Consider the following 144,179-nt stretch of genomic DNA (forward strand, 5'->3'; position numbering starts at 1 on the left):
ATTAGTGTGAAATACATCATCTCCTAAAAATTTTTTCAATTAAATAATATTTTAACAAAGGATCGTATTTTTAAAACTTATTTAAATTTTTAATTTTTCGACACTAAGACACTAATTAATTAGTCAGGTACCAATTTTGGGCGTTATGAGGGTGCTAATCCTTCCTCATGCGTAACCAATCCCCGAACCCGTTTTCTGGATTTTGTAGACAAAAAATTATCGTTTTAATAAATTTAAATTTTTGTTAAAATGACTGAATTACTACCTAAATAAAAAAGATTGGTGGTGACTTCTATTTTCGTTTTAAAAAATTGATTCTCATTTTTCAAAGAAATGGTTTTGACAGCTTGGCGACTCCACTGGGGACTATAAGAGTGTCAAGTCGTAAATTGATTATTTTCTGTCTTTTTGTCAAAAATTGAAAATTTGGTTTTTAACATGCGTTCCTCTCATTGCATTTCATTGGTGTTATAGTTTTCATCATTTTATTCATGTTTTTGTATTTCGAGTTTTTATATCCCCTCGCATTGCATTGCATGACCGTTTGGTCACGCCCTTTTAAGTGGGAGTGAGAAACTATGCCTTCGTGAGGTTTTCACCTCCGCATGGGATAGTGGATTGCTTCCGGGATACATCCGTACCTATGTTTTCTTGAGATTTTCATCTCCGTATAGCCATAGGGAAATGTATTCCCTTAAACTGAACCGATCTATATGAGCCTATAATGGGTGAAGATTGAGGAATCTGCTGGTTCAAGTACCCTGTCTTTAGAACCGAACCACATGTAGTGACCAATAGGAGCCTACCTTAGGTAGAGCCACACCAAACTATTAGCGGTTGTCCGAATAAGTGTTCTACTTGTTATTGCTTGCTTGCTTTAATTTCATATAAATCGTTCTGACCTGCGTTATTTTGTTTGTGATTGCATGGCATCTTATCATAGAAAGTGTGTCAGTTTAAATTTGATTACTAAATAGAGAGCTTATCATGGAGAACGGATTTCTTGATAAAGTGGAAGATAATACCGTTGTCCGTGTATGGTCAGAGAAAACACAATTGGAAAAGGGAAATAGCCTGATAGTGGGGTATACGTTAGAGTTATGGGACTTCACTCATATCAGTATGGCATAAAATGATCTTCAGAAATTGAAGGAAATGTGGGCCCAATGGGGTGATGAGGTCAAATAGCTATTTTACGACAATTACGGTAATCTACCCTACTTACTTGACATCAAGATAGATAAGCATCTTTCCGGGCTTTGGCCCAATTCTGGAATCTAGCCTACAGTTGTTTCACCTTTGGAAACGTAGATTTGGTGCCCACAGTGGAAGAATATACCACCCTACTTCGATGTCCAAGTGTTCAAGTTGACAGGGCCTATTTTAGAGCCGCTAATGTTCTAACCTTTGTGAAGAAATTGATGAATATCACCGGGATGAGTGAGCAATAGGTTACAGCTCGGATCAAACAGAAAGGAGAAAGTAAATGTATTCCATGAAAAAGTTTGCGAGACTTGATTTTGGCACACCCAGATGTAAAGAAGAGAGTGGATGTTTTCGCTTTAAGTATTTATGGGCTTGTGGTTTTCCCTAAGGCGCTGGGGCATGTTGATAAGGCACTTTCTGATCTGTTTGATAGACTAGATAAGAGGGTCATGCCGGTTCCTGCGATTTTAGCCAAAACATTCAGATCTTTGAATGCGTGCCGAAGAGCTGGTGAGGGTCAGTTCGTAGGATGTGCGCAATTACTGCTAGCTTGGTTCCATAGTCATTTTTGAAAGGTAGACAAAGTGTCATATCGGGTGTTGTTCGAGAATTACTCACCATTAAAGGAAATAGCGGCTACACCAAGACGGGATGACATATCAGAGGAAAGATGGATGGCGATCCTCCAAAATTTCCAAGAAGAGGATGTCGAGTAAAGAGCCCCTTGATCAGTCCTTGATGAGATCTTATACCGATGTGGGGATTTTGATTGGGTCCCTCTACTTGGAATTTAGGGAGTCATAGGATATACTCATTTGCTTGTATTAAGGTAGTACAGATCGAGACAGTTCATACCGGTAACCCATGGGTTAGAAGGGGATAATTATAAAAAGAAGGTACGAGAGATGTCCAACGCTTGGAATCAGACTCGTCAGATGAAGAGACTAGCAACAGGTTCGATAATGACCCCTGAGTACAATGGGTGGTGGAGTAAGAGGATCAATAATAATATTCTTGAGCCAAATCAAGAGGGTGCGCAGTCGATGGAAGAATATCTACAAGTAGTCTCATCCAAGTTAGAAATCATAAGGCAGGACTTTGAGAGAAAGAATGTAGAACTCGGAAAGTAGATAGAGCAATTACAAGAAGAAAAGATGCATTTGAAACTTGATATTGATGTTCAGAAGCTAGAAACTGAAAAAGTGAGAAAGGGCAAGAATAAAGTCGAGGAAGATTTAGATAGTTTAAAAATGGATTACAAGAAATTACGCCTGTCAAGAAGAACTGTCGGGTTGGGAAAAACATCTAAACAATGGCGACACGAGATCCAAGAAGAGAATGCCAAATATGATCGGTGGGAGAGAAAATATTACGACGCACAGGGTCGAAAAGAAGCCTTAGAAAAGAATCTGTCGGAAACCCAAAATGAAAAGGTCGGGTTAAAATGTAACACTCCTAACCCGTATCCGCTGCCAGAACAGGGTTTCGGAGCATTACTACCATTTGCAGATCACTAAAAAAAAATTAAAATACTTACCGATTCAATGCATCATATAAAATAAATATATTACCATTCAATCAATAGTTTGGCACTTGTATAAGCATCAAACAACAACATTGTTAGTATACTTGCACATATCTCATATAAATTCAACATTGATATATCTATTTTCTCGACATGTCGCACTTAAGTTTAATAATAGTCTCAATTACATAATTTTCTTGTATCAACATATCAAAGATAATCATATATGTACATGTCATGAAACATATCATGCTTTTACCGTTTCTTCACAAGCATATATCATTCATTTCATTATATCAATATTTTATGCTTTATCATTTCCATATATTTTATGTATATTTATTCGGTAATAGCTTATATCAAACTTAACATAAATTATATTCCATGTACTTATACTTATTTCGTTTATCCATTTTCATAATTATTTCATACAACGCTTTTGTACATATATTTCCATATGACCAGTTCTTGTAAACATTTCACACAACCATTTCATATAACCATTCGTCATCTGATACATTTTACCTGAATATCAATTGTTCAACAGATGTTATAGCATCTCCCATCCACGGTCTTATTTATCTTTGACGTGATGCCATAGTGTCTTTCAACTATGGTCTTACTCATTTTCTGTCATGCTGCCATGGTATCTTTCAATCATGGTTTTATTCTTTTCATGTCACGTTGCCATGGTATCTTTCAACCATGGTCTTACACATCTCATATCAAGTTGCCATGGTATCTTTCAACCATGGTCTTACACATTTCATATCAGGTTGCCATGGTATCTTTCAACCATGGTCTTACACACAGGTTGCCATGGTATCTTTCAACCATGGTCTTACACATTTCATCTCAGGTTGCCATGGTATCTTTCAACCATGGTCTTACACATTTCATATCAGAGACCACACTCCCGCGAACCTCATCCTTACAGTGGGATTACCAGTCCAGGCTAAATCCCCTATAATATAAACTCATAGAGTATTGTCGGGATTACCAGTCCAGGCTAAATCCCCTGCAACGACAATTACTCTAATGAGCTTGGATCTGAATTACCAGTCCAGGCTAAATTCAAACCCTAATTCGGATTACCCATCCGGTCTAAATCAGTTTTACACATATTCTTCGGGAGGGCTATATCAGGATAGGATCACCCGTCCGAGCTAGATCCTTTTTACCGTCAATTCCTTTTTAGAGATCCATCAAATTTTTCCTTTCATTCAACCGGAATTTCTTCTCCTTTTATCAAATATATCAATGTTTCATTAATTTTCATACAATGAACATTCAAATCATATTCACATAAACAACATACAATCTCAAGCATTTAAGAATATAATTCAAGTTACACGAACTTACCTCATTGCTTGTTTGTGTTTATAATTTCATTAATCTGATATCTTTTCTTTTCCACGATCAAGTCTCATATTTGAGTCGTCCGGATCTTTATAAATAAATTTGATCATCATTTTCATTCATTTCATATTCTAATGCATTTAATTAATGCTCTAGGCAAAATTACCATCTTGCCCCTAAACTTTTAATTAATGACGATTTCATCCTTAGGGTCAGAAAAATAAAATTCTTGCAATTTAATCCTTATTTCCAGCTATTATTCTCATATATTTTGATAACAATCCATGAATTCTATAAAATATCAGAATTTTTCATAATTTCAACACTTTTCAATTTAATCCCTAAAACATGTTTTCCCCCGATCTTAAACTAAATTAATAATTTCATTCAATTTTGTAATTTAAATAATAAAATAATCCATTTCATGCAATTTGGTCATTTTTGACATGTTTACAAAATTGCCCATAAAGTTTTACTTTTATTCAATTTAGTCCCTGAGCCTAAAATATGCAAATTAGCCATGCTAGATGAATATTCATACATATTTTTCCTCCTCCTCCTCTCCATTCCACATCCTTAATGTAGATAACACACTTGTAAGTAACATTATCCATAATTTTTATTATTTACTTTTATGAATATTCAAGCTGTCTATCTGCATCATAGTTACTAAATTATTTATAACTGGATCTATAGAACTCCAAATTACTATCTGATAATTTTACCTAAATATAGACTCATATATATTCTTACCATAAAAATTTCATAATTTTTGGTTTTGCTAATAAGTACAGTTTATTCTTTAAAGTTACCCCTATTCTGCTGTCTGACAGTTCTGACCCCTCTTCACCAAAAATTAATTATCTCCTCATACAGGATTCAAATGATGTTCTTGTTTGTTTTTATTAAAAATAGACTCATTAATTATTTTATAAATATAAAGTTAAGCCCCTAATTATTTTTATTCAATTTTTTATGATTTTTCAAATTCAAAACAGGGGAACCCGAATTCATTCTGACCTTGTCTCACAAAATTCATTATATCTCAAAATTTAAAAATCCATTGCTTACACTATTTCTTCTATGAGAAACTATACTAAATAAGATTTAATTACATATTTTTCTCATCTTCTAATTCGATTTCTACAATTTATGGTGATTTTTCAAAGTTAGTCTACTGCTGCTGTCCAAACTGTTTTTGTGCAAGCTATTAATTACCATGTTATAACACCCTTATTTTCTTTTTCTACACCATTTTTCATCACTTTCCCTTATTTTTCATCACATATAAAAAACATAGGACCTTATGTAAGAAAACTCTACTATAACATTATTTCCATGCTTTGTCAATAATAACAAACTTAAAAACATATTGAAATCTTGATATACTTACCTTGTTCTATTGATACTAATCTTTAACTTGATTTTCTCTCTCTTCCAGATTCTATTTCTTGAATCCAACTTGATATCCTAACTCCCCATGCTCTCCTTAACATTTTTGTCTCTTGGTAGCTATGGAAATTCATTTGATTTTTGGGTGAAAATGGTGAATTTTTGGTAAAAGAACCAAATTGTAAAGAAAGCAAAACTTTCTTTCTTCCTCTCTTTCTCTCATGTTAGTGCATGGGAAAATATGGATGAGAATTTCTCATCTTTATTTCTTTATATACTAATAAAATAATAATAAAATATCTTATTAAAGTATTAATAAAATAATATTTATCCAATTAAATAATTATAAAATATCAAAATATCTCTAGCATCATTATTACTTTCTAGATTTTTCTCTCTTCCAATTGACCATTTTACCCTTCATTATCTTTTAAAATTCCATCCTTGAGTCATCATTTAATTTGGTAAAATTATAATTTAGTCCCTCATAGTTCTTCATCTATTCAATTTGGTCCTAATTCATCCATTTTCCTTAGTTTCTAGATCATTCCACTCTTAAATTATTTACACTATTGGTCCTTCAACTTTTTCATATTTACACTTTAACCCTTCAAATTATGAATATTTACTCTTGTGCAACAAAACTTTTCTCACTTTTACAATTTAGTCCTTTCTTGAATTAATATATCATAATATACTTCTCAATATTGACATAACTCAAAATTTCCCTTTTTGTCACTTTATTTCCTTATTTTACTATATCAAGGATAATATCTTACTGTAAAAATTTTCAGGGTATTACATAAAAGCTAGAGTGGAAGAATTGGAAAAGTCACTTCATTAGTGTCGTAGCCGTAACTCTGCAATGGAGCTGAAGGCAAGTTTGAATAAGATCGAAGAGTTGAAAAGGAAGGTCGAAGAACTTGAGATTGCGTTACAAAACTGTGAACTTCGAATTGAATTTCTTGAGTCAAATAATGAGCAGTGGAAGTAGCAACTTTGTCGATCGCAAGACCAAGTTAGGGATAGAGATTAAGTCATGGGTGAAGCCATGGCTCAGATACAAGAAGTGGCTGACCATTTACAGACCTTAGCGGTTCAGGCTAACGTGCTAAATGTGAAGTATGAGTTAGAGTCTGACCGGGGTTGTGAGCTGGCTTTCCTTTTTAAGAGAGTTAACACTTTGAGCATCAAGGCAAGGCCGTATATATGATCTGTTTTATGTAAAGATTTTTTTTTCTAATAAAGTTATTCTAAATAGAATTGCATTAGAATCGATACTTTTTTGCATTCATCTCATGCATTTGCATTACATTGCATCATGTGTATTAAATTTCACAAAGGAACCCTAATTAATTAAAAATCATATTATAGTTACCCTGGAACATCACTACTACACAAGGAGAAAAACCAAAGCTATGGATCAAAGGTTGGAAAAATTGGAACAAATGCAGAAGGAAATGTAGGATCAACTGCAGGTACTGGTGCAAGAACAGTTGGACAAAATCCAACAGGATATGAGGGATCAGATGCTAGAATCTCAAAGGAATATGATGAACCAATTGACCCAATTACTGATTGGAGAGACAGAAAAAAGGGAAGAGCCCCATGATCAATACTGGAGACGATAGCGAGGACCTTGCTTACCCTCCAGGTTTTACCCCAATGAACACCCAAGCATCACTACAAAGGGTGTCTGTCAATATTAGACCTCAGGGTCAGACCGGTACGTCGGCACCGATAAACCTCTCAATGGGTGCAAGCTCCCACCCTGAGGACAATCCAACAAATCTCATTGTCCCTGACCTTGACGATGTAGAGAAAAGGGAAAAGGTGATAATGGAGCTCCCAAAGCAACTAGAAGACCGATACAAGTGGCGAGAAGAGAAGTTTAAGGCATTGGAGAGTGCTGATTATAATTGTGGAGTTGATGCTAAGGAGTTGAGCCTGGTCCCAGATTTGGTACTCCTTCCAAAATTTAAAATGCCGGGGTTTGAAAAATATAATAGGACTAGCTGCCCTGAGGCCCACATTACAATGTTCTATTAGAGGATGACGAGATATGTCAACAACAACCAGTTGTAGATTCACTGTTTCCAGGACAATTTGACCGGGGCAGTAACCAAATGGTACAATAAACTGAATCGTACTCAAGTTAATTCATGGAAGGATCTAGCATAGGCCTTTATGAAGCAATATGGCCACGTGACACATATAGTGCCTGATAGAATCACATTACAGAATATGGATAAGAAGCCGAACGAGAGTTTCAAGCAATATGCTCAGAGGTGGAGGGCTGTCGCAACACAACTTCAACTGCCACTACTGGAAAATGAAACATCCATGTTTTTCATTAATACCCTAAAGGCACCTTTTATTAATCACATGCTGGGAAGTGCAACTAAGAGTTTCTCGGATATAGTGATGTCCAGAGAAATGATAGAGAATGCAATCAAGTGTGGAAAGATAGAGGCCGAGGAAAACACAAAGAGGTTGGCCCCGAAGAAAAGAGACAATTAAGTGCATAATGTAAGCACAGGTTATTTGAAACCGATTACTATGAACCAACCGAGGACGGTAACCACGGGCCAACAAACCTCATCAAAGCAAGAGCTAAACACAAAGAAAAATACAAAGAAACTCCAGTTTACGCCCATTCCGATGATGTATAGAGTGTTGTACCAAAGTTTATTTGACACACATGTTATATCCCCTTTCAACCTAAAGCCGATGCAACTGCCATACCCTAAGTGGTACGACACAAATGGCCAATGCGAATACCATACGGGAATCACGGGACGCTCGATGGAAAACTACATTACTTTTAAAAAGTTGGTCGAAAGGCTCATTAAAATGAGTATTGTCAAATTCGATAATCCGTCATATACGAAAAATTCGTTACCCAACCATGTTGATAGTGGGGTAAACGCGATAGTCAAGAATATGGGGAGGAGAATCAAGCTGAGTGTTGCGAAAGTGAAAACCCTATTGAGAGAGGTTTGGAGGAAAATTGTGGAAAGAGGTTTAATCACGCAGGATTTGGGGAGCAAATTCCGAGATATGAAGAACTATTATGAATTCCACAATGAAGGAGATCATGAGATTGAAAGATGCAATAAATTCAGAGCCCTGGTACAAGGTCTGATGGAAAACAAAGAGTTGGAGTTCTTTGAATTTATCAAAGGAGAAGATGTATGCATCTCAGAGAGGGGTCAGAGAAGGTCTCTGAGGTCAATCACTCGATGGAGATCATCTCACGACCGAGAATCAATGAAGCCGGAGGAAAAATAGCACCAATAATGGTAATTCAGAAACCCGTGGCTTTTTTTATAAGGATAGTAAAAGGATGCCTTGGAATTTTAACTGCAATATGACATTTCTGGGAGAGGAGAGTCCAGTCAGCACGCCAAATACAAAAGTCAAACTTATAAAAGGGAAATCTTTGGTGATCGAATAAGGGAATGAGAGGCTAGAACTATCCATTAATGAGCCTGTAACGGAAAAAGAAGCTAAAGAATTTTTGAAGTTCCTAAAGTACAGCGGGTATAGTATTGTGGAATAACTACATAAGCAGTCAGCTCGCATATTAGTATTGGCCTTACTTTTAAACTCGGAGGTACACCATAACGAAACCTATATCGCTGATGACATTTTAGAAAAAAAGTTAGATCGTCTCGTCAACAACATAAGTGTCGACAATTTCATCTCTTTTGGTGATGATGAAATACCACCAGGAGGTAGAGGATCCACCAAAGCTCTGCACATTACTACCCGCTGCAAGGGGTAAACGTTATCAAAGGTATTAATTGACAACGGGTCGACACTAAATGTCTTGCCCTTATCCACATTGAACAGATTGCCTATAAATAGCTCTCATATGAAGACATGCCAAAACATAGTAAAGCATTTGACAGCACTGAAAGGAAGGTAATAGGAAGGATTGAGGTACCTTTGTTGATTGGTCCAAACACATACGAGATAGACTTCCTAGTGATGGACATTAAGCCTTCTTATAATTGCCTATTGGGGAGGCCTTGGATTCATTCAGCGGGGGCAGTGCCATCGTCACTGCATCAAAAGCTAAAGTTGGTTATGGAGGTCCGATTAACGAGGAAGAGGATATTATTGCGTTCGTTATCAGTGATACGCCATACATAGAGAATGATAGTGAAGCAACAGAATGTTCCTTTCGGTCGTTGGAATTTGTAAACGCATGATAAACCGTAATTTATACATATTTCTATTCCATACTTAGCATATTTTATGGATGATTTTTCCTTAAAATTGGTGAATTCAATGCTCCTAATGCTTTAATTTCATGTTCTATACTTAGGTGATCATAGGAGAGTGAAAGGAACAAGAAACGGGCCAAAAACGGAGAAAATGGGCCAACGTACGAAATCAACACGGCCTGGACTTCCTCACACGGGTAGGCCATACGGTCGTGTCCCTTTGGCAAAGTCAAAACACAATTTACACGGGTAGATCACATGCCCATGCCCATTTAACAGCCTTGACCACGGTCTTAAGCAATCGCACACGGGCGTGTCCCTGCCGAGCTTAAGTTTAGTCCAATTCGGAAAAGGCCAATTTTGAGGGCTCTTAGGCATTCCAAAGCCTATTTTATTTAAACACTTGAGGAGGCACTTAGACAGATGGCGTAGAGAAGGAAGCAAGGAATTGCTCAAGGAAAGCCGATTGATCCATCTCAAAAGTCGGATGCACCATCAAGACTGAAGATCTCCTTTCAAATTCCCTCAGGAGTTTTGGGTTTTCTTATGTTTTGTTATTTTTATTCTTTTGAGATGTTTTCTTTCATTAGTATGAACTAAAACCCCTAAATACCTAAGGGGAATGAAACCTAAGACGGATCTTGTTATTATTATCTGAATTGTATGATAAATATTTGACATGTTCTTAATTATGTGTTCTTAATTCTTGTTTTGATATTCCAGGATATTGATTCAAGTTAAACTCTTATTCAGAGGAGGAATAGACCCTGTCTAAGAGTAAATTTGTCATAATTAAGCAGAGTTGGTTGCACGCCTAGAGATAAGGTAACAAGATTTTGCTGGATTAGGGTGAAACCTAATAAAGGGATCCAGGGATCGAGTTAATGCAACCCTAGAGCGTTAATTAGAAAGAGATTTCAATTATTCAAACTAGGGTTAGACGTTGTTAGTCTCGAGAGAGATAATAATATAACTTAGGGATCTCTACGGAACAAGTTGAAAGAATAAATCGTTCGATTCAGAGCCAAATAACAAGTGAAGTCTAGGTGGATTTTTCCTTAGGTATTGTCTTAATCAATCAAGTTTTCCAAAAAGTATTTTCCCCAAATTTCTTTTCTGTGATTTCTTAGTTTAATTAATTAGTTAGTTAAACAAAACCATTTTATTTTTTAGGTTAGTTAATAAAAAGAAAGTTGATACTAGTACTTTTAGTTCCTTTGGGTTCGATAATCTGATCTTGCTAAAACTATACTACTATTCGATAGGTACACTTGCCTACATCGCACTAATAGTTAGTTTCAAGAACGATTAATTATAAATATTTAAAACCTATCATGAACCCTAATTAATAAGTGAACAAATTATGAAAAGCTATTATACAGCAAATGATGAAAATTGAGTATAGTAGATAATAATGTATTCATGAATTAAGTAATGCATGATTAATGCCATTGTATGAATAAATATGGTTTGATATGTGAATAACCATTTATATAGCAATTATGTGAATTAGAATATTGCTTAAAAATATGATAGTCATGATACTAGACATTAATATGTCCTTATAATTTAATTGTGCCTATTATATTATATTGTCTTTAAATATTCGGATTATAAAAATACCATTGAGTTTTTACTCAGAGTACGATTTTGTTTTCTGTGCACAGATTAGGTACAGTGATTTTAAAGAGTTGTAATTGAGGTCGTGAGCATCCATCTCATCACATCTCCAAGTGCCAAGAGGGTATGTTTCAAAATTTTGAATAGAATGGCATGTACTTAGGAAGATCAAGTGTGTTCCAAGTAGTAGGGACTAAAATATAAGTTATAAAAAATTTTATTTATTTTTTAATGTTCAAATATATTAGTGATTAGCCAAAATCACTTTGGCACCAAATGTATAGGGGTGTTACACGTGTACACTATCCACATGGCCCAAGGCTTTCCACATGGTCCGGTCACACGACCATGTGTCCCCTGGAACCAAGAATTTATAGTTTTAACCCAAAATTTTATGTGTTGATCAATTTAGTCCTTAAATAGGTTCCGAACTATTTTTAGTGAATCAAATTATGCAATTAGGTCCCTGATGATATGAGATATGCTATAATCCATGGTTGATCAAATTAATGTAGTAATTATTTATATTTATGAACGTTTGCATGAATTATTAATAGTATACCTTTGTATCTATATACTTGCAATCGTATGAATGACATGCCCTATATTATTGTCAAATTGAATACATGAGAAGTTTGATTTTACTATTGATTTGTCATGTGTTAGTATATTAAATGCCACTATATGTGATTATATTCAATATGTCATAATGCATTGCATGGGTTGGGACGATACGTACAGAGGAAGATCAAGCAGTTAATCTGCAAGTAATATAGAGGTGCAAAGTCACAGCCATGCTGCAGTTCTTGTAATACCCCTACCCGTATTCATTGCCGGAATAGGGTACGAGGCATTACCGGAGTTTACGAATTAAATTTTTTTTTTTTATATTCAATATAGCCCTTTTATAAATATCTAACCTTCCCTGTAATATTAAATCGAGACCAATTCACATCAACCAAATCAATTCAACATATTTTCATGATAGATTCATGCATTTATATAAGATAACGTCATCACATATCTATAACCGGGTTTGTTAACCATACTAATGGCTAACTTTACATTCATTTCACGTTAACATTTACTTTGTTAGCTTATACATGCCATTGATTTCCAAAATAAAGTTTCTTTATATACCGAAATCCTCAGGTTGACAGTATGATGTGTCTCCGACCTCCGAGCTCTTAACACTACAAAACAGGGAAAAAGGAAACGGGGTAAGCACTTTGTGCTTAGTAAGCTCATGTAACAAGAATTATACTTACCTAATATTTTCAATACAATACAATAAACATCCATATATCCATTCAATGCATTATTACCCTAATATGCACAAACTCAACAGTCAAGTTAGTACAATAATTTCCATGTACCAATAATATATACTATGATTGATGAGCTCATCAATACCATGATTTCCATTTCCTTGTTATTTTCCATATTTATCCCGTTGAATTTATCGAAATTTCGATGGATTTTTCAGAGGTACACTTTTAGTGTACAATTCGGTCCGTCAATTCATATTCATGTGCACATTTCCATTTCGAGAGCACACTCCCACGAACCTCAACCTTGCGGCGGGATTACCACCAAAGCTAAATCCTCGCAATATAAACTCATAGAGTATTGTGGGATTACCAGTCGAGGCTAAATCCTCGCAACGACAATTACTCTAATGAGCTTGGATCTGAATTACCATCCAAAGCTAAATTCAGACCCTAATTGATTACCGTCCGGCTAAATCTATTTTACATATATTCTTCTGGAGGGCTATATCGGATAGGATCACCCGTCCGAGCTAGATCCTTTTACCGTCAATTCCTTTTCGAGATCCATCGAATTTTCCTTTCATTCAACCGGGATTTCTTCCCATTTTATCAAATATATCAATGTTTCATTAATTTTCATACAATGAACACTCAAATCATATTCACATCAATAACATACAATCTCAAGCATTTAAGAATATAATTCAAGTTATACGAACTTACCTTGATACTTGTTTGTAAACAGTAAAAATCTACTAATCCCGAACTTTTTCCTTTCCTCGATCTAGCTTCGTATTTGAATCTTCTGGATCTAAATAAATAAATTTAATTATCAATTTAATACATTTCATGTTCATATGCAACATTCTCTATAATTCAACTATTATTTATAGTTCATTCAAAGCTGTCTACTTGAGTCATAGTCACTAAATTATTTATAACTTGAGATACAGAACTCCAATTTAAGATCTGTTAATTTTACCTGAAACTAGACTCATATATATTTTTACCATAAAATTTTCAGAATTTTTGGTTTAGCCAATCAGTACAGTTTATTCTTCAAAGTCACCCCTGTTCTGTTGTCTAACAGTTCTGACCCTTCTTCACTAAAAATAAATTATCTCTTTATACAGAATTCAAATGATGTTCTCGTTTATTTCTATTAAAAATAGACTCATTCAGAATTATATACATATAAATTTAAGTCCCTAATTATTTTTATTCAATTTTTATAATTTTTCAAAGTCAGAACAGGGGAACCCGAATTCATTCTAACCTTGTCTCACAAAATTCATTATATATCAAAATTTACAAATCCATTGCTTACAATATTTCTTCTATGAGAAACTAGACTCAATAAGTTTTAATTCAATATTTTGTTCATCTTCTAATTCGATTCCTACAATTTTTGGTGATTTTTCAAAGTTAGTCTACTGCTGCTGTCCAAACTGTTTTAGTGCAAGCTGTTTATTACCATTTTTCCCCTAAGCTTTTAATAAATGATAATTTCGTCCCTACTCAATTAGCCTCTCAATTGAGCTGATTTTTCTCAATTAGCATTTTATTCTATCACCTTAAACTAGTTTACAACCTTTAGGAATCAGAATTTCAGCAATAGACTTTAATCCCAAACATTTTCACAATTAGGTCCCAAAAATCAATTTCCATTGAAATTGCCTAATAAAATCATCTCATAAACAAATTAAAGCTTTAATTTCATTCTATTTCATCATAAACTTACAGCACTTAACCATGGTGACTTTCAATTTCATCCATGAAATCAAAAACTAATGAATTTAATAGTAGGACCTAGTTGTAAAAGTCTTAGAAACACAAAAATTACAAGAAAAAGGCAAGGATTAACTCACTTGGTGTAAAAATTATGAAATACAAGCTTATAGAACCCTCCTATGGCGTTTTTAGCTGCTAGAATTGAAGAGAAATGAAGAGAAATCTAGATATTTCCTATTTAGTCCTAGTTTTATTTAGTTAATTTTGCAATATTCCAATTTTACCCTTAATTTATCAATTTTTCTGCTGATTTCATACCCTTTCCGTCCAGTCCAAATAAATTTTGGGTCTAATTCCTTTTAAATCCTTTCTCATTAGACTCTTAAGCTATTTAATCACTCTAGCAACTTTTACACCAATTACAATTTAGTCCTTTTCATTTAATTGACTACCCAAACATTAAAATTTCCTAACGAAATTTTAATACCACATTAATAAAATTTCATAAATATTTATAAAATTATTTTCGACTCGATTTTACGAGATAGAGGTCCCGATACCTTTTTTTACCCAATTTCTTCAATAATTTCTTTTTCTAACTAATCACTAAATCGATAAAATTTTCCTATCATATAAATTTTCAAGCAAAAATATTAAAATAAATTTCTCTTTAAATCAGATCTATGGTTACGAAACTATTGTTCCGATAACCTTGAATTTAGGCCATTACAGTTCTTATCTGCAAATTTTTGTGTATCCACAGCCAAAGGTAGATTCCATCTATGGGTACTACTGTGAATCCATAGTTAAAGGCCAATTCCAATAGTGGGGTTTATGCTATAGGATCTACAATTAAAAGTAGGTTTAATCTATAAGACTTTTGATGTGAACCCACAGCCAAAGGCGGATTCCAACCACGGGGACTTGTTGTGTGTCCACAGCCAAATAGGAGTTGTTATCTGCGAACCAGTAGTGGTTTAACCACAAACTGGTATGTTGGAGGATAGAGTTCTAGAAAACTCCCATTATGGAGTGTAGTGGTGGGGTAGGATATATACTTTGTTAAATCCAAAATTGTATAGCATCTTATAGGCTATATGCATACAAATTTGAAAATCTCGTTATGTGACATATATATTTATATAAGTGTGTGAAAATATACATGTGCCTACGATTATGATCATTGTGGGCAAATATGAGAATTTGGTTATTCTGAAAATTGTGATTGCGAGTTCTGAAAAATTAATGATGGTTGCATGGTAAAACCGATATTATGAACTGAACTGCTATATATGATTATTCCATGTGATGATAATTAATGTGTCTTAATAATTGTTGTATTGATTTTATTGTAAATGGACTCACATTGAGCGCCAAAGCTCACTCCCCCTTAAATTTTCATCCTTTTAGATAATCTACCAAGTAAGGACACGAACGTAGGATTCAGAAGGACTTGGCTTAGTTTCATTTTTTTAAAACATTTTAAGTTTGATTAATAGTCGGTATTTCTTTAAAAATATTGTATTATTTATTTTTGAATTGTGGCATGAGACTTAGGATTTATGTTTGTTTTATTTTGCATGACATTTTATTTGCATTTTTAAGATATTATGCTACGATTATTAATTAGTATGCATGAACCTCGGTTTTCCTTAAAACCAATAGACTCGTTTTTCCGCTGCCTAATGAAAATTAAGATTCTAAGGATAATAAAATGGTTTGTAACTGAATTTTCTACTATATTAAACAATTATTTTAAATCAACTCTTTTCAAAACTCAAATAACCCTGCTACGCCATCTCGGTAGTTGATGTAATCTTTCAAATTTGGATTTAATGTTTAGGTCGGATTGGGGAGGTTACATTTGGTGGTATCAGAGTTTTAGTTTTCAAAACTCGAATTGTGGATTTTTTAGTGAGTTTGCATGCATAGAAAGGGGTATTTTTGGAAAAATTATGCCATAAGTTTTTGAAAAAAAATTTGATTGATTTTCTGTAGGAAAATTAAACCCGAGACTCTGGTGTCGGTCCTACTTTAGCTACTATTAAAACTTTAGATATATAGTAAACTTTAGATTGTGAATAAAGATTAATGTTTGAACTTGTTATTTGAAAACTGTAGATAAACACTTAGACTCAAAGAAACGATAGTGTTTTTATTAAACTAGTAATTTGGGGTAGAGAAAATTATTGTGAAGTCACTTTAGTTAGTCCTTTAGGACAGTCCGTGATAGTGAATAGGATCTTCAAGAGAAGTCCGTTGGAGGTTTAAAGGGGAAGTATAGTATAAAACTGAATAGGAATCAAATTGCACAACAAAAGTGTGGTGGTTGTTTTGAAAAATGGAATAATGAAATTTGTGATTAAGTAATTAAAGTGTCAGCATGAAAATTTCAAGAACGAAATTTCTTTAAGGAGGGGAGAATTGTAGACGCCTCAAAGTATAAGGGGTAAGATAAAATGAATAACCAGATAATTGAATTGGGCCCGTGGTTAATTGATTAATTGAATTTTAACTTAAATACGCATGATTATTAAGTTCTGGTAGTATGATGGATGATATGCATGATTGATAAGATTATTTTTATATTATATAATATGAAAATTGAATATATAGAGCTATAATATAATTTTTTTAAAAAGGTTAAAGTTGTCCTGCTTAAAACTTTTAATAAAAGAACTTTTGTAATATCCCGAAAATTTTATAGTATGATATTATCCTTGATATTGTAAAATAAGGAAATAAAGTGACAAAAGGAAATTTTATTATGTCAATATTGGGAAGTATATTATGATATATTACATTATTAATTCAAGAAATGACTAAATTGTAAAAGTGAAAAAAAGGTTGTGTTGCCCAAGAATAAATACTCAAAATTTGATGGGTTAAAGTGTAAGTATGAAAAAGTTGAAGGACCAATAGTGCAAATATTTTAGGGGTGGAATAATCTAGAAACTAAGGAAAATGAATGAATTAGGACCAAATCAAATAGGTGAAGAATTATGAGGGACTAAATCGTAATTTTTCCAAATTAAGTGATGACTCAATGTTGGAATTTTAAAAGATTATAAAGGGAAAAATGGTCAATTAGTAAGAGAGAGAATTCTAGAATGTAATGATTATGTTGATGATATTTTAAATTAATTAATTAGATAAATATTATTTTATTAATATTTTAATAAGATATTTATGATTATTTTATTATTTTATTTAGTATATATATATGTGTGTGTGGAAAACACACACACACACACACACACACACACACACCTCATCCATCTTTTCCATGCAACCAACGTTGGAAGAGAAGAAAAGAAAGAAAATTTTCTTTTTTTTACAATTTGGTCCTTTCACCAAAAATTCACCATTTTCACTTTGAAATCAAAAGAATTTCCATAGCCATCAAGAGAGAAAGATGATAAGTAGACTATGGGGAGCTAGAATATCAAGTTAGATTCAATGAATAGAAGCTGGAGGAGAGAGAAAAATCAAGTTGAAGATTGAAATCAATAGGACAAGGTAAGAACATGAAGATTTCAATATATTTTTAAAATTGCTATTATTGAAAAAGCATGGAAATGATGTTATAGTAGAATTTTATTATATATGGTCTTATGTTCTTGATATGTTAGTGAAGAGAAAATAAGAGAAAGTAATGTGAAATAGTGTAGAGAAAGAAAATAAGAGTATTATAAACATGGTAAATAAACATCTTGCATTAAAACAGTTTTGGACAGCAGCAGTAGGCTAATTTTGAAAAATCACCATAAGTTGTGGAAATCAAATTAGAAGATTGAAAAAATATGGAATTAAATATTATTGAGTCTAGTTTCTTATAAAAGAAATAGTGTAAGCAATGTAATTTTTAATTATGAGATATAATAAATTTAGTGAGACAAGGTCAGAATGATTTCGGGTTCCTCTGTTCTGAATTTGTAAAATCATCAAAAATTGGAGAAAACTAATTAGGGGCTTAAATTTATATGTTTAGAATTATGAATGAGTTTATTTTCAATATAAATAAATGGAAACATCGTTCAAATCCTTTAAAATGAGATAATTAATTTTAAGTGATGAAGGGTCAGAACTGTCAGATAGCAGAACAGAGGTGACTTTAAAGAATAAACTGTACTTACTAGCTAAACCAAAAATTCTGAAAATTTTATGATAAGAAAATATTTAAGTATAGTTTCAGGGAAAATTAGAGGATCTTAATTTCGAGTTCTATAGCTCAAGATATAAATAATTTAGTGACTATGACTCAAATGGACAGTTTTGAATATACATATAAGTAAATAGTGAAAGTATTGATAATGCTATTTATAGCATGTTATATAAATTAAGGATGTGGAATGGAGAGGAGGAGGAGGAGGAGGAGGAAAATATATATGAATATTCAGCTATTATGGTTAATTTGCATGCTTTAGGCTCGAAGACTAAATTGAATAAAAGTAAAACTTTAGGGGGTAATTTTGTAAAAAAGTAAAAAATGACCAAATTGAAGGGAATGGATTGTTTTATTATCTAAATTAATAAATTGAATGAAATTATCAATTTAAGATTGGGTGAAAATTGGGAAAAAAGTAAATTACTAAAATGCCCCTAAATCTTGGTATTTCTGCAATTGAGTTAGGAAGGTTCGTATAACTTGAATGAGCATGTAAATATGAAAATTTAAATATTATATCGTATTTTATATGATGCTTGAATTGAATATATGAAATGTATGGATGTTGAAATGAAAGAAATAATACATGTTTCGAAACTACTTGAAAGAGATAAAATCTGTTTGAATATTGGGTTCCGGATGGATATAGGTGATTTCCCAAATGAAAGAGTTCTTGCATGTGTTGCAGAAATAGATAATCCGGACGGTTAATCTGACAAAAGCCTTCTCGAGAATATAAAGTGGATAGGATTCGTTCCTGATTCACTATAATACCTCAAAGTGGATAGGATTTATTACTGATTCACTATGGTAATTTAAAGCGAATAGGATTTATTCCTGATTCACTACTGTAACTTAAGGCAAATAGGATTTGACCTGAAAAGGTAATCCTGATTCGCTACAGTTACATGAGATGTGACTCGAGAGAGTGCTTGATGATTAAACGTCCTAAGGGTTATTTCTGAATATGAATTGATGGAATATGGAAATGTATGCTTTGAGTGTACTGTTGAAAAATCCATCGAAACTCCAATGATTCAACGGATAGAATATTTGATATGATACGAGAATTATAATATGAAAAGGATGTTACATGAAACATGAAAATGAATACTAAATGATATGAATTAATTGAAATTATTCTGAAAATCTCGGTAATGCCTCGTATCCTATCCCGGTCCCGGGTACGAGTATAGGGTGTTACAACTTTTGTGTAAAATTACTAAAAATTAAATAAAAATATTTTTTAAATGACAAAAAAGTAAGAATGTATTTAAATAGGCATGAGTTAATTACTTTCAATTTTTTTGTACAAATCAAACATAACATAAAGGTTAAAATGTGAAATTTAATTTTTAATCCTCTAAATTTTATATAATTTTAAGTTAGTTAAATGGTAAAATTTTACTTTAACCCACCAAAATAATAAATCCTTTAAAAATTGTAAAAATATAAATTATTAAAATAGTAAATTTATACATCAATTCTTATAAAAATATATAACTTTGTATGAAAGGGAAAAAATATTTTTTATAGCATCTGCAGAAAGAAGCGCTCTTGGAGGAGCACAATGTAGTTCTTTGCATAAGTCGTGTTGTCAAGATAAGCCTTCTTTTTATCTAAGCACAGCACCAATCTTCAATCATTTCAGTTCGTTTTCAGCCTGTGATATCAAGATCAATGTCCTTAAGTGAGAACTGTCGTAGTTCAAATAAGGAATAAACTAAGATCAAGTATGGTAGTTGGACACCAAACACACCTTAATCAAACGATTTGCTGTATGTGCCCATCCCACTTCAGCTGCATTGCGATCAAAAGAAAACCTCAACATAATTCAAATGAAGGGGAAAACCTTCTGGTAGACTTGTTAGCTCCCATGTGTCATTTCTTCTTATTGCTGCAATTTCTTCATCCATTGCCTTCTTCCATCTGACATCTTTAGTTGCATCTTCATATATTATTGGATCACATCCCTTCATTAAACGGAATAATGAATAATCGATTATTGTTTCTATGGGTTCTATAACCTCATAAATATCGCGTAAATTACGCATTCTTGCAGGTGCTTCCTCTGAGTTGCTGGTATTACTGCTGGTTGGTGATAATGATGTTGTAGGAGTTGTTGCAACAGGACTTGAAGTAGGGCTTTGATCGTCGCCTTATTCTTGATTAATGAAGTCGTCATTTTTGTCATCACTGAAAAATAATCCTTCAATTTTCTTCTCTGCTTTACTCCATCTCCAATAATCAGCTTCATCAAATTCAACATCTCTTGAAATAATAACTTTCTTGTTGATAAGGTTGTAAAACATGTATGCCTTCTTTCTCTTTTCATAACCAATGAAAATACATTTTACTCATTTATCATCAAGCTTCTTTCTCGTCTGGTCGGCAACATGAGCATATGCGATGCATCCAAAAATCTTGAGATGTTCGACTCCTGGCTATTGATTGCTCCAAGCTTCGTTTGGTTTCTTGTATTTCACACTTTTTATTGGACATCGGTTCAACAAATAAACAGCACATTGAACAGCTTCAGCCCAGGAAGTTCTTGGTAAATGCTTACCTTTAACCATGTTTCTTGCCACATCAAGAATAGTGCGGCTCTTTCTTTCAGCAACTCCATTTTGTTGTGGCGTGTTGTCAACTAGTGAATAATTTTGTGTTCCTTGTAGAAGCTTTCAAATAGCTTTGAAGTATACTCACCACCTCTATTAGTTCTGAGTATCTTAATGAAATGTTCACTCTGTTTTTCTACCATGGCTTTGAACTTGATAAACTTGTCAAATGCTTCTGATTTTGTTTTAAGAAGATATATCCTACTTTTTCTACTAAAATCATCAATTAAAGTAACATAGTACATGTTTCCACCAAGTGATGGTATATCAAAAGGACCTACTATGTCTGAGTGCACGATCTCCAATGGTCTCCTTGCTCGTTGAGTTTCCCCTCTTCAAAACTCTGTCTGTGTTGTTTTCCTTTAATGCAGGCTTCACATAGTTGATCAGGAGGATTAATTTCTGGCAACCCATTCACCATATTTTCTTTTGACAATAGCTTTAGACCGAAAAAACCAAGATGCCCAAACCTTAAATGCCACAACCGTGAATCATCTTTAATTGCATTCTTCATACATTTCACTTTTCCAAATTCAATGTCAATAGTAAATAGACGGTTACGCGTCATATCAACTTGGGCAATTAATTCACCAATCTTATTTTTTATGGCGAGCATGGAATCCTTCATATATACTTCATATCCTTTTTCTAGAAGCTGTCCAAGGCTGATGATGTTGCTTTTCAAAGCTGGTATGTAATAAACATCTAATATGAACTTTTTTTCTCCATTCTTTTGTGTAATAGTAACGTTGCCTTTACTTTTAACTGTGGCATGCGATTCATCTCCAAACGTTTCTTGTCCATGACTATTCTCATCCAACTCTAGAAATAAATCTTTTCGGCCACACATGTGATTATTGGCGCAATTATTAAGATACCAAATACTTTTACTTGATTTTTCACTTTTTTTATAAGTGATGAATACACTAGATTCCACGTTTTCTTCTTCTTTAGCTGCTGCTACATGATTTCTCTCCTCCATTTGGGATTCAATCGACACTCGTAACTATAATGGCCATATTTATTGCAATTATAACATTGTACCTGATATTTATTTCCTTGTTGAAATCTACCTCAGCCTCGACCTCAACCTCGAGCTCCTCGTCCACAACTTAATGTTTGATATTCTTCACTTGTTTGGACTTTACCATATGATTGATTGTCTTGTCCACGTGTTCCTCGTGCTCCACTATTTCTGCCTCTATATCCTCCATAGTATCCTCCACGATTACTCGTACCTTATCCAAAGTTATCCCTAACTCCACTTTCGTTGAAGGACAACCTGCTTTGCAAGACTTGGTCCAAATTTCCAATATCATCATTTTGCTTCATTTTATGCTCATAGGCTTCGAGGGAACCCACAAGTTCGTTGAATGATATTTGTGATAAATCTTTTGACTCTTCAATGGCAACCACCACATAATCAAATTTGCGTATCAATGACCGCAAAATTTTTCCCATTACTCCAACATCATCATGTGTTTCTCCATTCCTTTTCATTTCATTTACCACTGCTTTCACTCGGATGACATAATCATCAACGCTTTCTGAAGGTTTCATTTTCAATGTCTCAAATTCGGCTCTAAGGGTTTGTAAATGTACCTTTTTGGGTTTTTCCGCTCCTTGAAGGGATTTTTGCAAAATTTCCCATGCTTTTTTTGATGTCTTCGCATCTGAAAATTTTTCAAAGGTTGATTCATCAACACCTTGAAAAATAAAGAACAGCGCCCTCTTATCCTTTTTACAAGCTTCTTTCAATACTTTTTTTTTCTTCGTTTGTCAAAGCCGCTTCGGCAGCTGCATTTTTGGGCTCGACATATCCTTCTTCGACAATGTCCCAACAATCTTGAGAACCAAGCGAAGCTCTCATCTGGATGCTCCAATTGTCATAATTTATCTTTGTTAATTTTGGGATTTGCGGTTGAATCGTGTTTACCATTGTGACATCAACACGAACCTAGCTCGAATACTACTTGTTGGAAGCGTAATAAAATAAATCAAATACTAAACTTTTTATTACACAAATAAACACAATACAAACTCTTTTTTTTTTCTCTCTATACTGCTGCTAGTAGTTTTCCTTACAACACTTTTTTTTTTCTCTCAAATTCACTAATATTTTCAGCACTCACATACACTTTATTTTTATAAGACTCTACTTATATATATATATATATAGACATAGTAAGTCGACTAAAATTTTGTCTTGCCTTGCCGTGTAGGACTTTTCAAGTTGCTGCCATTATCATTGACGTTTCCAGCATTATCCAATTTTCACAGTTGTAAACTACTTTTCAATTCAATTTGAAAGAGAAGTTGCATGAAGTAAAAGCCAATTTGAATATAATTTGTTTAGCTGCACTTTTTTACTTTTTGAAAAGTTGGTTTGTTTTTCTAACATAATCAAGAGGCAAGCAAAAGTTTCCAATCATATTTTCTTGAAACAACTATGAGAGCCAAATTTTCTCAATTTGATATTCAAAGTCCCAAGCTCTAAATGCTCTTAATATGTTGAATGAAGTTGTTGAAGTTCCTGCAAGAAGACCCACCACTTTCATGCAAACTCTTTTGAGCAACTTCCTTTACATGCACAGCATTCGCCTTTATATCTTGAGAGGACAACAATGTTTTAATCTTTGAACTTATTTCATCCCTCGTTATGACGCCATTTTCGTCTTTCCTTAACCCCAAACCGATCCTCCAAACATCGCAAATGTAGTTTCTATTGCAGAACTGATCAGCAAGGTAAGGCCAACAAAGAAAAGGAACCCCCATCGTTAGGCCTTCCATGGTTGAATTCCAACCACAATGGCTCATGAAACAAGCCACTGAAGGGTGAGCCAACACCTTCTCTTGAGGTGCCCACTCAACAAACTTTGCACGGTTTGATACCCTATTTATGAACCCTTCTGGTAATTTAGCCAATGAACCATCATTCATTAAATCAGACCGAATTACCCATAGAAATGGTTGGCCTGTAAGTTCAAGACCAAATGCTAGCTCATGCAGTTGCTGCGAGTCCACCGTGGTTGAGCTACCAAATGCAACATAAATGACTGAACCTGAAGCATGGTTATCGAGCCACTGTAAACATGTTGAGTCTTGGGGCCATAAGTTTCCAGCAAAAGTAGCCAAATGGTTGCTCGCAAGCAATGGCCCAATGGGGAAAACGTTGGGAACCAGTTGCAGAGCTGCAGAGTCGAGCTCGTAAATTGAGTTGCAAAGGAACCAGTCCTGAAATTTGTAATACTGAGGAAAAATGGTGTAAAAGCCAAAAAGAAGTTTCTGAAACACTGGATCCGGGAAGCCCCATCCAATCTCAGTGCTGGTCCAGGCGGGCACATCCTTTGAAACCGAGATTGCTTCATCTTTCAGCACGGTTCCTATACATCAGAAGATCAAGCTCAATTACATAAATCAAGCCATTACTTTCAGCTATTTTATTAATCATGAAGATTTGTCAAAAAAAAAAAAAAAGTAGTACATCTATTACACCTTACATACAAATTATAATATAAGATAAAATTGATCTTCAAAAATAATAAATTTTAATTTAATTTTTAAAATTATAAAACTATAATTTAATAAATTAGTGAAATCTATAACTTAATAAATTAGTGAAATTATATATTAATTCTTATAAAATATGTAATTTAATTTCAATGTCCTAGAAGAAAATTTCTGACTTTCTCTTTAAAAATGGGGATTTTTTTTTCCCAAAAAACTGGTTCTTTTATTTAAATAAAATACCTTTTAGATTGGTTTTACTGTTCATAAAAACCTATTCTTTTGGGTTTTGTGTTTATCATCTTTAGAGTTCCGCTTTAAATTCTCTTTTTATTAGTGCAATATACTTTATGCTAACCTTCAGTATCTATTATTCCGGCCTCAAGAAGTTGTGGAAGGTGAAGTGCGAGAGCCAAGCAAGGTCCACCGGCAGGCCAAACTGCGACAGCTTGGAGTCCAGCTTTCTTGGCCAGTTCAAGTGCCCAACCAACTGATGTGTCCGCCACAACACAAGTGAACTTCTGATTCGCATTCGATCCATTAACTTTCAATATGAAATCCTCCAAATAACCTGGCATAGTTCTATGAATGGAGTCGTTCAACTTCACCCAATCGGTTCGATCATCGTCCAGTTCCAGTCCATCGGGAAGCGAAACTAAGCTTATCAGGTGTGCCTCCTCAACATTTTCTGGTAAAGAAGCCTTGATTTTTGCATGTATGGACTCTGTGTTAACGAAGGTCACTTTCACACCATGGGATGCGATTTGAAGGGCCAATTTCATAAGAGGAGCCACATGCCCTTGTGCTGGGTATGGTATAACTAGCGCATGCGGTTGCCTTTCCATAATATTTTTTTGTTTGGATGGTAAGAAAAACAAATAAGAAAGAAAAAGAAGACGGAGGGGAAATTTTGAAGAAATAAAGAAATGTTTAACAACAATTGCTAACTTTTTTTTTTCTCTTGAATTGCAACGTTTTGATTCATCTATATATAGAGAAGAGAAATTCACCTTAATAGAAAAGATGATATGAAATTATGTTAAAATTTAAAAATCAAGAGAAAAAGCTGATTTCTCTTCTCCTATTAAAAATGTTAGGATAATATATAATTACAGTTTCATACAATCACTTCTCAGATTAATTAATATTTTTATAACTTTTGGTATGATTAATTTTAATAACTTGATGATCAAATCAATATATTAAGTTTTGAGTAAATTAATTTATTTAATATAAAAAGAAAAATCCTAATATATTATTAATGTTTTGTTATTTGTTTAATTCAAATTTTAGGTGATTCTTAGTAGAGTTATATTACTAAATACTAATAGTATACTAAATTATAAAAATATAATTAAATGTTATACTGACTGTATTAAGCCAATTGTTCATTTAAAGAAATTAATTTATGAGTCTTTTTAATACATTATTTATTATCCCTTATCAATTATTTAAATAATTTTTTCATGTCATTAATATATAATTTTAATAAATTTTTTTAGTTTAAACTTCAAATCTCAAACCATTCGAGTTTAGAATTTTAAATTTTGAATTCAGATTCAAAATTTAAAGTTCAAGTTTCGAGTTTCAAAGTTGATAAATTTATAATTGTGTTAACCTAAATGTTTGTTTTCGGAAAGAATAAAGCAAGGTTTAGCAAAATGACATTTCGTATCTTTGTCTGAAGTTTGTTGCTTGTAACGTCGTTTCTACCTTCATTTATCTACCGGCATTTCTTACTTAGAAATATTGATGTGGATTTAAACGGATTTTACTGTTTACTGAGTCTATGGTTAGCTACATCCAACAGCTTCAACAATGAGAATATGAAGTTTACGTAAGGAAATTTAGAATTTTCAAAATGTTGAAAATTAAAGAAACACGTTTACATAAGGAAATTTAGAATTTTCAAAACACTCGAAATTGGTGCAAACCATCCCTTTCAAGCCTACAGTTTTTTTCTTTTTTTAAATAATTGCAAGTTGCTTCTTGAAAACATCTTTTAATTAAAGGTTAAATATAAAATTAGTATATGAATTTATCTATTTTTCTCAAATTGATATTTATAGTTTTTTTTAGATTGATATTCAAACTTTTTTTCCATCAACTGTATTGATACCTAAATCTACCGCTGATACTTTTTTAGAAGCAAGAATTGCGTGCTTAAAAATGAGAAAGCCAAAGTTGAATCTATGTTGGAAATACTGAGGAAAAGATTTGAGGAGTTAGATAAAAAAGTTTCGTGTTTAGAGATTGATTTTAATAATTTATAAGATGAAGATGATTTCAAGAACAATAATGAGATTGTGGGAGAAATTGGGGTTTTCGAAAATGTGAGGCTAAACTCTGTTTAAGCTAATATGCATGCATCAAATGCTGGTAAAAATTCAACCTTCTTTAACCTTTTTTATTTTGTTTTTGTGTTTATTTATTAACTGTTGCATGCTCCCAAAATGCTTGTTGATCAATTTTACCTTTAAAAAATCAGAAATCATGAAGCTCAAAAATGAGAGATGAAGATGAAGAAGATAGTGTGGCAGCCAGGGTAGGAAAAAGAAAAAGAACAAAAGAAAAAGGGCAGAAAAGGAGGAAAAATGAAAAAGAAAAAGAGGTACAAAAAGGATGACACATGGCGTTGCCCAAGTTGCCAATTCTGCCACATCAGCAAAAATGTAATGGTGTTAGGCTCAAATACTAATATAGTTGACAGAAAAAAAAATCGAGTACTAATCTTGAACAAAAAAATTATAAATATCAATTTAAAAGAAGTAAATAAGTTTGAGTACCAATTTTATATTTAACTCTTTAATTAATAGTAAATAAGAAATGGGTTTCTTGGAAAGATGTTTTAATTAATAGTAACTGATAATGCTATATAGACTGGAAAGACTGGAAATGGGGATAGATCATGCGATAGGATTATAGTATTTAATAATTAATTTTCATTAAATTAGACAGTATAATTTTTTATAAAGTTTTTCAAATAATATGATTTCGAAATTAAATTATTTTAATTTTAAGAACATTAATAATTAAGTTAGTTTAGAATAAATGGCAACGTTATTTTACTTAATATATATTATAAAAACAATGATTATTTAGAATAATTGTTGCTCAAAATAATTGTTGTATGAGAATAACGTGTTCAAAATAATCATATTCGAACAGGGTTTTATTTTAAAACAATTATCATCTAGTGTAGCTATCGTATGTGAATAGCTAAAATTCAAAAAATCTCTTTTTTAGAATAGTTATGTTCGAAACAATTGTTATTTGGAACAATTTCTATTTAAATTAGTTGTGTTTTTAAGAAAATGTATTATTTAGGACAAACTCTTCCAAGAAAAGTATTACCACATAATATCTTGTTTAGAACAACTTACGTTTGGAAAAAACTGGAACAACATTTATTCAAGAACATTCCTCATCTTGCACTTTAAGAGATATTTCGCGAAAGATGTTTCACATAGTACTACTTTACCAAAATAGAAAGGAAAATAAACATGAAATATGGCATGGTTCTTGGGTTATCTTCGTTCTTAAGATGTTTTGAAAATTTTGATCTGGTGAAATAGGTATGAAGGTAGTTAAAAGATTTCTTTTTAAACTTTTTTTCTTATAACAATTGAGTATTTTTCTTTTCTTTTAAAAACATAATAAACTCTTCTTTATCAATCACCATTACTATCACCAACAAAAACCATTACTAAAGAAAAACTATTTATGTCATTATAGCTGAAAATTAATTTCATTATTTATATTAATTATTTAGTTTTGTAACTCTATTTTTTTAAATCTATTAATAATAGCATTTCACAACTGAAATAATTATCAAATACTAAGGTTTTGGCAATCCCAACTAGAGGTGTGCATGGGCCGGGCCGGGTTCGGGACGGGCTCACAAAAAATTTCAGTCCCGTTTTCTAGGCCTGGCCCGAAATAAAATTCTGAAGTTCGAGGTCGGCCCGACCCGGCCCATATTAAATTTTTTAACTTATTTTATTAAATAAAAAATTTTAAAATATATTAAATAATCAAATACATTTAAAACAAATATTAAAACAAGAAACAAATAAAAAAATATATTAAAACAATTCTTAAAACAATACACAATTTGAAAAATATAATAAAAATTGATTATATTAAAATTAAAATTAAAATATAAATATAATTAAAAATAAAAAATATATATATTTAGGCCGGGCCCGGGCAAAAAAAATTTACCCGAGCCCGGCCCATTTTCTAAACGGACCTCGTTTTGTGCCCAAACCCATATTTCGGGCCTATATTTTTACCCAAATCCTCCCATTTTTCGGGCGAGCCTTCGGGCCAGGCCAGGTAGCCCGGCCCATACACACCTCTAATCCCAACCCTTTCTCCGATATACGTTTAGCAATATTGAAAATTATACTAAAATAATTTTATTTTACTAACTAAGATAATTTTTAAAACTAAAAATTAAATATTATTATTACGGTACATTTAGCTCTATTTAAGTTTTACCTAAATATCATGCTATTTTTTTATGCAATCAAAAATTACAGTACAATTTAAAAAAAGAGATGTCAACATCGAAGACTCGAACACTGAATCTTGACTTGCCAACATAGAATTTTAACCATTTACTCTTTCGTTTTTAAGTTGTTAACAAAATCATGCTACTTAAAAAGAGCTGCTTCTTTTGTCCAAATGTTCTTTCCCTTCCAAAATCAAAGAAATACAATTTTAACAAAACACCCTTGTCGAAACTATTTTTTTTAAAACGAGAATCGACTTTGTTTGAAAATAAAAATTAAAACGGGAGTCGCCACCGATCTTTATTAGGTGTGATTGGACCAGTTTATTAAAACAACATTTTTTGGGGTCTACGAAACTTGAGAAAGCGGGTTTGGGAGTCGGTTACGTGCGAGGAAGGATTAGCACCCTCGTCACACCCAAAATTGGTACCTAATCGATTGATTAACGTCTTAAAGTCGAAAGTCGAAGATATTTTAAAATAAATTTTAAAATACGATCCCTTTTATGAACGTTTGGATTGCTTGAAATGGATATTAAGATTCTCTTGTTTCGAAGGAATAAAATATCACATCCAGCACGTAGGACACGACATTTCAAACCCTCGATACCAAAATCATCTCATAATTTCCGAAACTAATGCTTTGAAGTTTAAAAAGGATATTTAGTTGTTTGGTCAAACGACAAATCGAAACCCAACACGTAGGGCACAATCTCTCGAAAATTTCCAAACAAAAAAATATTTCCTTTATTTACAAAGTCGACCCAAAACACATTAATTTTGACTTAAAATAAAGTGGAACCATTGATTTTGGATTAACAAGTTGAAAACCACAATGCGACAATTACAAATGACGAACAAACGTGGAACAACATACATGGATAAGATGCTATACAAATGGGTAACAATAATATGAAAATATAAACGAAAAAATTATAATACACAATGACAATAATTACATAACATATGTCATTTAAATACCAATGTTAATAATCAAAGGAAAGAAATAAATTACATGAAACCTTTTAAAATAAATAATGAGATGATTTCAAAAAATAATACATAAAACAAGTTTGAAAAAAGATGTTATAAAAATGATTTTAAATGAGTAGTATGAAACAATTTAAAATAATTAATGTACAAAACAATTTAAAGTAAAGTAGGCGACTTGATCCAAATAGCATATAAAGGTCTAAATTAAATAATAATAACAATATGTGTAAAGAGTTTAAGTCATACGATATATTAGAATTTGAAAACAAATAATCTATAGAAAAATAGTTTAAGGATAAACATAAGCTGTTGGACTCAATTTTTACTCGGCCCAAAATACAATTCATTAAACACAACTCCTAAACCAAAGAATCAAACAGTCCAACTTTAAGCCCAAAATAAAAAAAAAATAGACTAAACCCTAGCCCAAGCTTTTAGCCCAATAACTTAAACTTTTTTTTCTAGCAAAGTGAAAACCCCAGGCAAGCTGCTACTCGTGCCCACGCCCAGCGCCCCTCCCTCGCACGTCGCGCTCCTCCTCCGAGTCGTACGCCCTTCACCAAGCCACGTCAGAGGCGTACCCGCCTAGGAACCTACAAACGTGTAGAACAGATTGTAAAAGAGTCGGCTATAAAACCGAAACAAAGCAATTGTAAAAGGGACGTTTTTTTCCCTCACAGCAGAATACACAAGCAATAGAACATCAACAAAAGCCCGTTTACAGTCTTAAGAGGTGTTTTTTTATTTCTTTTCTTTGGATTTTCGGTTAATGTTTGTTTTTTTCCCTCTCTATCGATTTTATAAACTGTTTTTTTAATAAAAGAAAAAAGAAAAAAGGAGACTCACCTGGGTTCACGCCGTGATCGGCGTTGGAGACGGAGGCATAGAAATGCCGATGATCCTCTATTACGGCTTCCTCAGACTTGGGTTGAAATCTTAACTAAGATTTGGGGGGGCGTATTATTTTTTTTCAAAAATGGCAGAGCAAATGAGGTGGGTTAAATGCTTGGGTTTTACCAAATAAATGCCATTCAATGGCTTTTGTTTTAAATGGCAATTGAAATAGCATCGTTTGGTGCTGGACCAACACACTTTGGCTCAAAATGGGTAATTTTTGTGTTGAGTCCCCCCCTTTGTGCTAGGGATCAATTGGGCTCTGCTTATTCTTTCTTTGATTATTTAAATTCATCCCTAGAATTTACGTGTTATTCCAGTTTAGTCCACACCTAGGTGCAGCGCTTTGGGACTTGGAGAATTTGCATTTTTAGTTCCTACTTGTTTGTGCGTATCTAGTTCAAGTCCTTGATTTTGTTTTAATAATTTGATTTGTTTAAAACTATCCTCTAGATTTTGTTTTTGTTTCAATGGAGGTCTTTTTAGTTTTAAAATTCTTTTACTCTTTTTATTTATCTTTTTAAATATTTTATGTTTTTAAAAAATTTGTTTTACTTTGTAATTTTAAATTTTCTTATATACAATTTATTTCTTCTAAAACTCCTATTTTACTATATATTTTTTTAAAAAGAAAAACACTATTATTCATTATTTTTGTATACTATACTCATTAAGTTTTACTTTATGTGCATTATAAGTTGTTAACAAGCATTTTCTTTGTCTTATTGATTTTATATTATATAGATTGTAATTCATATATATTCGTTAACATTTTTTGATGGTACTAATAATTCATTTATCCCGTCTGGTATGCATATTATTTGCTTAAAATTTGGCTTTGAGCATACGTTGCAATTTTTTTTTTGTACATAACGATGTCATATTCTTACTAATTTTAGGTGTAAATTGTTTTGTATTGCATTTATGTTAAATTTTAGCTTATAATCTTTGTTTTGAAATTCATTTATATAATAAATTTTATATTTGTGCATAAATATTTATACATTGCTGCGTGCCTATTGTTGTTTTATGCATTTTAATTTTTATATTTGTACTTTTTTTATTACAATAGATGATAGGTGAGCTATGATATTAATTGTTTGTTTCAAATTATTCATTTTATTTTTTTTCCATTTTCAAATAAATCTTATAAATATGCTCCACTGCTTTTATAACCATTTGTGTTTCAAAAAAAACCCTCTCAGCATAAGGCAATATTTCGTGTTGGGAAATTTGGGAGATCGTGCCCAATCGTGCTGGGCTTCAATTTTCCATTCGGCTAAAATACGGAATATCCTTTGGAAATTTCGTCCATGCTTTTTAAAAAATTAAAATGAGGCAATATTTAGTATTTGGGGAGTTTGAGAGATTGTGTCCAATCGTGCTGGGTTTCGTTTTGTTCATTCGACTAAATATGGAATATCTTTTTTTTTTTAAATTCATCCGCGTTTTCTTAAAATAAAACGAGGCAATATTTCGTGTTTGAAAGTTTGGGAAGTCGTGCCCAATCGTGCTAGGCTTCAATTTTCCACTCGACTAAAATATGGAATATCCTTTTTTAAAATTTCATTCACGCTTTCTTAAAATAAAACAAGGTAATATTTCATGCTTGGAAGTTTGGGAGGTCGTGCCTAATCGTGCTGGGTTTTAATTTTTCATTCGACTAAAATACAGAATATCCTTTTGAAATTCCATCGATGTTTTCTCAATTTAAAATGTGGCAATGTTTCGTATTTGGAAATTCGATAAATCGTGCTCAATCGTGCTGGGTTTCGATTTACCGTTTGGGCCGAATAGTCAAATATCCTTTTTAAAAGTTTTAAGTGCATGTGTTTTGGAAAATCCTGAGATGATCTTGTGTCAAGGGTTCGAAATATTGTATCCAATCGTGCTGGACGTAATATTTTATTCCTTCTAAGCAAGAGAATCTCAATATCCAATTCAAGTTATCCAAACATTTTAAAGGAGTTGTATTTTAAACTCTTTTTCAAAGCTTCAACATTAGGACGTAAATTGATCAATACAGTACCAATTTTGGGCGTTGCGAGGGTGTTAATCCTTCATCGCACGTAACTGACTCCCGAATCCATTTTCTAGTTTTTCATAGACCAAAAACGTTGTTTTAATAAACTGAAATACTTTATTAAAATGATCGATCACAAGGTGACCCGATCACACCTAAACAAAAAGGATTGGTGGCGACTCCATTTTCGTTTTAAAGTCGACTTTCATTTTTCAAAATAAAAATGGTTTCGACAGCTTGGCGACTCCGCTGGGGACCAATAAGAGAGTCAAGCCGTGAAATTGATTATTTTCTGTCCTTTTGTCAAAAATTTAAAATTTGATTTTTAGCATACAATCCTTTTACTACATTACATATTGCATGACCGACGTGGTCACACCCTTTAAGTGGGAGTGAGAAACTATGTCTTCGTGAGGTTTTCACCTCCGCATGGGCTAGTGGACTGCTTCCGAGATACATTCGTACCTATGTCTTCGTTAGGTTTTCACCTCCGCATGGCCATAGGGAAATGTATTCCCCTGAACCGAACTCGATCCGTATGAGCCTATAATGGGTGAGGGTTGAGGAATCTGCTGGTTTGGGTACTCTTTTCTTTAGAACTGAGCCACATATAGTGAACCCTAGGGATCTACCCTAGATATAGTTATGTTGAACTTTAGTGGTACCCAGATAAGTGTTTAATTATTCTCTATTTTTTTTGGATTTTATTATCCGGTACTAACTCGTTGTGTTTTGATTGCATATCATTCCATCTTTAGGGAGGTTTTGATTCTTATTCAATTACTAAGTTAGAAAGCTTGCTATGGAGAACGAATTTCTTGATAAAGTAGAAGATAATACGGCTGTCCGTATATGGTCAGAGAAGATGCAAATTGAGAAAGGGGATAGCCTGGCTGAAGGGTATAAATCAGAGTTATGGGACTTCACCCGGATCAGTGTGACATAGAATGAGTTCGAAGAATTGAGGGATATATGGGACAGTTGAGGCAATGAGACTAAGCAACTGTTTTACCAAAATTTTGGCGACCTACCTTACCTGCTTGACATTAAGGTAGACAAGAACTTGTTCCGGGCTATAACTCAGTTTTGGAATCCTGCGTACAGTTGTTTCACTTTTGGGAAGGTGGACTTGGTGCCTACTGTGGAGGAGTATATAGCTTTACTTCGTTGTCCAAAGGTTCAAATCGATAGAGTGTATTTTAGGGCTGCTAATTCCCAACCTTTTATAAAGAAATTGATGAGTATCACCGGAATGAGTGAACAATGGGTTACTGCCCGAATACAGCAAAAAGGTGAGGGTAAATGTATTCCCTGGGTGTGTTTGAGGGATCTGATCGTAGCACAGCCAGACATAAAGAAGAGGGTGGACATCTTCGCCTTGAGTATCTATGGTTTGGTAATTTTCCCCAATGCTCTAAGGTATGCAGACGAAGCAGTAGCCGATTTATTTGATGGGCTTGGCAAAGGAGCCACACTGGTGCCGGCAATTCTAGCTGAGACGTTTAGGTCCTTGAGTGCATGTCGGAAAGCAGGCGAAGGTAGATTTATAGAGTGCGCGCAGTTATTGTCAGTATGGTTCCATAGCCATTTCTAGAAGGTGGATAAAGTTTCTTATCGGGTTTTCTCCGAGAATTATTCCCCACTAAAGGAGATAACAGCCACGCCCAGGAGAGACGATATATCAGAGGGGAGTTGGATCACGCTCCTTCGAAATCTTCAAGAAGAAGGCGTTGAATGGAAAGCTCCCTGGTTAGTTCCTGATGAGATCCTCTATCGGTGTGGTAGTTTTGATTGGGTACCTCTGCCTGAAATTTGGGGAGCTATTGGATATACCCCATTACTCGTGTTAAGGCAATATAGATCGAGACAGTTTGTACCGATAGCGCATGGCTCAGAGTGAGTTCTCGTATAGGGGGAGCCATTATAAGAAGAGAATCTGAGAGATTGCCGATGCCTGGAGACAGACACGTCAGATGAAGAGGTTGGCGGTAGGTTCGATGACAACCTTGGAATATGATGGGTGGTTGCACAGAAGGACTAATGATAATATCCCTCAGCCAATGTTAGGAGACATCAAATCCATGGATGAATACCTATAAGTAATTCCTTCCGAGCTAGAGATCATCAAGCAAGACTTCGATGAGAGAAATTCAGAGTTAAGGAAGAAGATAGAGCAGTTGGAAGAAGAAAAAGTGCATTTGAAGTTAGATGTCAATGTTCAGAAACTCGAGGCCGAGAAGTTAAGAAAGGGAAAAAAAAAGGCCGAAGAGGACTTGGACGGTTTGAAGGTTGATTACAAAAAGCTGCATATGTCAATGAGAACAGCTGGATTGGGAAAGACATCAGAGCAGTGGCGATGAGAAGTTCAAGAGGAAAACGCCAGAGCTGATCAGTGGGAGAAGAGGTTCCACGATGCTCGAGAAAGGGAAAGCACCTTGAGGAAGAGTTTGATCGAAGGCCAAAATGAGAGGCAGATATTAGCAGCTCCGGTAGCGGAATTAGAAAGGGTGTTGCATCAGAGTCGTGGTCATAACTTGGGCATTGAACTAAAGGCAAGCTTAAGCAGGATCGAGGATTTGAAAGGAAGGGCAGAAGAGCTTGAGACCGCATTACAGAACTGTGAGCATCGAATTGAATTCCTCGAGTCGAATAATAAGTAATTGAAGGAACAACTTCGTTGATCGCAGGACCAGGTCAGGGATAGAGATCATATCATGAGCGAAGCCGTGGCACAGATTTAATCAGTGGCTAATTGTTTACAGACTTTAGTGGTTCAGGCTGATGTGCTAAGTGTGAAGTATGAGTTAGAGTCGGACCGGGGTCGTGAGTTGGCTTGCCTTCTTGAGAAAGTTAAAACTTTGAGCATTAGGACAGAGTCGTATATATAGTCTATTTTATGTAAAGGATTTTATTTTCTAAGAAAGTTTCTAAATGGAATTGGATCAGAATCGATGCCCTTTCAGTTTTGCATTCATTTTATACATTTGCATTTCATCACATCACGTGGATTAAATTTCAAAAAAACTCTTAATTAATTTAAAATTATATTATAGTTACCCTGGAACATCAATACTACACGCGTAAAAAAGCTAAAGCTATGGATCAAAGGTTGGAAAAATTGGAACAAATGCAGAGTGAAATGCAGGAACGACTGCAAGCACAGATGCAAGAGCAACTGGACAAGATTCAGCAGGATATGAAAGATCAGATGCAAGAGTCACAGAAGGACATGACGAATCAGCTAACTCAGTTGTTGCTCGGAGGGCCAAGAAAAGGGAAGAGCCCTATAGTCAACCCAGATGGTGATAGCGAGATCCTTACTTACCCTCCAGGTTTCACCCTAGTGCATACCCCAGTACCACCTCAAAGGGTGTCTGTTAATGTCAAACCCTAGTATCAGGCCAGTATTTTGGCACTAATGAATTTCCCGATGGGCTCATGTTCTAAACCCGAGGACGATCGGGTAAATCCTTCGGTCCCCGACTTTGATGAGATGACAGAGGTAGGGAAGGAAAAAGGAGAACTCCCAGAGCAGCTGAAAGTCCGATACAAATGGCTGGAAGAGAAATTCAAGGCACTGGAAAATGCAGATTATCAATACGGTATGGATGCTAAAGAGTTGAGTTTGGTTCCGGATCTAGTGCTCCCTCCGAAGTTCAAAATACCGGAGTTTGAGAAATACAATGGAATCAGCTGCCCTAAGGCCCACATCACGATGTTTTGTCGGAGGATGACGGGTCATATCAATAATGATCAGTTGCTCATTCACTATTTCCAGGATAGTCTGAGTGGGGCTGCAGCCAAATGGTACAATCAGCTGAGTCGTACCCAAATTAAATCGTGGAAAGACCTAGCACAGGCCTTCATGAAATAGTATGGCCATGTGACGGACATAGCGTCCGATCGGATCACGCTATAGAATATGGAGGAAAAGTCAAATGAGAGTTTCAGACAGTATGCTCAGAGGTGGAGGGAAGTCGCTACACAAGTTCAACCGTCGCACTTGGAAAATGAGACGACCATGCTTTTCATTAATACTTTGAAGGTACCTTTTATCAATCACATGCTAGGAGGCGTTATAAAAAGTTTCACGGACATAGTAATGTCCGGTGAAATGATTGAGAACGCGATAAGGAGTGGAAAGATAGAGACTGGGGAGAGCACCAGAATGTCAGCCCCGAAAAAGAGAGAAATAAGGTCGGCAATATAAGCATGGGACATGTAAAACCAATCATGGTTAATCAACCAAAAACGACAGTCGTGGGCCAGCAAGATTCGCCAAGACAGGAACCCAATACAAAGTGGAATACGGAGAAGCCCCAGTTTACTCCTATTCCAATAACGTATCGGGAGTTGTACAAAAATCTATTCGATGCACACGTTGTATCCCCGTTTTATTTAAAATTATTGTAGCCCCCGTATCCCAAGTGGTATGATGCAAGTGCCCAATGTGAATATCATGCGGGTGTTACTGGACGCTAGATCGAGAATTGCACCTCTTTTAAAAGAGTGGTCGAAAAGCTTATTAACGTGGGTGTTGTCAAGTTTGATGAGGTGCCTAGCACAGAAAACCCGTTACCCAATCATACTGTTAATGGGGTAAATGCGGTAGACGAAAATATGGGAATGAGAGCTAAGTTAGATATAGCAGAGGTGAAAACCTCGATGAGGGAGGTTCTAAAGAAGATGGTAAAAAGAGGTCTAATCATATAGGATTTTGGAAGCAAGTCTCGAGAAGTGGGGAACTATTGTGAGTTTCACGGTGAGGAAGACCATGAGATAGAAACATGTAATGGATTCAGGGCCCTGGTACAGGGTTTAATGGACAACAAGGAGATGGAGTTCTTCGAGTTCGCTGAGGAGAAACATGTATGCGCCTCAGAAGAGGGGCTAATAAAGAAGGTCTGTGAAGTCAATCACCCAGTAGTGATCATTTCACGACCGAGAACAAATGAAGATGGAGCAAAAATGATGCCAAAAATGGTGATTCAGAAACCAGCGGCTTTTCCTTACAAGAATAACAAAAGGGTGCCTTGGAGTTATAATTGTAATGTGACATTGCCAGGAGAGGGAAGGTTGGCCAGCACACCAGATACGGAAGTTGAGTCTGTAAAAGCGAAGTCTTTGATGTCGAAATGAGGGGAGGGGAGAACAAAACCACTGGTTAATGAGCCAGTAACAGCAGATGAAGCTAAAGAATTTTTGAAGTTTCTGAAACACAGTGAGAATAGTGTTGTGGAGCAGTTGCACAAGCAACCAACTCGCACCTCGATACTAGCTTTGCTTCAAAATTCGGGGGTACACCGTAATGCATTGATGAAGGTGTTGAATGAAACCTATGTTGCTGAAGACATCTCGGTGAACAAACTGGACCTACTCGTCAACAATATTAGTGCTGATAACTTTATTTCTTTCAGTGATGATGAAATACCGCCAGGTGGCATGGGGTCCACCAAGGCTCTGCACATCACTACCCGATGCAAAGGGTATACATTACCGGGGGTATTGATTGATAATGAATCGGTGCTAAATGTCTTGCCCCTATCCACATTGAGCAGGTTACCCATAGATAGCTTTCACATGAAGACGTGTCAGAACATAGTGATAGCGTTCGATGGCACCGAGAGGAAAGTAATGAGTAGGATTGAGATCCCTCTTCTGATCGGACCTAACACGTATGAGGTAGACTTTCTCGTAATGGACATAAAGCCTTCTTATAATTGTTTATTAGGGAGGCCTTGGATTCATTCAGCAGGAGCAGTACCATCATCATTGCACCAGAGGCTGAAGCTAGTAACGAAGGGTCGGCTGATAACCGTAAATGCAGATGAATACATTATCACATCCGTTGCTAATGATACGTCATACATCGAGAGTGATGATGAAGCAATTGGATGTACTTTCTGGTCATTAGAGTTCGTAAACGCAACTTTCATAATTGAAGGAGGCAAGATTCCAACGCCAGAGTTATCTGAAGCTACAAGGATGAGCTTACAATTGATGGTAGGAAAATGAGCATTGTCTGGAAGGGGGCTCCAAAAATACCTCTACGGACGAGTTAAAGTACTGGTTTTAGTTGGAAAACGGGATCGTTTTGGCTTGGGGCATAGGCTGGATGCCAAACAGGAAAAGGAAGAGCTAGTGAAGAAACAGGAGAGACGAAGGGCACGATTGAGTAGGGCAGAGGTTAAATGGGAGCCAATGACTTTCCCCATATATCCAATACATTTGTGTCAGGAGGAATTATTCATCTTGAGTCAGAGAGGACAAGAGAAGAGACAGTTGAAGAGCTGATGGGAAGTTTAAGCATTAACGTCATATTGGAGGAGAGGGCAATAAAAGGAAACTTATCAAACATCTGCCCTTATGAGCTTGGAAGTGTCCTGAATAACTGGACTGCGGAGGAAATTCCTGTAGCTCTTAGAGCTAATACAGAGTAATATTCAGAACACACTTATTGTATTAAGCCTAGAAACAATAAAAATATTTTGTGAAATAGGCTCATGTTCGAACACCTTTGTTTTCAATAAAAAATGCATCTTTTGTGTTTCATTCTGAGCAAATCTTTTTGTTCATATTCTCAGCATATTCATAATCATGCCATAAAAATAAGCCACCCTTAGATTTATTCTTTGGATATTTTTTTTTGTTATAATAGGTTTCCAAATATCGACGTCACGAGCAGTACCGTTACGGACTCAGAATCTCTTTTCGAGCCAGATATGTGTTTAGAGGAATCTCAAGATTTTGAAGATGACGAAGAATGTGGGTTATCTCTGGATTTGTTAAGGATGGTAGAACGGGAAGAGAAACAAATTCTACCCCACAAAGAGACGACAGAGAATGTGATTTTGGAATAAGGGAAAGAAGTGAAAATCGGAACTTGCATAACTGAGAAAGTAACGCGAAACCTCATTAAATTGCTATAAGAGTTCAAAGATGTCTTCGCGTAGTCGTATCAAGACATGCCTGGGTTAAGCACCGACATTGCAGTACATCGAGTCCCCATAAAAGAAGAATACAAGCCTGTTCAGCAGAAGCTTCGAAGGATGAGACTCGACGTTGCAGTAAAAATAAGGGAAGAGGTCAGGAAGCAATTCGACACTGGGTTTTTGCAAGTGGTGAATTACTCGGAATGGGTTGCTATTGTTGTCCTTGTCCCAAAGAAGGATGGGAAAGTGTGAATATTTGTAGATTACAGAGACCTAAATAAGGCCAGCCCAAAGGACAATTTCCCGTTGCTCCATATCGACACGCTGGTGGATAATACGGTGGGTTACTCGTTATTCTCTTTCATGGATGATTTTTCTGGATACAATCAGATAAAGATGCATCCTGCAGATATGGAAAAGACCACATTCATAACCTTGTGGGGAACATTTTGCTATAAAGTGATGCCATTCGGGTTAAAAAATATGGGAGTAATGTATCAAAGAGCCATGATGACCTTGTTTCACAACATGATGTATAAGGAGATTGAGGTTTACGTCGATAATATGATTGCAAAATCCCGGACAGATGAGGAACATATACAGGTTTTGAGGAAATTGTTCTTGAGGCTGAGAAAGTTCCAGCTAAAACTCAATCCGACAAAATGTACTTTCGGGGCTAGATCAGGAAAGCTGCTCGGTTTCGTCGTCAGTGAAAAAGGAATCGAGGTTGACCCTGAAAAAGTCAAGGCTATACAATAATTGCCCCCGCCACGCACTCAAAAGGAAGTTCGAGGTTTTCTGGGAAGATTAAATTACATTGTCCGATTTATTTTGCAACTAACTGAAAAATGCGATCCCATATTTCATCTTCTCAAGAAACATAACCCAGGTGTGTGGGATGAAGAGTGCCAGAAAATATTTGATAGAGTTAAACAATATTTGTCCAATCCCCCGGTGTTGACACCACCTAACCCGGGTAAACCATTAATATTGTATTTGACAGTATTTGACCACTCAATGGGATGTGTACTAGGCCAACACGATGAGACAGGAAAGAAAGAAAGAAAAGGCGATATACTACCTTAGTAAGAAATTCACTGAGTGTGAGATAAGGTATCCGCCAATTGAGAAACTATGTTGTGCTTTGGTCTGGACAACTCGGAGATTGAGGCAGTACATGTTGTACCATACGACTTGGTTAATCTCGAAATTAGATCCTCTTAAGTACATGATGGAGTCAGCCGCTCTGAATGGAAGGATCGCCCGCTGGCAAATTCTGCTTTCTAAGTTCGACATAGTTTATGTGAACCAGAAGGCTGTAAAAGGAAGTGTAATAGCAGATTTCCTAGCCAGTAGAGTTTTAGAAGATTACAAGCTCTTGAACTTTAATTTTCCCAATGAAGATCTAATGTATGTGGCAGTCACTCAAGAAGACACTCCAGAAGATCGCCCCTAGAAACTAAATTTTGACGGAGCATCAAATGCTGTTGGTAATGGAATTGGGGCAGTCTTGATATCCCCAAATGGAGATCAATATCCGTTTACTTGCAGATTAGATTTTGATTGTACAAATAATATAGCAGAGTACGAAGCATGTATCATGGGCATCCGTGCAGCCGTAAAACGTAAAATCAAGGTGTTAGAGGTGTATGGGGATTCCGCACTAGTGATCTATCAGCTCAAGGGTGAATGGGAAACAAGAGACTCAAAGTTGATCAATTACCGAGAACTGGTTCTGGACTTAATCAAGGTGTTTGATGATATCACTTTCTACTATCTCCCACGTGATGAAAATCAGATGGCTGATGCCCTGGCTACATTAGCTTCCATGTTTAGAGCGAATAAACAAGAGGATATGAAGATGATCTAGATGGGTATTTGTGATGCTCTAGCTCATTGCTACAGTATTGACGAGGAGGAGGAGATGGATGATCATCCTTGGTATCAGGATATTCTTTGATATGTGAAAAATCGTGTATATCTTGATCAGGCAACCGAAAATGATAAAAGAACATTGAGGAGGTTGGTCGGTAACTATGTCTTAGACGGTGAAATCTTGTATAAAAGAAGAAAGGACCAAGTGCTGCTAAAATATGTTAATGCTGTTGAAGCAAAGAAAATCCTGAAAGAAGTCCATGAAGGTGTCTGCGGGACGCATACCAATGGGTTTACAATGGCCAGGCAAATCATGAGATCCGGGTTTTACTGGTCTACAATGGAAGAAGATTGCGTTAACTATGCCAAGAAATGTCATAAGTTTCAAATTTATGGTGACAAGATCCATGTGCCTCATTCTCCTCTTCATATCATGACTTCCCCATGGCCTTTCTCAATGTGGGGCATGGACGTCATTGGGCTGATTTTACCGAAGGCTTCTAATGTACATCGTTTTATCTTTGTGGTTATTGATTATTTCACCAAGTGGGTGGAGGCTACTTCATACGCCAGCGTCACGAAGTCAGCAGTTAGCAAGTTCTTGAAAAAGAAAATCATATATCGATATGACATGCCAGAGAGGATTATATCTGACAACGCATTAAATTTGAATAACAGCGTGATAATGGAGGTCTGCAGTCAATTCAAAATTAAGCACCAAAACTCATCACCATATCGCCCGAAAATGAATGGGGCAGTTGAGGCGGCTAATAAAAATATAAAAAAGATCGTGGGGAAAATGGTTGAAATTTACAAGGATTGGCATGAAAAGCTATCATTTGTTCTCTATGCTTATCGAACGTCGATCAGAACTTCTACCGGGGCAACACCTTTCTCATTGGTTTATGGGATGGAGGCAGTTTTGCCTATTGAAGTTGAGATTCCTTCTCTCCGAGTTTTATCTGAATTGAAACTAGATGAAGCAGAATGGGTCAAATCCCGGTATATCAGCTAAACTTGATTGAAGAAAAGAGGCTGAGGGCTATTCGTCATGGCCAAATGTACCAGAAACGCATGATGCAAGCTTACAACAAGAAAGTTCGCCCTAGAGTATTCCAGGAAGGGGACTTGGTATTGAAAAAGATTCTCCCTATGCAAAAGGATTTCAGAGGGAAATGGATGCCAAACTGGGAAGGACCTTATGTAGTGAAAAAGGCTTTTTCTAGAGGGGCACTGATATTAGCAAAAATGGACGGCAAAAGCTTCCCCAACCCGATAAACTCAGATTCGGTTAAGAAGTACTACGCTTGAAAAAGAAGATGCCAAGGTGAAAACCCGCAAAGGGTGCTTTGAAAAGAAAAAAAAAGAAAAAAAATGGAGAGGCCAAGGCGAAAACCCGCAAAGGGCGCCTTGAGACCAAAAGGGTTTTGAGTTGAAAACCCGAAAAAGGGCAGCTCAATTTGTGAGCAAGGGTGGGGCATGTTGCGACCTTGTTCTACTAGAATTAACAAGAAGGTAGAGCATTACATCTTGAAAGCATCAACGAAATATCTTGGGCCTCCTAAACACACATCTGGCCTCCAAGGGTTTTCGAACAGTCCGAATAGAGGAGCTCACGCTGCTATATCTGGGGCACCTATTTTCCATCTCATATATCTTTTGTATCTTAGCAAAATTTGTTATCTTGATTAACATTTTACCTCAAGTTTTGCTCTCAATAAAGTTTCATCTTATCCATTATGATAGCCTACTTCAAGCATTTTTTGTTGAAATATTTGGTTAATGGACTAATAACATTTTCACAAAAGGGGTTCTGCATATTACTCTAGAAGTTTTTAAGTAGTGCAAGAACCCGAAACAGGTCAATTATTCAGAACCCACCAAACCTAATGGTCAGAGTTACTTGAGAGGTAAAAAGCTTAAGTGAAGACTATTGCTTCAGATATGTGTCAGTTAAACGAGAGGAAATACGTCAAGAGCAAACGGTGAGCAATAACAACTTAAACCATAAGGGAAAAAGAGAAAAAGGAAAAGAAAACATTTCTCATGACATTCAGCATTCATACCAATGTCATTCATAATACATCTAGCTAGGAGCACTTCATTCATTCTAGTCATAGCATCCTAATTATTTGATATAAGCATCACGTCTAACTAGGAGCACTTGGATTATTTTGATCATAGCATCCTAGTTATTTGGCATAAGCATAGATACATGAAACCGAGTCTACAGGGCATGTCCCAAAGGACGGTGTAGTAACATTGGTGAGGGTAGATCTTATTGTCTTGAAGTTGTAGGAAGCAGACTAAAAATTACAGATCTTATCTCCATGTATCGGCTATGGAGCAGATCAGAAATGGCGAGTCTTATCTCCATGTACCGGCTATGGAGCAGATTTTAGCCACTAGTCTTATCTTCCTGAAGTTGCAGTGGAGCAGACTGTAGATAGCAAGTCTTATCTTCCTGAAGTTGCAGGAAGCAGACTAAAAGTTACAGATCTTATCTCCATGTATCGGCTATGGAGCAGATCGAAAATGACAAGTCTTATCTCCTCGAAGTTGCGAGTGGAGCGGTCGAAAACAAGAAGTCTTATCTTCCTGAAGATGCAGGAAGCAGACTAAAAGTTACAGATCTTATCTCCATGTATCGGCTATGGAGCAGATAAAAAATGACAAGTCTTATCTCCCTGAAGTTGTAGTGGAGCAGACTGAAGACGGCAAGTCTTATCTTCCTGAAGTTGCAGGAAGCAGACTGAAAATTACAGATCTTATCTCCATGTATCAACTATGGAGCAGATCGAAAATAACAAGTCTTATCTCCCTGAAGTTGCAGTGGAGCAGACTGAAGACGGCAAGTATTATCTTCCTGAAGTTGCAGGAAGCAGACTGAAAATTACAGATCTTATCTCCATGTATCGACTATGGAGCAGATTTTGGCCATCAGCCAGATCTCTCCTAAACTGTAGCGGAGCAAACCAAAGACGAGTTCCTATACCCCTGAAGATACAGTGGGCTAGATGAGGTTACCTGAAGGAAAAGAGCATCACGAAGGCCGGGCAAAATTGACCCATTTGAAGTCTTTGCTCCATCCCCGTTACACGACAATGAGCAAAGAGGGGCAGCTGTTGGAATCAATTTTTACCCAGCCCAAAATACAATTCATTAAACATAACTCCCAAACCAAGGAATCAAACAGTCCAACTTTAAGCCCAAAATACAAAAAATAGACTAAACCCTAGCCCAAGCTTTTAGCCCAATAACTTAAACTTTTTTTCCAGCAAAGTGAAAACCCCAGGCAAGCTGCTGCTCGTGCCCACGCCCAGCGCCCCTCCCCCGCACGTCGCGCCCCTCTTCCGAGTCGTACGCCCTTCACCAAGCCATGTTAGAGGCGTACCCGCTTAGGAACCTACAAACGTGTAGAACAGATTGTAAAAGAGTCGGCTATAAAACCGAAACAAAACAATTGTAAAAGGGACATTTTTTCCCTCACATCAGAATACAAAAGCAATAGAACATTAACAAAAGCCCGTTTACAGTCTTAAGAAGTGTTTTTTTATTTCTTTTCTTTAGATTTTCGGTTAATGTTTGTTTTTTTCCCTCTCTATCGATTTTATAAACTATTTTAAAAAAAAAAAAAGAAAAAAGGAGACTCATTTGGGTTCACGCCGTGATCGGCGTTGGAGACGGAGGCATAGAAATGCCGATGATCCTTCATTGCGGCTTCCTCAGAGTTGGGTTGAAATCCTAACTGAGATTTGGGGGGGTGTTATTCTTTTTTTCAAAAATGGCAGAGCAAATGAGGTGGGTCAAATGCTTGGGTTTTACCAAATAAATTCCATTCAATGGCTTTTGTTTTAAATGGCAATTGAAGCTGGACCTACACACTTTGGCTCAAAATAAGTAATTTGTGTGTTGAGTCCCCCCCTTTGTGCTAGGGTTCAATTGGGTTCTGCTTATTCTTTCTTTGATTATTTAAATTCATCCCTAGAATTTGCGTGTTATTCCAATTTAGTCCACGCCTAGGTGCAGCGCTTTGGGACTTGGGGAATTTGCATTTTTAGTTCCTACTTGTTTGTGCGTATCTAGTTCAAGTCCTTGATTTTGTTTTAATAATTTGATTTGTTTAAAACTATCCTCTAGATTTTGTTTTTGTTTCAATGGAGTTCTTTTTTAGTTTTTAAAATTCTTTTACTTTTTTATTTATCTATTTTAAATATTTTATGTTTTTAAAAAATTGTTTTACTTTGTAATTTTAAATTTTCTTATATACAATTTATTTCTTCTAAAACTCCTATTTTACTATATATTTTTTTAAAAAGAAAAACACTATTATTCATTATTTTTGTATACTATACTCATTAAGTTTTACTTTATGTACATTATAAATTGTTAACAAACATTTTTTTGTCCTATTGATTTTATATTATATAGATTGTAATTCATATATATTCGTTAGCATTTTTTGATGGTACTAATAATTCATTTATCCCGTCTGGTATGCATATTATTTGCTTAAAATTTGGCTTTGAGTATACGTTGCAATTTTTTTTGTACATAATTGATGTCATATTCTTACTAATTTTAGGTGTAAATTGTTTTGTATTGCATTTATGTTAAATTTTAGCTTATAATCTTTGTTTTGAAATTTATTTATATAATAAATTTTATATTTGTGCATAAATATTTATACATTGCCTGCTTGCTTATTGTTGTTTTATGCATTTTAATTTTTATATTTGTACTTTTTTCATTACAATCGATGAAAGGTGAGCTATGATATTAATTGTTTGTTTCAAATTTTTCATTTTATTTTTTTCCATTTTCAAATAAATCTTATAAATATACTCCACCGCTTATATAACCATTCGTGTTTCAAAACAAACCCTCTCAGCATAAGGTAATATTTCGTGTTGGGAAGTTTGGGAGGTCGTGCCCAATCGTGCTGGGCTTCAATTTTCCATTCGGCTAAAATACGGAATATCCTTTGGAAATTTCGTCCATACTTTTTAAAGAATTAAAAGGAGGCAATATTTCATATTTGGGGAGTTTGAGAGATCGTGCCTAATCGTGCTGAGTTTCGTTTTATTCATTCGACTAAATATAGAATATCCTTTTTTTTTAAAAATTCATCCGCGTTTTCTTAACATAAAACGAGGCAATATTTCGTGTTTGGAAGTTTGGGAAGTCGTGCCCAATTGTGCTGGGCTTCAATTTTCCACTCGACTAAAATATGGAATATCCTTTTTTAAAATTTCATCCACGCTTTCTTAAAATAAAACGAGGTAATATTTCGTGCTTGGAAGTTTGGGAGGTCGTGCCCAATCGTGCTGGGTTTCAATTTTTCATTCGACTAAAATACAGAATATCCTTTTGAAATTCCATCCATGTTTTCTCAATTTAAAATGTGGTAATGTTTCGTATTTGAAAATTCGATAAATCGTGCCCAATCGTACTGGGTTTCGGTTTACCGTTTGGGCCGAATAGTCAAATATCCTTTTTAAAAGTTTTAAGTGCATGTGTTTTGAAAAATCCTGAGATGATCTTGTGTCAAGGGTTCGAAATATTGTATCCAATTGTGCTGGACGTAATATTTTATTCCTTCTAAGCAAGAGAATCTCAATATCCAATTCAAGTTATCGAAACGTTTTAAAGGAATTGTATTTTAAACTCTTTTTCAAAGCTTCAACATTAGGACGTAAATTGATCAATACGGTACCAATTTTGGGCGTTGCGAGGGTATTAATCCTTCCTCGCACGTAACTGACTCCCGAATTCATTTTCTAGTTTTTCGTAGACCAAAAACGTTGTTTTAATAAATCGAAATGCTTTATTAAAATGATCGATCACAAGGTGACCCTATCACACCTAAACAAAAAGGATTAGTGGCGACTCTAAACGATATATAAAAGGAGTAAAATAAATAAACGAAATAAGGTAAAGTAATATATAAAATAATTCAATGTAATATGTATTAAAACGGTTCAAAATGAATATTATAAAACTTAAAACGAGCAATACATAAAATAGTAAAAATTTTCAAAATAGCTAGTATGTAAAATAGGTTTTATAACAAACGGTATATATAACTAAGTTAAATAACATATAAAGGTTATTAATTAATGTATGGAAATATAAGATAGATAAATAAACGAATTTAATGTACAATTAGTAAAAGCAAGTTTGAATATCTATTTCGCAAGACAATTTAATAATAATAATAATAATAATAATAATAATAATAATAAGCAAATGAATAGATAACCAAGTAGACTAATGAATAAAATAAAAATAATACTAATAACAATAATAATAATGAGAAAGACATAAACCAAATAAATGACCGATGGAGGAAAATAGAGAATTATGAGAAGTGAAATAATAATAAATAAACAAATATGGGGATGAAATAATAATAAATAAACAAATATGGGGATTTGAGAATAAATAAATAAATAAATAGACGAACGGTGTATAAATAAATAAGTTGGCGAACAAGCAACTGGACAGAATAATAATGCACAAATACACCAAATGAATAGATAAACGAAACATATAAAAAGAATTTAAATAAATAAAAAAAAGGGGTTAATTGCGAATTAAATGAAATTAGAGGGGCAAATTGAAATAAATAAATAAGAACGGTGCCGTTTTGGCACTTGGACTCCCACCCAAACGGCGCCGTTCCCAGGGCTGCACTTAACCCCCATTTTTTTAAAAAAACTTCGTTTGCAGCCTCCTTTCAAAAAAAAAAAAAACTGATATTCCCTTTTACTCTCTCCCCCTTCTCTCTATGGCCGGCCAGGGGGACACCCAAATCGCCGTCCATCGTACCATCGCCATATCCGGCGGCCAACGGTGCGCGAGGGTGGGTATTGAGCTCCGTTTCAAGGCGTGTTCGAAAGCCAAAAAGCTCCCAATCCTCGAAAGCGCGAAGAGAACGGCACGAGAAGCCCTCCGACGAAGCGGTCACGGGACGATGTCGGTGAGTTTTCACTCCCTTTTGTTTTGATTTAAAATAGATTTATGATAAGAAATGAAAATAAAAAATAATAATAATAAAAATAAAAATGAAAGTAAAAAAAGAAAATTTGAAAATCGAAAAGAGAACAAGATGTGTAATCAACCTTATTGTTTTTCTCTTTTATTGCTTAATCGTCTGTATGTAGAGAGAGAATACATTGATCTTTCTGGCTTTTATAGCCGAATAAAACGTCCTATTTTACTGTTTATTTCACTAGTGGTGCTGTTCATGATCTTGTTTCTGCTATTATTTTTATTATCCTTGTTTCTGTCTCTCTTTTTCATTTTTTTGCAGGGCCGGCGCTTAGTCAACGGAGGAAAGAAGGGTTTCTTCTTCCATTTCGGTGTAAACTTACAGACGAGCCTTGGGACGAGGCGCCTCGGGATGAGGTACGGGCGACGTGGCCGAGGAGAGCATAGGTGCAGCACACATTAGGGTTTAGGCTTCTGTACAAAAGTTTAGGTGCATGGGCTTGTTATCTTTTTTTTTTTTAGTTTTGGGTTTGCAAAAATTTGGAATTGTGTTTTGGACTCTGGACTGGTGATATATTTGGGCTTTTAGTTTGGGCTGGTTAATGGTTTTGGGCCCAAGCAAATTTGGGCTCTTACAACCCTTACTTTCCTTTCGTTAGTTAATCTTCGCGAAATAAACCAAACTGTCCTAATAAAGGAAAAAGTGCTAATTTCTGCCAAGCAAGAGCACCCTTAGCAATGTTATTCGAATTGAATGTGTTGAATACAAGAATGATTAAATTTTTCCAAGTCTAGAAGCTTCTTGGAGGTCATATCCTGATAGGATACAAGTATCAGACATGCATACTTCAAGAAAAAATAGTCAGAATAATATATTACAAAGTAATTCTCACAGCAGATTGTGAGCGGCTCTAAAAGAAGGGATTTTCATTTTTATAAATATAAACCAATTAGTCATATAGAATATAATCATCCGACAAAATTGTTCTTCAATAAGGTCACAATTTAATCTAAACTTCATGATCTGATATCATCGTGCAAAATGAAATTAGAAACTTAACTACATCATTGGAGTTATCTTTAACTCTGTTTTCCTGGTCGAGCTGGTCCGAAATAGTTTGTAACTAATCCCATGATAGCAAACCTGATTTCAAGACAGAATCGAATCAGTAACATATACACAATAAGGTTGAACCATCATATATATTAAAGTGAGATAGCAAAAATATTCCATACATAACAGGGAAATAAATGAAAACGCTGCCTGGAATGAGAAACATATTTGATTAGCAAAATCCATCTCCACAAACTTTTATCTCCACAAACTTTTAACAAATGGTACAGATAACATCAAGTCGAAAATTTCTCTAAGATCTCTGAGCTAGTTATAAAAGTACTGTAGCAAGAGAAGGAAATTATTAAGGAAAATTGGTGTTTTCCATAGAAAAATCTGCCTAAACACTGAACAAGGGAGCAGAAAACTGTGCATAAATTAAGTTGAGAAGCTCTCTAAGAAACTATGATACTCGTAAAAGTTCAAAGAAGGATTATCCAATTCAATTAGAGGTCACGCGAGATTTTGAGAGGAACCAACAGAAAAGCCAGTAGAGTTCAAGTGATCTGCAGAACAAAGTAAACCTAACCCTAAATAGAATAATGTATTTCATATTAAAAGCAACCAATCCAAGGACAGAAACTGAGTTGAGAAAATGTCAATTGTTTCGAGGAAATTGACATGGAACAAAAATGGTCGTCTCAACTAAGTAAACAGGACCCTAGATAAAATAATGTAGCATTACTTCAAGTAAATCTTAATTAAAAGAAGAAACCAATCCAAGAACAAGAACTGAGTTCAAGGGACGTCAATGTTTCAAGGAAATTGCATGGATCAAAAGGATCTGATCCTAACTAAAATAATGTAACATTACTTGAATGAAGTCCAGATAAAAAGCAACCAATCAATCAACCAGAACTGAGTTAGAAGAATGTCAGTATTTGAAGGAAATCCGCATAGATTACCAATGATCTGCTCAACAAACTAAACCAGACCCCAAAATAAATTACTGTGGGATTACTAGAAGAATGTCCAGATAAAAAGCAATCCATCCAACAACAAGAACTAAGTTAAAGGAATATCAGCGTGTGGAGGAAATTGGCATAGATCAGAACAGCTACCGTCCTCTTATTGGCATAGATTAGAACAGTTACTGCTCTCTTTCATTTTCTAGACATAACCCATTTTCTTAGTTGGAATGGCAGAAGGTTATCAGAACTAGATCGGTGGTCGAATCAATCAAGCCACCGGTTAGATGGTCTGACTGGTCCATCTAATTCAATTAAATAAATCATTAAAAAAGTCATAAAACTAAAAATATATTAAAAATCCGGTTTAACCGGTTTTTGCCCAGTCCAACCGGTTCCTGAGTCAACCAGTCCAATGCCCTTCTCCAGACAGGTACCTCAGCCAGTCCAGTCTGGTTGAAACAACCTTGAATGGCAGCATGCGAAAACCTTGAACTGGCACCGTATCTCACTTAGTTCTTTTTGCTCAAAATCTATCTCACTTAGTTACCCGGCATGCTTTTCTTAAAGGAAAGTCTTGCCCTATCACCTCAGACTTCATCAATGGATATTTTATGCTTCAGACAATGTTTGTTGAAGTCAACAAACAGTAGCAATTCAAGGATAGTCTAATTCGACAATGCGTGCATTTTGCGGATCAAAATGTAGAAATAACTAAGATTTGCCAATTTAACGAATATAAATTCAGTTGAAATAAAGCGTTTTAAATATATATATATATATATATCTTATAATCCAATTATTTTCGGATCCATTAGAACTCCTAAGTAGAAACCCTAAATCTAACCAAAAAAACCAATACTACCATAATTGCCATTGTTAATATTTCGAATACAGACGAAACGGCAATTTAATAATAAATGAACAAATAAATGAACAAAAGAGGAAAAGAACTAACATCATAGCCATAGAGATCTGCTTGAGATCGTTCTCAACGTTCTTCATGTTCGCCAGTGATTGGGCGCAGAATATGATCGCTAGCCACGAGCTCAGCTTGTACTGCAAAAATAAATAAGATGAAATTCAGATCTGAAAATTTAAAGAAATTAAACGAGAGAAATCAAATTCAAGAACAGAAGACAAATCGAGAGGTAGAGGAAGAACCCTGAACATGACGCCTGCAATCCCGAAAATCACGGCGATAAAACCGGAATAATCGACAGGGAGATCTTGCGGCGAAACAGGCTGCGCCACGTATGGCTTTGCCGCCGACGGTTGTCTGGGATCGTTGGCCGAAGTTGAATTGTTATTGTGTGATGACATCTCTGATCCGATCTCTATCAGCTCTCTCTTCTCCTTCTATTTTGATTTCTAGATTTTTTCGAATGACTAGTGCGACTTTCACCAATGAAATCTCGACCCCTCTCGAAACTTAACCTTCTATGGAATTAAAATAAAAGATACAATCATGAATTTACCCTTTACACCTCAACATTTATATTTTCACGAAGTTAGACTTTTTTTTTTTTTTTAAGTTCGCCCATTCATCATTGAAAAATAGTGAAATATCTTTTTTTATACTGACCAAAACATTTAATTTTTAAAGATGGTATAGCAATTTGTGTGGCAGTTTATGAGTATTTTATATTAGATATTACACTATTTATTTTATATATTATGTTAACAAATAATTTAAAATTTATAAAATTATTTAAAATAAATAAATAAATAAATAGAGCTTATAAAAATTCAAAAGGAAATAGGAAATATAAATGTGAATTGTTATGTTTAAAAATTTAACATTTTAATCAATGTTTTCGTTAAAAATATCAATTGAACTCTTTTAAAATGTTAATAATTAAATTCAACTCTTTTAAAATATTGAATACCAAATTTAACTTAAAAAGCATAAAATTTATTGACATTAAATGTTGTCAATAACACTAAAATAAACTTAGGTAAAGTTTTATCTATTTAGCAAATTACAAGCCCATTAAAAAACCATTAATAGGCATTATCAAATTTTAAAATTAATGTATTTTAAATAATAATATATTGTTGAAAGAAATAAATTAAAAATATTGAGGGTAAAACTGTAAAAAGATTACATTACACAATGCTAAATATTGAAGGCTAAGTTTTTTAGAATCAAGACTAAATTGACATAATTTATAAATATTGAGGGTTCAAGTTATTATTTCGATTTTAAAATTTACCACAATTAGCCAATTGATAACCAAAAAAGACAAATTAAATAGTTAGGTGACCATTTAATAACTTTTTGTAGTTGGGTGACAAAAAGAATATTAACAATTAGATAACTACTAGTGTAATTTATCCAAGCATTATAACAGGGACTTGTTAGGTGCAGGAAGAAACTCTGAAGCCTAAAAACACATTGCTCGTGTTCAACATTTTATTAGAAATCTTATCATACTTGTATGCATGTAGAAACCACAAATATAAAACATAAATGTGTGTTGGAAAGTAACGTAATATAAATAATTACATATATGGCTTGAAACTAAGTAGTAACACTTACACATTAAATATGTATGATATTAAAATTAAGGAAATTAGATTAAATTTTTAACATTGTGTTGTCGTCAATGTTGAGTTATCTTGTAACACCAATTCAATTAAATACATTATTAATATTAAAAATTTTATCACACGCTACACATATGGAAACTACAAATTTAGAAACAGATGTATGTTTAAAAATAAAATACAATATGGTTTGAAATTAATCAATAACATATGAAATATACACAATATTAAAATAAAAATTAAATTAATTTGTGAGTAAAACGAATTTAAACACATAAATGCATCATATTAACAATACTAATTAAATGCACTATATTTGTTTATCAAGATGTTGTCTTCAATTGTAAATTGGTGTCGAATTAATTTGTGACACCAACTCAATTAACAACATTATTAATATATATATATACAAGTGATGGAAATAATAAATTGTACATACCGAAATAAAAATATATAAAAAACATAATAAAATAAAGTTATGATTGAGTGGTAAATTTAAAATTTTACTAATACAATTAATCTGAGTTCAAATATCATTGTATTCATAGCATCAACTTAATTAAAATTTTATTAATAGTATAAATATATGCCATCGATGGAAGTATAAGTGATAAATTGAAAGTTTTACTAATACAACAAGTTCAAGTTAAAATATCTACATATGCATATTTTGATTAATTTTTTAATAAAAAAACTAAAAAATCCTCAAACAATATAACTTATATTAGTTTCCCTAACCAAGTTGAGAACCCGATTAAAAGTAATACAACTCAATTAAAACTTAAATAACAATGTATATTTATATAAAATATCAAAATATTCATATATTTGCATTATATTTTATTATTTATTCATATTATTTTATATTTCATCGCAATAATATTACTTATTATGTGTTCATATTGTATTTTTATTTGTATTATTTTAAATCTATTTTTGGTATAATAAGAATATTTTTCATATTCATTTAATGATTCATAAAATTATTTATTTCAAATTCATAATTGTGTTTTCCAATAATATTAACACCAAAATTATAAATCTGATTTCTCTACCTGAAAATACAATAACACATGTTGGTATTAATTTAAATCCATTCTTTCTTTCTTTTTTTATTTCGTACTGCATCTCGAATTCTTCCCCCAATGTCACCTTCATTTATGTTAGAATGCGACCGGGTAGCATATTTGTAAATAAAAAAAACCTACACCCTTAACGTTATGAGCGAAAGAATGTTCCGCTCTAGTAGTATAAGAAAAGAAAAAGTAGTTTTAGAAAATATTAGACGCAGCAAGATAAGAAAACATGATATGACCAAAAATATAGATAAGAAAACATGATACCATTAGAAAACACGATCTCATGAATATCCCAAAATCATTAATATATATGTATATATATGATCCAGCATTTTATAAATAACAAATACCTAAACATGATTATGATATTACAAAATATACAAACATGTTACATATACACAAATATCTCAGGCCATGAAAATGAAATAACAATTGTAAATGCTAAAATTTGAACAGTCAACTTTTTTAGAAATAATTATTAAATGAACTAACTAAATCCCGAGTTCACCTTTGCCTTTGTCTAATTATTCAATTATCATAGCAGAATCAAAAGTGATAATAATAGATCAAAAGATTGGACTTGTGGACATTAAACAAATTGTGATAAGAGAAGACGTTAAAAAAAGTAAAAAACCATCCACTTATGATGAGTGGAATCCAAAGGCCTTATTATAATAAATAGACTTCATTACCTGAATATTCAGCTATTTCTTGAAAAATCAAAACGAGCTTCTGTTTCTCCCCATTTTTCTTACCCAAAAATCAAGGAGCAGCTCATCTTTCTCTCAAGATTTATGTATATAGCTCAACAGAGGCACAAGGACTTAGTAATAATGAACACGGCATGAAAAAATATATAACTAAAACACAAAACATGAACACAAACACAGCACAAATACAAAAATGTCAAAATGTATAATAAGAATTATTAATGTATCAAAATTTATATAAATATGAAATGGCTTCAAACGATTATAACATGGAAAAATATACAAAAAAACATGAACATGAATTGCTAGGTCTATATGACATCAATGGCCAACACAGAAATGAATGAAGAGATGCACATTCTTGTACATTTCCATTAGTGTGGTTCAATTATAAGAAAATGGACCACCAAAAGCATACGAGGGATTTGATGACAATTGGGCCAAAATAAAGGGGGAATGCAAAAAGGTTTTTGACTTGTATTGCCACACATAAAGTCTATTAGTATCATATATATCCTATTTGTAGACTATAAAGAACATAAATAAGGAAAAATAATCTACAGCTGCCAATCTATATTTACAACAATTATATTGTATTTACAGCTAAGAAATCTTCAGAAGATTTCACCTATAAGTCAGCCAGTATCCAGTCAACTCTTGAACTGGAAAAAACCAATTAGCTAATCATCAAAGTGGAAGACATTGTACCTTATCAGGAACATTCCTAGGCATCGGTACTGCAGAAACATATCTCTGGATGAAGAATTTGGGAGGGCTAGCAATTGCTGCAGAGGTCGATGAGGTCTCGGCCCTGTCAGCTTGTCCCCGACCATAGAACTTGGCAAAACGATTGATGAGTGAGATCTTCTCTAGATCCTGGCATTCCAATCTTAAGTCCAAGATTGAGGATCTCTTGTCCAGACTACATAACAAAATGAGGAACATTAGAAGACAACCAGCATGACAACTGCTTAGGGTAAAACCAATAGCGGGAGCACCATGGGGCAAACAAAGGATTTCAAATATATATATAATGTAACTAATAAATAGTGACATAAAGCAAAACCTTGCTTCCAACTTATACATTACTTGTAAGTATATTAAAAAAATTGAAGACGAGATATTATGCATAAAACATACTGGTAAAAACTTGATCTGGGTTACCTCTGTAAATCATTTTCCAGCTTCTTTGCAGTGATGACAAACTGTTCCGCAGCGATGACAAACTGTTCTGCAGCCTTTAAGATGGACTGCTTTCTCTTCTTAACCTTTTCAGGGAGGCTAAAAGCAGGAAAAAAACAAAAACAAAAACCGCATCAGTACGATAGTAGAAAAAAAAAATCCCCAGTTGACAGTAAAAAACAGGATTCAGGGGTTTCAAACATAATTAACATGTTCTTACGTGCTTCCACTCTCAGAAGGAACAGCTTTATCACTTTCACATATATATGCTGAGCTGCATGCTTCTCCTAAGCCTAATCTGGCAACAAAATAGACCACAGTCTCATAGTTTTTTATAGCATCTGCAGAAAGAACTGCTCTTGGAGGAGCACAATGTAGTTGCTGCATAAGCTGTGTTGTCAAGATAAGCCTTCTTTTTGATCTAAGCACAGGCGGCCAATCTTCAATCATTTCAGGTTCATTTTCAGCCTGTGATATCAAGATCAATGTCCTTAAGTGAGAACTGTCATAGTTCAAATAAGGAATAAACTAAGATCAAGTATGGTAGTTTGACACCAAACACACCTCAATCAATCGATTTGCTGCATGTGCCCATCCTGCTTCAGCCGCACTGCGATCAAAAGAAAACCTCAACATAATTCCAATGAAGAGGAAAGCATAAAGAAAGTGAGAGAAGAGAGCAATAATTTCTGTATTTCAGCAAATTGCTAATGGGAAATATTTCTGTTTTTGGTTATTGATATAGTATATACACACATATAGAGACAAATATATTACATGTGCTGTTAAAATTGCAGCAAATTGGAAAATTATTCCAAATACCTGATGTCCTGAGGTCTTGAACGACCTTGTGTCACTTCTCTATGCCATGATACAAGCTCAAATGTCATACTTTTACGCTTTTTTGCTCTCATAACAATCAAGTTCTGATTTGGAATACCGGGAGGAAGTAACTGACAGGAGATATGTCCACTTGCTATTGGCATGAGGTTTGAATTTTGCCGGGTACCATCCAGCTGACTAGCATCAGCAGCATTAACCTGCTCACTAGAATCAAGAGCATGCAAATTATCAGAAGGCCAACCAACGATAAATCCTTTGTCTGCAGCCTTCATTGTGGCAATTTTCTGAGCATCATAAATAGGCAACATTTGCCCCTTTTTAAATGCCCCGTACTGTTCAAACCAGGATGGAGCCATCTGGGGTCTGATCTGAGGGTGTTCACTCCTATCAGAACCAGCTGAATTATTAGCATTGTTGAAATTCAGAGAATCATTCTGAACAAATGCCAGTGTATCATTAGCAGATGACTGTCTCTCAGTGTATTCTCCAGCGCCCGACAACATGTTTAGCATCTTAGAATCTCCAGAAGGAACTATAGAAGAAATCATTAACGCATCTCTCATCATATTATTGGATCCATAAGGTAACAGATCTGCACCTTGAGATTTCTGTTGAGCATCCAAAGCAGACTCTGGAGTTGGACCTTTAAATCTTTTAACACTCCTATTACTTGGATCAATGTCTATATTTTTCATGGCCTGCACCTGATGCAACAACAAATAGTTCTGATGTACAGTATTATTTGGTCTTAAAGAACGGCCAAAAGCTTCAATGTCTCTCTGCATACATGCAGGATTTTGGCTGGCATCAGCCTCTGGCAATAACTGCTGGCCTTTTGCAGGTTGCTCTTCTCTAACAGAGTTCTGTGGTTTAGCAGATCCTGCAGGGAACTCAGTTGCACCATTCCCTCCTGCCCAGGCAATTTGATCATCTAGCTTCTTTTCCCTAGGAAGAGTTGTTTCTGAGTTACCATTTGACTGCTGCTGGTGCTTCAACAAATTCTGTGAGGCCCAAGAAGCCTGAGCTCCTAATAGATGTTGAGCAGCTGAGACACTGGTCCATACATTAGGCATTTTGGTAAAAGCACCTCCTGAAGGTTGGGAAGCTGGCATAGCCTCCAACACTGGAAACTGCTGGTCTGTAACCCTTGCATGGTTTTGGGTGCTATAACTTGGCCAGGAAGTCTCTGAAGAGGAAAGGTCATCCGTAGCACTTTTTGGCATGCGAGGTGCTGATATCCTTCCCAATTGACTAATTTGAGCTCTCTCAGAAGAGTCATCAATCTGCTTTGACTGACATGTAAACCCACTAAAATCTGCATTAACAAATTTATTTGGTATTACCTGATTACCCACATCAATAACATGCTGACATTGAAGATGACTTTCTAAATAAGGATAATCAGAGGTAAAACCTGCAGAAACATTGCCCGCAATATTATGTTGTGAGGCTCTGTAGTTGGTATGACCGGAGACTCGTGAAATATTATTCCTGCTATCTCCATTGAATTCTCCATGAGGTAACTGAACAGAAGCTGTTGGACCAACTAAGGTATGACCCTTCCTTCTTGCCTCAGAAGAGATGTGAACTGAATTTAGAGAATTAAGTCTTTGTGGAGAACTTTGAGATGAAATTGACCGGTCTGGAATGGTAAACCTTTGAGATGGGGGACCTAGCTGTAACCCAAAACCTTGAGAAGTAGAGGGCCTATTGTGCTGAAACTGGCCTACTGATCCATCAGAAGTTTCTGCATCTGGCATTTCAGATGATTGATTGCGTTCAGAAGAGCTTAAGTGTGTTGCAGTACCAGGTTCCCTAGGTTGATCAACCTTTTGAAGAAGCTCCAGCATATTTTGACTGCCAAATTTTAGAATATTCAAAGAACAACAAAAGGTAAATTAAGGAAATCAGCACAACATTAAAAATAAGGAAAATAGAAGAGCCAGCATTACCAAATAAAAAATCATATTTCAAATATCAATATTATGCGTAAGTTGTTAATATAATTGTTTTAAAAACTGAAATGAATGTTTCTTGCAGATAAGTTACATCAACAATTAAAATTGAGAAAACCAAAAAATTCAAGTCAAGCTATAAATTGAGAACAACAATTATTCAACTACCTAATTGAAGCTGTATTGTTTGGGATGAAATTAAAAGATCTGTCAGGTGCAGAACCAAGAGTTGAAGGCATCTCTTCTACTTGAATGCCAGGAATACAACCCTAACACACAGAGGACAGAGAATGTTTAGTCTTCTAGAGACTTATTATTCTAAAGATAAAGTAAATTTCTGCAGGGAAGGACAGAGAGAAAGACTAAGGGATTTCACGCTATTCACATATACAGCAAAAATAAAATAACCTTCTCAGTTTCTGTAGACTTGCCAGCAGCATGTCCAGTATAATTTGACTGCACAAAATATCCTTGGTCATGACCTTTGAATCCTTGAGAACCATGTTGGGCTATTGCTTGCATACGTGTGAGATTTTTAGTTCCATAAGAAGGTTCAACCTCCGCATCCAGATCCCCCATAGGATGATACTGAAATTTGTAGGCTCCAGAAGGTTTACAACTAACATGAACAGATGACTTCTGTTCTCCTGCCAGTGGATCATTTGCATCCAACCAGCCATCGCCTATAATGCCACCAGTGGAGGTATGTTGGGATACGTTCGAGTGAAAACTGTCATTTGAAGTTTCTTTGACATTAGAGTTCTCCAACATATTTGCTTCAGACAATCCTTTCTCCAAGCAATTATTTCGTGATGAATCAAAAGATAGAGGGCTCTTATCAAGATTTTGCTGATAATTTGCCGGTGTACTGCTTGGTCCAGAGTTTACTTTAGAATCAATATTTTTCCAGAGATTAAGATTATGTCCATTTGGAAGTTGCTGACTGCTTTCCTTGATGACCCTTCTTGTTCTTGAATCTGTTACTGCAGCAACATTACCCAGACGAGAACCTTCATTCACTTGTGGGCTTCCCAAGCCAGAATCTACATTCCCTGGTCCAATATTAACATCAGAAAGAGGATGATCAAGATCAGAACCAAGGCCTCTCTCCTCATACAAGCCACCCTTGTGATCACTACTCTGAGAAGGTTGAGATGAGCTTTCAATATCCTGACTATTTGATACAGCCCCACCACTACGTGATGCAGACTCAATGAAGTTCCAATCATTTGGCTTATTGTGAGGCAGACCATGAGGATTAAATAAGGCCATGCCTTGGTGGCCTGAGATGCTCTTTGCACTTGCGTGCACATCAGGAGAGTGTGCAACATTTCCAAAGAGTGAGGCACTTTCAGCTACAGGCTTTTCAAGAGGACTGCGATCTAACCATTTGCTTCTTTCTTCTGTTAAATGTTGAACAAACCTCTGACAAGAATCATTATGCATTCTCCCAGTCTGTTCATTTGCAGTCTGGACACCTGATTGCTGAACCCCAAGAGTACTACCAAAATCATGATTGATATTGGCATCAATAGACATGGGAAAAGGTTTAAAGTTCACTGTTGAGGCATTCTGCAAGTTGTTATCAACTCCAGGCAATTGCTGTTGGCTGCCATCATTGGCAATTAATGATGGCATGTTTCTGCTAGGAGGTTCGCTAGTCTGCAAAGCTAAACCACTCCACTCTTCCTGTACCCCTATATCACTGCTGGATGTTTCTGCTACAGCAGACTGCATAAGAGCACTCCAACTTCCACTTTGCAGAGAAGGAAATGCCCCAAAAGAATCTGTACCATCCAACACTGCGCTCGTGTTGGTGCTCTTTCCAAAGATATCCCACACATTGTCATCTGAACCAAACAAAATCTTTTCTTCAGTTGGATCTAGTGAAGCGACATTCTGAGAGTGCACAGCCTGAATTGCTGACTTTTCCAGGGATGTTTCTGATGGACCAGGATGTTCTTCTTGCCTCCCATGAGACTCCATCAATGGACCAGGATGTTCTTCTTGCCTCCCATGAGACTCCATCAATGCACTTTTTGGCTGGATAGTCATTTGCTGCAAGTTTTCTGAATGAAATACACTATTTAAATCTTGAACAGCTGCAGCACCAAATAAACTTTTACCCAGATCACCCTGTCTAGAAAGCAAAGTTCCATCTTGCAACCCAACTTCGTCTGAAAACATAGCATACTGGTTACCTGGAAAGGAATTACTGCTAGCTGGCACCTGCTGTAATAAAGGCTTATCCATTTGGACAGACAAATATTGATATTGATTTCCTCTTGCACTGCCGTTAAAGACCCCATTAAATGATTGATTATCCTGCTGAGGATCCAAACCCATCAAACGCACCTGGCTTTGCACAGGGGAAAACATAAATCCACCAGATGATCCCTGCAGAGCTGAAAAGGCATCATGCTGCAGCCAATTTGCATTTGGTGTCATAAGCTCAGGTTGCAAAGAATAATTTGAAGCATCATGGACAGGAACACCATTGATTGTAGCTGGAGAAAGGCTGCCTGATCCCTGTTTTACAAAAGATGAAACCTGATTCATAGAGCTCAACTGCCTTGCTTCTTGTAGCTGCTGAGGATTTGGAAACTGTTGCCTTTGAAATTCCTGCATTTGCTTAAGAATAGAATGTTGCTGTAGCAGTTGTGTGCCAGTCATCCCTGATTGCTGCCTCGGTAAAGGCTGGATCATGCCAGGATGCTGTCCATTTACGTGCGGTTGCCCACCAAGAAAGTTGCAATTAACGGGAGATGCAGTAGATTCCAACCTCAATGAATTTTTCTCATGAAGATCAGGGCCACTTTCTATATGTGAATCAAGAACTGGCAAGCATCTAGATGCTGTATCCACTCCCAAAAAGTTTGTATTATTCTGCCTTGCCTGGAAACCCTGATGCACTTGCATATAGCCAGTTGCAATTGATGATTCATTTTGCGAGTGATTTCTGGCAATTTCAGACCTCATACCAGATTGTGTGAAGTCCAGTCCATGCTGCAGGCTTGAAGTCTGACCAGTATGCCCCCTGTCAAACTCAGCTAATCCCAAAAGAAAATATAATTTTGCCAACCAAAATGTGTTTTAGAAAAGTAAAGTTGTATTACTAAATTGTTGTAACATTAGTAGAAACTACACAAACAAGACACCTTACCTAACTGATGTACACTCAAATTCTTCACACTAGAAACAAGGGGTCCAACTTGTCTCTGGCTTTCAACCCACAGATTGTTACTTAAGCCAGGCCAGGTACTGTCAATGAGCTGTGAGTGATGCTGGCCCAGGGACAAGCTCTCTTGGCCAAGAAAATTATGGATACTATCACCAACTTCGTTGCCAGGCATAGATAATCCAAGCCGAAAATACTCAGCAGCTAAAATTTTGTGAGAACAAAATTATTACCTACAGAAGCAAGAACTAAGTTAAACTTTTCACGGTTCCATTACAGGGCACACAAAAATATGAATCCTTCTTTAAATCCAATTGTAATAGAAACAAACCTCTTCCACACATTTAAAATTCACCACAGTTGCCACGTTTTGAAACTCAACCATATCCTGCATGCATAAAACCAACATATCATCTCTTCATGGAATCAAAAGTTAAACCAGCAAACCCAATGGTGAAAATTATTCCACCTTTTTCTTCATTTTGAATGGAAGGTGCACCAACAAGTATAAAAATATCCCCCAAAAAAGGAGCATCCAACAAACATATCAAATTGCAGACGGCAAATATTAGATAGAACAAATCTAGGCACTTTTACTAAGATCATATAAACTAAGCATTAATAAATGTAGGTATGTTTTAATCTTGGATTATTAAAATAACAATGAACACCTTCAACACCATACACAACCATTTTTTATTGACAATATGAAAAGCATCGGGACTTACTAATCGGTTCTCGAGCAACGCATTTATGCTTGGCATTTTAAAGGCGGCATGCATCAAAGTCATTGTTATATTAAATATTATATTAGTTCAGCATGGATAAAAAGAGTAATGTTAGAATACTTTTAAATTGGAGAAAAAAAAAGAATAGTTAATTAACATATTTTTCATTTCCTTATCAAAAAGAAACTCCAGGTGCATATCTCTTTCCTTTCCGTAGAAGTAAAATAACCATGAGATGCTACAAAGATATGCAATAAATTATTCTCTTGTATGAAACTTCAATATAGTCAATAGTGCACCAGACTAATGTTGTTTAAGAGGATTGTCCCCATTGAAACTTAAAAAAACCCAACATTCCTGCACCATACCATACACCCTGAATGGTGCATCACAGTAGTGTGGTTTAAGAAGGCTTCTTTCTTCAAGCAACTTTTCAAAATCTATTCCATGGATCATTCTCAAGATCGCAAACATCTTTTCAATATCTACTCCATGGATCATTCTCAAAATCTATTCCCCTATACAGGAGTGCATAGCATGCTGACAGTAAGTCTACTGACATACAAGTTAAATATGAACTTTTCATAAAAGAGAAGATGCTGTATCACAACCTAACATTTATTTATTTATTTATTTATTTATTTTGTTAATGGCACCATTTTTCCTTGATTCCTTATCAATTTAGGTTGCATCCTCGTTACTCAATATGAAACAGTACAATCTTCAAATTTGTAAAGCTAAATTAAAGTTAGTTTCCTTAATCACTAAATTAAAAGTATATATAAGAAGCTGGCAGTCTGGTAGACCAAAAAATAGAAATATGGAATAATGGATAGCAGCCATCAACAGAAAAAGAAAAGACTACCTCCACTAAGAAAAACAAGCATCAAAAGCTACCATGTAAAGCTCAATGGACTCCAAATGCTAAAAGATAAGCTTAAGAAGCAACCAAACCAAATACTGCAAGCGAAGTACAAACACAAATCCACTACTAGTTAGAAATGTAGGGAACCAAATTAAAGATAAAAACAGAAAAGATTTACATAAGAAAGCTTATAACCTTTTAAAGAGCAAAAATAAAAGAACTGCTACAACTTCTCCTGAAATTAAAATTTGTAATTCCTCGGTAAAAAATGCCCCGCATCCTCCATTTTCTTGGCAACCAAACAGGCGCTAAAACTCAAAAACTATGTCCAAAAACTCACATTTCTAACCAAGGCCACAAAAGAACGAAAAAGAAACATGTAATTGCCATAAAAAATAAAAAGGCAATATAAGTAATTGCCCTAGCATATATTCAGCCTCTCAGTGTTAAAAACGTATTAGGGGTCCTAGGGAGAGCAACATGACGAGTGAACTTACAGTTAAGCGAACAAGCCTTTAAAATGGAGTTCGAATAATCGATCCTTGAAGAACATCAAAACTTTTTAGGGTTTGAATCCGAATGAAAATATTAAATGGAGAGAACTATTTTGGTTTTTTTTTTTTTTTAGAGAGAGAGAGATAAAGTGATCGATATAGTGTAAAACTTTCAACTACCAGAGGATCAAAATTGAGGTTCGGAACCGAAGGTGAGGTCTGGAGTCGAAGCCGAAAGAAAGGAGGTTGTAGGAAAGAGGAAGCCAGAAAGGGGCGAGGCATGTTTGGTTTGGGAGAATGGGAAGCAGATGGGTAAGTGTGGGTAGAGATGGAATTTGGTGTTCCTGCAAGGAGATTCAGACACGTGGAGAATCATCGCCAGTGGCGCCCACGCTTGAGTGTGTCTAGACTTTTGGCCGTCCGATCTACATAAAAGATTTTGTACATCTTTCATCTTCTTTGCATTGTGTTTTTTTTCTTTTCTTTTTTTCCGAAGGAGTCCGCGTTCTTTAAGGGGCTCCCATAATTTAAAATTGCTCCATATCGAGAGGATGAAATCCTGATTAAGGTAGGATCACTTAACTTTTATAATTTTATTTTAAAAGCTATTAATAAATAAGATACAAACTAGTAATCCATATATATTATATAATAGGTTAAAATATTTCATACATTTCTGTATTATTCATAAATTTTCTTTTTATATATTTATTCTATGAAATTAGTTTTTATTTTCAAATTTTAAAATTTAGGTCTAATTATTAACATTGTTAATTTTTTATTAAATTTGTTGGTGTAGCATTTTAAAATTAAAAAAAACCTTACTTGATAGCCATGTAACTAAAAAGTGGTATTGTAATGAACTCAATTAAACAAAATAATTTTAATAAGGTTAACCATTAAACCTGAATTTTAAAATCTGAAAAGTAGAGCGACTAAATTTTTAGAAATAAAAGTACAATGACTAAATTATGAAATTGTGAATAGTATAGGGACTTATAACAAATTTTAACCTATATAAAACAACAATTGAAAAGGGTTTTTTGTAGGGGGTAAACCATATTACTAGTTACTAAACTAGAGATAAGTTTTTGTTTTGGTCATCTAATTAAAAACAATTATAATTTGGTCATTGAACTATTCAAAAGTTTTCGTTCAAGTCACTAGCTATTAAAACCAATGCTTTATTGCTTTTTTTTGTTCGCATTGACTACACCAATTAAAAACTCTCTTTCCCTTCTCTTTTACAGTGAAGTGTTTTTTTTCCTTCAAGAAACAACTTTAGTCGTCACAAATCTAATAACCAAAATTTAAACAACTTTTTTCTCTAATTTTTGATACTGACCTTCAGATCAACTTAAATTTAAGGTATGCTATTTTACTTATCGATAGGTATTGTTCCACAGTACCAATCATCGAATCGTCGCTTGGAGGTTACTGAAAAAACTTTATAGCTCAATGACTTAAATAAAAACTTTTAAATTGTTCAATCACTTAAATGAAAACTTTCGAATAGTTTAATGACCAAATTGTAAATTTTTTAGTTAAATGACTAAACGAAAACTTATTCAAAATTTAGTGACTAATGGTGCAGTTTACCCTTTTTTTAAAGTAGAAAGCTTTTAAATAGTTTTAAGTGGAAATAGGATGATAAGGATTTGAGATAAATCTCAAAACTATATATGAATTTTTTAATTATATAACTACCAAGTGAGTATTTTTTCAAAATACTATACCAACAAACTTAGGAAAAAACTAAATTTTAAAATCTAAAAATAGGAACTAAATTCATAAAAATAAAATTATAATAATTAAAATGTAAATTTGTGAGAAATAGAAGTAAAATCTGCAAGTTACTGATAAAGTCATGATTAAGCAACAACATTTTTTAGCTAATTGTTTTTAATATTTAAATGATTAAAATATTTGCCAAATAATTTTATTTTTTATACCGACAAAATAATTTTATTTAAATCATATTTGAATGGTTAATCCAACTTATTCAAACTTGAATTACTAAAATTCCATATATCCAATCCAATTTCATCTTAAAATATATATACATGTATATTAAAAAGGCCTTCTAGAATGTATTATTTTTAATTAAAATATACAGCAAAATATAAAGGCTTAAAATTTCAGGGTGAAAGTGCCCTTCTAGTCCTTATATTATCAATAAGAAAGCAAACAAGTCCTTCTACTAAAACATGAAGCAATTAAGTCCTTATATTTCTAAAATAGAAGCAAATTGGTAAAATAATCAACGGTGTTAAAGAAAAACGTAATAAATTATAATTTTTTAATATAACATAAAATTCGAAAAAAAAAGTGTAAAATAACTTTTTTATATTGCTCGTAACTTTAGAAAATAATTAAATGTAATTAAAAGAATTAAAAAAATTACGATTCCAATAAAGAATCGCATAATTCACTTGTTTGAAAAAAAAAAGATTGAATTATAGAAATCAATTGCAAAGAACTAGTAACTTCGTTTGATTTTCTTTAATTTTAAGTGAACCTTAATCTGTTTTAATACTCATTTCAAACCCTAATCCTTTTTGAGACCTTTTTTCCCATAAATTTGTGTTTTTGGAATATTATTTCGATGTTATCCTATTGAATGATTATGTTTGGAAAACTTTTCTGGTATTCTTTTTGTTTCAAGCACATGCGAATCCTTTTCAATCCTTAATTATTTTTTTGGTTTCAATTTTAAGGGTTGTGTTTTCAACTTTTCAATTTTGTTTATTTTTATTAATTTTATTTTAGTTGATTATTTTAAAATTTAAGGAGTAATAAAAGTAGAAAAATTTATTTTAACTTGTATTTTAATTTAAATTCCACCTCATATTAAAACATTAATTTTATTAGATTCATGTCAACATCGTTAATGACACATCATTATTGATAAAAAAGTCACATAACACGTCATTAGTTTGGATGGTTTTTGCTAACACCATTATCAATTTTACTAAATTGCTTCCATTTTAAAAGTAAAGGGACTTGATTGCTCTCTTTTTTCATAGAGGGACTTGTTTGCTCCCTTATTGATAATACAAGGAGTATGACGCCATTTTCACCAATTTTTTAGTATTAAGAAAATAAAGAAGTTTAGAGGCCCAACGGGTCAGGCGACCAAAATTTTAGCTTACGAACTGGGCCTTATCCGGTCCGATTCATGATCGACCGGATGGTACTCTAAAGAGGAAATCGATGACGTGGCAAAGGTGCTGTGGCCGGGAGTTAACATAAGCCGAAACCCAGGGGCTATACAATGCCGCAGGCCCGCTTATGTCTTTAGTTATGTACTACAAAAATAAAACCAAAAATAAAAAAACGCAAAAATTGAACAAAAATAGTACTCTTAGTTCTTGCTTTCGAGCGTGAAAGAGCCAAGGAATTCATTCAATCGAAGGGCGAGAGATAAGGAGAAAAGAAGAGCGATGGGAGAGGAGAAGCGACACGAGATGATGCAAAACCTCTTCGGCGATCAGTCGGAGGAAGAGGAAGAGATCGATTCCGAACATGAATCAAATCCCCATCCTAATTACGCTTCTGTAATTCTTTTACTTTCTTTAATCGTTAGGTTTTATTTTTTCTGTCGTGGTTTTTGTCAATTATTTATTTTTTCTAATGTTAATTAGACAGTAATTGTTTTTTTTAATTTGGGTTTCGCTAGTAAGTGATTGATTTGGTTCGATGACTATTTTTAATTTAGAGGATGGGTTTACCCTATTGTTCATGCAATCTTTTTTAGATTGATTTTTTCTGGATAATGCCGAGCTTAGGCTTGAATAAGTTGATCATTGTTGTATTGTTGATTTAGGTTCATTTAAATTGCCAATTAATGTTTCGGAAATTGTGTATAGCTGCACATTTGATCTTTTTCTTCTTCCAACTTGTGCCTCTTGATTATGGAATTTGTATTTCGAATACAAATGCGATTCTGAAATCATCTTATTATGGGCCAAGTACGCTCAGTACAAGAACCTTGGAGGGGGATTTTGTTCTAACTAAATTATAGTTTAGAATGTCATAATTTGATATTTTTCACATGTTTTATTCCTCCCCTATTCTTGGATGAAAAAGAAATGCAAGTTTCAGAATGGTTGATCTGTTGCCAAGATGTTTGCTGTTATTGAGAGTTACTCTCTGAGTTTAAATTATATACAAAAAAATTCAAGTCTAGAAAGGAATAAATTGGTGTTCTCACCGGCTGTGAGTTTCTCCTTTTCTTGGGGTCTGGAAAGACCTAAAATAGCCTTAGGGTATTTGATCCTAGTTTGCTTAGATATTTTCTGCTATTATGGAGTTCTCTATGTTTTTTGTGCGTGATTAGAAGTATAATTGCTTGAAGTTAACCTGTTTAATGATTTTGCATATAGGATGAAGCTGAGGGTGTAATGGAGCCTGAGGGTGAAGGCGAAGGTGAAGTTGAAGTGGAGGGACATGGTGAGGCAGAAGTGGAGAGTGATGGTGACCTACGAGATTTAGAACCTGATCCTGGAGAAAGTGAGGGTGAAAGAGTACAAAGCTCCCAAGAAGTGGATATTGGGGATCAAAGGGAAGAAAGTGAGGCAAAAGAGACAGATAGTGATGAAAAAGAAGACTATGGTCAGAGGGTAGTGACTAGCCGGAGAAGGGAAGTAATTGAGAGTGGGTCAGAAAGGTCTGAGGAAAACCATTATCCTGATAACGAAGATGAAGAGGTTGATCAAACTAGAAGCTTGAGGTAATTTGCTCTCTCCCTTACTCAGTCTCATGCTGTGCGTTCTTGCCTGTGTCTCCTTTTGTCTTTATTTGTTCATTTTTTATTGTTACTCTCCTATATGTTGTTTGCCTATTAGGTGTGCAGTACTTGGTACTTTGACATTGTATTACATGTTTTCTAAAATGTAAATAGTATGTTTCTTTTTTTGCCAAAACTGAAACAGAAAAAATTCATGCAAAACCTTATATAATAATGATTCCTTGGATGTACTATTGTCTCTAATGATCTGCATTTACTGTTCTACCAAATTGGCTTAATGGCAGTAAGTCACCAGAGGAGGAGAAGGATCCAACTCACCTTTCACATTCAGCTGCTGAAATTCGTGATGTATTTGGTGCTTCTGACGAAGAAGAAGAAGAAGAAGCAGAATATGCAGTTCGACATGATATGGAGCAAGAGGAAATTGTGAGTATCATGTGTCAAACGCAATATGGTTCTTCTTTTTTGCCTTTATATAAGTTCCAGTATGCCTGTGGTCATGTTAGAATGATGATGTAAATTCTTTTGTCCCTTAGAGATCTCCTATGGAAGAGGAAGGGAGCTATGGGAAGAGTCCAAGACTTGAAGATATGGTGCATGATGAAGATGCTCGTTATGAGTCAGATGACGAACATGTTGAGGTGAAACAAAAAGAGAAGCCAGTTGGACCCCCGTTGGAGCTGGAGGTTCCATTTCGCCCTGCTCCAGCTCATCCAACCAAGGTTTATTTTCTTCCTATGCTCTCTCTTGAAAAAATCTAACTTAACAGCATCTTAAGGATATCTTCTTATAGTTAGTGACATTTTAGAAGTTGTTTCGTTATTCAATTGGATTTTTGGTACATTACGCCATTTTTATTTCAAATGGAAGCATCAGTTGAAGTGCGTTGGAGGTTTTGAGGGTCATTACTACTTTAAGGCTTTGCTTGGTAGAGTGGAAAGAAAATTGGAAGGATAGACAACTGAAAGAATAGAAAAATAGAAAGATGGAAAATAAAATTTTTCTTTCTATTGGTCTGCTCGGTAGGAGGGATGAAAAAATTGAAAGAAAAATTAATTTCCTTTCCATTCATTGTTCTGTAGAGTTGAAGAATAAGAGGAAAGAAAATGAAACCCTTCAAAAATGCATAATTTTGAACTAACATACATCCACCTCATTTTCTGTCCTCTTAACATTCCAAAATTTTTATTATGCATTAGGATGTAAAATAGTCATCTCTTTTATTTTCTTTCCTTACACTTTTCTTTTCAACCAAGAACATTCTAAGCGCTTGAGGCTAGACTTCATACTTCTGTCATTCTTTTGCAGATGAACATGATCAAAGTTTCAAATATAATGGGCATTGACCCAAAACCATTTGATCCCAAGACATATGTTGAGGAGGATACATTTGTAACAGATGAGTCTGGCTCAAAAAAACGTATTAGGTTGGAGAACAATATTGTACGTTGGAGGACCGTCAGAAAGAAAGATGGCACAACATCAGTGAGTAAATTTCTGCCACCTTCCCCTTCTTTTTGGTGATTTGATTTGAGCATGCTGGAAACGAATGTAGATCTATTTATTGTATGTATGTGCTGTAAGTTTGGGATGGTTACAAAGTTAATCAAAAACTGTGAGTAGGGTGTTCGTTAGCCACCACTATAGTTAGATTCTTTTTTTTTTCCTTAACTATATTTGTTGTTTTTATTTCGTTGTCAGAATTAATTTTATGGTCTGTTATCAATCCCTTAATTTCTTAACCAAGCAGGGTTTCTTATATTTCCTCTTGTTGTATGTAGTATGAAAGCAATGCTCGCTTTGTGAGATGGTCAGATGGTAGTTTACAGTTGTTAATTGGCAATGAAGTTCTGGACATATCTGTACAAGAGGCACAACATGATCAATCGCACCTTTTTCTTCGACATGGGAAGGTGACTATTTCCTCCTAGTTGATGTGGTTTTGTGAAGTATGTAATATCTTCAATTCTTTTGCTCTTTTTTTTTTTTCTCTGACCAATGCTTCTGAGATGTGAAATGGATCAACAAAAGCTTCAAGGTCACATATATATTATTTACTTCATTTTCTGTTGTTTATCTCTTGTTTTTTTCTGTCATAAACTACGATAAAACTTAACACAAAAAAATGGATGTTCCTCATGGCTACTCGAGAGTGATCTGAATGTCAAGTCTGTGCATCTAGTAATCCATAATATCATAATTGTCAAATTGAACTGGCATCTTATTATAGCTGCTGACCTAATATGCTAAACTGTTTGAAAGCCTCCTAGACTCTAGATTCAAAGGTCCACTGATCATAAGGAATGATTTAAAAATGAAGTAAAAGAATGTGGCATATTGAAATGCCACAGCTATTTCTATCTGTACATTGTCTTGGACATGAAATCTGTGGCTCCTGGTATCCTTTTTGACAATATCTCTGTTGTGTTAATTGGTATGTGAACTATTTTATATATATTGCTAATAGCTCAACATGAGCTTCTGTATTGAGGTTGAAATGCATATTTTTAGTTACATTCTGTGAACATGATATATGCGAGTTTATTTTTTTGTGTAAGTATTTTGCGGGGAAAAAGGGGAGTATGGAAGTTTTATAGTCAACTTCCACTATATGCTATTGCAGTTCCAGCCATAGCATCTTTGTGTAGGAAGCTTGCTTCAATTTTGGAATCGGTTTGGTAGGATAGGTCCAGTAGGAACACAATTTGGCCTCAGAACCTTGATTTTGGGCTATTATCTGCTCATTCCATGCAGTCTATGGTGTTATTATTTGGTTTTAAGTATTACTCCTAAGGCTGGCTCTACCATGAAATCAATATAACATTCTCATTTTTGTGGCTGTTGCTGTTTCTGTTATTGTTATTGATCTTGTAACAATGCTTAAATTCAAACTGGACTTGGAAACTGCTTTAATTGTGGTAATTGCAGGGAATTCTTCAATCTCAAGGAAGGATTTTAAGTAAGATGAGATTTATGCCCTCGTCATTGTCATCAAATTCTCATCGACTGTTGACTGCTCTTGTTGATTCACGTCATAAAAAAGTCTATAAGGTTAAGAATTGCATTACTGATGTTGATCCAGAAAGGGAAAAGGAGGAAAAGGAGAAGGTAATTAATTGCTTATCTTACAATTCGGTGCAACTTGTTTCTCAGTGACAGGAATTTTAAATTTTTTTTTCCCTTTTGTGTGTGATTTTGCAGGCTGAGAATCAAACAATCAGAGCTAATGTTCTTCTGAATCGTAAGAGGGAAAAGGTGAACCGAAAGTATACACAAACTGTAGAAAGAAAGCGTCAACTTTCAACTGGGTATCTGGAGGGTGCTCTTGATGAGGTCTAGAAATTTCCTTTCATGTTATACATATTGGAATGTCTTATATTGATAATTATCAGCTGTTTCTTTATTTTGACTAAACCTGCAGCAATCTTCATTTCTTGAGCATGTGTAACTTTTCCTTTTAGATATCCTTAAATCATACTTTCTAAACTGAATAACACATGTTTTTCAAATTTATTTTTTCAGGATGATGAAATGGATTATAATGATTCCCGTCGCTCTCGCCGCCGCTTTGAGGAAGACTTGGAAGTAGAAGCTCGGGCAGAAAAACGCATTATGAATGCCAAGAAGGTACTTTCACTCTTATTCCTAGGAAATTGTTCTTGTTGCAATTTGTTAACTGTATGTTTTTATTTTTATTTGTGATTACCAGTCACAGGGTTACAGGGATGTCCCTCGCAAGTCATCCGTATCAGATGTAAAATCATCTCGGCGGCCTATTAGTTTCTCTGAAAGTGACAGAGAGGAGTCTGAGTATGAAACTGAAGGGGAAGAAGATGAGAGGTCTGCACACAATAGGATTGAGGACGAGGAGCCCGAATATGAAGAATCAGAGGAAGAGGAAGAGGAAGAGCGCTATGAAGAGGCAGATGCTAACGCTAACAGAGCTTCAGAGGAGGAAGAGGAAGTTGAGGTAAGTATTTATTATTTTATTCTCTTCAACAAGTTCTCCATGCTTTTTATTTGAGCATAAAATTCATGTACCATATCTGAAAAGCATTTCAGATGCTTCTCTCAGTGCTGCATATGCAACACAAGTGATTTCTGTATGCCTTTGACATCTGTATTCCATGATTAAATGTTACCGATTAGACAGCTTCTCTAAATGAATGGCCGGTAAAGTTCAATTAGCGTCTACTTTCTTGAACTGTTGGGTCCACAATTCATTTTGCTGATTTTGTGATATTAAGAGGTCCCTAATTGTTCTGATAGCTATACATTCTTCTACTCGCATATGCCATGCATTGAATTCGATATGGACAAAAAGGGGTTTGGCTTCCATCCATTACTTTTATGTTCATTTTTGTCCAATACAACTTTAATCACCATTTAAAGGTATGACTTTGACAATTCATAGATGGGTTCTACACATTTTAATGGTGCTGCTAAATGTATTGGAAAGTAATGGATGGAATCCCAACCCGCCAAAAAGAGGACATGGGTTGGATACTCAGAAAATTGAAAGAATATATGCTTTTGCATGCTATGAATCTAAAAAGTTGGATTATGTTTTCTTGCTGAATGACATAGTATCCTTCAAAAACAAGGTTTTTATTCAAGTTGTAAGACATGATGCTATTGGGGAAGTCTTTGGATTTATTAGAAAACATATGTGCTTGCATGGAAAGGCTTCTTCCTAGATACTAAAATTTGATGTCTCTATTGCCCTTTACTACTACTATAAGCATTTCAGTTACCATCTTGAGTGGAAGAGTGAAGTTTTTATTAGCATGTTCATTTAACATGGCTGCAACTTTGGACTGTGCTGGGACATCTGAAATGGTTACTACGGGTGTCTAAGTTTGTTTGGTGATGTTTAAACGTCTGTGATTGGATTGAAAAATGGTGAAGATTGTAATGTGAACATTTTAGATATCATCAATATCCCTAACGTGGAGCATATATGCAGAAGAATATGATCAATAGAACTCGTCTTTTATCAGTATTAGACGATTCTTTGTATGTGTTGCTTTGGTTGGACCACACCTTCCCTCGATATTTTTATCTCTTTAGAGGAAATAATAGCTTCTTTTTATGCAGAATAATGGCTAGTAATGACAAGTAAATCTGGAAATAATTTTCCCCATCGATTATACGGTCTTGTGAGTTTTATGAATTTTATTATCTTGATTATTTTGCAGGAGCCTAGGCAAAAAGTGAAGGAGTCTGTTGGCAGCAGTAAGCGCAAGGGAATCGAGTCGGATGAGGACTCACCTCCTAGAAAAGCTCCTACACATCGTCGCATGGCAGTTGTTTATGATAGTGATGAGGAATGAAACAAGATTACAGTAAGTTTCTCTCACCCCTCTTTCTGGACATATGCACTGACACAAACGCGCACATAGATCTTTATGCGACTACTGGTAGGAATATTGATTTTTAAGCATGTATTAGGCTTTTCTTTTTTTTTTTTTCATTGTTTTTCAAAAGTGTTTTGAAAAGTAATGCTGAACAGACAACTTTTCAAGTCAAAATTTCTTTTGAAAAGTGTTTTTGAACCCAAACATAAAAATGTTTGGGAAAAACATTTTTGGAGTAAAATGACATTTTTAACCCTTATTTATAATCCAATGTATTTTATGTAATATTTATATTGAGTATACAATAATTTCCCTATTGAAATTTATTTCAAATATATAATATTATATATTTTAATTTGTAATAGTTATATTTTAATGTTTAAAATATTGCTTATATATTCAAATTAAAATTTAGAAATAATTAATATTAATTGCTTAAAAGAATTTAAATTTTATATTTTATATATCAAAATATTAATAAAAAGTTATAAAAATTATTTTTATATTCTTACTAAAATATCATAAAATTAACAAATTTAAACAATGTTTAAATGTATATTTTTACTTTACAAGTCATGTTTAAAATGAACATTTTATTTCTCTAGTATTTTTGACAGCAATGATGACCACTTGCATAAGTTGGTAGTAAATTAAATCCATTTGATAATTTTTAACTGAAAACATGATTTCTTTGAGCAAAGGGGAGGGAAAAAAATATTTTTTTCCCTCGTGTAAAAACATCAGATAACCAAACGACCGATTCCTGCTTTGGTAGGAAAGATTTGTGGTTATTATTTGCATTGCACTGTGTGGTTGTCTCGCTACCTTGAAAAATGATTTTGGAAAGTGAATTAACTTTTTGAAAGAAAAACTGATACATATAATTTTTTATTCTGGATGATTCTACATAAAAAAATTGTTGTTTGACAATTTCACTAAAATCATTTTGTAAAAGTTGTTTTACTGAAAAAGATAACATAAATATTATAGTAACATTTCTTTTGACAATTGAAATTTATTTTATAATAAGAAAATACTTAATAATAATTAATATCATTTATAAATTTAATAATAAAATATTTATTTAAAACTTAATTTAAATTATATATATTATATACATGAAAGTAGATAGTTATACATTAAAATTGAAAGGAATAAACAAAGTTAAGCATGATTTAAACATAATATTTATATTATTGACATATTCATATTTTATACTATAAAATATTTATTATTAAAACATTAATTTTTCAAGAATATTTCAATAATATTATTTAAAATTTAAAATTATTATCTGTTAAATTTTATTATTAAAATAAAAATATAATGTTAAATAATTTATTAAAATATATTAATTATTTATAAATATTATTAAATATAAATAGTTAAATATGTATGTTTACTAATCGAACATTACAATATTTTTAATATTAAGATTTTAGTTACTTTTGAAAATTAAAATAAAAATCTATTATTAATATAATCATATTAGACATGATTCAAGTTAATTTTTACGTCAAAATAAATTTACTTATAAATAGCTCTTTCTTGAAAGGGTTTATTTTCTGTTGTGCTGTTTTCTCATGAAACAAATGCAGAAAAATGCAAGAAGTATTTTTCATAAATTATTTTCGGTGAAACAACCTACTTGCGCTGAACTTACTAATGCCTTGCCGGGGCTAAAAAAGAATTTCATTTCAAACAACTACGGGTTATGCTTATTTACTATGATAATTAAATTGTTTCTAACATCAATTACTATAATTTTTAATCTTGATTGTAATTATGATTTCACAGGGGGAAATGATCGTATCCTCAAACAATGAACTATAGACACACAACTTTGGTAGCTGGAAAGGATGTTGGAGCTGAGCTTGCTGCTTACTTCTCTGACTTATATGACACTGCTGGAGACAACTTAAGGTTTAAATGTTAATTGTATTTTCACTCCCTTTTTCTGAAATTGTTATATACGACTTCCAAATTAAGTTGAGCTCAGAAAAGTAATTGCTCTAGAATTTGAGGAAAAGAATTGCAGGCAAGTTATTATTTTTCTGTCCCATAATGTGAAAACTTGGTGTTATAGACTCTTACTACTAACATGTTTTGCCTTAAACTAAACTTGAAGGTTGACATAATCTAAAGTCCCTTTGTGGAAGTATATCATTAGAAGTTTCTTCTTTCGGCATCTAATTAGCAGCATATATAACAAAGATTAGCATCATCCTTCAGATTTGAAAATGCCGGAACAATGTCAACGTGAAAAATGATCAAAAATGCTATTTAAAATTTTTATAAACTTAACAAAGATTGTAAATGCATAATTACAAAGATTCAACTTGGTTTCACATGGTAATGGTTGACGAAAGAAGCCAATAAAACTGAAGAGCTTGCCCTTCAGTGTTGGGTTTGTCTGAATCTTTCTAAAGGTTAAAATATATTTTAGTTTTTGTATTTTTCGTATATTTAAAATTTATAAATTGTTAGATTATTTTAGTTGATAATTTAGATAAGTTTTTTAATTATTTAAATAATGAAAAATAATGTTATTTCAATTAAATAATAAAATATTATTTTTCATTATTTAAATAATTTTAAAAATTATCTAAATTTATCACCTAAAATATTTATCAATTTGATTTATTAAATTATATTGAGGTAATATCCTTCCACAAGATAATGATCTCATGTTAAAACTTTAGGAAATATCTCTAAATCATACCACAATTACTAAAGGAAAAGAAATTATGTCCAGAGATATTTTAATGGCCCCTAATTTAGGATCCAAATTTAGGGAATACTAAAGCTTCACTATACTTTTTGGATGTAGTCAATTTAGTTGTGAATAGGGATACAAATTTTAGTAAATTATTTTATATTTTTATATTGTTTTTGTAATTTTGTAATTTTTGTATTTTTAAATATATTTTAGAATTTATTTTAATTTTTTAAAAAATTAAGATTTTTAACTATGTAATGTGTCAATGTATGATTAATTGAATATCTCAACCTGTGCAAAAATTAAACTAATAACATTTGATAATGTTAAGAAAAAGAAATTTAAGGACTAAACTAAAAAATATATACTTGAAAGACTAAAAATGTGGGTTAAACCTAAAAATAATAATAGCAAAAGTCTTGGAAAAGTTTCAGTCCATTCAATTCACCTACTTTATGGCTTTTGGATCTTACAAATAAAAAAAATCTATTTTAGTTAACATTCAATGAGTCGAATTAAATGCAAATACGGAGCTAAAATCATATTATAGCGATAACAGTAGATACCTCTCTAATGCTTTAGAGTGGCCTTGAATGATGAATCGTGTGTTTTCTGCTTAGTTCTAGCTTCCGTTCTCGCCTGTGAATCAATGGTTCTCCATTAAATTTTAGTGTTACCTACCAGCCTCACGTGCTCACCCATCGCATTCCCCAACCCACGTTTTCAAACCATAGCTAACTTATTGTTATCTAATCAATCCCTTCGAAAATTCTCTCTTTACAATTATCTTTAAATTATTATTATTATATAATTATTATTTTCCTGTTAATTTATATAAATACTCTCCGCTCTTCTTCTTCTTCTTCACCACTTCCAACTTCAACAAACATCCATGGCCTCCTTTGTTCTATATTCTATTCTCTCCACCGTTTTCCTCTATTTCGTTTTCATTATCTCGAGGAAGCGCCGCCGTCTGCCTCTCCCTCCTGGTCCTAAACCATGGCCCATCATTGGCAACTTGCCACATATGAGTCCTGTGCCTCACCAAGGTTTAGCCGCCATGGCCAAAGTCTACGGCCCTCTCATGCACCTCAGGTTGGGGTTCGTGGATGTTGTGGTGGCAGCGTCCGCCTCCATGGCGGCTCAATTCTTGAAAGTCCATGACTCTAACTTCTCCAGCCGCCCACCGAATGCTGGCGCCAAGTATGTGGCTTACAACTATCAGGACCTTGTGTTTGCGCCGTACGGACCGAGGTGGCGGCTGCTACGTAAAATCAGCTCCGTTCATCTCTTCTCCGGCAAGGCTTTGGACGACTTTAGACACATTCGCGAGGTTTATTTCATTACTCTATAGTATTTTATCATTATTATTGTCTCTAAGTTATACTTCAATTTTATCATTATTATAGATCTTAATGCCCCCCAATTTAAGATCCGAATTTAGGGAATACTATAAAGCCTCACTATACTTTAAGGATCTGAATAGGGTTTAATTAAATCATGGATATGATTTGCAAACAGGAGGAGATAAGGGTGTTGGTACGAGCTTTGGCAAGCGCTAAAACAAAGGTGAATTTGGGGCAACTTTTGAACGTATGCACAGTGAATGCCCTGGGGCAAGTGATGATGGGGAAAAGGGTGTTCGGAGACGGCAGCGGCGGCGCCGATCCAGAAGCGGATGAGTTCAAGTCGATGGTGGTGGAACTGATGCAGTTAGCCGGGGTTTTCAACATCGGCGACTTCATTCCGGCGCTTGAATGGCTGGACCTGCAAGGGGTGCAAGCTAAAATGAAGAAACTCCATAACAGATTCGATAGGTTCTTGAGTGGCATTCTTGAAGAACACAAAACCAAAGCTCGACAAAGTAATGGGCAAGTGAAACACAAGGATTTATTAAGTACGTTGATTTCATTGGAGAATGCTGACGGTGCTGAAGGTGGAAAGCTCTCCGACACTGAGATCAAAGCATTACTTTTGGTACTCTTTCCACTTTCCAACTATAAGTACCTTTCTGTCCTTTTCTCTCATAATGATTTATTTATTTAGTTAGTTTCAGATATTCTACATTTATATAAATTTCAAAATATTAATTTTAATTATTTTATTATATCATATTAATAAATCTAATATTATACAATCCCCAATACTTTATATTAATAATTATATATTTTATAAATTTTATAACTGTTTATTTTTACTATAATTTATATTTTATAATACTCATTATTATAATTATATCTTTATTTTGTTGAACCAAAAATATATCATATGTTATACTTTACTTTTCTCCATAGTACCAAAAGACCCTTATTTTAAGGCACTATTAAATATTAATTCAAATATATATTTTATATAAAAATAAAAAATACATGAGATCATTTAGACCCAAGGTGTAAAACTTACCCTTCTTAACTTTATCATTTAAACTAAAATAATATTTGATTTTTATGTTAATTTTTAATAAATATATTATATAATTATTTTCACTCAAAATTTAATTGTATTTTAAATGTTTTTATTATGTAATATAACACCACAAAGTGCAGAGGCCAACTAAAGTTTTTAAAATTGTAATTATACCCTTTATTTTAAAAAGTAATTAGGCCCTCTAATATTTAAAAAATATTATTAAACATTTGAAAACTTTTAAAATTTTGAATTACTCTTCAAATTTTTTATAATCTCGTAAAATCTCTAAAATTTTTAAAAAATGTTAATTAGATTTATCAAAATTTTAAAAATTCTCACTAAATCCTTTAAATTTTTTAAAGTTTTAGTTAAGTTTGTACTTATCTGCCACTAGCAAAGTGGATGGTACAAGCAACACTTTGTTTAGTTACTACTAGACTCTGAAATAATTAATGTGATTTTTTTGCTTGCTGATTAAATGATGTCATGCGTGTGAACCTTTTTCTAATCACAGTACTATAGTGACAAAAGTCATTTCTATAATTTGCCGGCACTACGAATATTAAATTATGTTGGGAAAATATTATGTAAAAATATTTTTTTATAAATTTATATATATTGAAGTTTTAGAATTAAAAGTTTAAAAATATGAAATTTTAAGTTTAAATCCTATTAATTTTATATACAAATGTAAAAAATAAAAAATTTCTATAATTAACGTAATTTATTTCATAAAACTATAATTTTTTAATTATTTCTTAGATGAGTTAGTGTTGCCTCATAATAATTTTATTATCGGATAAAACCTAATTGCAATATTATAATATAAAAATCAATATAATATTAATATACAAAATTATTAATAAAATATTATATATAATATAACATGTATCTTAGCTTTAGGCTACCCGCAAGTTGGGGCTCCTCACATAATTCAAATTAGATTACGTCATAGCTGCTATTTGAGCTAAAAGTTTATATGAAGTGTAAACGAGGTTGCTGTATGATTGAAATTTAGGTAGTTTATTTTTTTATTTTATAAGTTTCTTAAAAAGTTGTTATATATTTTATTTTTAATATTTTATTATATCTTTATAAAATATTTTTAATTTTTAATTTTATTTATGGAATCTAAAAATTTAACTGATAGTATACTAATTTTTCTCTAAATTTAATTATTTATAAATTTATTTTGGATTAAAATTATTTTTATATAAGAAGATAAAAAATTCCTAATAATAATTTATTTATGTTTTAAATAGAATAATTTTTTGTCAATAGTATTTAATTGACTCATGATACTATCTTAATTAGTAATTTAAATATAATATAGATTAAATAAAAATTTATTTAACTTTTATAATATATATAAATATTTTATTTAAATAGTAAAATGAGCTTACCTGTTGGGTTGGGTTTTAATAATATGATTTTTTTTTTAGAATCAACTCCAACAGTGATACAATTCGAATTATAAGTAGTTATAATAATAATTTAGTATTGTTTTGATTTTTATTTTCAAATTTTATTTTGATTTTTAAATATTCAACAATTTATTATTTAAAAGTTATTATTGGTTATTTTAGAAAAACTTTAAGCAAAATAACATTTTTTTTACTACAAACAAATTAGTTCCGCGCAAATACCACCACCAAACAATTTCTACAACTCGAAACCCAGGACTTCGACAACGAATACCTTATAACAAATGGGTTGAAGTATATTAATTAACTTTGATATTACTAACTTGTTTGGACATGATTATTGCAGAACATGTTCACAGCAGGAACTGATACATCTTCAAGCACAGTTGAATGGGCAATGGCTGAGCTAATACGGCATCCCAACATCATGGCTCAAGTTCGTAAAGAATTGGACTCAGTCGTTGGTCGAGACCGCCTCGTCTCCGACTTGGACTTGCCCAATCTAACCTACTTCCAAGCCGTCATCAAAGAAACCTTCCGCCTCCATCCATCCACCCCACTCTCCCTCCCTCGGATGGCCTCCGACAGCTGCGACATCAACGGCTACCACATCCCCAAGGGCGCCACCCTCTTGGTCAACGTATGGGCCATTTCTCGAGACCCTAACGAGTGGAACAACCCGCTTGAGTTTCGGCCCGAGAGATTCTTGCCCGGCGGCGAAAGGCCAAACGCTGATGTTAGGGGCAATGATTTTGAGGTCATACCGTTCGGCGCCGGGCGTAGAATCTGTGCAGGAATGAGCTTGGGATTGCGCATGGTTCAACTGTTGACGGCGACGTTAGCGCATGCTTTCGATTGGGAGTTGGCTGATGGATTAATGCCTGAGAAGCTGGACATGGAAGAAGCTTATGGGTTGACTTTACAACGTGCGGCGCCATTGATGGTGCATCCAAGGCCAAGGTTATCAAAGCATGCTTATTGAAAACGTTGTCGTTTCATGGTGAGGGGACTTAAGGGTGTTCAAACTTCAAAACTGAATTAACCGATTAAATCAATCTTATTTAATTAATCAGTTAGTGGTTGAACTTAGTACTGTCGAAGGTTGGCTTTTTGAAATTTAGTTTATTGGTTAATTCGATTTAAAATCGAATAATTAACCGAATTAATCGAACTTAATAATTAATATTATGTATTAATTTTAAGACGTATGTAGTGTTTTTTATTATGTACTCTTTCAAGTCATAAAATTTTGGTTAATTCGGTTAACTTTTAAGACAAATTTATATATATATATATATATATATATTAGTTAATTTCAATATATTTATTTGATATGTTTTATACTTGTTTTAACCAAAAGACAAAAACATATACATTTCGATTTATTCGGTTAACCGACTGAATCAATCGAAACATTTTGGTTCGTTTAATTTATTTTGAAAAAATTTTGATTCGATTAACGGTTAATAGATTATACAGTTCAATTAATTTGATTAATGCTAGTTCGATTCAGTTAATAATCGAACCGATCATTTGAACACCCCTACGACTCTTTTGTTTTTTTTAAACCTTAAATGAATCACCTCACCCCAAAAATTTAAGTTTCATTCAAGAAGGTTTTATAATAAACATCCATTTGTTTCACTGGAAATGATTTCTGGAAAATATTTTGCATTCTCTTCTGTTTGTTTCATAGAAAAACAGTTTGTTCAGCAGAAAATGAGAAAATGACTTGCAAGTCAATGAAAAATAAGTCATTTTCTTGTAAAATACCGAATCATATAATAAATTCATATAATAAATTATTAATATAATTTATTATTTTAATATATTATTTAAAATTTCATTTTATTTTAATAATAATTTTTATAAAAATTAAATAATATTATTCATATGTTATTGAAAAATATTAAATATAAATATTTCAATAATAAATATTTATTAAAATTATAAATATATTAATAATAAATATTTTGTAGTATATGTAACAACTCGTTTTCGGTAAAATCGGAATAGTGGTTTCGGGACCACAAATCTGATTTCGAAAAAAAATTATTTTTATATTATTTTATGGTCTATAGTATGATAGTAATTTCATATAAAAATTTCGTAAAGAAATTTTACCGATTATATGTTTAACTTGATAAAGGACCAAATTGCACAAAGTGCAAAAGTTGAGTTCTAATAGGTTAAGGGATTAAATAGCTATGGAACTCAAAATTTGAGGTCCTTATATAGAAAATAGACCATTAAAAATGCTTAGTGGTTAAGGATGATGATTCATCCATGGAAAATAAAATAAAGAAAAGGATAAAATTGGAAAGTGAAATAATAAAAGATGATAAATGATAAAAAAAAATTATCATCATATTATCATCTTTACCAAAACAAAAAGCCATGAAAACCTTAGTTTGAAAGCTTAAAGATAGACAAGCTTATTTTGATCAATTGGGTGAGTATTTTTGTCCCATTTTTAGTAATTTTTATATTTCCGATATCGTAATATCTTAATTTAACTATCTTAGGGATTAATTTGTAAAGATATCAAAGTACTAGGTTTTTTCCATGGATGAATATAAATGAATTATGAAGGTTTATGGTAGAAAATGAAAGGTTGTTGATAGATAAACAATTTTTGTTAAGTGAATTTTGATGAAATTGTGATTTCGGGACTAAATTGTAAGGATGTAAAAGTTATGGAAAATTTCTGAATTTTGTGAAATACATGGGCTGTAAATATTATATGAAAAATTTGTTAGGCTTGGAATAAAGATTTAATTGCATGAATTTCATTTTCCGAGCCTAGGGACAAAATTAAAATTAATTAAAAGTTTAGGGGCAAAATAGTAATTTTCCAAAGATGTGAATTGAATTGAAATGAACATGAATTGATGTTAAATTCATTCATATATATTTGGATAGACCAAATTCAGAGTTAGAACGAGAAAAAGAGAAAATGTCGGATTTGTAGATTTTACGTGCATAGAACATATTTTGAGATAAGTTCATGTAAATAAATTGTGTATATTTATATGTTTGAATTAAATGTTGTGTATGTGAATTGTATAAATGCGAAATATATGAAATTGGTTACATATCCGACAAAGCCAGATAAATATTAAATCCGGTTTAAATAATGGAATTCGATGGATATAGGATTTCCCGATTGGCTGTGGTCTTGCATGTGTTACGGACACACTATAGCTCCTACGAGCGTCCCGTTATAAGCCTTTTCGAGCTTCCCGTTATTTGGTTCCTGCGATTATCCTGATCGGTAGTGATCTTGTATGTGTTGCAGACTACCACTACTCTTTGTGAGCGTCCTGTTATATGATCGGTTGTGATCCAGCATATATTGCGGACACAAATGTAGCTCTTTGTGAGCGTCCTAATATGGCTCACTTGAACTTTCCGATATATAGCTATCCTGAGCTTTTGATTAAAGGCTCTTCGTGAGCTTCCTGATTAAAAGTTTTTTGTGAACTTCCTAATTATAGCTCTTATGAGCTTTCTATTATACAGTCCGGATAAGCTTCCTGATAGGCTCTTTGTAAGCTTCCCGAATAATGGCTCTTTGTGCGCGTCTTGTTATATAGCTTGAGAGAGGATTTCCCGATTATGTGCTTTAAAGAGCACTCTTGAATATGAATTGACAAATTTCTGATTTGTACACTTTGAGTTTACTACCTGTGTATCTATCAATGTTTTCAATGGTTCAACAGGCAAAATCCTAATAAGAGAAAATATGAACATGAAATGAATTAATACATGTATTTACCTGAAATACATGAAAATGATGATACATGGTATATGGAAATACGATGATAATATATGAACATGGAATTTGTTTGATGAATATGTTCATCCATGATTATATATTTGTACACCTTGAGTGTATTACCCGTGTGACACTGACATTTCAAAAGATTTAATGGGCAAAGTTTCGACATGAAATAATCTGAATTCGAGACGAATTATTATGAAAATGTACTTGAAATACAAGGATATGATTTGTATATGTCATATGGATACATGATGTGGAAAGTATACGTACATGAAAATCTAATTATTGTTGAGCCCATACATGTTTCTTGATATTTGTATGAAATATATGACTAACAAGGGTAAGGAGGAAATGTGTTAAGGCTCGTGATCAAGTTGAATGAATGTGCCTTGTATGTTTATATTTAATTTAAATGAGTGGTACGTTAATTACCATGTTATACGAACTTACTAAGTATTTCATACTTACTCTTTTTTATTTTCCCCTATTCTATAATAATTCGGAGGCTCGTTGTATTGGAAGCTTGGCGGAGATCACTCACACTATCCATCAGCCCATTTCTCTATATATATATGATAAATCAATTATGGTTCTAATGGCATATATAGGTTAATTGGCCAATATCGGCATATAAATGCTTTAATTATAACTAGCCATTGGAATGGCTTGTGATGGATATGTTTGGTATGTGTTTGAAATGGTTGATTGATAGAAATTATATTGGCATATTGATGATTGAATTAAGTTAGCAAATTTTATAAGATATGCATATATGTGAACTTGGTAATTTAAGTAAGTGTGTATAGGACTTGATTTTGAGTTGGGCTAAATGACCTATAATAGCTTGTGAATGTGTTAAAGTGTTGATTTAGGAGGATGACAAAATGAGGTGAGAAATATGGCTTGGAAAATAGCTTATTTTCATCCACACGGTCAGAGACACAAGCGTGTGTCTCAGCCATGTGTGACACACGGCTTAGCACATAGGCGTATGACCTGGTTTTGTGTCCCCTGCATCTTTAAAATTTCAAAACAGAATGCCCAGGTATTTACACATGGCCTAGCACACAGGCATGTGGCTTGGCCGTGTGACCCAAGTCAGAGAGTTACACAGCCTGAGACACGGGCTCCCTTGACCATGTGAACCACACGGCCTGACCATACGGGCGTGTGACCCCTACACCTAGGAAAAATTTTGAGATTTCGCGAAAAAATTCTCTGAGTACCCGGTTTAGTCCCGACTCGCTTCTAATGCATGTTTTGGACCTCAAGGGTTCAAATAAGGGACTTTATGTTTGATTTCTGACATGAATACTGTATAAAATAAAATATATGTTTACTTGATCTGTATATTCCGGTAATGTTTCGTAACCCTGTTCTGGCAACAAATACAGGTTAGGAGTGTTACTATATAAATGTTAAAATATGCCATAAGTCTATGTACACTTTATAAATTTAAAATTCAGTCTATGTACTTTTATTTTTAAGAATTGAATCTTTCTACTTTCAGATTTGAAAATGAAGTCCCATTGTTAATATTGTTAATTTTTTTTGTCAATTTTGTTGATGTCACTTTTTTAAATAAAAATACTCGATATTCATATAACTAAAAATGGTGTTATAATGAACATGAATTTAACAAAATATTTTTAATAATGCGAACAACTGAACCTTAATTTTAATATCTAAAAAGTAAGACTAACCCGAAAATAAAAGTAGGTGAACTAAATTTCAAATTTACAAAGAGTATAAGAACTAATGACATATTTTAACCTAGTATAAAAATATGAATATTTTAATTATATAAAGATGAGTATTTATTTAAATAATTTTTAGCTGAGTATTTATTTTAACTTTTATTTATTGAGTTATGGTTTTAATTTGTCAAATTTAATCCACGCTTTCTCTATGAACATTTTTATAATTGTTTTTTAATTTGAGTTATGCAAATCGATAGTGCTTTTGAATTTGTTTTTGTTTTTCTATAAAGAATCAACTTGTTTTTCAATCCATGCTATCCTCCATATGCTGTCCGCCAGTCAACTTTTTGTTTTGTTTTTCTATAAATTATTATATCCTATGGAGGACAGCGTCGATATCGAGTAACCAGGCCAGCCAACTACCAAAATGGCTGATCAGGTGGAAGAAATATAAAAGATTTCTGTCTTTTTCCTTCAATAATTTTATTTTATTATTCATTAAAGATAGAGAAAGAAAGTTACACAAGTTATAAAATTCATTATTATATTTGCTCAATGGTTTGTTGTACTTAATAAAAGGATACTAAATTATTTTATACTACTTTTTTTAGAATATAAATATAATTAAAGTATAAAGTGTTTCATCTCCCACACTTTCAATATGTGGATAATATTAATTGGTTTACACATATTAGAAATTTTCAAGTAAATAAAATAAAACTATTAATATTAATAAAGAAGATTATCGAATATTATTAGAAATAAGAAAAAACTTTTGAATTTAGGGAAATTGATTTAAGAAATAGACTAAATTGTAAAAATATGAAACGTGTTGGGTATAGTGTAAAATTAGCAATAAGAAAAATTGAATTGATGCATTGGAAAAAGAGGAAGATTTTGGAGAGCAATTTGACCATGAAATAAAAAAATAAAAAATAAAAGTGGATGAGATTGAGAGAAAATAGAAGCCAGCATGATGATGTGATTTTTGCTTAATTAAATAGTATTAGAAAATCTATAATAAAGAAAAGATGATAAATATTTTTGGTATGGAAAGATGTAGAAGAGAAAATAAAAGTAATTTTTTTCAAAATTATTAAAAGTCGGGTCGTTATAATGTAGTCGCGATAAGCTTTTGATGGTTTGGATTTTTACATTTTGACCCCTAAATTACTTTTGATCACCTAGGGAACATTTGTAAACTCGTGTTAAGCTAGGATAAGTGTATAAATCATATTTTAAATGTATTATGAGCCTAATAATGCGAATAAAGATATTTAATTAATTTAGAGTGATCGTAATTGTTTCGGTAGCGAATATAATATCTCTATATCTTGACTCGATATTGGATCGAGTAAGAGGTATTACAATAAGTCTCTATATTCTTCTCTGATTTGGAATTTAGTTTTTTTACTTTTCATACTTTAAAATTTAAATTCAATTATTAAAGTTGTTAAAATTATTTTGTTACATTCGAATCATCATCCGAGGGTCATTTTTAGTTACATGTTTATCAAGTAAATTTTTTATTAGAATATTACACCAATAAATTAAAAAATAGAATTAAAATTTAAAATTAAAAAATAAAGGAATAAATTTCTAAAAGTAAAAATAATTTTATTTTAGAAAACCAATCATTAGAAAGGAAAATTGTTTTATTGATTTATTTAAATTTTATCAATTTCTCGAAAAAGAGTATTACTGAGAGGGCGAAGGACCTATTCCAAATATCAAAGGTAAAACTGGGATCCTCTCCTTTTTTGTTATTTCAAATATAATATTTATTTGAAAATTTCTCAAATATTGAATTAATGATTTGATTCCTTAACCATTAAATTTGCAATTAAAATGTGTTTTTCCTTAATATAGTCCTTACAGGGCTCTTTTATTTCGTTAATAAATTGAGTAATTGATTTGATGATAATATTTACTTATTTGGCATATGGTAAGAAAAAGTTGGACCCTCCCTACTGGGTTCTCCTAACATAACAAATTCAATGAAAATGTACCAAAAAGCATTAGATGGAACTTGGATTCTACTTTTCTATTTTCTTATATTTTCCAATATCCACTTTCTACTTTCATATCACCTTCCATTTAATTGCTGAAAAGGGTAGACTCTTTATTTGAGAAGCATTCATGGAAGACTTCCTAAGCATTATTTGAACAGATTGTTGTAATTATTGGACTTAATTTTGTTGCAACCTCAAATTCTATAATTAATCATTTATTAAATTACCCTTAAATTTCATCATTATTGCCAACCAACTTTGTATCCTTCACCGGATGATTAAAACATGAAGCTTACAATATCTACCATCCCAATTTTGGTACACGTGGCAATAACTTGTTGTGCCAATTGCTAATTTTGGTCAAATTCAACACTAATATAAAAAACTTGCTTTTTTTTTTTTGTAAATTTATAATGTGGTTTTTACTTTTTACATAATTTTACACCGAAATAAATTTAAAAAAAATCAACATTTCATGTTTTTTTCTTAATAAAATGTCTAAAATTACTCATAATTTTTTTCAGTCCTTAAATAGAAGGGTAAACAAGTTTTAGTATGTTTGAATTCACATCATTTTTCATCGATAATAATGTCGATATCAACTGAGTTAAAACTCGATCAACCACATATCATAATATTTGATCACAATACACTTTTCTCAACCTTATCATTTTAATAAAACCTTTATTTGTTTCTCATACAAAATTTTTATAAATGTAATTTTTACCTGTATCATGGGTGTAATATAATATATTATTACTTAAAATTTATGATGAAAATTGACTTTGATCTCCTGTAAAAATTTAATTTTCTTTTGTTTTTCCTTCTTAATTTTGTGAGGTTAATTAATTCTATCACTTTTACATTTAATTATTAAATACCTTTTTCCATAAAAATTATTAACAACTTTTTAGTGTATATAATATTATGTTTTTAATATGAATTAATTTTCTATCACTTTTAATTATTTTAATCATATTATAAATTTTAAATAATGTTGAAAATTTTAAATGCAACATTAATAATGAAATTTAAATATTAAAATTTTTATTTGGTTAGAAGGAAATTACATATTACTAATAATATCAATACAAAAATAATTACTTTATACACTATCATTTAAATTAAAAAATTCTACAAGCAAATTTAAGATATTATATATCTTTTTTGCTATCTTTTATTTTATAAGAACATGTGACTATTTTAATATCACTTACTTATGCAATAATTACCCTTAATACAATATGTAATATTATCAAATTAAGTTATTTGTTGCGATTAAGTCAAGTTTAGTGTCACTTAATTATAAAAAATTTCATTTTAAGTCCCTAAAATAAAATGTTTGCAATTTAAATACCCACGTTACATGGTTCGGTCATTTTGGTCACTCCTGTTAAAATCGCAAACGACAAGTTGATGTGACAGTTAAAAATGATATAATAATATATTTAGCTCTTAACTTTTACATATTATATCGATTTTTAGTCATAAATTTAAAAAATTTAACCCTCAAAATTTACAAATAACTTCAATTTAATCCTAATTCTAAAAAATTCAAAGAAATATATAAAAATATAAAAATATTCTTAAAGAATTTAAATTAATATTAATATTAAATAAAATAAAACCCTCCCTCCTCTCCTTCTAGACCTCTCCCCCCCCCCCCCAAATCACCCTCGTCGAACTCAATCCTTGTGTGGTCCTTGAACTTCAATGTCATATTCAAGGCACCCCTTTCTCTCGTCACTTAAAGGTACACTAGATCATGGGTTGGGCCACTCACTCAAGCCCGGAGGTCCGCTCGAAAAGTTAAAGGATTTGGTCAAAAATATAAGCAAAAAAAATGGGCTTGAACTAAAAATAATGTCATTTTTCTAAACGGGCCAAGCATCGGGCAAGATTTTTGGCCTGGGCCATGCCCGAATTAGCCTAAATTTTTTTCTGCTACTATTTGCTGTCATTTTGCTATTATATTACTACTATTTTGTTGTTATTATTTGAGTATTGTTTAATTCTTATTTTATTGTTAATTTTGCTACTATTGTAGAGGCATTTGCTTGTTAAGTTGTAACTATCTCAGTGTTATTTAAGCATAAATACTTTTTTAATATATTTTGAATTTGTTGAGAAACATTTATTTTAATGTTTTTAGTGTAATTGATGTATTATATTTTTTAAATTTATTTTTATATAAAAAAAAACACAGGCGGCCGGGTCAGACTCGGGTTTAGTATTTTTAATCTGGGCCGGGCTTGGACAAAATTTTAGTCTCACTTTTAGCATGAGTCAAGCCTAGAAAATGAGCCTAACATTTTATATCGATCTGACTCAGACCCGGCTTGGCCCAATCTATGATTAGTTATACTTAAATGTATGCCTTTGTTTTTTAAATTGACCAAATTTTAGACTTTTAGGGCTTTAATAGTCAATTACCTAATAAATTTGAATGTTCTAGAATTGGGGATTTGACAATGTTGTTTAAAATGTAGATATTTTTTCATGTTACTCGAGATGTGTTGAAGAGAAATTTGCCCTATTTTGATATATGAATATTCCATATAAAATATTTCTCTTACATTCAAGTTACTGTTTCTGTAGCGGCCCCACGCCCGAGACCATCGCCGGAGTCGAGTATGAGGTGTTACTAAGCTTAGTTTAACATTTTTAGAACTTTGGATTATTGTTTCTGCACTCACAGCTTTTAAACTACTTGCGTCACAGTCACAAGAAAAATCATATCTCGAGTTACAAAACTCGAAATCAAGATCCGTAAATTTTCCTGAATCTAGACTCATATACCTATCTACTAATTTTTTATAGAATTTTGGTTGGGCCAATTAGTACAGTTTATTAGTTAAAGTTACCCCTGTTTCAGGACTCGACTGGTCTGACCTCTGTTTACTACGAACCACATTTCTCTCTGTACAAAATTCATATGACTATGATATTTGTTTCTAATAAAACTAGACTCAATAAGGATTCTGAGGATATAAAATATACCACCTAATTATATCTTTATAATTTATGATGAATTTCTAAAGTTGGAACAGGGGATTCAAAAACTGCTATGACCCTGTTTCACTAAAATTCAAATATCTTCTAACATATAATTCCTTTACCTGTTTCATTTGTTTCATGTGAAACTAAACATAATAAGATTCAATTTTATATGTAGTCCATCACCAAATTCAATTGCTATGATTTTTAGTAAATTTTCAAACTCGCGTCAGTGTTTTTATGGTAAATTTCATCCTTTTTATGAGTTTTTATGCACTAAGTATCTTAATAGTTTTTCTTAACATCAAACATAATCTACACTAACCATTTTCATAATTTATCATTATCAAGCATTTCCTCAACCATTCCACAACCATACCATAAGATCATTTACACAAAATAGGTATATTGCTATACATGCCATACTTAAATTTACAAGCCATTACCAAAAGTCTTAGAATAGTGTGGTGAGCCTTGACCTATCCCGACTCTGAGTGGCTTGTCCAAAACTACAATGAGTAAGAAGGAGGAGTAAGCATAAATGCTTAGTAAGTTCATATGCAAATAATAAGTAACATAACAAACAGTTATACCAATCAACATTAGCATACATCACCAAAACACATATCACATCTCTGATCATTTTTCATCATCTTATTACCTTATAGTGGTTGTATCAATACTCAACCCGAGGGTTAAGTACATACCTGTCCAAAATAACCATTTCACATCACTCACCAATACTTCTCTTTACATCTCGAATATTCCTCCATTGAGTAGAACTTTACCCGTTGAACACATCGGAATATAATTCGGATACATGGATAACTTGCACATAAGTGCCATATATGCAATCAAGGAATCATGTAACCCGCCCATAAGCGAACTCGGACTCAACTCAACGAGCTCGGGCGTTCGCATCCATAAGTGAACTCGGACTCAACTCAACGAGTTCGGATGCCTAGTTACATCTCTCGAACTCGGACTCAACTCAACGAGTTCGGACATTCGCATCCATAAGTGAACTCGGACTCAACTCAACGAGTTCGGATGCTCAACCATCCTAGTGACATGTCACTTGTATCCTAATCTATTCCTAAGGTTCAAACGGGCTTTTCCTCGAACACTTATCCTTGCCGTCTTCCGTAGAATGCGAAATCAATACTCAGTAACAATTATATTTAACAAGTAGTTCACATAATTTACATCTTATTTGAAATTAACCACAAAGCATACATTTCATAATAAAATTCAGCATAACATATAATTAACATCAATAACTTAAAAATAACCATTATGCTACATTATTTACACATGAACTTACCTTGGTACCAAAATACAAAGATTTTGCAATTTAGTCCACAATCTTTTCTTTTCATCGATTGAGGTCAATTCCACGTCTTTCTTGATCTAAAATAACACATTTAGCTTATTTAATACTCACATTATCAAATTAATCCTTAACTCAAATTTTGGCAAAATTACAATTTTACCCCTAAACTTTTGCATATTTACATTTTTGCCCCTAGGCTCGGGATTAAACTTACCTTATTCTTATGTTTTACAACATGCTGATCACTTTTCTCTTCTATGGCAACATAAAATTCTCACTCTAACATGTACTTGTGACTATTAGGTATTTTTACCGATTAAGACCTTTTACTCGTTTTTGCTTAAAATCGAGTAGTACAAGTTGTCTAACATAATTTAAAACTTCATATTTTATCATAAAACATAAAAATACACAAATTTCACCTATGGGTATTTTTCCAAATATAAACCCTAGGTTAAATTATTGCTAACATAAGCTTTATCGAGTTAGGGATCTCAAAACGTAAAAATCATTAAAAGCGGGCTTGGAATCACTTACTATGGAGCTTGGAAGCTTGAAACAAACCCTAGCTATGGAGAACCCTTGAAATTTCGGCCTAATGAAGAAGATGGACAAAATTGGCTTTTAATTTTGTTTTAATTCATTTTAATAACTAAATGACCAAAATACCCTTACTACTAAACTTTCCAAAATTCCTTCCATGTCCTAATTTTGTCCATGAACTTAAAATTGGTCAAATTGCTATTTAAGACCTCCTCATTAATATTCCAAAACAATTTCATACTAAAAACTTCTAGAATGCAAGTTTTGCAACTTATTCGATTTAGTCCCTACTTTCAATTTAAGCACTTTAGGCATAGAATTTCATCACGAAATTTTCACACAATCATGCAATCATATCATAATCATCTAAATAATTATAAAATAATTATTTCTATCTCGGATTTGTGGTTACGAAACCACTATTCCGATTAGGCCCTAATTCGGGATATTACAACTCTCTCCCCCTTTAAGGATTTTCGTCCTCGAAAATCTTACCTGTAAATAGATGTGGGTATTGATTTCTCATAGTTTCTTCGAATTCCCATGTAGCTTCTTCTACTCCATGCCTTTGCCACAACACCTTCACAAGTGCAACATTTTTATTCCTTAGTTGTTTGACCTCTCGAGCTAAAATCTTAATCGGTTCTTCTTTGTAGGTCATATCTGGTTGTAGTTCAATTTCTGTCGGTGAAACTACATGTGAAGAATCCGAACGATACCGACGTAACATAGATACGTGGAACACATCATGAATCTTTTCTAATTCAGGTGGTAATGCTAACCGATATGCTACTGGGTCCAACTTTTTAATTACTTCATACATTGAATAAAAAACGGACTTAATTTGCCCTTCCGTCCAAATCTAAGGACTTTCTTCCACGGAGACACCTTTAAAAATACTTTATCACCAACTTGAAATTCAATGTCCTTTCGTTTTAAATCTGCATAAGATTTCTGTCTATCTGAAGCAGCTTTCAAACAATCTCGAATTACCTTCACTTTTTCTTCAGTTTCTTTTATTAGATCAACTCCATAAATCTGATTTTCCTTGAGTTCAGTCCAATACAAAGGCGTTCGACACTTACGACCATACAATGCTTCATAAGGTGCCATTTTCAAGCTCGTCTGATAACTATTGTTGTAAGCAAATTCTACCAACGGCAAATATCTTTCCCAACTTCCTTGAAATTCCAATACACAACATCTGAGCATGTCTTCAAGAATCTGAATTACTCTCTCTGATTGTCCATCAGTTTGTGGATGAAAAGCAGTACTGAAATTCAACTTTGTACCTAACGCGTCTTGCAACTTTTGCCAAAACCGCGAGGTAAACCTTGGATCTCTATCTGAAATAATCGACAATGGTATTCCGTGTAATCTAACAATTTCTCTAATATGCGTTCACCAACTTGTTAAGAGAATAATCCGTGCGTCTCGGGATAAAATGAGCCGACTTAGTTAATCATCAACTATTGCCCGGATGGCATCTTTCTTTCCTGAGTCAATGGTAATCCTGAAACAAAATCCATAGTAATCCGATCCCATTTCCATTCAGGAACCATAATAGGCTGAAGTAATCCCGAAGGCACTTGGTGTTCAACTTTCACCGTTGACAAATTAAGCATTTGGACACAAACTCGATATATCTCTTTTCATTCCATTCCACCAATACATTTTCTTCAAGTCATTATACATTTTCGTACTACCGGATGAATCGAAATAACCACTATGTGCTTCCTGTAGGATCTTTTGAATCAATTCCTCATTCTTGATACACAAATCCGATCTTTAAACATTAAGCACCCATCGAACCAATTTTGAAATCGACTCAGATCAACTTCACTTGTTTTCTCTTGGCTTGCAAATCTTGATCATCTTTTGAGCTTCAGAAATCTCTTGCAAAAACATTGGTTTTGCTCTTAACTCTGCTAGAATCGAACCATCATCTGACACTTTCAACTGAGTGTTCATAACTCTCAAAGCAAACAACAACTTTCGCTCAAAGCATCAAGAACCACATTTGCTTTTCCGGATGATAATCAATAACAAGCTCGTAATCTTTCAACAACTCCAACCATCTTCGTTGTCTCAAATTCAAGTCTTTTTGTGACATCAAGTACTTAAGACTTTTGTGGTCGGTATATACCCAACATTTTTCACCATACAAATAATGTCGCCAAATTTTCAAAGCAAACACCACCGCAGCCAATTTCAAATCGTGAGTAGGATAATTCCTCTCATGAGGTTTTAACTGCCTCGAAGCATATGCCACCATTTTTCCTTCTTGTATGAGCACACACCCCAAACCATTTAGAGAAGCATCACTATACACCACAAATTCTTTACGATTAAAATTGTACTAACACCGGTGCCTCTGTTAATAACTTTTCAATTCTTCAAAACTCATTGACATTCTTCCGTCCATTCAAATTTAACATCCTTTTGGAGTAATCTAGTTATAGGAGCAGCAATTATAGAAAATCCATTTACAAACCGCCGATAATACCCACTAGCCCCAAGAAACTTCTAACTTCGTTACATTTTTCGGTGGTTTCAATCAACAATGGCTGAAATTTTACTAGGATCAACCCGTATACCATCACGAAACAATATGACCCAAAAATCCAACTTCCCGAGCCAAAATTCACTTTTACTAAACTTAGCATACAAATGCTTATTTCTCAAAGTTTGCAAAACTATCCTCAAATGCTCAAGATGCTCTGTCTCATCTTTTGAATAAATTAAAATATCATCTATAAACACCACAACAAATTTGTCCAAGTATGGCGAAATATGCGATTCATTAAATCCATAAACACAAGAGAGCATTTGTCAATCCGAATGGCATAACTAAAAATTCATAATGACCATACCTTGTTCTAAAAGCGCTTTTAGGCACATCCGACTCTTTTAACCGCAGTTGGTAATACCGGATCTCAAGTCAATCTTTGAAAACCATGTCGCTCCTTTTAGCTGATCAAACAAATCATCAATTCTTGGCAACGGATACTTGTTTTTGATTGTCACCTTGTTTAACTGCCGATAATCAACACACAACCTCATAGAACCATCCTTCTTTTTCACAAATAACACGGGAGCACCCCAAGGTGAAAAACTCGGTCTTACAAAACCTTTATCAGTCAACTCTTGCAACTGCGACTTTAATTCCTTCAACTCTGCTGGTGTCATTCTATACAAAGTAATCGAAATCGGAGTTGTTCCCGGTATCAAATCAATACCAAATTCTACTTCCCTGACTGGAGGCAAACCCGGCAATTCTTCTGGAAATACGTCTGCAATTTCACACACAACCGGCACTGATTCAACTTTCTTTTCAACTTCTTTTGTATTAATTACATACGCTAAATAAGCTTCATAACCCTTTCTCAGATATCTTTGAGCCGACATTGAAGAAATCACACTAGGCAATACCTCTGATTTATCTGATTCAACTCGCAGAGTTTCACCATTTTCACACTTTAATTCTATAACCTTTTCTTTGCAATTTATTTTAGCATTATGCAATGTCAATCAATCCATACCCAAAATAACATCAAACTCATCAAACGGCAACAACATCAAGTCGGCCGGAAAGTAATGATCCCGAATCATTAAAGGACATTTCTTACATACTTTATCAACAGTCACACATTTGCCTAACGGATTCGACACTCTAATCATAAATTCTGTGTTCTCAACAGGTATATTCATACTAGACACCAATTTCATGCACACATATGAATGAGTAGAACTGGGATCAATCAAAGCAATAACATTAACATTATAGAGAGAAAATGTACCGGTAATCACATCAGGTGAGGAAGCATCTTCACGCGCTTTAATAGCATAAGTTCTAGCCGGAGCCCTTCCTTCAGGTCTAACTGGTGCATCCCTGGCTACATTCTTACTGCTTGTTTCACTTCTAGCTTTTCTCGGATACCTTCCCCTCGAGTCTGCACCACTAGCTTTTACAGTCTGCACCAAATATAAACCCTAGGTTAAATTATTGCTAACATAAGCTTTATCGAGTTACCGGGATCTCAAAAACGTAAAAATCATTAAAAGCGGGCTTGGAATCACTTACTATGGAGCTTGGAAGCTTGAAACAAACCCTAGCTATGGAGAACCCTTGAAATTTCGGCCTAATGAAGAAGATGGACAAAATTGGCTTTTAATTTTGTTTTAATTCATTTTAATAACTAAATGACCAAAATACCCTTACTACTAAACTTTCCAAAATTCCTTTCATGTCCTAATTTTGTCCATGAACTTAAAATTGGTCAAATTGCTATTTAAGACCTCCTCATTAATATTCCAAAACAATTTCATACTAAAAACTTCTAGAATGCAAGTTTTGCAACTTATTCGATTTAGTCCCTACTTTCAATTTAAGCACTTTAGGCATAGAATTTCATCACGAAATTTTCACACAATCATGCAATCATATCAAAATCATCTAAATAATTATAAAATAATTATTTCTATCTCGGATTTGTGGTTACGAAACCACTATTTCGATTAGGCCCTAATTCGGGATATTACAGTTTCATCAGCCGGCTTTTAGGTGTGCTATTATTATGTTCCAAAGAGAATTCACCATGCATCTCGTTGCTCAGCCACTGAGGAGAGGGAGAGGGAGGGGAGAGTGGTGGTGGGGATAGAGCAGAGGCGGATTTAGGGGGTTAGCAGGGGCCCCGGCCCCCCTAAAATATAAAATTATTATTTAAGCCTTCAAATTTTTTAAAAAATTTTAAATTAGTAATGATAAATTGTACTTCGGCCCTCCTAAAATTATAAAAATTCGATTTAATCCTTTAAAAATTATAAAGATATAGACTATAAAAAATTAAAATTTCATTCGACCCCCTAAAAATTTTTTTTGACTTTACCCCTGGGATAGAGGTCTGGTGGGTGAGGGGGGAGGGACGAGAGAGATTTTTTTATATTTAATATTAATATAAAGTTTAAATCTATTATTATAGTGTTTGAAAATATCTATCTATTTTCTCTATTTTTGAATCTATTATTATGTTTTTGAAAATATTTATATATTTTTATATATTTATTTGATTTTTAAGATTAGAATCAAATTGAGATCATTTGTAAATTGATGATTAATTTTATAAAATTATGACTAAATCGATATAAAATGTAAAAGTTGAAGATCAAATTTGTTATTATACTTATTTGTGATTTTTAAGTGCCATATAAACTTACTATTTTGATTTTAACTGGAGTAACGAATAACTGAACTATTTATGGTGGATACTTAAATTACAAACTTTTTATTTTGTTGCCTAAAATGAATTTTAAAAAAAAATAGGTTACACTAATTTTTTACTAAACGTGACTTACATATTCATCCAACATTATCAAAATCTAATCCAATGAATTATCCTTCTAAAATTAATAGCATTCCACGTTTTGGTGACATGGACTTTAATCTTTCAAATTTTCAATAATGGTAGAAAGTTATCGATGATATCTGTTCACTATCATCTCCAAAATATAATATTTAATGAAACTGATATTAATTTTAACTAGGGTAATAATAAACTAAGTGAAAAGAATTTCACCATTGGAAAACATCATCAAAAACCTCAATATAAAAGAATATTGTCGGTGTAGTTTTGCATATCTAATATGGCCATGAACATGGAGGACGAGAGCGTCATAAATCCTGGTTAAAGTTTGCATGATACCATCGAAAAAACTATATAAACTGCACCAGAAGTGTTGTTTATCGATAAATTCATAAAAACATTTATCATCAGGATGATTACCTGACTTCTATAGTATGCATGCCTTAAGGAGGGGGGATATGTTTCTATGGTTACCTGGCCCGACACCATCCAATATAACCGTCACTGAAATGTCTGTGCACGTGAAGTGTTCCACAAATTAACGGAGGAAATGAAAAGCGGAGAAGAATTTAGATAAAAAGGCAAATTTTCTGATAATTCATCATAATTTCGTCAGTACATTAGGGTACTCTCTCTCTTACATATATATATACTGCTAGTACATTTGACAACAGAACTTAGCCCTGACTATATTCTAAAATTCTAGAATTATTTTCATGCTGAATCATCAGCTCACACATGGCTTGTGGCTTCAAACGGCTACATTGCTCATGTTCAGCTTCCCATTTTTAGCTTCCAGCTTCAATTTTGCACCTTTTAGCTTTGATCTTTCAACCTTCCAAGTGCTTTTCCCATTCTACACTTTAATTCCATGATAGCAAACTAGTAATGTTGGTTGATTCAAGATGGTGAATTTGAATAATCTTGGGTCCCAACTTCCAAGCATTATGCAGCAAGATTTTCAATGGAGTGTTCTTGCTCATAACCAATATAGCAATCTGAAACTATAATTAGTTTCATCCCCTGGAAAGGAAGAACAATCTCCAGTTATTAACAAACAAGATTTAATTCCATGGATTATGTATTCAAAGATCAAACTTCATCATTCCAAAACAATATAAAAGGTTCACATGCTCTTCAATAGAAAACAAAACAGCAACTTCCTATTATCTGCTTAAACATTCACGGGATAAAACACTCATGCTTGTGTGTGAACTTGTATTCCACAAAGGTTAAATTTTTTCTAAGTTTTTTATGCACTTTGAGGGTCCTTACAAAGTCGAATCTCCACACCCATATAAGAAAACTTATAGGGCATGAATGCTAATACCAAAAACTTAAAGAAAAATGAAGAGTCAAAGTAGTGTGTATTAAAAAACATTTACTAATTAGCACATATGCACCTCAATCTCCAAAATAAAACCAGGGATGCTTGTTAGGTCATCCATCTATTCATCTCTACTAAATCATGAACTAATTCATGTAAACAATTGTTATCGTGTGAAAATTTTTATCCTGCAAAAAAGCACATCATTTAAGGGGGCTTTCAAAGGTCCTAAAACCTAATACCTGAATCAAGGTCACATCTGATGGTAACTCCATGTGGGTAACTAAGCGATCGGAGAAAGAAACTCTCTTCAGAGCATATAGTTCAGCAGTACTGGTGTTACCAAGAATCAGCCACCATGCTTCATCTTTAATCTGTGCAATGGAACATCTAGTTAAGTTTGCATCCCTAAACATGAACTAAGAAACAAGAACAATGGTTTAAAAAAACCAGACTGGAAGTCAAATGCTGTGACCACCAGTTCCTGGTCCATCCAATTCGGCTTTTTCAGCAATGTCAAAAACAGTTTACCTTAGGGAAACGAGGGGCAAATGCCCTTGACATATTCCGCCTCAAATTTGTCTTCTCCAATCTGACGTTCAGTTGAAGAGACTTTTTGCTCTCAGTGCCCTTCTTCAGCAGTTTTAATTTGACTCGTATACAGGGGAAATGCTGCAGATCCTGACAAAAGAAAGAACAAAGGACCAAGCAAGGAAATCAGTGGGTACGACTACACATCATGAATAAAATCCAAGCAGCAACAACAACATTTTTTCAGTTAAGAGGTCAATATTCAATCATGGACTTTCTACATATTTAGCAAAAGAGAGTAAATGTCAGGAAAGTTGGTTCATTATTAGTTAATATGAGCATACTTCCAAGATTTCAGAACTTTTTATCTTTTAATATTTGTCTTATCAATTATTACGATCACATCAGGTATATGACCTAGAACAAGAAATAAATTTATTAGAATATAAGGCGATAACCTGGCTAACTCTATATACCACAGGAATATTTAAAGGATTTTTATTGATATCACCCTAGGAACAGGGAAATTGAGGAGAAGAGAGGAATGGATCCAAGAACCTTGGAAGTAATGCCATCATAACGAGATTTAGCAGAAAAAGATGTAACTCAAAGATAATGTGACATATATATCTAGCATTATATTCTCAAAAAAGTGCACCTGATATAATTTTGAAGCAGGGAAGTTTCCGATCACAGTTTGCAATGTTGCCTTAGGAAGATCTAATAGTTGCTGTACGGTGGAAATTCCTCTCTTGCACAATGAGCCAGCAAGTTCATTATTCATACACGGCAACATCCAGAGGGCTGAATCCTGATCAAACCACAAACCCTGAAATGATAGATGTCAGAACAAAGACAGAGAAAAACAATATTCTGTTCTAGCCTTTTTTCCCCTTTAAATCAGATGAAAAACTTATCTGGACACTGGCATCAGAAACTTCACTAAAATTGGTAATATAACATCTAAAATATTTACAGTTGATCACTAACAACTCAAAATCAAACATATATTCTCTATGGGATGGGAGACAGAATCAGATATATAATATATAGAGTAATACCTGCATGACCATCTGCAATAGATGCATGCAAGCAATCGAACTTGTAAGCCATCCACTATTGGCACATATATCTATCATAGCTTGAATGATGCGTATGCTTTGGTCCAACACTGACTTTAAGTCAGTCACATAGTCGCTGATTGGTAAATCTAACTGGGAAAAATGTGCCTGAACTCCAAAGATATGGCCTTAATTAGAAAGAATAAGGAAAATTAAAGAACATTTGGGTAACACAGATAAGAGAGGGTACAGATACATTATGGATGGAGGAATATATGTTATACACATATCAATAAGATGCACTAGCATGCCTGTCCAAGTATGCTAACGTGGAAAACAAATAAAGTTCGGGGTTCTAATCATGCTAAAACCAGTCACAAGTAACTCAGACCTGGAATAGAAGGTTTGCTTTGACATGTGGATCATCAAGCCGATTTTGATCCACCGTATACCGGACTCTCTTAGACAATGCTTCATTATAGTTTTCCTGAAATGCAAAAGAAATTTTTTATTAAAGGTCACTAGTAACATGTTATTTTGTGTGTGTAACTTTGGGGGGGCAGGACCACACGGTAATTTTGCATTCAACTATGCGTCATTTGACCTATTAAGTCTTAAATGCTCACTCACAAAACTATTAATATGGGGCATTGAATTACCTCATTATGTCGCACAGGAAGTTCATCATACTCAGAAGCACCCGACAAAATATGCAAGAACACCTATTACATGAATATTTCAACCAAAAAAAAAAAAAAGCCAGTGATTAGAGTAGCAACAGAGATGCCAAATTATGTCAACAATTCATTTTTTTACTTACTTCAGGAGACGTGTCTGGTCCAATGTTTGACCCAAACATTGATACAGTCATGTAACTAAGGTAATACTGAGATGCTATTGTTCCCAACATCATAGGCTCTACACTGTCTTCAGTCATTTTGATGCACCCACTATCTTCTAGATCCTCAAAGGTGCTTTGCACCAATCTGTCAAAAAGATATTTACACTTAGAACAGCAATAAAAAGGACAAGGATTTATCCCAGCAGGAAAGGTGCTGGGTGAGCTGCTAAACATCTCAGCACCTGGACAAATACGAACTCAATGTTTCATCTTCTCCACTCTCCAAGCCATAGTATGCAGGATTAACCATCTGAGACATGCATTTAAACTTAAGAACTCTTAAAAGGTCAAAAAAATAAAAAAAGTAATGTCAACTAAAGAAAAAGTTAATTTTCTTCTTCTTTTTAAACAAACAAACAAGACTTTTCATTTTTCTCCATTTAAGAGGCTTCCCATCTAGAGGTTGGGTCACTTCAGTTCGTTTCTGTTTGGGTAGCGTATCAGGTTCGAGTCTTTCAGGTTTGAAACTCGTGTAATTCAGGTTCCAGTAATCTTGAGTTCAACAGTTTTGAAGTAAAACCAATTTCATTTTGGATTGTCTTTCAGCTCATTTGTATTTGAATCATTCTAGCTCAGGTTATTCAGGTTCAAGTTGTTCAGGTCTAGGGAAAGTGCATGAAAGAAGTTTTAAAAGGCTGCATTTCTAGATGTGTATGATACATCATATATGACAGCGATACAGGGGGATGGGGGATTGAGAGCTCAAAACATGTGAAAAGTAAACAAAGAATTTCTTAGCTAGAAATACCTTATTTCAATCAAGGCAAGGACTAGACAAAAGCTACAGACATAAAGACCATAGTATGGCACCAAATTCAACAACTTCAATCATGTTATATAGTGGGCTAAAAACCATGACAATATCACACCATAATTCTTTTTGTTCTTGGTGATGATAACAAAAAGCATACCAGTCTCCGGAACAAGTAGGTCCAAGTAAGATAATGAACAGCATCTTCTTTATGACATATTGTTCCAGAAACAATCTCTGCATTCATGTGATCATGCAACTGCTCCCTCAGGCTACTCTCAACTGGAAATGGTTCATATAGGAACTGCATAGCAAAAACAAGAAACATTTAAGCCATAAAGAACTTGGTCAAATTAGCAGGAAAATGGTCAGTTTTGTCCTGACCTTTTTGTAAAAGCTCTTTTTGGGTTCATGAACAAGAATAACTGCCTTCCCATGCTGATCATATTGAGGACGACCGGCTCGACCCATCATTTGCAAAATATCTGTAATGGGGAAATCAACATACCTCTTTGTTTTCCCATCATAATACTCTGTTCCCTGTGTCATTAAAACCACATTTGTTAAAACAGTATCATCCCAGAGCAAAAGGAACTATCTCAAGAAAAAGAATTTAAAAGGCATTTCTTCAGCTCACATCATGTAAAGTCAAATCTCTAAAGCGACAACAGGCCTACTATACCTCATGCTGAGATCCACTTGCATCAGCAGCCAGAAAGTGGAGCCCCTATATGACAATTGTCCCTTGATCTCAACCCAAGAAACTAGACTATTAAGGGATATTGTACCTAGTTCAATGAACTAAAAATGAAAGAATAATTTCTTTCCAGCTGATATGAGATCTACAATCTGAGTAATAGTTGGTCACACATGCATTCTCAACTCAGTCCAAGAGCATTCCTAACTCAATTTTCAAATAATTGTTTTCATGAAGAAAAGTTTTCGAAATATAATAGGAAACTCAAGACAGAACTCAACTCAGGCATATGGCAAAATCAAAAGACAATTATCCTTTATGTTCTTGAAATTTTTAATCTGAAAAACCAGACAACAGTTCCATGACTTCCTATACAAGTAAAATCATTATGAAAGAAAAAGAGAGCATGGATATGAAAATGGCATGGTTTATGTTTCCTTCACCTTGATAATAACCAAATGGGCTGGAAGATTTACACCCCAAGCTAATGTGCTTGTACAAACCAAAACCTGCATTTGGTAGAGAACAATTCATTCGTATTCGAAGTATTATCTTTTCTAAGTAAAAAGAAACCACTTTGTGATGAAGAAGTGCCTGGATCATGTTGTTGGAAAAAAGCTCCTCAACAAGAGATCTATCTTTGTCATTTAGTCCAGCATGATGCAATCCAATGCCAAACTGTAAGGTATGCCTCAGGTTTTGATCAGTAACCTGGGAAAGTACCATCTGCAAAGCTTCTTCTGGCATACTCAAAAATTGCCTTGGATTTTCGTCTGATGCTTCATACTTCAGTTCAACCAAACATAGAAATTTAACACCATGACAGCCATGAGCTATAATGCTATAGAAATTACACATGAAATACAGATCTCACCTGAATAAGGTCCAAAGCAGTCAGCCTTGTCTGACGCCGAGACGAAACAAAAATAAGAACTGGTTTCGTCGGTGAATGGGTGCATATTGCAGCATATGCTGGTTTATTCATACTATTCATTCTTGGGCAGTAGTACTTTCCAGGATATCCCTGTTCCATAAGGAATATCTCAGAATAGAAAAATAATTATATGCAAGCTCCAATTCACTTTCATATCAACCCGAAAAGGTAATGAAAGAAATACCCTATCCAATATTTGCACAAAATTCAGGTCAAACACATTCGGAAAAGGTCAAAGTAGAAAGTGTCCATTTTAGGTGATACACATTCTCAGAAGTCAAAATAATGTCTACCTAATACACCTGCATCAAGCTATACACATTCTCAGAAATATATGTCTACCTAAGCAATGTAGAATGAAATCAATATAAAAAAATTTGAAACTCATGCTAAAGCTCGTATTTCATGTATGTCCATGATCCATTGAAAAATATTCATAAAAGCTTGAGATTGGCTCAAGATCAATTTCTTATCCAATAGGTGCTGATTCAAGTGTAAGCCAATAGTCAAACTTAGATTAATAATCAAGTAACAATCATAAAAGACAGAAAACTATGTTTGTGTGTGTCCATATATAACCTACAAACGAATCATTAACACCAGGCATTTAAATCAAGTACTATTAGAAAAAGTCAGCTAGTTTAGCTTAAGAAGCTCCAATGTAATGAAAAGTTGCACAGGCAAACTTTTTGAGGAGCCCAACACGAACTGCTAGAAGAAAGTTGTACTCAATTTTCAGCTGTGACTGAAGCCCATTCTAGTACTGTATTGTATCCACACCCTTCTAACAGGCTAAAATTTGAGTAAGATGGCAGGACCAGTTTTCTAATTGAATTGGAGCTTCAAATTTGCTATAAACCTTAACACCTATAGTATCAAAGATGCAAACATCAATGGAACAGCATCTTTATGCTGCCAACAGCAAATTAATGCCTATCACAAGTACTTATAACAGGAAATCATCTCATTTTGGTACTTATAGGACCTAAAATCATAACCAGATGATCTGGGGCATTGGGAGAAAATACAATCAAAATTTGCATTTCTGTTTCTTTTTGGCAAGAAATTTATAGGAAACTTCCTTTCCAATTCTCATTCATAAAAAATCATTCATGCATGGCACTTCAAGGCATGCAAGCAGATTTTGCAAAAACTTAAACTTTAAGAAAGAATGCATGAAACTTGCCTGGATATGAACTTTAAGAGGTACAGGTCTCACACTTGGTTTAAAGTTGAAGAGCCCAATTTCACCAACACCCAACCAATCAGCCAAATCACTGAAAGAAAAGAAAAGAATATATAGGTTATAAAAATATGATACATCTCAAATGTGCCAAAAGAAAAGAAAAAGGAACACCAAAACTTAAAACTTTTAGGTTCGACCTGTAGTTAAAAACATGGGGCAAATGCCTGGGTATCATAAATGTAAAAGTGTGAACACACCTAAGTTCTGTGCTATAAGTGTTTGAATGAGTCAAACCCCTGCATTATTCGGGTTTTATGGCAGCCTAGAACTCCAAAATTTATCCTTTAATTTTAGGATTTTTGTGATCAAGTAATAATTGAACCGAACTAGTTGAACTAACCTCAGTCCTAAACCTTATCAAAGTCATAGGCTGCAATAAACCTGGCAGGGAAGACTTATCTCAAAACTATCACATTATACCACCTCAATCTAGAGGTCTTTGTGGATGAAACAAATATTCTCCCTGAATATTCATTGGATAAATCAATGCAATTTAGGAGGAATCAATGAAAGGACATCAATTCAAATCCTGGATTTTCGAATTGAGAGAGATATTGAGAGAGATCAAGAATTCTCACTATTTCTTATCATTAAGGATCTATCATGTAAGAAGTTATACAAATATTCTCCATATGTCACTGGTATAGGTGCTCTAATTGAAAATTAGAGCTCTATGGCCTATTACTGTAAGGGAGATAATCAGGCAGCCAATGTTCAAGCCAAATCAAATTTTCCATAACACAAATTGATTACACCTAGGTTTCCAGATAAACTAAAATAGATTTAGGTTCACATGATATACCAATGAATTACTGTGCAAAAAATAGACGTACATGATAACTAAGTCAAAATTGATTCAGAAAGTTGCAAATATTCGGAATCAGACAACAAAAAAATTTCTTATACAGCTATTGATAACTACATACCATTTACGTTGTTTCAAGAAAACAATACTTCCATGTAAAGGTCTAAATGCATTGAAGCAACATAAACAATTTGAAAGCTTTGACAAATATGTTTAAATGATAGTTGACAATAAGAAACTAATAATCTAGATGAAAAATAATGCAACAACAGCCCTGAAATGGAACCTTTGAAGATAAAGTGTAGCTAAAATTGGTATCATAGTTTAAGTAGCTAAGCTTTAAACAATCCTAATATTCTAAGTTTAAAAGGATAATAAGAACATGAGGTGCAATACATGCAGCAACGAATGATAAAAGTTGAGGGTGCATACCCTGCATTTGCCAAAGCCGTGGAGAGCCCAACAAACCGTACTGCACGCTCTGTTTGTGATGATATGTATCTCATCCTTGAAACAATAACCTGGAAACATAATTTTCTAGTGACATAATGCTCTACAAATTCACATAAGTTCAAAGCAGAACTCGACGCAATCAATTAGAAAAGGAAATATTTGCAATTAACAAAGACATCTCAAATTGATAGCGGCAGATTAAAGAGCCTGATGCCATGTGTAATCAACTAAATGAATATTGTTCTACTGTGCCCTATTTTGACATTAGCACGTTTTCAGTATGATTCATATCCATAATCAGGCCCAGCTCAGATAATTTCAGAATCAAAGTAGCCAGTAGTTTAGAAACCCACAGCATATAAAGCCATTTATGCAAATTATGGACAGAATAAAAGATTTGGAGCAATATTAATTTGTCATGACTTACTACAGCCATCAAGTAATGACAACCTACAATCCTTGGGCCTCTTCCTCTATTTACAATAAAGAAAAGTGGTCAATTCTGATAAACCAATAAAATTTATGATGTTTTCTTCATAAATTCTTCCTTTTGACCACTGCATAAAGAATACAAGGATTTCCTACATTGATTGATAAAAATGATCTGCTTATTTCCATAGGCCATTCTGAAATCTAGCACATAAAATTCATAAACTTAATTAAAAGTACCAATAATGGTTATGCTTGATCACTTGGAAGGAGTAACCTTCAAGAATACAGAATGTAGAACGAAGTAACCCACAACTCAAATGCCAGAAAATGTCAATAATTCAATTATCGAACTCTAATTGAAAGTAGCATAACATAGGTGTTTATAATTAAACCCAAAACCTTAATACAATGCAAAATACCAATTATAACCTAAAGCTTAACTTGAAGAAGTAAAATACAAATAAATAACCAAATAACCTAAAATGGCCTAGACAACCATAAAGATCACAATCAAACATAAACTATTAAATAAGGTCCTAGATAACTTAATCTCCTAGCTAGGATGTCTCCATACTCCATCAGTATTATTCTCTGAATCCTAGTGATAAGCAAGGAAAAGTTTAGCAGGCACTCTCCAGGACACACAAAAGAAATAACCTGCTTTTGCTTATCCAATATGCCTTGGCGAAATTAGAGTGAAAACCTAACCGCTCGAGCCTGAAGTCCACACAAGTGAAGGAAAAAGAACTGATGGTCTATTCTCGAAAGCAGAAAACCCAGGAGAACTTAGAGAGACATATAACATCATAGTAGGTCCAAGGATCTGAACCAAGTCCAGAGAATCTAGATACTTGCACAGGGGAGATTATTGACCTGCTGAAAGGAGAAATTCCGGTTGGTTGAGAATGGATATTCTCAATCAAACACAATGCAGATGGTAGCATTAATAGGCTCGATGCTCGTCTCATTGACATGGGGCTCATTCAATCCTATGGGAGTGACTATGATGAGACCTTTGCACACTAGCCAAGCTAAATTTTGTCAAAGTACTGTTATCGCTGGCGACAAATATAGACTGGCCTCTTCACCAACCAGATGTTAAAAATGCCTTCCTAAATGGAGACTAATAGGAGGAATTCTACATGGAAATCCCCACAAAAAAAAAAAAAAATTGAAACCCAAGGGAACATTGGCAAGGTGTGCAAGCTCCGAAAGCAGCTGAATGGTCTTAAGCGATCTCCGTGAGCCTGGCTTGAGAGATTAACAAAGGTCATAAAGTACCACGGTTTCTTACAATGCCAATAAGACCATTTTATGTTCATCAACTATTCTCGTGAGCGAAAAGGGAAGTACTTGTCATCTATGTAGATGATATCATACTGACAAGAGACCACGCCAAAAAAATAGAGAACCTAAAGGAACTCCTTGCAACACAATCAGAGATCAAAGACTCAAGAAAACTCAAATAGTTCCTTGGTATGGAAGTAGCATAATCAAGGGTATCTCAGCCACTCAATGAATGTTCTTGATCTATTGAAAGAAACCAAGAGCCTTTGGTGCAAACCAGCAAACACCTCAATGGATCCTACTAACAAGATGAAAAAGGAGGATGGAAGTCTTTTTAGTAGACTAAGAGGTATCAAAGACTTGCAAGGAAGCTAATTTACTCAGCTCATACTAGACTAGATATTGGATTTATTGGACGTATGGTAAGTTGCTTCATGAACAATCCAACTGAGAACAATTTACAAAGTTGTGTATTGTATCCTTCAATATCTAAAAGGAAGTCCTGGTGAAGGACTATAATTCAATAAAACATCAAACAAAGGTATACAAGAAGCTGATTGGGCTAGTTCCACGACAGACCGAAGATCAACTATGGGTTATTGCACTTTCTTATGGGGGAATCTGACTACATGGCAAAGTAGCAATCAGTTGTAGCCAGAAGCAGCATAGAAGCTGGATTTAGAGCAATGTCACATGGAATTTGTGAGAGAAACTGGTTAGAAAGGATGTTAAAAGAATTACAAATATATACAAGAAATTCAATGAAATTTTTGTGATATGCAAGCTATAAGTGTTAAGAACAGGCTTTTTCTATTCCTTAATTAGTAAACTGTAATCTGACACTCCCCCTCAAGCTGGGAAGTGGATATCATCCATTCTCAGCTTGCTTACTAGTTTCTGAAACAACTTTCCAGACAACCCTTTGGTAAGTATGTCTGCTAGTTGACCATCGGTGGACACAAATGGAGTGCAAATTAAGCCATTGTCCCGTTTTTCCTTTATAAAATGTCATCAACTTCAACGTGCTTCGATGCGATCATGTTGAACTGGATTATGTGCAATATTGATAGCAGACTTATTATCACAATACAACTTCATTGGACCTTCCCACTTGATCTTCAAATCTTCCAAAATAATTTTTAGCCATAATAGCTCACAAATTCCAAGAGCCATCGCCCTAAATTCAGCTTCTGCACTAGATCTAGCCACAACATTTTGTTTTTTACTCCTCCAAGTCACAAGATTGCCTCCTAGGAAAGTGTAATAGCCCGAGGCTGATCTTCTATCAACCATAGTATAATCTGCATCAGTATAGGCTTCAAGGGTTAAATTCTCCCCTTTTAAATAGGATTCCTTTACGGCGTGCCCTTTAAGCCTTGTAGAATTTGATACACGCTCTAAGATGTGATTCTTTGGGGTTGTGCATAAACCGACTTACAACACCGATTGCATAGGCAATACCGGTGCAGTATGAGACAAGTAAATGAGCTTCCCACAAGTCTTTGATATGAACTTTTATCAACTGCTGCATCTTCTAGTGCATCTCCAAGTCTGTGATTCATCTCTATGGGTGTGTCTGCTGGTTTACATCCCAACTTGCTGTCTCTCACAACAAATCAACTATGTATTTTTGCTGAGATATAAAGATTCCTTCCGAGAGTGTGCCACTTCAATACCAAGGAAATATTTTAACTTTCCGAGCTCTTTGACTTCAAATTCTTTTACTAGGCATTTCTTTAAACTCTCCATTCCTTCTACGTCATCACCAATCACTATAATGTCATCTACATAGACTAATAAAGCAGTCACTCCCCACGAAGATGAGTGTTTTACAAACAGTGTGATCTCCTTGATTCTGTTTATACCCCAACTTGAGCATTACTTTGGTAAATCTTCCAAACCAAGCCCTCGGGACTGTTTTAGTCCGTACAAAGCCTTTTTAGTCGCAAACTACATCTCAGATTTGGACCGAATCACAGTGGAACATCCATATAGACTTCCTCCTCAAGATCACCATGTAAAAGGCGTTTTTATGTCAAATTGCTGTAATTTCCAGCCTCGGTTGGCAGCTAGTGACAACAACACTCTCACAGTGTTCATCTTTGCAACAGGGCAAATGTCTCAAGGTAGTCTACTCCATACATTTGAGTGTACCCTTTAGCAACCAATCTTGCTTTGTACCTCTCCAAAGAACCATCGATTTATACTTGATTGTGTACACCCAGCGACATCCCACTGGTTTCTTTCCTCTCAGAATTTCACCAAGTCCCATGTCTTATTTTTTTCAAGAGCTTCCATTTCAACCTTCATGGCATTTTTCCAATTCTCATCTTCTAATGCCTCGGATACAGTTTTGGGAATGGAGATAGAATTTAGGCTAGTAAGAAAGGCTTTGTGGTTATGGGACAAATTTTTGTAAGACAAAAATAAGTACAAGGGATGTTTTGTACAGGCTCTAATCCCTTTTCTAATAGCAATGGGAAATTCATCTAAATTTTCAGTAGTTTCAGTAGTAGGTTCAGCAATTACCTCAGGTTGTATAAGAGGAGAAGATGATTGAACTTGCACCGGTGCCTTCTTCCTTGAGTAAACCAGTAAAGGACAAGTAGTGTCCTGAATCCCTCTTTGTGATTTGGGTGTATTAGGCTCTGTTTCAGGTTGCTGGACAGGAGCTGGAATGTGAGTGTTTGGTTGCTGGACGGGAGCTGGAATGTGAGTGTTTGGTTGCTGGACAGGAGCTGGAATGTGAGTGTTTGGTTGCTGGACAGTAGCTGGAATGTCAAGAAGAAAGAATTCTCTGTCCTTATCTTCTGTGAATAAGATCTCCCCCTGAAGATAAGGACGATTAAAGAAATTCTCTTGTTCTGGAAAAGTAACATCCGCTGATACATAAATTTTTTTTGTGGCTGGATGATAGCATTTGTACCCCTTTTGAGTGGAAGAATAACCGAGAAAGACACACTTGACAGCTCATGGATCAAATTTTCCTCTATTTTGAGAATGTACATGTACAAAGGCAACACAACCAAATATTTTGGGAGGAAGGTTACTTTAAGTACTAAAATCAGGAAAGAATTTTGCTAGAACTTGCATAGGACTTTGAGATTCAAGGACTTTTGTAGGCAATCTATTTATCATATGAGTAGCAGTTAAAACAGCCTCCCCCCAGTATTGTTTAGGGACATTTTTTTGGAACACGAGGGCTCTTGTAATAGCTAAAATGTGACCATTTTTTCTTTCGGCAACACCATTTTGTTGGGGTGTGCTAACACAAGATGACTCATGTATAATGCCTCTTTCTTGGAAATATGGTGAGAGAAACTGATTGAAATAGTCCTTGGCATTGTCTGACCTAAACCTTTTTATTTCAGCTCCAAATTGTGTTTTGATCATGTTGTAAAAGGTTGGAAAGACAGACCTTACATCAGATTTTTGTTTTAAAAGAAATATCCAAGACACACGGGTACAATCATCAATAAATGATACAAACCACCGAGCCCCAGAAACATTTGAAATAGTGGATGGTCCCCAACCATCACTATGAATAAGAGTAAAAGGAGCGGATGTTCTTTTATTGCTTACCGGAAAAGAGGTACGTTTATGTTTTGCAAGTTCACAGACATCACAATGGAATTTTTCAACAGTTAATCCTTTGAACAATGAAGGAAACATAATTTTAAGGACTCTAAACGATGGATGACCAAGGCGGACGTGATGGAGCCAAATTTAGTTTTTATTGGTTTTAATAGATTCAGATATGAAAGATAATGGTGAGGAATTCAGAGCACTAACTTCTCCACTGGATTCTTCAAGATAGTATAGGCCATTTACTTCCTTAGCATGTCCAATCATCCTCCTCGTATTCTATTCCTGAAAAAGACATCGATTGTGATAGAAAACCACACTACAGTTAGAGTCTTTGGTAATTCTTTGGATGGATAGAAGATTGGTAAATAGTTTTCGAACATGAAGGACATTTTTAAGAGTAAGGGTTTTGTTTATAACAATATCACCCTGACCAGCCACTGTGATCACAGAACCATCGGCTACTGTTATCTTTCTACTACTAGGGCAAGGTGTATATGAAACAAATTTTTGTGAGGAGTGGGTCATGAGGTCTGTAGCTCCTGAGTCAATGACCCAAGAACTTTTTGTGGGTATATCCGAGATTTTAGAATTTTGAGAAGAGGATATGCCTGAAAAAACCAAACCACTAATACCTATTGAAGGAGATTTTTCCAATGATCCCAGCAGATTCTTCAACTTCTCAATTTCTTCTTTACTGAACTCAACAGATGATTCTTGAGAATTCCCTTCTCCAGTGTTGCTGGTTTTGACAGTTTCAGCCATGTTTCTTTTGAACAAATTCTACAGGCTTGAGGGTTGATCGGGAATGAGAAGAAGTTGCCAGACAAAGAAAAAAAATCCCAGAATTTGAGCTAAAAACCTGGCTCGGATACCATGTTAAGAACAGGCTTTTTCTATTCCTTAATTAGTAAACTGTAATCTGACAATAAGCATTGTGAGAAATCCCATCCACTGTGATCAAACTAAACACATGGAGATTGACCGCCGACACATCAAGGAGAAGATAAAGGAAGGAGTTCTTAGACGAGTCAACGCACCTACACGTTAGAAGACAGCGGACATTCTTACAAAGGCATTACCTCAAAAAATTTTCGAGTCCAAGCTGGACATGACAGATATTCATAGTCCAACTTGAGGGGGAGCGTGGAAATCAAGGGATGTTTAGTATTTGGTGAAAACATTTTAGGAGTAATTATGTCGATTGAGGTTTGTAGAGATATTTTAGTAATAGTTTTTTGTCGTGGTTGGTAGAGATAATTTATGAGTACTTATTGCCTTTTGTACTAATGCTATTGTTAGGGCCTAATATCATGCTTTGTGATAGTCTCCTATTTTTAGGATTTTAGTAACTATAAATAGAGGCTCCTGTAACTAGCCAAAAGCATGGAAAAGAATAAAGTTCTTTTTTCTCCCAAAAATTCTCTTTTATCCTCTTTCTCAACAAAATCCTTTTCTCCCAAAATTTCTCTTTCTCAACAGTATTCTCCTAGTCTTCTTACAGTCTATACCTATATGATCCCTCCCAAGCACATAGGTCAAATGCCCAAACAGAACATTTTGTTTTCCTAGCTACTTTTGTCACGTTTTCTGTTTTCTATTATATCAGTACTCCCTCTGTGTTTTTTAAGAATATTGATTTAGTTACATTCTGAACTACAATAAAGGCCAGTTAGGCTTGATTGGAGCTTTAGTAAGAAGTGTTGTTCTAATAGTGTTGTAAAGAGAAGCTAAAACAATGTTTGACAAACTTATTGCAGATAGTGTTTTAGAATAAAGATAACTATTTGATAATATTTTGTTTATTTTTAATAACAAGAAAGACTCAATTTTATTAAGCTAAACCATAACAAAGGTATATCTGAGAAAATAATAAAACAATATATAATTTTGTTAACTAAAAATAAAAGAAGTAACAAAGAATTGGATCAAATGCAAAAGATGAATAAGAAATAATATGGCTCTCCCAATATTTTGTAAATTATTGAAGGATACAATGAGAAGGTAGAATAATTTCACTTAGTACTTGTTAGTTGTTACTACAAATTAGCACTTTTTGAAGAAGCTTTAAATAGATTTGTCTAAAACCCTATGGGTTTCCCATGTCATTAAAATTTGAGTCAAACATCTTATTTATGCTTTTGATGCAAAAAAATTCTTCCATAAGCAGGCCAAAAATCCACTAAGAAGAACAACAAAGTACGATACAGTTACAAGTACCTCCAGTATGGGTCCACGATCAGCTCCCAGTAAGTGAATCTCATCCAATATCATAAGTCCAACCTGTTGATCATTTTAACACATTATTCCTCAGCCACCAGAGCTTATAATATAGTATACAGCTGTGATTTGATAACAAGAATAAAATATTATTAGTAACCTTTGTGACATAGCTTCGACTATGCCAATTCCGACTAATACCATCCCACTTTTCAGGAGTAGATATGATAATATCAGCAGACAACAGGGCCATCAAATCTGGAGTATAATCTCCAGTCATTTCAACCTTATAAAAACATGAAGATAACATCAGTAACTTTCAAAAGAAAAACCATTAGCAATGGATTAAGAAGTGCATACATAGTTTCATCATTGCAACTGAAAATTTAAAAATATGCACGACTAGGCAGCATGTATGCATCTAAACTCATAATCATATCATCACCATTTCTTTCCCAAGCTGAGAGACAAGACGCTTCCTCCAATCATGCATCCTTTCCCGTACAATGGCCTTCAAAGGTGCTATGTAGATAACCTGCAGTCAGACATCAAGTTTTCAGGATATGGAGCACTAAAAAATGTCACAGAAGCTGAATACAAGTCGACGCCAAAAGTTCAACCACAGACTGAATGCAGAAAACTTTGTTTTATAAAATTAGAAGGGCTATGCCAACTACTATATGAGCATAGTAGAGAAAACATAAGCAGTTTGCTGTAAAGATACCTTTTATTTTAGTTGGTCGACCCTGCTGGCCAGTAACAGGTATATTAGCAAGAAACCCTCATTTTGATTCTATCATTTAGTTTTAACCTATATCTTTCCTTCCTATCACCGTTTATACCAATCTTTTTGGGATGCCAATAAAAACATCAACGCTCATACCTTCATATCAGGTTGGGTATTGAAGAGGTGCAGCATAGCAAGTTCAGCCGATATAGTTTTCCCGCTACCCGTAGGAGCTCCTAATAGAACATTGTTATCTGTGTGATACAGGACATGAAAGATCTGACACAATAGGAGAAACAAAGTAAGATTAGAATAGTTAAAATCTAGAACAAGAAGGCATAGCTACACAAAAACATAAAGTAAATTTATTAAAGCAAACCTGCGTTTGTATCGGATTAAAATGTGAAAAGCTATACAATGATTCATAAGTGCTGTTGCCGAGTGAAGTTACAGGCAGAGGCTTCAAATCAAGAAGCTCTGTATGAGTGGTAAGAGCCTGTATGAAGAATAAACTTTATATTAGACAGGCTTTGTCAAGAAATAAACAAGACAAACACAGCTCGATCAAATGATTCAGTTATGATAAACAGGAGTGAATAAAAACCTCTGGCAGTCTTAGATTTTGGAATGATATAGTGTAGAAAGCCTCAGCATACAACCAAGAATCAGAAACAGCACGAATGTAGTACTGAGGAGGATGTGGTTCAAATATTGGTACGGTAAAGGAAAGCTTCTGAGATTCTGCTCTAGCCATCTTCTTTGTCAGTGTAAAAAGCTCCGAGTGGTAGATGTGATCATTCTCAGTGTCCTATCCAAAGTATTCCATCAAATCAGATATTCTAAAACTTTAGTGCCCATAAACACATGTAAACAAGCAACAAAACTCTACACATTGTTCAGAACAGTTAGCTAAGTGAAAATGAAGTTATGACAGATATCAAAGTCTAAAACACCAGAATATGGTATGACAGAACCTAGTTTGTAATTCCAAAACAGATGTACTCAGATGTTATAAAGCAAGGTCATTGACCCATGTCAAATAAAAACTACATAAGTATTAAAATAAATAATAAACAGTCACTAGCTTAGAGAAATCAAATCAAACAAATATGCCTGCTTTCTCTAGAACTTAAACAACCTAGTAAAGGACTACCAAGTTAGCACCTCAACAAGTATCCACCAACGTTGTGCAGCACCGTGAAATCGATCTTTCCAAATAAAGTCAGAAGATATAAGCAAATCTACCTGAAAATTGAAATTGTTTTCATTAACCCTAATTTCAAACCCAAAACTACAATCTAAAAGCTTTTCTTTTTAAAATTTATGCAAAAGAAAAAGAATAGTTCAAAGGATAATTACCTTTAAAACAGTCCTAGTTATTGGACTCACAGTCGCTGATAACTGGACCCAAGGGAAATATCCTAAATATTGCTTAACCAACTTCCATTATCGCAAGAAAGAAAAAGATTAGGAAAAGTCATGATATCTCTCCAGTCAAAAGAATTAGACAAACAATGCAGTTGAAAGATATACCCTTCCTCCAGGTGCATAACGAATCAGTGCACCAATGTCTTTTTCTTCCATCTCATGAAGACGATCCAAGTCAGCCCCTCGTTCTTCAAGCTTCCTTAATATCTGAACCAGTAAAGATAGCATTATCAGAAAAACTGAAAAAGTATAGAATGAATCCTTTAAACAATCAATTCACAATAGCATGTAGGGCATACTTCTAGTGAAAGATCTTTATCAAATTGTCTGAGCGGATGTTGATGAGGCCAAATTTGGCGATCCACGGCCTTGCAGTATTCCAACATGAATAATGTCATCTCACACCAGCCTCTGCGCAAGCATATTTCAAACAAAGCACGCATGATGCGAGCCAAACTAGCACTTATATATGCAGCATCAGATACCAACGAAAAGGAATCAATGGAGCCACGTGATATGTACAGCTGCAAATTATATAACCACCACATTAGTCATGACAATTTGCTTCATTTAGCAACTAATAAACAGCATTATTGCAGAACAAGAAGTAAATACCTGAATGAGAATTGAAATTTTCCCATGCTTGTTTGAAGGCCCCCCCCTAACTTCTAATGGGCATGATGTGCGCGCCAGCATCTCTAGCTCATTCTGCTCCTCTTCTCGAACAACAATGTTTTCAAATTCAGAAGAATGGGCAACCATTTCAATTACCTATAGCAATAGCAGAATGACAGGAATATGAAAAGAATGAGTCATGTATTGAGCCTCTTAGTCTTAAGAAACTGTTGAAACCACATCACAGGACAATAAGCCTAATTAAAAGATCAATACCCTATGGACTATTGCAGGAAACTAAAGAATCCATAATCTACAGTACTTGTATTAGCATCTATAGTTATAAGAATTCCAAGAGTTACAATATAGAGAAAATGAAACAAAAAGGCAAAAGAGATGAAAATTGCATCAACTAAAGGAAACATGTAAAATCTTAGTCGTCTAAAAAATTACCTCACTGTCACTCATATGGCGCCTGAGCATTTCATTGTAAGTTTCAACACTAGAATATTGGATATAGAAGTGACTTGCAATACGACCAAGCTCTGTACAATAGAAATTCCCATTTTTCTCATCAAAACGCATCATTTTAGCTTTGTCTAGTGCACGTGCAGCATCTGTTACTAGAGCTCTTTGCTTTAAACTCAAAGAAGGATCTGCAACAACCTGCCAAACAAAAAAGCATAACAAATTTTATGTAGAAACCCTCTTGAAAATGCAGTTTTAGAATCAGGCCATGTGAAAATCTAAAACATGTTCAGATCAGTTGAAGGAATTAAGGTATACTGTCAAGCAAAAAGGCACCCTCCTCCTGATCACACAAAAACCCTTCTTCTTCACCCCCCCAAAAAAAAAAAATTTCTTCCCCGTGAAAAGAAAGGCATTCGTCTCCAGCCTCACAATCTAAAATCCCAAGAAAGTATCTAGTCACCTCCTCACAAACCTTAAATTCCCAGAACCCAAAGAAAGACAAATTCATCAAGTTATCATCAACTAATTAAGAACCGGAGATCCAATGAAATTGAGGTGGCAGAGCAACAACATATAAAGATCTAAATTTCTAAGGAGGTATCCAGAGCTGATGCTATATTTCAATAACAAAATACAGTTAGCAACAATATTAGGTACCTCATCCCATCCGATGCCATATGCCAGTGGGTTCAACCTCATCCTGATAAATAGATAGGTGTACCCAAGCCATGCGCAAGCCTCCTTGACATTAGTTACAGTACCCAATGCTACCTCTGCATTTAAATTATCTTTCAACGAGCTGATAAACTGCAATCAAAAGAAAATTTTAAAAACAAACAAAAGAGTGAGTGTTAGACATAAATCCTCAACCTCAAATCTTGTAGATCAACTTACACACTATAAAATGTTATAGTCACTAAACATGCTTATCAATGACCTCAGACGAATTCTATGATATTCTTTGAAGGAAGTTCAGATGCATGGATGATCTTTTGACAGTAAGAATGGAAGGAGTACATATGCATCAAATAAAATGTTTTAAAATCCACAAGCTCGTCATAGTACATGTAGTACCTGACTTTCTATAGGAAGTTGGCTTGTCAACAATCGCAGATAGTAGGCTAGTTTGTCATGAGATGTAATTATGATGCCCTCACCACTTTTGTCAAACTGAGGTCGACCTGCCCTTCCAAATATCTAAAAAGAAACTTCAACAGACTATCAGAAGTCAAAAAATACAATTAACCTGTTGTAAAATCATGTCTTAAGAGGAAACGAGATTTGCCTGCATAACATCTAGCATGCCCAGGTCTCGCCACCCACCAGCCTTTGGATCATATAATTGAGTCCCCTGGGTGATAACAGACAGATAAAATTAGAAAATGAAGAAAGAGCAGAAGAAATGTATCTTGCGATAAAACTCATTATATTGTATCTATCTAGCCATCCAAATTTAAGTGTCTATACTCCTTTTTTAATGTTCTTAAATGAATTTCATTATCAAAAGTCAAGATCAAATTTTCAATATATTTTTGGTGGTAAGTTGCCTCAAACATATCCACCTGTCCTCTAGTAAAGAACGAGTGCAGTTTTGGAAAATGAGGTCTCCTCATCTTTGAACCAAGGGACAAAAAGGTAAGCATACATAAGTCACTCTTAAATCAATACCACTGAAGTCCATTGTCATTAACATGATTTATTATCCGCATCTGCTTAGCAGAGAATGATCTTTGACATCCTGGAATGGAAGGCACTTATCCTCAGGTTCTAGATGACAGATTGTCAAGGTCAAGTTAATCCAGTGAGCTGACTCATGGCCTAGGATATATCAGGCTAGCTTTCAATTTTCAGCAAATGAAGCAACAACTAAAGTTCTGCCATGTAGAGTAAAATGAATGATGTGTTGATGCAGCTATTCACAGACCTTGATGACAACCGTGTGAGCAGGCAAATTAACACCCCAGGCCAAGGTAGCTGTGCAAACAAGTACCTAAAATGGAAAACGGAAAAATTCAATGAGAACTGGGTGAGATAAAATTCAAAAGGACTAACCTTGAAGTGAAAGTTGAATCAGCTTTACCCTCAAGATTCCATCAGAGAAAAGCCTCTCAGTAAGCCCCCTATCAGAACGTAACATACCAGCATGATGCACACCAACTCCAAAATCAAAAAGCTGAACTAGATCTTTGTTTCTTGACTTAACAACTTCCTTCTGAAATGCATGAAATTGAAGTGCATTTAATAAGCAACAGAGTGACATGGTGAAGAAAACAAAGGTACCTTTCCATTCCTCACCTTGATTAAGGAGAACTGGGGATGGGCATCATTCTTGAAAAGCTCAAGACCCTCATACTTTCGAGCAAGCTCAACCTGCTCATGAGGTGTTCTCAAAGTTAATGCAAAAAAGCATGGATAAATCATGAAAAAGGAAAAATATGAGTAAAAGTTTCATATCATATATTTTGCACGCATCTCCCAACCAATGCAGTATTTCATGTGTTTATAAGACATATATGCTATCTGATATTTGCATAGTTCAAAAATTTGTGAGATATGATTGTGCCTATTAATAGCATATCTTTATGTTGCAGTGTCAAATATCTGTCATAGATTAGAGCATTTCTTAAAAGTATCAATTTATACAAGAAGACCAGGCTTTGTCTAAACTCCAAGTTTTAAAAAAGAACATTTTTGTAACAGATACTTGGTTGGAAAAATATTTAGGTGCACCCTCAATTTTTCTCACAGCTAGTCATCATATCCTAATAAAAGTGTTTCTAGAAGTTCCTGGTTCAAAACCAATTATTTCTGGTTCCAAGGATTATAGCTTTTCCTTAACATAAATATCCTTTACTTTTAACAACTTTGAAAGTCATTCTACAACACAAAAACATGAATGCACATGTATACAGAGAATAGACAAACAAAAAGAGGGGAGGACTACAAATGCCAAACAACTCAACCACAATAAACACAGAATAAAAAGGGTATACCAGCTTCTCAGCTGTTTTGACAGTATCCTTCCTTGAATGAACAAACACCATCGCCTGGTGACCTTGCCTTAAGGAATCAACCACCTGGCAAAAAGGTATAGCCAACTTAATAAATTATCACTCTAAACTTGAGTCATATAAATTATAAAAAGAGCCTACTAGAAATTAAAGAGACCTTCTTATAGCATATCTCATTCAATAATTCATTACGGGCAACAAAGTTCTGCTCACTAATTCCAATATATTGTTGAGCAAGCGGAACTGGACGATAACTAGAATCAAAGAAAAAAAGGCCAGTCTCTGCATTCACTCTAAGGAACTGTGCAACCTGGACATTAATATTAAAGACATTAGGCATGCTAAGCATTCAAAAGTAAACGAAGGATCAGAATTTGGGCATTTTAGAGTGGATATTATGTTCCAACTATCAACATATGGTCAAAGAACCTCTAAGTAATTAGGTAGAGTAGCTGAAAGGCCAACAATTCGTATCATTGACTGTGTCGACTCCACCTGCCACAGAAAGAGAAAAAGAAATAAGGATAATTGAAACATTTAGATTTAAAGCAATATTAACTGAAAGTGATGATGACACTACTAAAAACCAAGAATACACAAGTTAAAACCAACATATAAATTTGTTTAAAGTACCCCCAGAGGAAGATGAATAAAATTAGTGTTCAATAAACACACACACATCAAATTCAAAAAAGGAGAACAGATAATCTTATTCTCCAACCAAAGCTAGTGATAATTCTGGTTGTCATTTAAACATTTGAACTACTAACATGGACTTGGTTAACTTTCCTTGAGCCAGCACAAGTCTTTAACTGAGATTTCAATGTATTAATTCCATACAAGCATTTATTCTTTTTCGCTTTTAAAATCAATAAAGAATGTTCCTCCTCGCAGAAGTATTGTGCACCCGTGACCTAGTCCAGTAAGCCCATTATCTATTAGGTGAGAAGACGGGCAAAGCACTATTATGTTATGGATGAAGTTTGCAATCATACACATGCTCTCAGACTACGTTAATCATAATGTTACCAATTCAACAGCAGAGACAATGAAAACTTAATTACCTGACGAAGAGTTCTAGCCACTAGAGCTTCTATTACTGGACCTCTATCATCATTTAGAAGATGCACTTCATCAATAATCAAGAGCTTCACCAGCATTGAGAGTGACATATCACTACTTTTGCGAGTAATAACATCCCATTTCTCAGGTGTTGTAACTATCATCTGATTGGTGAAAAGGAAAAGCAAAGCCTTTAGGTTCAACATGTTTGCTGTCACAATAAAAAAGTTAAGCTCGTCAAATTTATCAACAACCAACCTGAGTTTCTTCAAGTTCATTCTTAGAAAGTTGCATGTCTCCAGTAAGTTCTCTCACACACATATTCAATGGAGATAAGCGTTGACTAAATGTTGATGTGACCTCAGCAGCTAATGCCTAAAAATATAACCAGAAAGAAGTAGTCAGTCGCAAATACTCCCAACAAAAGACAAAATATATGGAGGGTTCAACCTTCATAGGAGCAACATAAACGATCTTAAATTCATCTTTATGCAAGTAGCCATCCTTGAAATGCTGCCCAATCTACAAAAGAAAACCCACTGATTACAATTTATCTTCCTTTCAGTCTAGTTCTAAAGTTATGTCCCACAGGATATATCTGTGCACTGCCAACACAGTGTATGCTGCTCTCACAACAACAATAGCCACTAACACTTTGGATGCAAGTGTTTTATCTACCACACAAATCCAGCGGTATGAAGAAAACAAAATGTAATTGTTACAATTCAGACACATCATATTATCTATCCATCTACCAATGGGTAGGCATCCAGTGTATCAAGAACCATACAAAAACAATGATTAATTTGTATTCCCTGCCAAATTGTGAAATAGAAAACTCAAAAGTGAAGATCATAGGGACCTGGCTAAAGAGTATACCTCATGTAGGATAGATATCATGGCTATGTTTGTCTTGCCTGCTCCAGTTGGTGCACAAACCTTGACAGACATCAAAATTACTTGAATTCAACTTTTGCGAAAAAGAAAAAGAAAAGAAAGAGAGACAGAAAAAATTAATATTAAATTCTACTTGTAGAATGAAAGACTCACTAATATATTCTCATTAGTGTGATATACGGTTTGGAATATCCGACTCTGAATACGATTCAGAGATTTGTAACCCCGAAAAGCAGCTTGAGCGAAGTCATCCAACTCCTTTATCTCAATCTGACCACAACCAAGAAAAGAAAGTAAGTACATTAAGCCACTATCAAAAGTACAAGTGGGCCCTATAAGTGAGGTTGTCCACTTGTAGGCCCTATAAGTTATATCTAAGGGGAGTGTCAATAGGTATTAGCCCACATCTTTAAGTATTAGGTTTCTTGTAGTCTAATAGTAAATTTGGGCCCCTCCACCTAGTACCAATTGGTTTTAGGTTGGATGCTTCACAATCCTTTCCTCTTCTTTTATTTCTTTATCAGTTCTCCTAATCAAGGTCACAGATTGAGATAACTTTTCCAGCATGATAAATCATGTTTAATGGATAAAAATTAGGATAAGGGCTAGGATGTCGGATGTCGTAGAAAGAGTAAAATCAAAGATGCAATCAAAGTAGATGAAAGCCCATAAATAGATGCACACAAACAAAGGGGAGTGAGAAGATGAAACACATGGAAAAATCACAACCAAGGTGTTAAATATACAGAGAGTAAAACAGGACACAGGTGACTAACTTACTCAACCGTGTACAAGTCATTTTTTAAGAGACCATTCTTGAACATACTAAAGAATTAGAGTCAAATTTTATATTTGAAACTACCTACTTATTTTTAACGGTCATAAAAACAAATATGAACAAACATTAATCCTAGATAACAACATTTTCCCATAATGCTTGTCAGCACATTCCTTGTACTTCTTACATAAACTTCACTGACCAAAATCTCTACCACTTTAGCAATTATAAGAAAAATACTGAACCAACCAACAAAAAGTATTGTGAATATAACATGATGGTGAAGAACAAATATTGACATAGAAGAAGTACCAGCTTTTCTCCAGGTTTCATTTGAGCAGTTGGTGTTGGGGTTATAATCACCTCCTCATACCCCTTAAAATGCTTCCGTACAGTCCCCAGTGGAAGGGCAGTTACTGCCACAGAATTAGACCCTTGACCAGATCCAATCAAATCTTCAAACGGACTTCTCTTCTCACTCGCTTGAAGTAAAGAAGAAAAGCTTGCAGCTGACATATCATTCTCAGCCCCATATTCCGTTGCACGTCTGTTACGCTTTTCCTCCTTGCGCCGCAGTTTATCAATCTGCTTCTCAGACTCTGTTTGGACAGTCACCTACAATAGAAAGAAAAAAAAAATAGAGTTTTAACAGTAATTCAGTGTTTTTATGAACAACTTTGTTCTAACAGAAATCCAGCGATACCTGGGTCCCGTAGCTGGGCATGCGTGACTGAGAACTTGAAGTCAATTTTTCAGATTTCAATACAGATAATCCATGATGAATAGCTTCAAGAAGCTCCTTTCGATGCTGGAAAAGGGGAAAAAATCAGCAAGTGACTTCTCCAAAGGACTGAATCAGAATTATCCAAATAGTTAAGCTTAGGGGGAAAATAAATAAATGAAAGTAATGGCCTCATACTAAGAAAAAGATAGGAAAATTCTGAAAGAAATAAAATTACAAAAATGGCATTCAACAAATAAAGAGAAGTTTTTAATTTGACAAGTTAATATCAATGAAGTCAAGCACAAATCTTATCCTTCAAGGTCAACTTCCACTAATTTGAGAACCAAAATTATGTATTAACCTTTAAAATCTCAGTGAAACTTAAAACTGCCAGTTTGTTAATCAAATATCAAAGCATAAAAAGATTGGACTTCCACCAAAGCAGCATCCTTTTCTCGGGCTTGTGAGAGAGATAAAAGAGAAAAGTATACTCCACAAGAACATTAAACATATAACACAGAAAATAAAAAATTAATCCTCTTACCGATAAAAGGTCTTGAACAGTTTCAAATGCGCTATCCCCGACAAGGTCCAATAAATCGCCAGCTATCTACAGAATACTATAAATGTTATGTAAGAGATACAAAAACAACATGGATAGGCATAGATCAGAATGATTAACAATCCATACCTCTTCACCAGGTTTGTCTGAATCAAGTACCCGACAGATTGCCATAGCCAGGTCATCTCGGGAAAGTTGTGAAGTACTCCCTCTAACAATTAGTTCACATGAATCTCTTAACCAACTTAAATTGAAGTTTCTACTATCAGTATTGCCATGATAATTTATAGGGCCATTTTTATCATGCCATCCTTCAATAAATGAAGAAGAAGGTGCAATGCTTTCCTCACCCAGTAATTCCACATCCTCCAAAGAAACATCCACCAAAAACCGGGCTGGTGCTTTAAAGGCAAGGTCAGCACCAAATTCTGAATCATCTCCACTTCCATTTACATGCTTTTCAGAACCAAGTATGGCCCCACTGTCTCTTGGTTGAGACTGAGATAGCTTCTGTACCAAAGAGGACACCTTCCGCACATTAGCATGTGAAACTCCATGACCAATAACTTTCTGCAATTCTACCCTGCAAATAAATGAAATTTACTGAAATCAGAAAGTCTGAATTTACAATAGAATCCTACCAAATATCTTATGAATTTGTCAGTCTTTGGGCATGTTCAAACACAATGTTCACTCACCTTCTTGCAAGAACCAATTCAACCACCATGATCCCTGATGCTTAAGAAACTTAAGCCAAAGCATGGGGCCACAAAAACCATTGCAATTATAACTTTTGAAGCAAACTAAGTGAAATCTATCTCAAAACTTAGGTCTTTACTACTTCATGGTATTGGTCAGGATTTAACCACCAGTTCTTCTATCATCACATATTTAAACTTACAAATTAGATAATGGACAACAGGATCCTCTTCCGAGCAAATGAAGCATACAAAATTAGAATGCTGGTAGAGATCCCTACTCATGCTAATTTGACTCCCATAAATAAAAACCGGGAGAAGGCAATGAGAAATCAAAGTCTTACGTCTTCTCATTTATGTTTTTATCAACTTCATCCACTTCCACTGACCCACTAAAAAGACGATAAGCAGTCAACACAACCTCACGGAACTCTTCAGAAGGTACATCTCCATCAATCAGCTCCACCACTGCCCCAATGAACTGTTTGTATACTTGTCTCACTTCTACAGAAGCTGCTTTTGTAAGTCCCATCAACAAAATGAGCATAATGTTAAACCCTATATGATGTAGAAAACACTAAATGTGTAGTTAGGATACTGCAATCAAACAAAAAAATAGGCATCTACCTTCTTCCCATTGATGAACTATCTTCCTTGCAAGCTCTAACTCATCAAGGGAGTTTCCTGAACTAAATTACACAATTAAAAGAAAAAATTCATAAAATTTTAGACTGAAATATTAGGTAGCTTTTAACTTATGTTAGAACATAAAATGAGTTTTCTGAAGCTAAAAACTAAAGTTCCATAGAGAGCCCATGAAAATATCTGCAAGAAAAGTTGATAGGCAAATTTAATGAAATTTTCAAATAGACAAGAAAAAACTCTTCTGCTTCCTCTAAATGTTGCTTTTGCTATTTGTATTTCAGTTAGAGCAAAAAGTAGAAGCATAGGAATTCATTAAAATAAAAAAAAATAAAACAAACCCTAACACAATTGTACTGTATAAAAGTAATCTATGCCTCTTGTTCTAATTATTCGAAAAAATATTATTTACTTTTGCAATCATAAACAATTATATCTAAAGAGATGAGGGATCAAGTTACACAAATGTAAGATTAATTAGCTTAACACCTTTTAATTTTTTAACAAACCAGGGTAAGATTTAACGGCGTAATCATACATGTTGCACGCAAAGATTCAAATCAATATGATATTTCTACAATATCCAAAAAAAAAATGTAATGTAGTTAAGGGATGGATTTTTTTATATTAAACAAATAATTGAACATTTTTAATGATGTTCATGAATAAAGCATGAAATACATCCGCCGGATTGAAGAAATATACAGCATGAAAGTTTAGGAAAGAGTTTAAGCAAGTCTCTCTCCGTACATGTAATAGCTTTGGATGTAAAAAAAAAGGAAAAAGAGCAACAATCAAATGTTACTTTTAGTTATTCAGGATAATTTCAATCCAACAGCACTTCCCAATTCGATAGCATTTTTCAATCCAATTCACTTTAACAAACAACAAATCCTAAACATTCCATATTTCACTTCTGAGCAAATATAGAAAGCATTTAAAAAGAACTTCATCTGTATTACTTGATAGATTTTTTCTGGGTTTCAAGGATGATCTTGCGCTGGAGATAAGCTTGGTCGATATCGAACGGTTCCCTTAAAGAATTTGTCAACCGAGGAAGCTGAACCAACATTTTATTATTCCTCTTTTCCACGATCACGGCTGCAACAATTTGTGCGTTTCTGAAACCCTTGCTTTTTTTCCTCCTATTTTTTTTGAGGATTAACTGTGCAGTAGAAACTTCATCCAAGGAAGACTAGGCGTCTCGTTTTATATAAGAACCTTTCGAAGCAGTCGCCATTGGCCTCCGGGTGATATAAAAACATATAAATGAATGAACGGACTTCGGGTTTTGTTCGGGTTTGACGAATTTGGAGCTTACGGGTCTAATTTTGGTGAATTTGGAAATTGAAATCCGCTAAGGAAACAGTCCAATTGAGATCAGACCCAATAAAGTCCCCATTTTCCTTCGAACTTTATAAACCCAAGAGCAAAAGCTTAAATGGACCTATTTATACCCTGCTTCTGTACTTCACAGTTGCCTAATTTTTCTTTTCATCTCTCTACCTAATCAATAAATATAAAATGGGCTGCAAATTTCTTAAATGGATACTACTTTTCTTACTTTACTTTGGTTCTCTCTCTTTACTTTTTTTTCTATATTTTTATTGTAATATCTAGCCATACTCGAAATTCACCCTTTTTAAGGTTAAGATATTGGTAATTAATTTTGTTTTCAAACTTGATCACATGATTGCTCAACCTAGCTAAACTGAAAATTTTCTTTCATTGATCAAGACTAATGTGTTCAAAATTGGATTGGATAGGCCAAGAATTTAAAGGTTAAAACATTCTCTAAGTCTCTATACACTTCGTAAATTTAAAACTTAGTCTCTACTTTTATTTTCATGAATTTAGCCCATCTACTTTCGAATTTAAAATTCAAGTCCAGTTTTTACCACTATTGAAATTAAAAATATATACTTAGTAGTCATGTAACAAAAAAATAATGTTGAAAATATTGATGTGGATTTTTTTAAATACTCATTCGAACTCGTAATGATAAATTATTTTTATTAGAATAATTTTCTTAAGAAAATTAACACCAACATTTTGATTGAAATAATTAACAATATTAACTATTTAAAATAACTAATGAATTATAAAACTATAGGGACAAAATTATGTAAAAAATAAAGCATAGATTAAATATAATGTATGAGCATAGTATAAGAGTCAAAATTAGAATTTGATCAATGTCTTATAATGTAATATATATATATATATATAGCAAACCCAAAAGAAATTGAAAGCTATGTGTAACTAGTAACATTTTAATTAAAAATTAATGATATTAACTACTTGAATTAAAAATAATTTATAAAATTAAATTATAATTTTAAGCATAATACAAAAATTAAATTTAATCTTCACTGGGTTAATTATTTATTTTTCAATTAAATTATATAATAAAAATTTAAAGGTTATAACTCATGCTATTCGTATATTTAGAATTTAATTTTCGTATTTTTATTTTCAAGAAATGAACTTAATTACTGTAACAAATATTTTGTTAAATTTGTTAGTGTGATGTTTTGAAATTAAAAGATATTTGGCATCCATGTAACAAAAATGACATCATAATGGACTTAGATTTAATAGAGAATTTCAATGGTGTTAACATTCTTTAAAATTTACATCAATATTTTAATTAGAATAAAGTATTTATACTAACCAATGATACTATAATTATTAAGGTACCTAATTATGTCAAAATTAAAGTATAGAGATTTGGTTTTAAAATTAAATAAATATAAAAATTGAAATTGAAATTTAATCATCTTTATATAATCTTAAAAGAATAAAGGACTTAAAAGATGAAATTTGACCATAATCTTTTCATGTCAAAAGAAAGAAAAGGACTATTGTCATGAAAGGAAGGCCATATTGTTGTATAGATATAAAATTAAATTTCATATTTAAGCATAATAAATGGATACAATTTAAAGGTATAATGACTTTTTTACTAGCCAATTTTATTGAAAAATTTTATTTTAGCTCTTTATTTATTTTTGGCTTTTTTAACTCTTGAATTTGTATTTTTTATCGAATCAACCCAAAATAGATAAAAAAATTAACAACAAACGTTGCTACATTACATACATATGGATTACCATGTGGATAACATGTCATTATCTAATTAATTATTTTAATTTTAAAAAATTGCTTTTTAATTTTTAATAATTTTAATTTTAAAATAATTTTTATATTTTTTAATTTTTAAATTTTAAAAATATTAATTCAATACTAAAGTGTCATCCATGTAGCAATCTACATATATGTCATGTCAGCAAAGTTTAAAAAAAATTAACTTATTCATTTATTTTGAAGTGATTTGATAAATAAATGCAAGTTTGAGAGCTAAAAAAATAAAAAAAATAAAAATAGAGAACTAAAATGATTTATTTTTCTAAAATTGGAGGGTCTAAAAAATTACTGTATGCTAGACTTAAATTTAGTTATTTTCTGTATTAAAAGAGAACAAATGTGGTTTGGTTGTTTTAAGATATCCAAACGACCAAAATAATGTAAAAGAAGAGTGTTGCGTTGAATAATAGTTACGTTTCAAAATATTAAAATATCTCTACCATATTCATTCTGCCCTATTCGAGTGGTTTCTTTTTTAATCTCTTTTTTCCTTATTAAGATAATCAACTAAATCCAAATTTGTAGAGCATTTTCTGCAATTCTTTGTTTTCTAAATATCTTGTAAACTCATGAAGAAAAGTTGAATAGTTTGGAAGGTGTTCCTGTTTTCCTTATCTGTAGAAAGGTCTACTCTTTATTATTGCCTTCATCATCTGCTTTGGAAGCTTTTAGCATGGCGGTTGTTTTAACTTGATTATTATAGCATCTTTGCTGCTTTTTTATCTTATTATTTTAAATAATGAAATTCTAATTTTTAGGCTTATAGTTGCCCAAATTTATATTATTCATCATTGCCTATGCTCGTAGTACTTGTAATTTATAAACTATTTAAAGAGCCTTTTATTGTTCTATATTTTAACATATTTTTATATTTTGAAATTCATTTTAAAAATTTCAATCCAACACTTTTTTTATGTTTTTCATTTTTATGAAAACAAAATGATATATATTTCCTAAAACCAATTAATATCAAAATTGAAACGAATTAGTTAAATTTTCAAAATTTCAATCAATTTGGTTTAAATAATTACCATTTTTTTAAATATAAAACCAAACTCTGTTAAAAAAAATCACCGAATCTCATTGGAATACTGCTATTCAAATTTGTTTTTAATTTCTTTCGAAGGAGGAAAAGTTTTGAGATCAAAATCAAACAGGAAAATGCAAAGGGTTATTAGATCTGTGGTCAAAAAGTAACCTTATAGGCCATAGTAGTATTTATTGGAAAAAGTAAAAGATAATTAAATAAGCAAGAGAAAAGGAAAATAATAATAAATTTTATCATATTTGTATTATAATCCTTATCATTTTAAAATATTTTATATTGATAAAAATTATATTTCTATCATGTCCAATTTAATTATTAAAAATAAGCTTATTGAATGTTAACTCGATTAACGTAGATATTATTGCCTTTTACTTATGGAGTAGAGAAAGACAATGAATATAAAAAAGAATAGAATGTTCAAAAAATTTATTGAAAATAAAAATACTACTTATTAAAATTTTCAAAAATAAAAATAAAATCATAATTATATCATCTAAAATTTTTAGAATATTTTTAATCTTATCTATAACTATCCATTATTCTCGATTAAACTACTCAAATTTTATTATTTTTATTTGAAAATTATTATTTCTCTGTATGCAAAATTTATATATCAAATGCTTATAAAAGAATTATATATTAAATTTTCACTTATGATAAATTTTAATATTAATAAATTATATTGTATTAATTTTAAAATATTCATATACATATCATATTATATCGTAGTTGATATTATTGTACCATTGTGAAAGATGATAGATCAAAGGACATCATAATGGCAACGCAAGAAGAAGGAATCATGTGGGCACCATTGCCAACCTGGTTGAAATAAATGGGACTACTATAGATATAAGCTCCTTTCTACGTATTTTAGGGTTAATGGGAATTAATTACGTAATTCTTCTTACACTGTTTAAAATTGACAATTATTTTGAGTGCTGGAGTTAAGAAGGTTTTGGACGTTACCTTGTCCCCTTCAATTGGTAGAATTACTTAAGGGTCTCTTTAGAATTTGTAAGAATACAATTTAGTACAATGATAAAAATTTCATTTTGACCATGGAATATTTGTAATTTACTTTTGGCTTCTCCAATAAATTTTATTGGTTTCACCCTAGATTGTTCTTACATTGGGGCTTCAGCATTTGTTCGGTCAAATTTATTTTAAGGAAATATCAAGGCCAAACTTGGATAAAAAATATGTCCCAATATGAAAATAATTATTAACTTCAGGGACTAACTTGAACAAAAAGAATTTAAGCCTCAATGTGAGATCAATTGTCAAGTTCAATCCCAAAAAGTGCATTAACTAATTATATTAGTTGCGGAATCTTTTTTTTTTTTAATTTTATGAAGGAGTTAAAAAATTGTTATATACTTATATGTCATTTTTGCTTAGGTTAAAATATGTTATTATTCTTCGTACTTATCCAGAGTTTGATAAAATTCAATCTTCCTATATTTTCAATTTAAAAATTGTCATCCAATAATTATTCTTGTTTGTGATTTCTATCAAAACTTATCAATTTAATATATTTATTTTTGTCCATATGAGGGTAGCCTAATCAACATGCCAAGTTAACAAATTTGGAAGAAAAATACTAACCATGTTAACAACTGGATAGAGGTTCTTAAGTAAAAAAAAAAAATTATTTTTTTACTTTTAAGTATGTGTGTAACACCTTTATACCCGGTTCAACCTAAGGAACTTGATATAGGAATATTATATTTGGTGTCAAAGTGATTTTGGCTAATCACTAATATTTTTAACATTAAAAAAATAAAATTTTTATAATTTATATTTTTGTCCCTACGACTTGGAACACACTCCATCTTCCTAAGTACATGCCATTCAATTCAAAATTTTGAAACATACCCTCTTGGCACTTGGAGATGTAATGAGATGGATGCTCACAACCTCAATTACAACTCTTGAAAATCACTGTACCTAATCTACGCACGGAAAACAAAACCGTACGCTGAGTAAAAACTCAGTGATATTTCTATAATCCGAATATTTAAAAACATTATAATATAATATAATATAATAGGCACAATTAAATTATAATGACATATTTATGTCTAGTATCATAACTATCATTTTTCATTTATTAAACAATATCCTAATTCACATAATTGTTATGTAACACCCCCTACCCGTATCCGTCGTCGGAATAAGGTACAAGGCATTACCAGAGTTTACAGAACCATTTTTCATTAAACTGAGTTATTTTACTATTCATATTTCGAACGTAATTATAATGTCCCTCTATTGGGCTCTTGAAGTTCAAAACATACATTAGAAACAATTCAGGACTAAATCGGAATCATAGGAAATTTTTTGCATAATCTCAAAATTTTTTCTCTATTACAGGGGTCACACGCCCATGTGCTATACGGACATGCCCGTGTGGTTCAGGCTGTGTGGCCAACACGCTCGTGTGGTTCAAGCCATGTGACCAATACGCCCATGTGACTTACCTCGCTTCAGGCCATGTGGCTTCACACGTCCTTGTCCCTAGGTCGTGTAACTCTCTAACTTGCAACTCATGAACAAATTGATATCACACGGCCAAGGCACACACCCGTGTTGCTAGGCCATGTGGCTAATTTTTATTTTCGAATTAGGTGCAGGATTGACACGGCCGTATCACACGCCCGTGTATCTAGGCCGTGTACCTCAAACAGGCAAGGCACACGCCCTTGTGGCTACCCGTGTGGATAAAAGCAAAGTTATATCCAAGCCTCATTTCTCACCCAATTGGTCTTTTACTTACACCAACTTTTAAATATGTTAAATATTCAATTTATATGGTTAAATATCTAAATTTATCAATCAACTATTCATATATATATATAGACATATTCATAATTTTTTATAGCATTCTTAACCATCATCTTCATCCCTATACTTATACCGTCTCATCATTTGTTCATTTTAAGCCCATATCAAACATGATAAAATCATAATTATATGTAACTCAAAACTTACTAAATACAAGTCATACCAATGGCTAGTTACAGTTAGAACATTTATAAGCCAACATTGACTAATTAACCTATACATGCCATTATAACCATAATTTATTTATCATACATACAAAAATAGGCCGATGGATAGTGTGAGTGATCTCTGTCGAGCTTCCTAACCAACGAGCTTCCGAAAACTCACTCATTTAAATTTAATAGAAACATACAACGCATATTCAATCATCTTGATCACGAGCCCTAACACGTAACCTCATTACCCTTGTTAGTCGTACACTTTATATAAATACCAAGAAACATATATGGGCTCAATTCTCATTAAATTTCTCATTTATATAGACAATTTCACATTATGTAATCATATAACATATAACAACCATATCTCTGTATTTTAAATACATTTTCATAACAACTTGTATTGATTTCATACTATTTTATATTTGAGCTTTACTCATCAAAGTATTTGAAATATCATCTTTATGCAAATAGTACACATGAAGTACATAATTTCATAATTATGAATGAACATCTTTATCAAACATATTCCATGTTCATATATCACAGTCTAATGTCTCCGTATATCAATAAACATCATTTTCTTGTATTTCAGATAAATATTTGTAACCATACATAAGTATGCAATTCGCTATTTCTTCCTGTCAATCATAATTTCAAATGACAAATTCTTGTGAATACGCTCACCAATTTCATAATTCCATGTATTTACCGTTTTCCATATTTATCCCATTGAATTCCTCAGAATTTTGATGGATTTCCTATAGTACACTCATGGTGTACAATCTCATTAACCGTCAATTCATACACATATATACATAAGTCCTTACCAGAGAGCACAATCCCACGAACCTCATTTCTTACAGCAGAATTACTAGTCTAGGCTAAATCCCCTGTAAGAGAGCACACTCTCGTGAATCTCATTTCTTATAGCGGGATTACCAGTTCAGGCTAAATCCCCTGTAACATATGCTCAAAGAGTATTGTCGGGATTACCAGTCCAAGCTAAATCTCCTGCAATGACAAATACTGTATAGAGCTTTGTCTGGATTACCAGTCCAAGCTAAATCCAGACTCACATTTACTTTGGATTACTTGTCTGGGCTAAATCCATTTCATACATATTCTTCGGGAGGGCTTATATCAGGATCACCCGTCCAGACTAGATCCTTTTTATTGTCAAATCCTTTTCAATGATCCATCGAATTCCACTCCATTCAACTGAGATTTATTTCCTTTTTTATTGAATATTATCAACATTTCATCAATAATCATACATTGAGCATTCAAATCACATTTTCATCACATAAACATACATTCCAAACATTTAAGAATACAATTCAAATTACACAAACTTACAATTCGATTTTTATACCATAACGATAATCTTAATTTCATAATAAATATTTGAAATAAAACATTATATCATTTCTAATTCAACGTTTATCGATTATAATCAGACATGTGATCAATTTATACACGAGTCATTCATATATTTTTCTCCTCCTCCTCTCCATTTCACATCCTTAATGTATATATCACGCTTATAATTAACATTATCTATAATATTACTATTTACTTATATGTATATTCAAAGTTGTCCATCCGTGTCGTAGTCACTAAATTATTTTTATCTTGAGCTACAGAACTCCAAATTAAGATCTGCTTGATGTTTTTAAAACTAGATTCATATATCCTTCTACCATAAAAATTTTAGTATTTATAGTTTAGCCAATTAGTACAGTAAAATCTTTAAATTTATCCCTATTCTGTTGTTTGACAGTTTTGACATTTGCTTACTAAAAATTAATTATCTCTTAACACAGAATTTGGATGATATTCTCGTTTGTTTCTTTTGAAAATAGACTCATTAAGAATTTAAAAATATAAATTTAAGCCCCTAATTATTTTTCTCCAATTTTTGACGATTTTCCAAAATCAGAACAGGGGAACCCGAAATCATCCTGGCCTTGTCTCACAAAATTTATTATATCTCATGATTTACAATTCCATTGCTTACACAGTTTCTTCTATGAGAAACTAGACTCAACAAGATTTAATTTCACATTTTATTCATCCTATAATTTTATTCCCACAATTTTTGGTGATTTTTCAAAGTTAGACTACTGCTGCTGTCCAAAACTGTTTTAGTGCAAAATGTTGATTACCATTTTTTCCCAAAATTTTTAATACATGACGATTTTGTTCCTAGGCTAGGAAAATAAAATTCTTGCAATTTAATCCTTATTCCAAGCCTAATTATTCTCATACATACCAATAACAGCCCATGAATTCCTTGAAATTTCACAATTTTTCATAAATTCAATACTTTTCAATTTAACCCCTAAAACATGTTTTCATTCAAAACTCTTTAATAAAACATCTTTAAACATCCATTAACATCTCAATTTCATCATAAAATAACAAAATCATATGAAATTATCAATGGTAACTTCCAAAAGTTTCAACAAAATCAAAAAACTAATAGAATACTAAGTTGGACCTAATTGTAAAATTCAAAAAATATAAAAATTTCAAGGAAAAAGTAAGAATTGAACTTACTTGAAGCTAAAATATGAAAGACCAGCTCAAAACCCTTTTCCAGGCTATTTTTTACAGAAAGTTGAAGAATAAATGACCTAGAAATCATTAAAATCAACTTTGGTTATGTAACTTTTATTAAAATTCCAATTTAGTCCTTTTCACATAAAATTCTTCGATTTTTTTCACGCTATGCCGCCTCAGCCATTTTAAAATGATCCATTTTCCCTTTTAGTCCTTCCTTATTTAATGGTTAAGCTATTTAATTACTTTAGCAAATTTTGCACCTTTTCAATTTAGTCCTTTTTATCTAATTGACTACCAAAAGATTAAAATTTTCTGACGAAATTTTAGTACTACCTTATTGACACTCCGTAAATATTCATAAAAATATTTATGGCTCAGTTTATAACACTGAGATCTCAATACCTCTTTTTCTCAATTTCTTAACCAAATAAATCTTTATAAAATACAGTTTACTATTTCAAAAATATTTTAAAAGCTACATTTGGCTCATAAATATTAAATAATATAATTTACGAGTTCATTTTTGAAATTTGGTGGTCTCAAAACACTATTTCCTACATCATTGAAATTTAGGCTATTACACGCTACATAAATGATTATTCACATATCAACCATATTTATTCGTACAATAACATCAGTCATGCAATACTCAATTTACGAATACATCATTCCATACCATACTCAATTCATGAGTATATAACTCATATATTCCATGTATTGCCAACATATTTCACATTATATTTTTAATTCACTATATCACTTCCATTTCTCATACCATGCCATTTCAAAATCAATTATAGAACTTTATTATTTATTTTCAATTACCCTAGCTTTTACAACTTTTACAATTTAGTCCCTTAACTAGTTAATCAAATCAACTAATTTTTCTCAATTAATACTTTATTCAAATATTCTAAGATATCATACAACCTTTAATAAAATAGAAATTTAATACCAAAACCTAATATTTTAACTATTTTCACAATTTGATACTAACATTAATATTACTTCATAATATCATCATACAACAAAATTAAAGCTCTAAACCCACTTGATATTAATAATTTCTTTCAATATATTAATTTAGACAATAAAATAATTCATTTCATGCAATTTGGTCATTTTGACATTTTACAAAATTTTCCTAAAATTTTACATTTATTCAATTTAGTCCACGAGCCTAAAACATGCAAAATAGTCATTTTTAATGTAAACCCAAGCTAGCTGAATATTCATATAATTTCCTCCTCCTCCTCTCCATTCCACATCCTTAATGTATATAGCATTCTTATATGTAATATTATCTATAATTCCACATCCTTAATGTATATAGCATTCTTATATGTAATATTATCTATAATTCCACTATTTACATCTTGAGCTACAAAATTCTAAATTAAGATATGCTTGATGTTTTTGAAACTAAACTCAAATATATTTCTACCATTAAAATTTCAGAATTTATAATTTAGCCAATAAGTACAGTAAAATCTTCAAATTTATCCCTGTTCTGCTGTTTGACAGCTTCGACCTTTCTTTACTAAAAATTAATTATCTCTTAGTACGGGGTTTGGATGATGTTTCCGTTTGTTTCTCTTGAAAATGAACTCATTAAGAATTTAAACATATAAATTTAAACCCCTAATTATTTTTTTTTACAAATTTTGATAATTTTCCAAAGTCAGAACAGGGGAACCCTAAATCATTTTGACCTTGTCTCACAAAATTTATTATATCTCATAATTTACAATTTCATTGCTTACACCGTTTCTTCTATGGAAAACTAGACTCAATAATATTTAATTTCATATTTTATTCAACCTCTAATCCAATTTCCACAAATTTTGGTGATTTTTCAAATTTGAACCATTGCCGCTGTCTAGAAACTATTTTAATGCTAATTTTATTCTTTCTTGGTTCTTTGTATTAAGTTTCATTTAGACATACATAATCATTATACTTTTAATTATTGTCCAATTTAATCCTTAAAACTCACTTATCATCAACTTTTATTATAACTTCTCTTATTTCAATTATAAATTTCACAAGTTTACAATTTAATTCCTAATATCTTGAAAATTCATTATTTACTATAATTTCACTTTAACTTCACTTTGTAACTAATTCATTAACACTTAACATTCCATTTAAACTTACTAACAAATACTTTATTTTACACGTAAAATTTTGTTACAATTTAGTCCTTATTATAAAAAATTAATGTAACTTGAAATTTTCCTACACATTCACTTTTTATATCATCACACTTCATTTACATTCTCTTTTAAACATTCAAATTGCACAACCTATTTTGTTTACTTTACAATTTATTCAATATACCATTTTAATTTTCATACATAATATTAGCACGTTCACAATTAATTCAACTAATTTAGCATACTCTATACTTGATTAAAATTAAATAAAGTAAATTTCTTGAAGTACTTACATTGTCTCTTTAATTTCCTCACTTTTCTACAATTTTCTCCACTTTCACTTCCAATTTCTTTCTTTCAATATGTTATTTTAACTCTCTAATGTCTCTACTTCACTTCTTCTTTTGGGTGGTTATGAAAATTTCCAAAAATTTTAGAGAAAAGTGGGATTTCATGATAAAGGACCAAATTATAAATAAAAGAAAATTTCTTTTCTTTCTCTTCTTCTCACGTTGTAGCATGGACAGATGAAGAGAATTCTTCATCTTTATTTTCTTATATACTAAATATAATAATAATATAAAAAATCAAGTCAAAATATTAATAAACTATTATTTATTTATTTGATTTTAATCTAAAATATCACCAACATTATCATTACTCTTCAAAATTATCTTTTTTGCTAAATGACCATTTTTTCCCTTTATGATCTTTTAAAAAACCATCCTTAAGTCATCACTTAATTTGGTAAAATTATGATTTAGTCCCTCATATTTTTTCACCTATTCAATTTGGTCCTAATTCATCCATTTTCCTTAGTTTCTAGATCATTCCACCTTTAAAATATTTTTAATATTGGTCCTTTAACTTTTTCATATTTATAATTTAACCCTTCAAATTTTGAATATTTACTCTTGGGCCACAAAACTTTTCTCACTTTGCGATTTAGTCCTTTCTTGGAATTAATATATCATAATATACTTTCCAATGTTGACATAACTCAAAATTTCCCTTTTTGTCACTTTATTTTCTTATTTTACTATATCAAGGATAATATCTTACTTCATTCTTGTAGTAATTTTTGGGATATTACAATATGAATTAAATTTCAAATTTTGTCTAAGTACAAATGTCACATTCTAATATTTTGTTTATTATTTTTATTTTTTAAAATTTAAAGATAACCTAAAATATACAATAGTTTTTAATATGCTTGTGGTATTAAAAATTATTGTTAATTACTATAATAATCTATGTTCGTATTGTATTTGCATTTATTGTGATATTAAATTATTATTGTAGTTATATAAAATTTGAAATGTATTTCATACATATATCTATATCATTGTTTAAGATTCTTATTGGATTAGTTTTGCCCTCGACTGGGTCCCAACTCAATGGAGAATTTACCAAAAGTTCGATAATTGTATAAAGCAATAACTATAATTTTGAGTAGAGGCAAATTAAGAAATTCTTAGGGGAGCAGAATTGAATTATAAAATTTTGAAAGGTTAAAATATATTTTATTATGTATTAATTTATGATTTCATTATTTTCTAAAAGAACTTAATAGAATTCTTTTTCATTTTTATAGGGCCAAAGTACAATTTAACCATATATTAATTTATAATTTAAACATTTCTTAAGGGGCCTTATTAGAAATTTTTCCATTTGAAAGGGCCAAGGCACTACCTACTCCTCTAAATTTGCCCCTAATTTTGAGGGGTATTTTTGTCTTTTACAATTTTAAAAAATACATGCACATTATGGAATTTGAATCCAAAATCTTAAGATCTTCATTTCCATAACTTCAGCATTTCAACCAAAGTCACATCTAGTTTTTATATTAATTCTTATAAATTTGTTACATAAATATTTTCACCGACATTATGTGTGTGTTATAACCTAATTGTATTTTATATATAGAGGGAGATTACTCGTATTACGTAATTTCGTATTATGTAATTGTGCAATTTTAATATGGGATGAACATCAAAGCTATATATAAACTTTGATTTAATGTGTAGTGTCATACATGAACTTTGATTTTGTGTGATTTTATAAATGAAATTTTGCTTTGATTCATTTGTCACAAGTCACTAACAACAATATCTAGTTAACATAATGTTATGTAACACCCCTAACCCGTATCCGACGCCGAAATGGGGTTACGAGGCATTTCTTAACATAACACAACTCAAAATAATATTCATTACATTTCATACTTCATAACTCAATCTCATGACAAAACTTATCTTTTAAAACTTAGACATAATCAAACAGGTATTAGCAACTAACAAAAACTTATGCATGTGATAAAATATACCATTTCATGATTGATACATTTACTGTAACACCATATACTTTCCTTATTCATACATAGCCGAAACACATCATTAATCATCATCAAATTTAATCAAAACAAATAAGTATGTATTAAACTTATAATAACCTTATCATACGATTTGATCCAAACAATCCAAAATACTAGCTCAAATTATATACTATAATCATATAGAATACCAATTTACGTTAATCACTTATATATATATATATATATGTATATACTACATATAACTTCCATTCAAACACATGATATGATAATTTGAAAGAACTTAAACATTGTCCAAAACGTATAACACCAATCATATATACCATTCATTAATAACATATAGCATATATCCAAAACGAATTAAACCATGACTACACATAACCAAATTCAAACTTAGTAGTTAAGCCATATTCGCATGGCTGAAGTTTTACATATTAAGGTTTGAACAAAAATACATATTTGCCTATACATGCCATAATGTTAAATTAATATTTACTAAAAAGGGTACCAAAACGTTGCAGGTAGGTGTGATGACTTCGACGATGGTTCCAAGTATGCAAAATGGGTCAAAGGAAAATCTAAATAAGAGACAAGTAAAAACACCAAATGAATTTTCAACTTAGTAGTCGTAAGCAATAAAATGCAATAATTGACTCAGATAGTGTCGAAATAGAATTAAAAAGGTTCATATATTACCTAAACCATTAATTCAATACTAGTCAACTACCACTAGTAAATCAAAATATTACATAACCGATTTCTCACAAGGCTCAATTAAGAAATTTTGCACCCATAGTACCATGCTAACCTGCACACAAAGTGCTTTAGAAATCCACACGCGAATCTACGATTCAACTCCGCACACATAGTGCCAAATAATTCCGCACACATAGTGCCTTACATATACGCACACATAGTGCCATACAAATACGCATACATAGTGCCATACGAATACGCACACATAGTGCCACTTAAATCCGCATATCTAGTAACCAAAGTCATTTCGTTATAAATAAATGATTGATTCAATTAACTAAATATAACTAGCCACAAATCTTTCAATCAAGAATACTTCAATTGCTTATAGACTTACCTCTTGTTGGATAAAAACAGCTCCAATCGGCTACTCGATGTTTTTCGCTTTGCCCTTGCTTAATTCCCCTCCTTTAAGCTCTTGAGCTTAATCAAAATAAGTTAACTAGTTTAACCACCTTGCTAGTTATTTGTATCCAAATAAAAAAAAATGATTTTTATATCATGAGAAACACATGGTAAAATTTGATTCCTTTCTACTTTATGCTTTTGAGCTATTCGGCTAATAACCACATAATATCATATTACTATCAATAATCAAATCAATATTTCCATTACACATACATATATAACACACATATATATATTTGTATATACAGCAACTACCATTGCTAATTTCTCACATATATAGTTTAATGATTTTCACAACACTTTATAACCATAATTGATCAAGACATTAAAACTTCCACACCTATTCATCTAATGCCTCAAGGCCGAATGCATTATCACCTTCCAATATAACCTTTTCTCAAATATGTTCACAAAGTAAATATATAATCATGAATCAAACTTAATTTATAACCAACCTCACTCATTTGATCGATTATATATAATCAAAGATAATATCACAAATGTGCATACCTATATAACCGAATGTGCAAGATCAAATTCAACATCACCTATGTACTTAATTAGATGGCCGAATATACAATGTTATTTATAATATCATTTTTATTTCATTTAAACACATAGCTTCATCTCATAAACCTTTTGACCGAATTCTCCTAAACTAGCATAGCTCACATCAATTTATATCATCATATAAATCCACATATATCTATATATTTGGCTAAATTTTCTTTCACCTTTCTACTATTTCCATTCACAACATCAAAAACACCATCCCTTTAGCATTTACTCCATCTAACCGTATGCCCATTTAATCACCTATTTAAGTAGAATATCAACATATGAGTTATAACAAGACATTGACTACTAACTAGATTTTCAATAAAATTTAATAGAATTAACAAGAACCTTACCTTAATCAACCCCTTAGGAAGGCCGAATGTCCTAGAAAAATTCCTCCTTCTTTCCCCTAGTTACGGCATTTGCAAGAGGAAGAAGATGACCACACTCTCTCCTTTCTTATTTTATTCATCTTTTCCTATTAATTTATTTCTTTTATTTAATTTATTTTAACCATTAGCTAATAGAAAATTATAACAAATTCAACTTAGTGGAAGAAGCGTCATTACTTGGCCGACCATTACTTGAATTTTGGGCAATTTAACATGCAAATCCAAACTTTCACACTTTGTAATTATTTAATCCTTTCAATTACCTATCATAATTTTCCAAGTTTCTCAACTAAGTCATACTATGAAAATTTACATTTCTTAGACTAAATTAATACATCAAATTTGCACACATACACCACCATACATAGAATATACGTAGTTAAATTTAAATTAAATTTTTATGACTCGGTTTTGTGGTCCCGAAACCACATTCCGACTAGGGTATAATTAGGGCTGTCACAACTCTCCCCCACTTAAAAATTTTCGTCCCCGAAAATCTTACCAGCGAATAAATTCGGATAACGTTCTTTCATAGAGTCTTCAAGCTCCTAGGTGGCCTCTTCTACTCCATGTTTGACCCATAATACTTTTACTAAAGAAATCTTCTTATTCCTCAATTCTTTCACTTCTTGAGCTAAGATACGGATCGGTTTTTCTTCATAACTTAAATTCGATTAAATCTCGATTTTAGATGGACTAATCACATGTGAAGGATCTGATCTATACTGTCTAAGCATCGATACGTGAAACACATTATGAATCTTTGCGAGTTCAGGTGGCAGAACCAATCTATAAGTAACTGGCCCTATTCGTTCTACTATTTCGTACGGTCCAATAAATCTTGGGTTCAATTTACCCTTTCGGCCAAATCGGAGCAACTTTTTCCATGGTGAGACTTTCAAAAATACTTTATCACCGAGTTGATACTCAATCTCTCTGCGTTTCAAATCTGCATATGATTTCTGACGATCCGATGCTGCCTTCAAACTATTACTAATCACCTTTACTTTTTCTTCTGCTTCTCTGATCAAATCAACCCCGTATATCTTATTTTCGCTGAGTTCGGTCCAATACAATGGTGTGCGGCATTTGCGCCAGTATAAGGCCTCGTA

The 144,179-nt window shown here is 33.3% G+C and overlaps 8 protein-coding genes and 1 long non-coding RNA gene across 13 annotated transcripts; 3 read left to right on the top strand and 6 right to left on the bottom strand.

Annotated features, from left to right (window-relative positions):
• Window positions 1-22,361: 22,361 nt before the first annotated feature.
• On the bottom strand, window positions 22,362-23,061 carry LOC108478010 (uncharacterized). The gene is made up of 2 exons (XM_017780455.1): window positions 22,884-23,061; window positions 22,362-22,795 (listed from the first exon to the last, which is right to left on the bottom strand). The coding sequence occupies exons 1-2, from the start codon at window positions 23,059-23,061 to the stop codon at window positions 22,362-22,364; spliced, it is 612 nt and encodes a 203-aa protein (XP_017635944.1).
• A 397-nt stretch (window positions 23,062-23,458) lies between these two features.
• Window positions 23,459-25,606, bottom strand: LOC108478009 (UDP-glycosyltransferase 83A1-like). Its single transcript, XM_053022977.1, has 3 exons — window positions 24,984-25,606; window positions 24,873-24,889; window positions 23,459-24,505 (listed from the first exon to the last, which is right to left on the bottom strand). Exons 1-3 carry the CDS (start codon window positions 25,472-25,474, stop codon window positions 23,616-23,618), a joined length of 1,398 nt encoding a protein of 465 aa, XP_052878937.1. The 5' UTR covers window positions 25,475-25,606; the 3' UTR covers window positions 23,459-23,615.
• A 4,757-nt stretch (window positions 25,607-30,363) lies between these two features.
• On the bottom strand, window positions 30,364-31,150 carry LOC128285192 (uncharacterized). The gene is made up of 2 exons (XR_008275632.1): window positions 30,985-31,150; window positions 30,364-30,731 (listed from the first exon to the last, which is right to left on the bottom strand). It is a non-coding gene; the product is annotated as an uncharacterized LOC128285192 (long non-coding RNA).
• A 17,412-nt stretch (window positions 31,151-48,562) lies between these two features.
• On the top strand, window positions 48,563-49,575 carry LOC108479158 (uncharacterized). Its single transcript, XM_017781591.2, has 2 exons — window positions 48,563-48,844; window positions 49,178-49,575. Exons 1-2 carry the CDS (start codon window positions 48,653-48,655, stop codon window positions 49,316-49,318), a joined length of 333 nt encoding a protein of 110 aa, XP_017637080.1. The 5' UTR covers window positions 48,563-48,652; the 3' UTR covers window positions 49,319-49,575.
• A 179-nt stretch (window positions 49,576-49,754) lies between these two features.
• On the bottom strand, window positions 49,755-52,408 carry LOC108479159 (protein Asterix). Its single transcript, XM_017781592.2, has 3 exons — window positions 52,042-52,408; window positions 51,836-51,936; window positions 49,755-49,999 (listed from the first exon to the last, which is right to left on the bottom strand). Exons 1-3 carry the CDS (start codon window positions 52,198-52,200, stop codon window positions 49,936-49,938), a joined length of 324 nt encoding a protein of 107 aa, XP_017637081.1. The 5' UTR covers window positions 52,201-52,408; the 3' UTR covers window positions 49,755-49,935.
• Window positions 52,409-55,662: 3,254 nt separating this feature from the next.
• On the bottom strand, window positions 55,663-65,008 carry LOC108479156 (uncharacterized). Of its 3 annotated transcripts, XM_053022814.1 has the most exons (13): window positions 64,465-65,008; window positions 64,163-64,311; window positions 63,968-64,062; window positions 62,706-62,762; window positions 62,360-62,607; window positions 59,605-62,246; window positions 59,365-59,465; window positions 58,656-59,098; window positions 57,221-58,556; window positions 56,963-57,008; window positions 56,619-56,866; window positions 56,381-56,497; window positions 55,663-56,138 (listed from the first exon to the last, which is right to left on the bottom strand). In XM_053022814.1, exons 5-13 carry the CDS (start codon window positions 62,547-62,549, stop codon window positions 55,904-55,906), a joined length of 5,358 nt encoding a protein of 1,785 aa, XP_052878774.1. In that variant the 5' UTR covers window positions 62,550-62,607; window positions 62,706-62,762; window positions 63,968-64,062; window positions 64,163-64,311; window positions 64,465-65,008; the 3' UTR covers window positions 55,663-55,903. The 3 variants fall into 3 exon arrangements, with proteins under 3 accessions (XP_052878774.1, XP_052878775.1, XP_017637078.1); XM_053022815.1 differs by lacking the exon at window positions 64,163-64,311; XM_017781589.2 differs by lacking the exons at window positions 63,968-64,062; window positions 64,163-64,311.
• Window positions 65,009-67,691: 2,683 nt separating this feature from the next.
• Window positions 67,692-76,600, top strand: LOC108479644 (protein LEO1 homolog). The gene is made up of 12 exons (XM_017782362.2): window positions 67,692-68,018; window positions 68,847-69,193; window positions 69,496-69,637; window positions 69,748-69,933; window positions 70,520-70,696; window positions 70,993-71,124; window positions 72,140-72,319; window positions 72,413-72,544; window positions 72,734-72,838; window positions 72,921-73,181; window positions 74,410-74,556; window positions 76,366-76,600. Exons 1-11 carry the CDS (start codon window positions 67,905-67,907, stop codon window positions 74,542-74,544), a joined length of 1,911 nt encoding a protein of 636 aa, XP_017637851.1. The 5' UTR covers window positions 67,692-67,904; the 3' UTR covers window positions 74,545-74,556; window positions 76,366-76,600.
• Window positions 76,601-77,838: 1,238 nt separating this feature from the next.
• On the top strand, window positions 77,839-82,399 carry LOC108479810 (flavonoid 3'-monooxygenase). The gene is made up of 3 exons (XM_017782611.2): window positions 77,839-78,620; window positions 78,809-79,264; window positions 81,467-82,399. The coding sequence occupies exons 1-3, from the start codon at window positions 78,180-78,182 to the stop codon at window positions 82,100-82,102; spliced, it is 1,533 nt and encodes a 510-aa protein (XP_017638100.1). The 5' UTR covers window positions 77,839-78,179; the 3' UTR covers window positions 82,103-82,399.
• Window positions 82,400-99,420: 17,021 nt separating this feature from the next.
• Window positions 99,421-128,135, bottom strand: LOC108479245 (DExH-box ATP-dependent RNA helicase DExH14). Of its 3 annotated transcripts, XM_053022447.1 has the most exons (50): window positions 127,660-128,133; window positions 126,683-126,744; window positions 126,400-126,568; window positions 125,487-125,940; window positions 125,340-125,405; window positions 124,775-124,879; window positions 124,384-124,686; window positions 123,447-123,563; window positions 123,276-123,335; window positions 122,847-122,918; window positions 122,655-122,771; window positions 122,399-122,560; window positions 121,764-121,829; window positions 121,492-121,644; window positions 121,317-121,400; window positions 120,619-120,693; window positions 120,404-120,535; window positions 120,248-120,313; window positions 119,609-119,674; window positions 119,398-119,520; window positions 118,981-119,130; window positions 118,306-118,518; window positions 117,853-118,008; window positions 117,537-117,761; window positions 117,343-117,444; window positions 117,169-117,249; window positions 116,974-117,054; window positions 116,414-116,617; window positions 116,189-116,305; window positions 115,966-116,088; window positions 115,528-115,617; window positions 115,243-115,368; window positions 115,083-115,145; window positions 107,538-107,626; window positions 106,241-106,331; window positions 104,995-105,144; window positions 104,715-104,906; window positions 104,564-104,629; window positions 104,106-104,150; window positions 103,808-103,963; window positions 103,584-103,727; window positions 102,855-102,922; window positions 102,592-102,757; window positions 102,431-102,493; window positions 102,163-102,258; window positions 101,772-101,939; window positions 101,369-101,539; window positions 100,711-100,860; window positions 100,422-100,553; window positions 99,421-99,875 (listed from the first exon to the last, which is right to left on the bottom strand). In XM_053022447.1, the coding sequence occupies exons 1-50, from the start codon at window positions 127,767-127,769 to the stop codon at window positions 99,798-99,800; spliced, it is 6,318 nt and encodes a 2,105-aa protein (XP_052878407.1). In that variant the 5' UTR covers window positions 127,770-128,133; the 3' UTR covers window positions 99,421-99,797. The 3 variants fall into 3 exon arrangements, with proteins under 3 accessions (XP_052878407.1, XP_052878408.1, XP_052878409.1); XM_053022448.1 differs by lacking the exon at window positions 104,106-104,150 and having other exon boundaries at window positions 126,400-126,571; window positions 127,660-128,135; XM_053022449.1 differs by lacking the exon at window positions 104,106-104,150.
• Window positions 128,136-144,179: the final 16,044 nt, after the last annotated feature.

This window comes from Gossypium arboreum, chromosome 12 (genome assembly GCF_025698485.1).
Source record: "Gossypium arboreum isolate Shixiya-1 chromosome 12, ASM2569848v2, whole genome shotgun sequence".
In the NCBI taxonomy this organism is placed as follows: Eukaryota; Viridiplantae; Streptophyta; class Magnoliopsida; order Malvales; family Malvaceae; genus Gossypium; species Gossypium arboreum.

Coding starts and splice junctions, on each gene's coding strand:
- LOC108479156 (XM_017781589.2), bottom strand. CDS start 62,549: ATGCCTGGCAACGAAGTTGGTGATAGTATCCATAATTTTCTTGGCCAA. Junction 62,247..62,359: donor TTTGAGTGTACATCAGTTAG/GTAAGGTGTCTT, acceptor TTTTGGGATTAG/CTGAGTTTGACAGGGGGCAT. Junction 59,466..59,604: donor AGTCTACAGAAACTGAGAAG/GTTATTTTATTT, acceptor TCTGTGTGTTAG/GGTTGTATTCCTGGCATTCA.
- LOC108479245 (XM_053022447.1), bottom strand. CDS start 127,769: ATGTTGGTTCAGCTTCCTCGGTTGACAAATTCTTTAAGGGAACCGTTC. Junction 119,675..120,247: donor CTCACACGGTTGTCATCAAG/GTCTGTGAATAG, acceptor GTTATCACCCAG/GGGACTCAATTATATGATCC. Junction 115,369..115,527: donor CTCAGCTTGGGAAAGAAATG/GTGATGATATGA, acceptor TGTTTTTATAAG/GTTGAAATGACTGGAGATTA.
- LOC108478009 (XM_053022977.1), bottom strand. CDS start 25,474: ATGGAAAGGCAACCGCATGCGCTAGTTATACCATACCCAGCACAAGGG.
- LOC108479810 (XM_017782611.2), top strand. CDS start 78,180: ATGGCCTCCTTTGTTCTATATTCTATTCTCTCCACCGTTTTCCTCTAT. Junction 78,621..78,808: donor ACTTTAGACACATTCGCGAG/GTTTATTTCATT, acceptor ATTTGCAAACAG/GAGGAGATAAGGGTGTTGGT. Junction 79,265..81,466: donor AGATCAAAGCATTACTTTTG/GTACTCTTTCCA, acceptor TGATTATTGCAG/AACATGTTCACAGCAGGAAC.
- LOC108479159 (XM_017781592.2), bottom strand. CDS start 52,200: ATGTCATCACACAATAACAATTCAACTTCGGCCAACGATCCCAGACAA. Junction 51,937..52,041: donor TTGCAGGCGTCATGTTCAGG/GTTCTTCCTCTA, acceptor TTATTTTTGCAG/TACAAGCTGAGCTCGTGGCT. Junction 50,000..51,835: donor CAGATCTCTATGGCTATGAT/GTTAGTTCTTTT, acceptor TCTTGAAATCAG/GTTTGCTATCATGGGATTAG.
- LOC108479158 (XM_017781591.2), top strand. CDS start 48,653: ATGGCCGGCCAGGGGGACACCCAAATCGCCGTCCATCGTACCATCGCC. Junction 48,845..49,177: donor GCGGTCACGGGACGATGTCG/GTGAGTTTTCAC, acceptor ATTTTTTTGCAG/GGCCGGCGCTTAGTCAACGG.
- LOC108479644 (XM_017782362.2), top strand. CDS start 67,905: ATGGGAGAGGAGAAGCGACACGAGATGATGCAAAACCTCTTCGGCGAT. Junction 69,638..69,747: donor ATATGGAGCAAGAGGAAATT/GTGAGTATCATG, acceptor TTTGTCCCTTAG/AGATCTCCTATGGAAGAGGA. Junction 72,545..72,733: donor TGGAGGGTGCTCTTGATGAG/GTCTAGAAATTT, acceptor TTATTTTTTCAG/GATGATGAAATGGATTATAA.
- LOC108478010 (XM_017780455.1), bottom strand. CDS start 23,061: ATGGTAAACACGATTCAACCGCAAATCCCAAAATTAACAAAGATAAAT. Junction 22,796..22,883: donor GACAAACGAAGAAAAAAAAA/GTATTGAAAGAA, acceptor AAAAATTTTCAG/ATGCGAAGACATCAAAAAAA.